We start from the raw sequence: 121,592 nt of genomic DNA on the forward strand, positions 1-121,592 counted from the left end.
CCAACTTACTGTGCTCTCTTACAGTTTCAAATGTCAGAACCATACCTGGAAATATACTGCCAATAGTGCCAGGGGTCTAGCAAGGTATTGTGTCGGTATTGGAAAACATCTTTGGTACTAATTTCAGAAACATCTCTGGTACCAATTTCAATATGTATTTGACTTCAAATGCTTTGGCATTCATTTTAAGATATAAAAAGTAGTCAGAGCTTGGGTGTTGCAGGCAGAGAAGGAGCCCTGCAGAGTTCCCGGCACCAAAACTGAGAACAATTCAACAGAGGTAGCCCAGGGTCTTTGCATTCTAAAGACAAGTTTTACATCATAAATAACTTCTGGCAGACAAGCTGAAATTCCCCAAGGATGTGGGAGGATGGCACACGCCTTCAAGAGATCCCTGACTTCAATAATCAAGGAACATATTTTGGGGTCTTAAGGATCTGAGCCTTAAGACCTACAGAAAGAAGACTTTTTGTCAGACAGGATGTAAGACATCAAAAGGCTCGCCTGGAGAAGGGGCGGATCTAATCGGGTCAGGAAGATGACTGGTTAAGCAAAGATGGGAGATAAAATTCTTTATAAAAACTGTTCTATATCCGAAAACCTCAGTACCTTATTTTCAAGTTACTCCACTGTACCTCTAGTGCAATGCTTTCTGTCTGTTTCTTTCTGTCTTTGTAATAATAAAATTATTAAGCTGCCAACAGAAGAGTTCTTTTCTAAAATAGCTAAGAATAAGAACTTGCGGCTACATCTCACACCCATACAGTTTTGCCGTACCACCGTTAAAAGATGGGGGTTGCGAGAAGGACTACACTCTCAGAGGATGCGTGAAGGTATCCACTGAAAGTACCTTGTAGGCACTTACAGATCTGGGCTTACATGCTTGGGTGGACTTCTCTGTAACAAGACTAAACTGAAAAGAAAGATACTTTGCAAAGATATACATCTTCACTTTCAAAATTACACGTGGAATTTGGTGTAGAATTTTGTCTGGGTGCCTGATAATAGATGAACAGGAAGAGCCAATCAGAAATTGGAAGACAGCCGGGCGAGACAGGAGGATCGGGATTTGTGGACAGCCTCAGCTACTTAGTGAGGCCCTCTGCAACTCAGTGAGACCCTGTTTCAAAAGAAAGAATCAAAAAGAGGGCTGGGGGTGTAGCTCTGAGGTAAAATGCCCCTGGGGGTTCCATCCCCAGTACTGCAAAAAAAAAAAAAAAAAAAAAATTGGAAGATGCAATTTAAAAGTTAAAAATTGGAAGATCAACTTTCAAAAAATCAAAAGGAAACCCAAAGGAAGAATTCGTTATAAGAATTCCGCACGTGATGCACCATGCCTGCAACCCCAGCACTTGGGAGGCTAAGATAGGAGAGTCAGAGTTCAGGGCCAGCCTCAGCAACTTAGACTCTGTTGAAAAATTAAATAAATGAGCCGACCAATAGAACTGAGGGTGTGGCTTAGAGGTAGAATGTCCCTGGGTTCTCAGACCTGGAAAAGGCTTGGCATTCTGAAGAGTGGTCATATCATCCTGTGAGCATCTTCTCATTACTTTCATCTCACACTTTGTAAAGTATTTTATAATCTTTTGCCAGCAAGATAAAGACTAATTAAACTGAGGAGCCAACGCAAACCGAGTATCTAATTCTAGAAACACTGACGGCTTCGAAAAAATATAACAAAATAAAACGAAACCTTCAAAACACATTTCCAAGCAGCACACAGTGCTACCAAGACAGAATCGAAAGATAAAAACAGCCTAATAATTCACAAATACCAGAGAGTGCGGCTGGTTCTCCTTGCCGCTCATATCATTTCTTCTCTAACTTGTTTTTTAGTTTGCATTACTTTCTGGATGTCTGTACTTATTTGACTGTAAGCTTTCCTTAGGCACTGTGTGTATTTTGCGTGTATTTTGTGTACCCCAACTTTGGTAAACATGGCATGGTGAATTTAATCAGTATCTAAAAGATTTTCTTTCTCTTTTCTTTTTTTTTTTTTTTTTTAATACTGGGGATGGAACCCAGGGGCATTCTACCTCCAAGCTACACTCCCAACCCTATTTTTTATTCTTTATTTTGAAACAGGGTCTCACTGAGTTGCAGAGGGCCTCGCTAAGTAGCTGAGGCTGTCCGTGAACCACGATCCTCCTGTCTCAGCCTCCCAAGTACTGGGATTACAAGTGTGTGCCACCATATTAGGCCTCTTTAAACCCTCCCCCCTCTCCACACCTTAGATTTAAGAGCTGCTAATCTAACCCAGGTCCTTGCACCTGAAATGTTTGACCACGGAGCTTGTTCTATCTCCTACCCCTGCTTCACTTTATTTATTTATTTATTTTCAGGTCTGGGGGTGGAACCCAGGGGCATTCGACCTCCGATCTATACCCCCTGCACTATTTTTTTATTCTTTTTATTTTGGAACCGGGTCTCACTGAGTTGCAGAGGGCCTCACTTAAGTAGCTGAGGCTGTCCGTGAACCGTGATCCTCCAGGTCTCAGCCTCCCGAATGCTGGGATGACAAGCATGAGCCACCACACCTGGCCCCTGCTTCATTTTAAAGATATAAAAACTGGCAGGGCCTGAAGGCACAGGCCTATAATGCTAGTACTTGGGAGACTGAGACAGGAGGATCACAGTTTCAAGACTAACCTCAGCAACTAAGCCTGCAGCAACTTAATAAAATATTGTTTTATAACATAAAAAAAATAGGGCTGGGAGCAGGCATGGTGGCACACACTTGTAATCCCAGCATTTGGGAGGATCATGATTCGCGGCCAGCCTCAGCTATTTAGTGAGGCCCTTTGCAACTCAGTGAGACCCTGTTTCAAAATAAAGAATAAAACATAAGGCTGGGGGTGTAGCTCAGGGGTAGAATGCCCCTGGGTTCCATCCCCAGTACTGCTAAAAAAGAAAAAAAAAAAAAAAAAGGCTGGGACTTTAGAGGTAGAATGCTCCTGGGTTCAACCCCCAAATCACAAAATAATGATGATGATGATAATGATAATAATATCAAAACTAGAACCTTAGCCGGCCATGGTGGTACAAGTTTATAATCCCAGTACTTGGGAGGCTGAGACAGAAGGATTGCAGGTTCAAGGACAGCCTCAGCAACATAGTAAAACCCTCAGCAACCTGACAAGACTGTTTCAAAAATATCAAGGGCTGGGGTGAATCTTAGAGGCAGAATGCCCTGGGTTCAATCCTCAGTAAAACACGCGCGCGCGCGCGCGCGCGCGCGCGCACACACACACACACACACACACACACACACACACACACACTTGCACAACCTGGAATCCTGAGTAAGTATTTAACAGGGGAAACCCCATAGGGTAGACTACACAGAGATGAGTACAAATCTCTGCCATATTATCAAAAGGCTAGCAAATATATGCAACAATATCATTTAAAACAAAACAGAATGTTTCAAAAATCTTAAGAGTATTTGCCATGCAACCATTTAAGTTAACACAACGTTTCTTTCTCCATCCAGTCCCCACACCTCCCAGGTGTGTTCAACAAAAGGATTTTGCCACCCAGCGATGACTCCCGCTGGTAATCCCAGCACTTGAGAGGCTGAGACAGGAGGAAGGAGGTTCCTGGGCAGCCCCAGCTACTTAGTGAGGCCCTTTGCAACTCAGTGAGACCCTGTTTCAAAATAAAAAAGTAAAAGTAGGGCTGGTGGGGGTGTAACTCGGAGGTAGAGTGCCCCTGGGTTCCATCCCCAGTACCACCAAAAAAAAAAAAAGAGGACTTTCCTTGTTAAATAATAGTAAGGAATTGCAGAGATATGAGAAATGGTGAATAAAAATAGTAGAACTCTGGTAGTTTGAGCTTGGGGAGCCTATAAGGTAGAAAGTAGACGCCCTCCCTCCCTAATTAGTAGGATTTGCATAACTTGCTTAGAGGAGAAAAGGGAGGGACAGAAGAATGAGTGCCTTTAAATATGAAATCATATCTGGATGTTATTACCAAGGGAGCCCAGCGAAGGTGAGAAAAAGACCAATAACAAACAAAACGCTGAATTATACCCACATCTAGAGCGTTGACAGGAGACAAACAGAAGACTGTCAAATAGAAATTATACGAATCCAAACCCGGTGCGCCTCGGCACACACCTGTAAGCACTCCAAAGTCCCCGCCTGGACTTAGCTGAGACAGGTGGGTGGCAGGCTCCCGGCCAGCGTCAGCAAGACACTCACCAACTTAGGGAGGGCCTGTTTCCAAATAAAACTAATAAAATGAAAAGTGCTGGGGGTGCAGCTCAGAGGTAGAATCCCGCAGAGTTGAGTCTCCAGCACCAAAAATAAAGAAAAATGCACAAGTCCATTGTTTTGGACTTAGCTTCTGCGCTGGACCACAACAGGCCTGAGTAAAAATCAAAATGCAGAGGGGCAGTAAAACCCCGGCTGCTCCGGATGCTAAGGCAGAAAGACTGCAAGTTTAAGGTCACCCTGGACAGCTTAGTGTGAGACCCTGTCTCAAAATTAAATTAAGTTAAATTAAAAGGCTGGGGGTGTCGTGCAGTGGTAGCGGGTTTGCCTAGTCTGAGTGAGGCCCTTAATTTCACCCCCAACACCAAGTGGGAGCAAAGCCAACCAAGATCTTTACACTATTGAAAATTTGTCTTTTGGCAATACTAAGATGAGAAAATCAGCAAGACCGAATCACATTCAAGACACTGGTACCAAAAGGTTGAGGGAGAAGAAGGCGAGCTTACAGAGAACGGGGGTCTCCATCAGGACGCTGGTGGCCCCCACACGAATTCCTTATGGGGCCTCAAAACGCTGCCCGGCTGCGGACTTGGGCACAAACTCTGCCCCTTGGCACCCAACTTCTATGCAACAACAAAAAAAACTCCAAGCTTTGCCCCAGTGGCCTCGCTTCTAAAGCTCTTTTCTTATGCCCTCATGAAAAATTAAAGCGCTTCAATTCGTGCTCCCAAAGCTCTGTGCACGCCTTCAGAGCTTCTTCTCACCAGCTGTGACGCCTGGTCCCGCCTAGAGGGAGCGCGACCAAACTCGTGCAGCGAGCCCACGCCCCCTCAGGCGTCTTCTGAGGCCGCGCAAACTACAACTCCCGTGAGGCCCCGCGGCCGCGGACTACAGCCCCCAGCATCCTCCGCGAGGCGCCCGCCTGTCGGGGAAGGAGGCACGGCACAGGGCGGCCCGGCGTAGCGGAAGTTAAAGAGAGGAAGTGACCTTCTGGGATGGCCGCCTCTGAAGGGACATCTGCGGCTCAAATAGATCAGCTGGATATAGCGGGAGGCCTGGAGAACTTGCCCGTGAGCGTGTGGCCGCCGGGGGCGGCGCCAGCGCCCTTCCAGGTAGGGGCGTGGCTAGTCAGGGGGCGGGACTAGATGCCCCGGAAATGTGCGTGCCACTCTCCCGAGTAGGGGCGTGGTTAGCCGGGGGGCGGAGCTAGATGCCCGAGACGTCCTCGTGCTGCCCTCCCCTGGGGGGCGGGGCTAACCAGGGGGCGGGGCCAGGCGTCCAAGAGACCTGCGTGCTGCCCTCCCCGGGAGGGGCGTGCCTATCCAGAGAGGGGCGGAGCTAAATACTTGAGAGTGGCAAGCAACCCCCGCAGGGCGGGGCTGGCATCCTCCTGGGTAGAGGCGGGGCTAGCCGGGTAGGGGCGTGGCTATGTGCCCTAGAGAGCTGCGTGCTCTCCCGGGGACGGGGCTAGGCTCCAGGGGCGGGGCTAGGCGGCTGCTCTGGTAGGGGTGAGGCGTCCACAGGTGGGCATTTTTAAAATTCCTCCCACCTTTTATCTTAGCGAGTTTCAGAGCTGTTGGCGCGTGGAAAGTTCTTAAAAGGCACAGGCTTAGGTCTTTATAAACCTGTCGTCGGACCTTCGCAAGGATTTTGCCCTCTGCAGTCTGTAGACTGGTGATTCCTTGATGTCAAGGATCCCTTTTTGTCCAACTTTTTGTTGACAACACCGTGAAGCATCCAGAGAAAATCATTTACCTCTCTGTTCTCCAAAGTCTTATACTTAAAATAAGGGTTAAGACCTATTAATGAGTCTGCCTGATGTTAAAAAATAAACAACGGCCTCTAAAAAGTCACTCTTGGCTGAGGCTGATGCCTTCCTCTTGCTTGGAATTCTTGGGCAAATCTAAATTAGCTTCTGCAAAGCCTTCAAACCCTCCAGGGTACAGTTTAAATCATAGCAGCTCTCTTCACACCTGCAGTTTGTAAAACTTTTGGCCTGATGTATGTATTTAAGTTAACTCACTTTAAACTGGACACCGTGGTCTAGGCCTCTAATTCTGGCTACTCAGGAATTAGGCAGGAGTTTCATTAATTGAGGCCAGTCTCAGCAACACAGCCAGACCCCATCTCCTAGCTCAAAAAACTAAAAATGGCTGGGCGTGGTGGCACATGCTTGTAATTCCAGCACTTAGGAGGCTGAGATCCAGGAGGATCGCAGTTCAGCCTCGGCTACTTAGTAAGGTCCTCTGTGACATGGTGAGACCCTGTTTCCAAATAGAGAATAAAAAATACGGCTAGGGGTGTAGCTCGGAGGTAGAATGCCCCTCGATTCCATCCCCAGTACCACAAAATGAAATAAAATAACTCACTTTATTTTAAGGATGAAATTAACTCATTTAAGAATAAACGCCAGGCCTGGTGGCACACGCTGGTAATCCCCGCTCTTGGGAGGCAGAAACAGGAGGATCGTGCTGGTTCGGACTCACTGGCTTAAGAGACCCTGTTTCCAAATAAAAATATAAAAATAGGTCTGGGAATGTAGCCTGGAGGTAGAAGGGCTATAATATATATATATATATATATATATATATATATATAAAATATAAATAGGTCTGGGAGTATAGCCCTGAGGTAGAAAGCCCCTGGGTTCCACCCCCAGTACCACCAAAAAAAAAAAAATAAAGAATAAAAAATAGGGCTGGGGGTGTCACTTGGAGCTAGAATACCCCTAGGATCCATCCCCAGTACCACAAAAAAGAGGAAGAAGAAGAAGAAGAAGAAGAAGAAGAAGAAGAAGAAGAAGAAGAAGAGGAGGAGGAGGAGGAGGAGGAGGAGGCGTGTTGAACAAATCAGCAAGGTAGAAGGTGGTAGGAGTGTCAGTACTGTGGAAAACGCTACGTTCTGATCTCACAGCGCTGTTCTTTTAGAAGAAACAGTCTCCTTGTTTAAGCTGCCATTATTGGGCTTTTGCACCAAATCCAGCCATGATCCAAGAAAACCCTAGTACCGGGAGGCTGAGACAGGAGAATCGCAGGTTCAAGGCCAGCCTCAGCAACTTAGCAATGGCTCCGTAACTTAGTGAGACTCTGCTTCAAAATGAAAAATTCAAGCCAGGTGTGGTGGCACACACTCAGAATCCTAGCACTTAGGAGGCTGAGACAGGAGGATGGCAATTTTGATTGATTGTGTATGTGTGTGTGTGGTACTGGGGGAGGAACCCAGGGGCTTTCTACTTCTGGACTATACTCCCAGACTTTGTGTGTATGTGTGTGTGTGGTACTGGGGTTCCTGGAAGCCCTTCCACCTCCCAGACCTATTTTATACTTTTTTAAAATTTGGAAACAGGGTCTCTTAAGCCAGCTTGGCTGGCTTCGAAGCTATGTGATCCTCCTGTCTCAGCCTCCTAAGCACGGGGATTACATGCGTGCGCCACCACGCCCAGCTTGTTTTTAATTTTTTTATTGGTGCATTGTTGCAATGAGGGTTTTTTTTTTGGGGGGGGAGTACTGAGTTCCTGGAAACCCTTTTAACTACAGGCTATACTCCCTGACCTATTTTATACATTTTTTTTTTGAAACAGGGTCTCTTAAGCCAGCGAGGCTGGCTTCGAACCTGCGTGATCCTCCTTTCTCCGCCTCACAAGTGCACGGATTACAAACGTGCGCCACCATGCCCGGCTGCAATGAGTTTTGATCAATCAGAAAATAATCCCCAAAGAAAAGTATAATGCAATACATAAACCTCCACTAGAGGGCAGTCTCGTTCTCACTGAGATGATCCATAAAGTAAAAGTAAAATGCAATACTTTGACCTCACTAGAGGGCAGCCTCGTTCTCGCTGAGATGATCACAAGGAAAAGTAAAATGCAATATATTAACCTCCACTGCAGGGCAGTCTCGTTCTCGCTGACATGATCCAAAAGAAAAGTATAATGCAATACATGAACCTCCACTAGAGGGCAGTCTCGTCACTGAAATGATCCCCCCAAAAAGTATAATGCGATATAATAACCTCCACGAGAGGGCAGTCTCGTTGCTGAAATGATCCCCAAAGAACAGTATAATGCAATACATTGATCTCCATTAGAGGGCAGTCTCATTCTCGCCGAAATGATCCCCAAAGAAAAGAACAATGCAAAACATTAACCTGCACTAGAGGGCAGTCTCGTTCATGCTGAGATGATCCCCAAAGAAAAGTAAAATGCTAAAGAGTGACCTCCACTAGAGGGCAGTGTTGTTCTTGCTGAGATGATCCCCCCCAAAAGTATAATGCAATACATGAACCTCCACTAGAGGGCAGTCTAATTCTCACTGAGTTGATCCCCAAAGAAAAGTATAATGCAATACATTAACCTCACTAGAGGGTAGTCTCGTAATCCTCAGAGAGCGATGATCCACGAGCTACACACACACACACACACACACACAAATACACACAATCTTAAAGGGACGAAACTTGAAAACATGGAAGAAAAAGATGAAGAACATTCCCCAAAGACTGAAAATCCCTCCTCAGGATTAGAATGGAGGGAAATGCTTATGCCCCAGGCTCTATTGCTGGACCAATTACATGCAAGGTATTGGGCAAGAGATGAGACCCAGTAACTACTCCAGACAACAAAGCTCATAAAGATAAAAATAACAATCAAAAACAAAATACAAAAAGTCCAAATGAAGTGCTTCAGACTGTCCACAGAGGACTCGATACCCGTGTCCCCAAAAGCAAGAAATCATTTCAAATCCAGAACAGAGCAAACCATCTCCCAAGGAGGGTCCTGAGGCAGAGGAGATGATCAGCAGACACAGGCCACCTGCACGGGAGATCTTGACGGTCCTCGGGAATTCCAGTGAGGCTCATGGATCACCGCTCCTGGAAGCCCTTCTACCTCCGGGCTACACTACCAGACCTATTTTATGCTTTTTTATTTTTGGAAAGGAGTGGTGATAGTGGGCATCCTTGTCTTGTTCCTGACTTTAGAGGAAATTCTTGCAGTTTTTTCCCCATTTAGTATAATGTTGGCTTTGGGTTTACAGTATATTGCCTTAATAATGTTGAAGTACATTCCTTCTATCCCAATTTTCTGCAGTGTTTTTAACATCAATGGGTGTTGGATTTTGTCGAATGCTTTTTCAGCATCTATTGCTATGATGATGTGGTTTTTGTTCTTGGTTCTATTTATGTGGTGAATAACATGTATTGATTTGCATATGTTGAGCCGGCCTTGTTTTTCTGAGATGAAACTGACTTGGTCATGATGTATTATTCTCTTGATACAGTTTTGAATGCGTATAGCTAGTATTTTGTTTAGAATTTTTGCATCTATGTTCATTAAGGATATTGGTCTCTATAGTTTTCCTTTCTTGAAGTATCTTTATTTGGTTTGGGGATTAATGTGATACTGGCCTCATAGAAGGAATTTGGGAGAGTTCCATTTCTTTCAATTTCCCAGAACAAGTTATGAAGTATTGGTATTAGTTGTTCACTGAAGTTTTGTAGAATTCAGCTGGAAACCCATCTGGGCCTGGGCTTTTCTTTGGTGGAAGAATTTTTATTGCTGTTTCTATTTCTTTGGTTGCTATTGGTTGGTTTAGGCTTGCTATATCCTCTTGGCTGAGTGTAGGTAGGTTAACTGTGCTTAGAAATTATCAATTTCTTCCATGTTTTCAAGTCTATTGGAGTATAAATTTTTAAAGAAGTTTCTAATAATCTTTTGAATTTCTTCACTATCTGTGGTGATATCTCCTTTTTCATTTCTAATTTTGATGATTTGAGTTGATTCTCTTTTTCTTTTGGTTAGGTTGGCCATGAGTTTATCAATTCTATTAATCTTTTCAAAGAACCAACTTTTTGTTTTATTGATTCTTTGAATTGTTTTTTTGTTCTCTATTTCATTTATTTCTGCTCTAATTTTTATAATTTCTTGCCTTCTGCTGGCTTTGGGAATAGACTGTTGCAGACTTTCTAGGTCCTTGAGTTGTTATTAGGTTCTTGGTAGTTCTCTGTCCTTCTTATGTGGGCACTCAATGCAATAAACTTTCCTCTTAATACTGCCTTCATGGTGTCCCATAGATTTTGGTAGTTTGTGTCTCTGTTTTCATTTGTTTCCAAAAATTTCTTTATTTCTAATTTCTGCTCTTACCCATTCATCATTCAATAGTGTATCATTCTTTTTTGCCGTTGGGCAGGGGAGTGGGAGGTGGGCTGTCTCTACCCTCCTGTAGCCTGCACAGGGGAATAGTAGGCAGGCTGTGTCTCCTGCCCCATTCTGCCCTGACTCTGTGCCCTCCGTGTCCAGGTAATGTCAGAGAGCAGGAACAGGGAGGCAGGAAGGGAATTCTCACTGGCTCTCCAATTTGAGACAGTGCAGGCCGAAGTATGTGTGGCTATGGAGGTGGCCCAACCCCCTGATGCTCCCACCTAACCTGGAGTGCATCTCGGTCACCCCATTGGCAACATCTGGTAAGTAGCCGTTGTGAGGTCAAATATTCATTGGACACAGAGCCAGGTGTGACCCTCAAGATCCTGGGGTTCCGGTGTACAAAGCAGCTCATGAGAACTTGATGAATACTCACCCTGGCTCAGCCACAGTTGAGCAGGATGGGTTTAGCTGATGACCTCTGGTTTGAGTCTACAGTGAACATCTGATAGATGTTGTTTTGTGCAAAGGTAAAGGCAAGTGGGCACCTTGTATCTCCCTGCAGGGCCTGCTCCTTCTGCTCCTTGGAATTTGTGAGCAAACAGTGGGAGAGGACACCCAGAATCCAGATGTCCATCCCAGAGCCTTTGTTGGTCCTGGTAAAACTCAGGATACAAAGTGGAGAGCACCACAGGAGGACTGCAGCTGCTGCCCAGCGGTGATCTTGTGACTCAGCCCAAAGTCCATGAGTTGGAGAATCTCACTCTAGCTGCTATTTGTCGGAGTCCACTGTGGTCAAAGGTAGGGTCCAGGGAACTGAGAAATAGGGTAATTAGAAGAAATTAGTCATCCCACAGTGACAGAGCTATCTAAACCATCACACAACAACCCAGAGAAGCATCCAATTGGGACTTATCATTGAAAGTGACATAATACAAGCATATATGAAAGAAAATACTAGAGTGCAGTACCTGCTTGGTGTCCATCTCAGCGTCCTGCTTTCACTGAGACACCTTGTAAGTATGGAATACTTAATATTCAGCTCAGATGGGTTTGGCTGATGGCTTCTGGGTCTGGTCTACAGTGAACATGCGATCAGTGATGTTTTGTGCATTGGTGGAGAGGCGAGCGGGCACCCCATAGCTCCCTGCAGAGCCTGCTCCTTCAGCAGGGAGGGAGTTTGTGAGCAAACATTGGAGGAGGAAGCCCAGGCCCCAGGAGTCCATCTTGGAGCCTTATGCTTGGTCCTGGTAGATCTCAGGGAGCAGAGTGGAGAGCCCCACACGAGGACTGCAGCTGCTGCCCAGCCGTGATCTTGCAGCTCAGCCCAAAGCGATGTGTTGGAGCTTCTCGTTCTGGCTGGTATCTTTCAAGTCCACTGTAGTCAAAGTCAGGGCCCAAGAAGCTGAGAGATATGATAAGATGTTAGTCATCCCACAGTGTACAGATTTAGTAGACTATCACACTAAAGCCCAGAAATGCATAAAATTATGCTTTATATTTTGTGTGTGTGTGGTGGTACTGGGGGTGGAACCCAGGGGCCTTCTACCTCCGGGCTACACTCCCAGACCTATTTTTATATTTTATTTGGAAACATGGTCTCACTAAGTTGTTAAGTGCCTCACTAAGTAGCTGAGGCTGGCTTCAAACCTCCAAGATCCTCCTGTCTCAGCCTCCCAAATGCAGGGATTACAAGCGTGCGCCACCATGCCCAGCTATGCTTTATCATTTGAAAGTGATATAATTACATGTATAATATGATGCTGGAGTGCACTACCTCTTGGTGTCCATCTCAGCAGCTTCTTTCCCTGGAGACTCCTTATAAGTATATAAGATAAGGCACTTCTGTTTCCTTTATACTGGATCTACTTGGATGGATCCAGGGAAAATCTTTGGGGCCAGCAGGTAACAGCAACAGATCCTTATGATCTGGGTCACAATTCTCCAGGTTACCTGCTTCCAGCCCTGATTGTTGTCCATGGTGGTGGCCACAGGTGCACAACAGGATTGCCTGGTGGTTGGGAAATCTTTTTTACCAATAACTCCCAGGAAGACAAGTGGCCTGGGGGTCTAAAGGCCATGCTGGAGGGCCAAGTTCGGAGTGGGGTTGCTCTAATTGGGACCTCACAGAGGAATAGCTGGCAGGCTCTGTCTATTCTTCTCCAAGCTGTGCAGGAGAATGACAGACAAGCTCTCTGTAGTCTCCTCTGGATGGGGCTGGAGAAAGGAGGCGACTGGCTGTGTATTTGCTCCCCAAATTCTCCACTTGAAAACAACAGGCAGGTTCTCTCCTTTCTCCTTTTTGTGTCACACATACTGCTAGGCAGTGAGTCTCCTCCAGCCTGGGCAGTGAAGTGACAGGCGAGCTGTGGCTGCCTTCCTCAACTGTACAGAGAAGGGGCAGGCAGGCTGTGTCTCCTGTCCCATTTATCCCTGATTCTGTGTCCTCTTTGGGCAGTGAATACTCAGAGAGCAAGAATGGGGAGGCAAGAAGGGAATGCTCACTGGATCTGTGCACTAGGGAGAGAGAGAAGGAAGAAGTATCTGTGGGGATGGAGGCGGCCCAATGCCTTGATGCTCCTGCCTAACCTGCAGTGCACCCTGGCTCACCCCATTTGCACTATCTGCTATGTGACCATTGGGTAATCAATCATCTTTTGGACATAGGTAGCACTTCTGCTGTGGGCTGTACACTAGGCAACACATGGCCCTCAAGATCTGAGGTTCAGGTGTTTGGGGAGCAGCTCATGATGAATCGGTGGATACTCACACAGACTAAGCCAGGGATGCCCAGATAAGTTTAGCCAATGGCCTCTGGATCTGGTCTCCATGAACATCTGATCAATGAGGTTTTCTGCATCAGTAGAAAGGTGAGCGGGCACTTTGTAGCTCCCTGCCGGGCCTGCTCCTTCAGCTCCTTCAGGAGAGAGAGTTTGTGAGCAAATGGTAGGGGAGGACACCCAGGCCCCAGATGTCCATCTTGGAGCTTTATGCTTGGTCCTGGGAGAACTCAGGGTGCAGAGTGGAGCGCGCCACACGAGGACTGCGGCTGCTGCCCAGCGGTGATCGTGTAGCTCTGCCCATAGTCATGAGTTGGAGCTTCTCACTCTAGCTGCTCTCTGAGTCCAAGTCCATTGTGGTCAAAGTCAGGGCTCAGGGAGCTGAGAAATATGATAACTAGGAGAAGTTAGTCCTCCCACAGTGCACAGAGTTATCTAGCCATCACAAACCCACAGATGCATCCAATTGAGATTTATCAATTGAAACAACATAATACAGACATGAATGAAAGAAAATGCTGGAGTGCATTACCTGTTGGTGTCCATCTCAGGGGCCTGCTTTTGCTGGAGATAACTTGTATGTATAAAATACAGGGCACTTCTGTTTCCTTTTTAATGGATCTACTTGGGTGGATCTAAGGCAAATCTTTGGGGCCAGCAGGTCCTTATGATCTGGGTCAAATTCTCCGAGTTTCCTGCTTCCATACCTGATTGTTGTCCATGGTGGTGGCCACAGGTGCACAACAGGGTTGCCTGGTGGAGGGAAAATGTTTTTGTGCCAATAGCACCCGGAAGGACAAGCTGGATTTGGGACTCAAGGCCATGCTTATAGTGGGGTGCGCTCACTGGGGCCTCACAGAGGAACAGATGCAGGCTCTGTCTACTCTCCAGGAGAATGACAGGCAGGTTCTCTGCAGTCTCCTCTGGGTAGGGCTGGAGGAAAAGTGGGGCCTGGATGTATCTTTGTTCTCAAAGTCTCTCCTGGGGAACAGCAGGCAGGTTCTCTGTACTCTACTTTAGGGTTGGTAAGGTAGTGGCAGGAAGGCTGTCTCTACCCTCCTACAGACTGTCCAGGGAAATGGAAGGCAGGCTGTGTCCTCTGTCCCCCTTCTTCCCTGATTCTGTGACCTCCTTGGTAGGGGAATGGTCAGAGAGAAGGAATGGGATTCAAGAAGGGAGTGCTCACTGGCTCTCCACATTGGAGGGAGAGTGAAGGCAGAAGTATCTGTGGGGATGGAGATGGCCAGATGCCAGGATGCTCCTGTCTAACCTGCAGTGCACCCTGGCTCACCAGGTTTCACACTCTGTTAAGTGGCCAGTGGGTAGCCACTCATTCTTTTGGACATAGGTAGCCATTCTGGTGTGGCTTGTACCCCAGGCAATGCATGACCCTCAATATCCTGAGGTTCATATGTTTAGGGAGTGGCTCATGAAGAATTGGAGAATACTCAGGCTAAGCCAGGGATGCCCCAGGTGGGTTTGGACGATGGCCTCTGAATCTAGTCTACAATGAACATTTGATCAATGAAGTTTTCTGCATCAGTGGAAAGGTGAGCTGACACCTAGTAGCTCCCTGCAGGGCCTGATCCTTCAGCTCCTCAGAGGTGGTATCTTGAGGAGAGGGAGGGAGCAAATAGTGGAGGAGGATGCTCAGGTCCTCGATGTCCACATCGGAGCTTTATGCTTGGTCCTGGTAGAACTCAGGGTGCAGAGTGGAGAGCGCCACAGGAGGACGGCAGCTGCTGCCCAGCGGTGATCATGTAGCTCAGCCCAGTCATGAGCTGGCGCAGCTCACTCTAGCTGCTGTCTGTCAGAGTCCACTGTGGTCAAAGTCAGGGTCCAAGGAGCTGAAAGACATGTTGGTTTGGAGAAGTTAGTCATCCCACAGTGTATAGAGTTATCTAGCCATGACACTACAAGATGCATCCAATTGTGATTATTTGAAAATGACATAATACAAGCATAATATGAAGAAAATGCTGGAGTGTGTTACCTGCTTGCTGTGTGTATCTCAGCAGCCTATTTTGGCTGGAGACACCTTATAAGTATATAACACAGGGCACTTCTGGTCCCCTTGCACTCCAGCTACTTGGATGGATCCAGGGTGAATCCCTAGGGCCAGCAGGCAACAGTGACAGATTCTTATAATCGGGGTCACAATTCTGTGAGTTACCTACTTCCAGCCCCGATCATTGTCCATGGTCGTGGCCACAGGTGCACAATAGGGTTGCCTGTACAGGGGGAGTCTTTTTTTTAACATAAGCTCTTGGGAGGACAAGCTGAACTTGAGGCCTGAGGCCATGCTGCAGGATCGGGCTGGGAGTGGCGTCTCTCACTGGAGCTTAACAGAAAAACTGCAGGCAGGCTCTGTCTACTCTCCTCATAACTGCGCAGGAGAATGACAATCAGGCTCTCTGCAGTCTCCTCTGGGAGGGGCTGGAGAAAGAGTCTTTGCTCCCAAAGTCTCCACTGCGAACAGCAGGCAGGTTCTCTGTATTCTATCCCAGGCTTGGTAGGGGAGTGGCAGGTGGGCTGTCTCTACCCTCCTGCAGACTGCACAGGGGAGTGGCAGGCAGGCTGGGTTTCCTGACCCCTTCTCCCCTGATTCTGTGCCCTCCTGGCCAGGGAATGCTCAGAGAAGAAAGGGGAGGCAGGAAGGGAATGCTCACTGGCTCTCCACTTTGAGGGGAGAGTGAAGGCAGAAGTATCTGTGGAGTTGGAGGAAGTCCAATGCTCTGATGCGCCTGCCTAACCTGGAGTGCACCCCAACTCACACAGTTTTCAATCTCTGGTAGGTTGCCAGGGTGTTGGACATAGGTAGCCATTCTGGTATGGCTTGTAGCCCTGACCATGCATGACCGTCAACATCCTGAGGTTCAGGTGTTTGGGGAGTGGCTCAAGAAGAATCGGTGGATACTCAGCCAGGCTCAGCTAGGCTTGCCCCAGATGGGTCTGCCCAACAGCCTCTAGGTCTGGTATACAGGGAAACTTGGATCAATGATGTTTTGTGCATCAGAGGAAAGGCGAGTGAGCACCTTGTAGCTCCCTGCAGGGCCAGCTCCTCAGCTCCTCAAAATGGTGTCTTGAGGAGAGGGGGTTTGTAAACAAATAGTAGGGGAAGACTCCCAGGCCCCAGATGTCCATCTTGGAGTGTATGGTTGGTCCTGGTAGAACTCAGGGAGCAGAGTGGAGAGCGCCACAGGAGGACGGCAGCTGCTGCCCAGCGACGATCTTGTGGCTCAGCCCAGTCATGAGTCGGAGCTTTTCACTCTAGCTGCTGTCTGAGTCCACTGTGGTCAAAGTCAGGGCCAGGGAGCTGAGAGATATCAGTAGGAGAAGTGAGTCATTCCACATTGTAGAGAGTTATCTAACCATCACACTACAACCCACAGATGCATCCACCGTGAGTTATCAATTGAGAGCAACACAAGACAGGCATACATGAAAGAAAACTCTGGAGTCTGTTACCTGGTGGTGTCTATTTCAGTGGCCTGCTTTTGCTGAAGACACCTTGTAAGTATATAAAACAGGGCAATTCTGCTTTCTTTTTACTGGATCTACTTGGATGGATCCAGGTCGAATCTTTGGGGCCAGCAGGCAATAGCAACCGGCCCTTATGATCTAGGTCACAATTCTCCGGGTTACCTTCTTCCAGCCCTGATTGATGTCCATGGTGGCAGCCACAGGTGCATGACATGGTTGCGTGGTGGAGGTTGAGTCTTTTTCTGTCAATGTCTCCTCAGAGGACAAGCTGGTCTGGGGACCTCAAGGCCATGTTGGTGGGCCATGCTGAGAGTGGAGGTGTTCTCACTGGGGCCTCCTAGAGGAACAGCAGACAGGCTCTGTCTACTCAGGGGAATGCCAGGCAGGCTCTCTGTAGTCTCCTTTGAGTGGGGCTAGAGAAAGGATGGGGCCTGGCTGTGGCTTTGCTCCCAAAGTCTCCTCTGGAGAACAGCAGATGGGTTCTCTCTACTCTTCTCCAGGCTGGGCTGGGGGTGGCAGGCAGGCTCTCTTTACCTGCCTGCAGACTGCACAGGGGAATGGCAGGCAGGCTGTGTCTTCTGCCCCCTTTTTCCCTGTGTGGTCTTTTGACCAGTTAATGCTCAGAGAGCAAGACTGGGAGAAGAAAAGAGAACCCTTAGATGGTCTCCACATAGGGGAAGAATAAATGCAGAAGGATCTGCTGGGGATGGAGATGGCCTGATGGTTCCCCTAAACTGGAGTGCACCCAGGCTCACAAAGTTTGCACTATCTGGCAGGCGTGGCCTAATAGTCTGAGTGTCCTGATATTCTGGTGGACACAGACAGCCAGGTTCTATGTGTGATATACCCCAAGCAAGGTGTGACTCTCATCATCGTGGGGTTTGGTTCTTGGGGAGCGGCTCTGAGGAATTCATGAATGCTCACCTGGGTTCGTCCCCTCAGGAGCCTCAGGACTGGTTTGTCTGATGACTTCTGTGTCCTGTAGATGATGGCTTTCACATCTGCAGAAGGTCGAGTGGGCACCTCACAGCTACCTGCAGGGCCTGCTCCTTCAGCTCCTCCCAGCTGGTATCTTGAGGAGACAGTGTTTTTTAGCAAAAGTGGGGGAGGACCCCAGACCCTCCATGTCCATCTCGGAGCCTTATGCTTGGTCCTGGTAGAGTTCAGGGTGCAGAGTGGGGAGCGCCACAGGAGGACGGCAGCTGCTGCCCAGCGGTGATCTTGCAGCTCAGCTCAAAGTCATGAGTTAGAGCGTCTCACTCTAGCTGCTGCTGTCAGAGTCCTCTGTGGTCAAAGTCAGGGTCCAGGGAGCTGAGAAATATGTTAATTAGAAGAAGTTAGCTATCTTACAGTGTGCAGAGTTATCTAATCATCACACTATAGCCCATAAATGCATCCGTTTGTGATTTATCAATTGGAAGCAAAAAAAAAAAAAAGCAGGCATCATAAAATAAAACTCTGGAGTGAATTACCTGTTGGTGTCTATTTCAGTGGCCTGCTTTTGCTGAAGATACCTGGTAAGTATATAAAACAGGGCACTTCTTTTTCCTTTTTACTGGATCTACTTGGGGGGATCCAGGTCGAATCTTTGGGGCCAGAAAGCAACAGCAACCAGATCATGAGGACCATTCTCCAGGTTACCTGCTTGCAGCCCTGATTGTTGTCCGTGGTGGTGGCCACAGGTGCACGATATGGTTGCCTGGTGGAAGGTGAGTCTTTTTCTGCAATTTCTCCTCAGAGGCCTCAAGGTCATGCTGGAGGGCCATGCGAGGATTGCGGTGCTCTCACTGGGGCCTCACAGAGGAACAGCAGGCAGGCTCTGTCTACTTGCTCGATGCGTTGGAGCTGCACAGGAGAATGACAGGCAGGCTCTCTGCAGTCTCCTCTGGGTCAGGCTGGAAAAATAGGGAGCCTGACTGTGTCTTTGTTCCCGAGGTCTCCACTGGGGAACAGTAAACAGGTTCTACTTTCCTCCAGGCTGGGCAGGAGAGTAGCCGATGGGCACTGTCTACTGTTCCCCTTTAGCCCTGATTCTGTGTCCACCCTGACCAGGGAATGCTCAGAGAGCAAAGAGGAGGCGGGAAGTGAATGCTCACTGGCTCTCCACTTTGGGGGAGAGAGAAGGCAGAGATATCTATGGGCATGGAGGTTGCTCGACGCCTTGATGCTCCTGCCTCACCTGGACTGCACCCTGGCTCACCCTGTTGTACTCTCTGGTAGGTGGCCATTGTGAGGTCAGATATTCTGGTGGACACAGCCAGGTGGGGTTTGGGTCATACTCTAGGCGACACATGACTCTCATGATCAAGGGGTTTGGTTTTGGGGAGTGGCATATGAGAAATTGGTGAATACTCACGCTGGCTCAACCACGGGTGACCCAGGATTGGTTGGGCTGACGGCCTCTGGGTTGCGTCTACAGTGAACATGTGGTGGGTGATGTTTTGCACATCTGTGGAAAGGTGAAGGGGCATCTCATAGCTCCCTGCAGGGCCTGCTCCTTCAGCTCCTCAAGGTGGTGTCTTGAGGAGAGGGAGCTCATGAGCAAAGAGTGGAAGATGATGCCCAGGTCCCGATGTCTGTCTCAGAGCCATATCATGGTCCTGGGAGAAGTCAGGGTGCAGAGATGGAGAACGTCACGGGAGGACTGCAGCCGCTGCCTGGTAGAGATCTTGCTGCTCAGCCCAACATCAATGAGTTGGAGCATCTCACTGCAGCTGCTGTCTGTCAGGGTCCACTGTGGTCCAAGTCAGGGTTCATGAGCTGAGAGATATGTTATGTTAATCATGATGAGTTAGTCATCTGTAACACTAACACTCTTGTCTAACCAGCACACTAAACCCCACAAATGCATATAATTGTAATTTACTAATGAAAATGACAAAATACAAACATAAGCAAAAGAAAACGCTGTAGTGTGCCACCTCCTTGTTGGGGTCCATCGCAGCAGCTGCTTTCACTGGAGACACCTCGTAAGTCTATACTACAGGGCCCTTCTGCTCCCCTTTGGCTAGATCTACTTGGGTGGACTCAGGGCAAATCTTTGGGGCCAGCAGGCAACCGCAACATGTCCTTGTGATCTGGGTCACTATGCTCTGGGTTACCTGTTTCCAGCTGTGACTGTTGTCCATGGTGGTGGCCACAGGTTCCCAACAGGGTTGCTGCATGCAGTGGATGTCTTGTTCTGTCAGTCCCTCCTGAGAGGACAAGCCGGCTTGGTGGACCTCAAGGCCATGGTGCTGGGAGTGGGGTGCTCTCACTGGGGCCTCACAGAGGAACAGCAGGCAGGCTGTGTCTCCTCTCCTCTGAGCTTTGAGGAAGAATGGCAGGCCTGTTCTCTACGTCTCCTCTGGGTGGGGCGGGGACAGCAGGAACCTGGCTGTGTCTTTGCTCCCAGAGTCCCTCCCCTCCTCCCGGCTTGGCTGGGGAGGGGCAGATGGGCTGCCCAGGGGAATGGCAAGCAGCCTGTGCCCCCTGCCCCCTTCTGCCCTGACTCTATGCCCTACACGCTTGGTGGTTTCCACCTGCTTTCGCTGGAGACACCTTATTACCAAGCAGTCCAGGGCACTTCTGCTCGCCTTTCTCTTCAGCTCCTTGGGTGCATCCAGGGTGGACCTTTGGGCCATCAGGAAACTGCAGAGGCTCTCGTGATCCTGGTCCCAATTCTGCAGCTCACTCACCGCACGTGTGGTGAGAGGTGGTGGCTGCAGACTCAACAGGGTTGCCAGGTTGGGGCAGAGTCAGCCTCTGCCAATAATTCCTGGGAGCACAAGCTGGGCTGGGGCAGCTCAAGTCTGTGTTGGGTGCCATGATGGGATTAGGCATCCTCTCACTGGGTCTGAACAGAGGAACAGCTTCTGGACTCTGTCCACTCTGCTGCACGGGGCTTAGGTTAATCAACACACAGAGGAACAGCAGCCGGGCTCTGTCCACTCTGCTGCAGGGGGCTCAGGTAAATCACCGCACAGAGGAACAGCAGCCGGGCTCTGTCCACTCTGCTGGTGGGGGCACAGGTAAATCAACACACAGAGGAACAGCAGCCGGGCTCTGTCTACTCTGCTGTAGGTATGCAAGTAAAGCACCAGAGGAACAGCAACCGGGCTCTGTCCACTCTGCTGAAGGGTGCACAGGTAAATCACCGCACAGAGGAACAGCAGCCAGGCTCTGTCCATTCTGCTGCAGGTATGCAAGTAAACACCGCACAGAGGAACAGCAGCCAGGCTCTGTCCACTCTGCTGGTGGGGGCACAGGTAAATCAACACACAGAGGAACAGCAGCCGGGCTCTGTCTACTCTGCTGTAGGTATGCAAGTAAAGCACCAGAGGAACAGCAGCCGGGCTCTGTCCACTCTGCTGGTGGGGGCTCAGGCAAATCACCGCACAGAGGAACAGCAGCTGGGCTCTGTCCACTCTGCTGTGGGTATGCAAGTAAAGCACCAGAGGAACAGCAGCCGGGCTCTGTCCACTCTGCTGCAGGGTGCACAGGTAAATCACCGCACAGAGGAATAGCAGCCAGGCTCTGTCCACTCTGCTGTGGGGGACTCAGGTAAATCACCACAGAGAAGAACAGTGGCCGGGCTCTGTCCACTCTGCTGCAGGGGCCTCAGGTAAATCACCACACAGAGGAACAGCAGCCGGGCTCTGTCCACTCTGCTGCGGGCACGCAAGTAAAGCACCAGAGGAACAGCAGCCAGGCTCTGTCCACTCTGCCTGGGGGGTGGGGGGGCCACAGGTAAATCACTGCACAGAGGAACAGCAGACCGGCTCTGTCCACTCTGCTTGGGGGGGTTCAGGTAAGTCACCACAAAGAGGAAGAGCAGCCGGGCTCTGTCCACTCTGCTTGGGGGAACACAGGTAAATCACCACACAGAGGAACAGCAGCGGGGCTCTGTCCACTCTGCTGTGGGGTGAGTAGGTAAATCACTGCACAGAGGAACAGCAGCCGGGCTCTGTCCACTCTGCTGGGTGGGGTGGGGGCTCAGGTAAGTCACCACACAGAGGAACAGCAGCCGGGCTCTGTCCACTCTGCTGGGTGGGGTGGGGGGGCTCAGGTAAGTCACCACACAGAGGAAAAGCAGCCAGGCTCTGTCTACTCTGCTGTGGGGTGTGTAGGTAAATCACCACACAGAGGAACAGCAGCTGGGCTCTGTGCACTCTGCTGTGGGGTGCGCAGGTAAATCACCACAGAGGAACAGCAGCCGGGCTCTGTCCACTCTCCTGCGGATATGTAAGTAAAGCACCAGAGAAACAGCAGCCGGGCTCTGTCCACTCTGCTGGGGGGGGGGGTCACAGGTAAATCACCACACAGAGGAACAGCAGCCGGGCTCTGTCAACTCTACTGAGGGGCACGCAGGTAAATCACCAGCAGGTTCTTCACACTCTTCTCTGCGATGGTCGGCAGAAGGGGGACAAGGCTGTGTCTTTGCTCCCTATGTCTGATGTGGGCCAGCAGGTGGGCTTTGCTGGACAAGCTCTCACTGGGCAGGCTCTTGCTTGGCTGGTGTTGCTGGGCAGCTCTTGCTGGGCAGGCTCTGGCTGGGCAGGCTCTTGTTGGGCAGGCTCTCGCTGGGCATGGTGTTGCTGGGCTGGTGTTGCTGGGCCTGCTGTTGGACTCTCCTCCACGCTGGGCAGTGGGGTGGCAGGTGGGCTGTAATACTCAGGGGAACGGCTGGCCAGCTGTGTCTTCTGCACCCCTAGATGTTGTTCACTGGCCTGCTTTAGATGGAGACACCTTAGTTCTGATTCTCTTAGGGCACCTCTTTGCTTCTTGGCTGGATCCAGGGCGAATCTTCTTGGCCACCAGGCAGCAGCAGCAGGCTCTCATGATGCTGCCCAGAAATCTCTTGCCAGCCTGCCTCCAGCCCCGGGTGACGTCAGGGGCTGCAGCCTCAAGGTCATGCGGGGTTGCCATGCTGGGAGCAGGAGTCTTCTCACTGGAGCTGCACTGGCTCTGGTCACTCTGCTCAGGGGTGCGCACCTCAGGCACTGGCACGTTCTCTCCCTCTGCGATGGTCGGCAGAGAGGGGCTTTGCAGGCTCTGTTCACTCTGCTCAGTTTTGCAGACCTCAGGCACTGGCACGTCCTCCTCTCTCTCTGCGATGGTCGGCAGAGAGGGACTGGGCAGGCTCTGGTCACTCTGCTCAGGGATGCAGACCTCAGGCACTGGCACGTCCTCCTCTCCCTCTGTGATGGTTGGCAGAGAGGGGCTTTGCAGGCTCTGGTCACTCTGCTCAGGGGTGCGCACCTCAGGCACTTGCACGTCTTCCACTCTCTCTGCGATGGTTGGCAGAGAGGGGCTGGGCAGGCTCTGTTCACTCTGCTCAGGTGTGCGCACCTCAGGCACTGGCACGTCCTCCTCTCCCTCTGCGATGGTTGGCAGAGAGGGACTGGGCAGGCTCTGGTCACTCTGCTCAGGGGTGCGCACCTCAGGCACTGGCACATCCTCCTCTCTCTCTGCGATGGTTGGCAGAGAGGGACTGGGCAGGCTCTGGTCACTCTGCTCAGGGATGCGCACCTCAGGCACTGGCACGTCCTCCTCTCTCTCTGCGATGGTTGGCAGAGAGGGACTGGGCAGGCTCTGGTCACTCTGCTCAGGTGTGCGCACCTCAGGCACTGGCACGTCCTCTCTCTCTGTGATGGTCTGCAGAGAGGGGCTGGGCAGGCTCTGTTCACTCTGCTCAGGGGTGCGCACCTCAGGCACTGGCACGTCCTCCTCTCTCTCTGCGATGGTTGGCAGAGAGGGGGCCCAGCTGTCTTTTACTTCTTTCAGGTGCCTGTGCCGAATTCTAAAGAGCTTGTGACTTTTCTTCAGGCTCAGCAGGTGAACGTTGAACAGACTTTCTGTGCGCAGTATCTCTCCTCTCCCCTCCGGGCTGAGCTGGCTTTCGCTGGGCAAGTTGTTGGCACTGTCCATCGGGATGGCACTACTCCCTCCCACGCTGCCCAGGGCAATGTGTGGCAGGCTGTGTCCTCTGTCCCCCTTCTGCCCTGACTGTGAATCCTCCTGGTCCAGGGAATGCCCAGAGAGCAATGGGCTGCTGGGACGGGCTGGCTCGCTAGCTCTCAGTACTGGCGGGAGAGTAGAAGGGTGTGCTGGTGTTGGAGGCGGCGCCCTGCTGTGATGTTTCTGCCTCACCTGGACTGCACCCTGGCTCATCCTCCATTGTACCATGAGGTAGGTGGCACTGAGATGGTCAAATCGTCTGTCTGACACAGACATCCAGGTGAGGTTTGGGTCATAACCCAGGCAATGCATCACCCTTAAAACCAAGGCATTGGGCTCCTTGGGGAGAGGCTTGGGAGGAGGTGGTATATCTTCGCCCTGGACCAGCCACGGGTGCCCTAGAATCTCAGCAGCTGTCGGCCTCTGGGCTGGGTCTACCGTCAGCAGCTGCCTGATGATATCCCGAGCCTCGGGTGAAAGGTGAGTGGGCTCCTTGTATTGTCCCCGCACGACCCGCTCTCTCATCTCCTTAAAGCTGGTACTTTGGAAGGGGAGAGTCTCGGTTAAAATAAAGTGGAGGAGGATCCCCAGGCCCCAGATGTCTACCTCGGGGCCGTACGGCTGCTGCTTGTACATCTCAGGAGCGCAGAATGCGAGAGTGCCACAAAACGCTGTCAGCTGCTGCCCAGACTTGATTTTGCGGCTCAGCCCGAAATCAATGAGCTTCACGTTCCCCTCCCGGTCCAGCAGGATGTTGCTTGGCTTCAGGTCCCTGTGGACGATGCCTTCTTGATGGCAATAGCGCACCGCCCACAGGATCTGCCTGAACAGCCTCCGGGCCTCCTCCTCCCCCAGGCCGATGGGCAGCTGGCCCCCGCTCACCAACTCCATGATGATAAAGAGTGAGTTCGGTGTCTCCACAATCTCAAAGAGCTGGACCACATGTTGATGTTCGGCCGTCCTCATGATCTCTACCTCCATCATGAAGGGGAGCCCATGCCTTGATTTGTCTCTAACTTTTATCACCACCTCTGTCCCAGTGAGGATATGGCGGGCCAGGTGGATGCTGCCAAAGGCGCCCCTGTCGATTTCCCTCACGATGGTGTACTGGCCCTTGAGGTCCTCCTCCCAGGGATTGTTGGTGGAGACGCCTGGACTCGCCTCCCTCCTTTCTTCCTTACCAGCCATAGTAAAGACAAAGCCAAAGTCCGAAGTCCAAAGTCCTGAGTCTAAATTCAATCCTAAAGTCAAAAGTCCAAAGTCAAAGAGAAGCTGAATCCAAATCCACACAAGCACCAAGACGCAGTCCTACAGGTCACCACACACGAGCTACCTGTATCAACGGACAAATGCCCAGTAACTGCCAGGCCCTTATATAGCCTGTGCCTGACGCCTCACAGAGGCTCTTTGTGATGTCACGGCTAGCATGGGCCAATCAGGGCGAGGCACGGCCTGCGTGACCTGTCTTACCTTTGGCCTCCAAGACCATTCCCTTTTTAATATAGACTGGTGATTGGAGTCTTTTCTACATTAGTCTCCTAAATCTTGTAGAAACAAAAGTCGCACTAACTTTTCTGTCATGAAATTGGCTTTATCAGAGCTTTTTCTGTATTCACCCAGCTAGGAGTTCCTATCTAACGTCCTGCAGTTCCACCTGAAGGACTTCCCTCACTCAGGACAGGTCTAGTGAATCAACTCCCTCGGCTCTTGCTTATCTGCTGCTGTGTTTTGAGTGTGTGTGTCCCCGGCATTCCAGTTGAGGACTCAACCCCGGTGCACCAGTGTTGAGAGGGGCCTTCAGGGGGGGGGGGGGGTTAGGCTATGAAGATCCATTTCCAGGACAGGAGGTGTATGTTTAGAAAAGAGTGAGCGTGTGCAAGGCCCTGGGTTGAACCCCAGGATCACACACACACACACACACACACGCACGCACGCACATACACACACACACACACACACGCACACACTCACACTTATTTATTAAACTGGCATGGTGACACAAACCTGTCATCCAAGCTAGTCAGGAGGTTGCAAGTTTGAGGCTCATTGGAAGGATGGGTAGAATCCCAATTACTGCCAAAAAAGAAAAAGAAAATAGAAAGAAAGGAAAAGAAAGGGCTTGATGTAGTGAGTTCAAACCACCTACTCTCTCCAATGTGGAATGTTCTTGGACTTACCTCTGGAGCTTCAAGAAATCGACTTTTGTTTTTAATCAGTTACCCAGCCTATGGTATTTTGTTACAGTGGCATGAGGAATACCTCTGTTCCTCTTTGTATGGGAAAAATGCTTTAGCTGGTCAAAGGATTTATCATTTTAAATATATCAACCTGCCAGGCATGGTGGCGCACGCTCGTAATCCCAGCAAGCTTTCAGATTCCAGATGGTGTTACAGACAGACCCTGACAAGATCATGTATCGGAGTCCTCTGGATGGTCATAGATACACACCGCATGGACCCATCTGATCTCCCATGCCAATTACACACATATGTACCCTAAGCTGGGGGCCCCCTTACATCTCCCCTGTTCAGCTCGAAGCAGCTCGATGAGTCATCGCCCTGATTCCTTTGCTATGGGTACATGTATGTATGTAAAAATGGGGTGACAATGATGGGAAATTAGCTCATGTTACATGTCTGTACACTTGTAAAAGTCAAATTGTATTTTCTGGACTTACCTTTGGCCTGACAGGTGTCAGGAAGTTACTAGACAGAGGGGGGAATGTACCAGTATTGGGAACGGCCTAGTCACCCCCCTCCCATGCCATTTTGGCATGAGGCTGTATTTCTATTTTCTGTATTTCTATCTTTCTAATAAACTTCTTTAAATCTTCAGCAACTGTCCAAGCTATGCATATTCATTCTTAGCTTAGGACAAGAACCCACAGTAATTTTCTGGTTTTGGTCATTTTGGCTTTTGTTTGGGGTTGGGGGAAAGTGTGTCCAGGACCCTAGCAGGGGTCCCCGGGGAACAGTTTCACCACAACCATACTCTTTCCAAACGGCTACATGATTATTAATATATTTCAAAAGAAAATAATTGATATATTTCAAAAGTAGTTGTGTCAAAATAGCGGCTGACATGGGTAAAGAAAGGACTTGATTTCTGCCTAAAACAGGCAGCTATTCCAATGTAAATTGACCTAGCTCAAAATAATTAACAAGTCAATAGAGGAGAGCTAGGACTTGTGCTTTCTAAAGACAGATCTACAAGATGATCTAGGGAGGATGGGGCAGGGTTTGACCTTGCCCTTCAGGAAAGGAGCTGCCTTGCCACACCTGGTTGGGAGGTACCTTACAGGGACAGTTACTACATCAGGATTACGTGAACAAGACGGAGGTCTTGGGTGTAAAAAAGGCTGAGTCCATGTGTAATTCCTTTGGTGTACTCACTCGAGTCATCCCTCCGTGCCAGTCTAATATGAAGCTGTTCCTATTCTCTGTATTTCTATCTTTTAATAAACTTTAAATCTTCAGCAAGAGTTCAGGCTAATGTGTATTTATACTTAGCTCAGAACAAGAATCCGTGGTTTTTCTCTGTTTTCCTGTTTGTGTGGTTGTGGTGGGGGAATTACTTCTCCCCTCACACACCAAACACATTTCAACTGCAACAGGTCATACCCCAGGCAACGCATGACCCTTAAAATCAAGGCGTTGGGCTCTTTGGGGAGAGGCTCGGGAGGAGGTGGTATGTGTTCGCCCTGGACCAGCCATGGGTGCCCTAGAATCTCTTCAGCTGTTGGTCTCTGGGCCTGGTCTAGTATGAGCAGCTGCCTGATGATATTCTGAGCCTTGGTGGAAAGGTGAGTGGGCACACTATATCCTCCCAGTATGATCTGCTCTTTCAGCTCCTCATGTAGGGGTGCCGGAAAGCAGGCTGGAAGAAGCGCTTTCCCCCCCCAGTATGAGAAGTTAACTAGAGAAGTCTTCTTCCATATTAGGATTAGAAATAAGGTATTAAAATATAGTTAAGATAGAAGTAAGGTAGGATTGGAAATAGAATCAAGATCCATAAGCCCAGCTGCCCAGGTTGCAGGATTCAAGGACAAGGGCAGGGGACCCACAAGGTCAAAGCCTCTAATCTCCAGCTTGCCGGCCAAGGTCTTTGTAAATGGGACCCCATCCCCATATCTCTGAGCTAGCTCAGCAAACAAGGCCAGGCTAATCTGCTCTCCAGGCAGATTCTTCAGTGCAGAGATAAGCCTGGCCCAGCCAAGGTGGGTGGGAAAGGCAGAGCAGGCTCTGACGTGTGTGGATGCATGTTTTAAAATTATTGGATGTACTTGTTTGTCCTTGTATCTGATTGGTTGTATTCTAAGGTTGGTGGGCTCGAACTTTTGGCGAGCTCTGACGTGTGTGTGTAACCACTCCCTCGTGTGTAACCACTCCCTCCTAGGGTTATATAATTCAGAGTGTGGAGTGGGGAGGGGTCGAACCTCGGCCATAATGTCTTGGTCTCGACCCCTGGCTAGCCGGGACAGAGTTACTTCAGTACAATAAACCTCGCTTGCATTTTTACATCTCTTGTGAGTCCTTCGATATTTGGGTTGGTGAGCGATTCTTGGACCCTTCACTCATAGGTATTCCTTTTAAAGGGGAGAGTCTTTGTCAACAATAGGTACAGAAGAACGCCCAGGGCCCAGATGTCCACCTCAGGGCCATATGGTAGGTTCTCACAGGACTCAGGGGCACAGAATTGGAGAGTGCCAAGAAAAGATGTGAGCTGCTGCCCAGCCGTGATTACGACTTATCCCGAAATCGATTATCTTACCATTCCCCTCACGGTTCAGAGGAATGTTATCTGGCTTCTGGTCCCTGTGAATGATGCCTTCATGGTGGAAATAGCGCACTGCCCACAGGATCTGTCTGAACAACCGCTGGGCCTCCTCCTCCCTTAGGCCGATGGGCAGCTGACCCCCACTCACGGACTCCATGACTAAAAATATTGTGTTCGGTGTCTCCACAATCTCAAAAAGCTGGACCATGTGTTGATGGTCCACTGTCCTCATTATCTCCACCTCTGGCATAAGAAGAGGGAGTTGACGCCTTTATTTGTCTATAATTTTAATAGGCACCTCTGTCCCAGTGAGGTTTGGCAGGCCAGGTGGATTCGGTGAAAGGTGCCCTTGCTTATTTCCCCCTTGATTGTATGTTGGCCTTTGGGGGCATCCTCCCGGGGAGTGGCAACACCTGGTGTTGCCTCAAAACTCTGTATTGTACCAGCCATTAAGTCCCCAGAACTTGAAGATAAAGCCTAATGTTCCAAAATCCAAAGTCCAAAAATCGAAGCCAAAGTCCAAAATCCAAAGGTCCAATGGCAAAATGCAAAATCCAGAGGTCCAAATCCAGAAGAAAAAGCCAATCTGAATTCAAAACCACACAAGCACCAAGACACAGTCCTACAGGTCACCACACAATAGCTCCCTGTACACACGGACAAAGGCCCAGCCACGGCCAGGTCCTTATAGAGCTCTTTGTGAAGTCACGGCTAGACATGGCCCCTGCTGGGGCTGCCTTACCTTTGGGCCTCCAAGACCTATCCCACATTAATAAGAATGAGAAAAAGTCTAGAAGTTTCTTTGCTTCCATAAGTTATGGGGACTAACATATGTGGAAATTAAATTGTATAGGAAGCGCCAATGGCTTTCTTAATTTAAGTAAAAACAATGTGTAAGTTTGGGCTTTTAAAGACTTCATCATAAGCTGGGCATGGTGGCTCACACCTGCATCTTAGTACTTGAGAGGCTGAAACAGGAGGATCACAGGTTGGACGACGGTCTCAGCAAATAGACTTTCATCTACCTGTTTGTAGATGAAAATTAAAAAATAGGACTGGGGCCGGGCGTGGTGGCGCACGCTTGTAATCCCCACGCTTGGGAGGCAGAGACAGGAGGATCACGCAGGTTCAAAGCCAGTCGAGACACTGTTTCCAAATAAAAATGTAAAAATAGGTCTGGGAGTGTAGCCCGGAGATAGAAGGGCTTCCAGGAACCCCAGTACCACAAAAAAAGAAATAAATAAATAGGATTGGGGGTGTAGCTCAGAGGTAGAATGCCCTGGATTCAATCCCCGGGAACACACCACACACTAGCATTTGGGAGGCTGAATCAGGAGGATCGCAGTTCACTGACAGCATCAGCTACTTAGTGAGGCCTTCTGCAACTTAGTGAGACCCTGTTTCAAAATAAAGAATAAAAAATAGGGCAGGGCGTGTAGCTAGAAGGTGGAATTCCCCTGGGTTCCATCCCACGACCTGGGGGGGGGGGCCCAGTTCCAAAAAAAAATAAAATAAAATAGGCCCGGGGGTGTATCTTAGAGATAGAATACCCTTGAATTCAATTCCCAGCACCCAAAAAGAAAAATCCCTCCTGCAATTTAGACCCCTATAGAGACGATGGTTGTGAATGAATAAACGCCACTAAACTATGCTTTAGAAGGTTTACTTTTTTTTTTTTTTTTTAGCGGTAATGGAGATGCAACCCCGGGGCATTGTACCTCTGAGCCTCACCCCCAGCCCTATTTTTCAATCTTTTTATTCTTGAAACTAGTCTTTTATTCTTGCAATACTGAGTTGCAGAGGGCTTCGCTAAATAGCTGGGGCTGTCTGCGAACCGCAATCCTCCAGTCTCAGCCTAACGAATGCTGCGATTACAAGCGTGCGCCGCACGCCCATCTTGTTACAGGGTTTGTTTGTTTGTTTGTTTGTTTGTTTGTTTGTTTGTTTGTTTGTTAAGGGTCAAGCATGGTTTGGTTAGCCATCGCCCTCACCCCAATTGGTCTGAGGGGCGGGCCTGCAGTGCGCTCATCCCACCACCAGAGGCCGCTGCAGCGCCACCCCGCTCCACTCGCCGGCGCGCGCCGTCCTGGGCGTCTTGAAAGCGCGTGCGCGGAGGGGCGGGGCTGGGCGGAAACTGCGTGCGTCATCGCCGCGCGCCGGAGCTGCCGGGTCTCCCCTGACAACCGGGCGCCCCAGGCTGTCTCGCTCGGGCCGCTCCCCAGCCCCTTGCCCCGCGGCCGTCCCAGGCCCTGCCCCTCCGGGTCCTGTGTCCCGAGCCGCGGCCCTTGGCGCTGCAGGCGCTGCAGAGCTCGGGGGTGGCCTTCCGCAGGATCCTGTCTCGCTTCCCCCAGGAGCTGAGCCTGGTCTTCGCCTACGGCTCCGGGGTGTTCCGCCAGGCGGGCCCCAACGCGGAGAGAAGGTGAGCGGGACCTGGAGAGGCCCTCTGCCTTCCTCCTGCGGAGCCCGAGGGGCCAGTCCGCCCTGCGCACTCCAGGCGCCGGCCAGCGGAATGCAGGTCGTGCGGAAGGGCTCCAGGAGCAGGGCGCGAGCTGAACTGTGAAAAGTGGGCGTCCCCTTCAGTCTGCGGGCAGGAGCTGCAGTTAGGCCCGGGGAAAGCTGTCGCATAGGCAAGCGGGAAGAAGGGAAAGAAATAGTTAAGTACCAGGTCGGTGTTTTCAGCCTTGACTGAGCTTTGGAATGTTCTAGGGAATCTCAAAAAAACTAAACAACAACATCCCGGACGTGGTGGCGCACGCTTGTAATCCCGGCACTTGGGAGGCTGAGACAGGAGGATCTCAGGTTCAAAGCCAGCCTCAGCTACTTAGGGAGGCTCTCAGCAACTTAGCGAGACCCGGTTTCCAAAGAATGTATAAAATTGGTCTGGGAGTATAGCCCAGAGATAGAAAGCCCCTGGGTTCCATCCACAGTACCAGACACACACACACACAGAAAGCAACAACTTGGTTTCCACCTCAAGAGATTCTGATTTAATTGGTTCATGATGAGACTTGGACTTAAGGGATTTCGAGACACCCTAGGTGATTCTAATGCGGAGCCAAGTTGAGAGTCCCTTCTGTTGCTGTAGGAAAAAAGTGCAAAAGAGTTCTCTGAGTCCAGGACGCTGATAAATTGACCGTAGGCCCAGGGCGGGTGCTTTGAAGGTAAAGGCAGCTGCTAGTGGGCGCCAGTATATTTACTCTTGCTTAGCACATTTAACAAGAGTCTACTTGGGACTCAACATTTTTATTCTTCAGAATTAGCTGGGTACAGCAGCTGTGAAGTTCTCGCTGGTTTGCAGAATCCAGTGGGCAGGTTGCCATAGGGCCTCACTAAGCAGCTGCGGCTGGCCAGGAACCTGCAAGCCTCCTGTCACAACACCCCAAGTCCTGGGGTCACAAGTGTGCGCCACCACGCCTGGCCCTGCAGGAAAGTTTTTCTAGCATGGCTTACAGCCTGCTTGTCTTGTCTCCTCTCCCACCACATAAATATGTCCTGTTCTAGTGGTATGCTGCAGGTCCCAGAACTGCCTGGCTCTCCTGTCTATAAGAGCAGCTTCCTCTAACACGACTCCCTACCCTTCTCCACACTCCCCCAAGCCCTTCTGTCTCCTCCGTGTCCATCTCATACATTCCTCAAGACTCATACTTCTCACCTCTAGGAAAAGTTATACTTCCTGAGGCTAACCTTGAACCTGTGCTCTTCCTGTCTTGGCCTCCCAATTACTGAGATTACAGGCATGCGCCAGCCAGCGCTCCTGGCTTGCTTTCTGTTTTATTGATCTGACCCCCACTATTGAGTGAAGCATTCATCCCCCTATGGAGTCAATTTAGTGAAAACTTGTCTGTTATCTCAGTAGACTGAGCTCTTCTTCCCTAGTACCTATCAGAACTCATCATAGGTACTTCAGGAAGAATGGGCGAATAACGCATTTCCCTTTACGTACCACTGTGTAGAGTTTATTCATGTGATGTTAGTTTGATCCGGAAGAAAAGTGGATATTTACATTTAGCTATTTTTAGTTGAAAGGCAATAGAGCACAGCTCAGCACACAGAATCTGGTAGCACTGCTCAGGTGTGTGCCCGTTAGCTCTGCCCTTGTGCACAGCGCTCTCTGGGCCTCAGTTTCCTTCCTCATAAAATTGGGAGAGTGGCACCCCTGCCATGTGAGATTGTTTTGAAGATAAAATGTGTTACTGTGTGTGATATCTCTAAAGCATTCAGAAGACTGCTGGCACAACACATGTGAAATGTGTGTTTGGCTGCCTCTTTTGTACAGATGAAAATGAATCTCACCTTGTTTCCAGAGACTTGCTTAAGTATCTGATGATAACCATAGATCTTCTGACTATTGATCGTGATAGCATAGTATTTGAGGCCTTTCCACTCCCTCTAGCTGCTTTTCTAGGGATTGAAACTAAACCCACTCTCTCTTCTTGGCTTTCCAGAATGCCATGCTGGACTTTGTGTTCCAGTAGATGACCCTGTTGCGTGGCATTCAGAAAACCCGAAGAAGAATTGGAGCCACTACTCTTTTCTAAAGGTTTTAGGGCCCAAGACCATCACATCTGTTCAGAATCATTACGGCGCTGGAGTTTACTACAACCCGTTGGTCATGTGTGACGGCAGGGTAAGTGACTTCGGCCCTTGTCTTCGCTGGGTGCTTCTTCCTTGGAACACCTGTGAGATATGTGTGTTCTTGTGGTCAGGAAAGGGTTACACGCCTGCTGGATGTCGTGAGGCCAGAGATGGAGCAGAAACTGGACTCCTCATCTCCCCATGACCGTGACTGCAGTGTGAAAGGGCTAGATGTCATTGATTTGAGTTTTTGGTCTTTGGCCTGGTGATTCTTAGGTTTTAATCTGTTGGACACAGAGATTGTGGGGATCCATCCCCAGAGTTTCTGCTCCAGTAGGTCTGAGGTGAAGCTGGAGGATTTGCTTTTCTCACAGACTCGCTAAGTTGCTGAGGCTGGCCTTGAGCCTGTGATCCTCCTGGTTCAGCTTGCCAAGTCCTTGGATTATAGGCACGCTCCACCACACCTAGCTCGTTGTTTTGATTCTGAGGGTTTCTCTATGTTGTTCAGGCTGGCCTTGGACCCCTGGGCTCAAGCAGCCCTCCTGCCTCAGCCTCCCTAATAGCTGGGAGTACAAGCACATGCTACCGTGCCTGCTGTTGGGCATGTCATTTACTCTGATGGGCCTCCATTTCTTATTCCTCGAATAAGGAACACTAATTACATAATCATTTCTTTAAAATAAAAAGAGCTGGAGGTGTGGCTCAGTGGTAGACCACTCCTCGGTTCCATTCCTAGTACTTCAAGAAAAAAGAAAGACTATCTCGAAAAATTGAAAATAAGTTGGGAGTGGTGATTTACGGGTGAGGCCTGTAATCCTAGTACTTGGGAGATTTAAATAGAAAAATTGTAGGCTCGATTCTAGACTCAGCAACCTATTTAAAAATTTTTAAAAAAAAAGGGCTGGAGGTGTAGCTTGTAGGTAGACTGCCTCTAGGTTCAATCCTCAGTATCACCATAAAAATTTTTTTGAAAATGATAAATGAGCTGGGCGTGGTGGCGCACGCTTGTAATCTCTGCGCTTGGGAGGCTGAGACAGGAGGATCGCACAGGTTCGAAGCCAGCCTCAGCTACTGAGTGAGGCTCTCTGCAACTGAATGAGACCCTGTTTCCAAATACCATATAAAATAGGTCTGGGAGTATAGCCCAGAGGTAGGAAAGCCCCTGGGCTCCACCCCAGGACCACCAAAAATCAAAGAAAATGATAAATGAGTGCTGTGATGCTCCTTCCCTATCCTGTCCCCGTTTCCCTTTCCTGTGGAAATCGCTGTCAACCAGATTTCTTGATGATACGTTTTAAATGATTTCTTACCTCTAGATGTCAGTATATATTAGTTAAACCAGAAAATCTGATAAAAAGAAAGATGGTAGTATTTTCAACAAGAAAATTGGTAAAAATCTTAAAGAATTATGACAATATAAATATGAATTCTTTGTTTTCATTTTTTATTTTTATTTATTTATTTATTTATTTATTTATTTGGTGGTACCGGGGTTCCTAGAAACCCTTCTACCTCCGGGCTACACTCCCAGACCCCTATTTTATACTAATACTTTAGTAGACTCTGGCCAAAAAAAGCCTAAGTAGAATGGCCACCAGGTGTCCCAAAGAGGCCGGTACCAAGTCATGGGAGGCACAGCACTCCTGGCGGCTTTCCACGCTGAGGGACTGTCGACTGTATTGAAGTTGCGCAGCCATGACGCTCGCTTGTGTATCCTGTTAGTGTTGTTCCCGGGTATCCCTGGTGTGTTCATGGAGGTGCAGTAGGTTTTGTTTAAGGTTGCACATACACCACCTCTGTCTGCAAGCAGATAATCAGTAGCCATTCAGTTGTCAGATGCGACTCCTACTAAAGGTGCATGTTCCATTTGAGACCTTGTAAGGCGTCGCCAGTGCTGACCATGAAGTTTTCAAGGGGACGGGTTAGATTTGTAATCGTGGCCTCCTGATAGGCAAACCTTCCCCGAGAGGCCAGTCGTCCAGCGCTAATGTGCCCTGCCATTAGGAGCCACACGGTGGCGCCCTTGCTGTTGCCTATATTGTTATCTCATAAAAATGGCAGGTGACCTGACCAGAGGACAGTGTCCTCAGAAAGATTTGTTGTTGATGCAGGAATATGTCAAGGCTGTGGAGGGGACTGGAAAGAGCCTGCTGGAGAATCAGAGTCAGGGAGTTCTTTCTGTGGGTGGCCACACAGGATGAGATATCTGGTAGGGCGTACAGGCTTGTTGGCAGGTAGAACTATCAAACTTCTGATAACAGTTACTGAGCCAGAGGGGTTGTTGGTACAATTGGGGGACAACAACCCCCTCTGGAACTGTGGTCCAGTCTTTCCTGTATAGGAGTAGTTATCGCAATGGCATGAACCAGCGAGGTATTTCTGTTCCCATCCCCCTTTCCTAGAGGTCCTGCCCATATACTGCGGTGTGACGTAGGAGTAGGCCTTAGGACCAAATGAGTTTGATTAGCTCAGCGATGCCCCAGTGGGTCCAGCAGAGGACCCTCAGCGAGACGGTGAAAGCAGGTGCATCAGTTGTGCCCATTTGGACAGGGACAGCAAGGAATGTTGCTAGGACAGTAGTACTCCCCCACTGTAATATGATTCTGCAGAGGTTTGCTTGTGGCATCAAATCAAAACGGGTTAGATTTGAAGTGTTGTCATTAGTTAGGAAGACAAGCCGAGGATGGCTCAGATCCAAGGAATCTTTGTTTAAGTAGACAGGCTCAGAAGGGTCTACAGTGCGCCCCTGTGGTTTAGCTTTGACACTTACCTCTGGGGAATACACAGGCCTCGTGCCAGGTCACAGTGACCCTCCCCACAAGATCGGACAGACACTTGTTAGGTCTGTGCAGGTGGCAGCCTCTCGGGCTGCCCTGTTGGCCAGGTAATTACCCTGACAAGGTCTGTTCCCTTTTGATCCTCCCTGCAGTGAACTACAGCTACTTGTTTTGGTTGCAGGACAGCTGTGAATAAGCCCGTAATCTGGGACTTGTGCTAATAGAGGATCCAGATGAAGTAAAAAGCCCCCTTTCCTTCCATGTAGCCCCATGGGCATGAATGACCAGGACGGCATATTTGGAATGTGTATAGCTATCAACCATTTTTCCAGCAGCCCTATTAAGGGCCTTGGTAGCACTATTGCTTGGCTAATTGGGCACTAGTGGTGGGTGGCAGTGGCCCTGCCTCTCACTTCAAAAGGTGTCGTGATGGCATAACCAGCACATCGTAGTCCCTCCTTCACAAAGGAGCTGCCATCAGTGAATAAGTAGTTGTCAGAGTTCAGCAGAGACTGATCTGTCGGGTCTTGTTGGGGCATCTGAAGGTGTGTTAATGTCTCTCTGCATGAATGGATGGGCCTTCAGTGTCTCCAGGCAGGAAGGTGGATGGGTTGAGGACCGTACATTTCTTGAAGGATATATCAGACTCATCCATAAAGATGGCCTGATATTAAGGATGCAGCTGTCTGAGAGCCACAGGTGTCCTTTTGATTCTTTATTTTTTAATTTTGTTTGTGGTACTGTGGGGTGGAACCCAGGGCCTTTCTACCTCTGGGCTATACTCCCAGCTCTGTTTTATACTTTATTTGGAAACAGGGTCTCACTAAGTTGCTGAGAGCCTCACTAAGTAGCTGAGGCTGGCTTTGAACCTGCGCCATCCTCCTGTCTCAGCCTCCCAAGCTCTGGGATTACAAGTGTGTGTCACCACGCCCAGCATACAGATGTCCTTTTGATTCTAATGGGCTCCAGAGACCATGGGGAGTTTGTTTTATAAGACGTCTCCCTATTGTTTTTGGGCCTCGGGGATTAGGGTGCCCACTGCAGCCATTGCCCGCAGGAGGCTGGCCAGCCATGAGCAACAGGCTGGAGTTCTTTGCAGAGATCAGCTACTGGCTGCAGAGTCTGTCCCTTATCTTGTGTCAGCTCTCCCAACCCTACCCCGCTTTTCAGAGGTACATCCATTGAAGTCTTCGTGTGTCAGCCATCCAAGGTCCCTGCCTCGGTCGGGCCTGTTTTAACCTTTCGAATGCCTTTGCTTGCTCGTGGAGGGGAGGATAGGGCACTCTGGAAGTTAAGGGCACTCTTGGCATTCTTTAAGGAATCTGTACAAGGGGCTCTCTCAGCATAAGCCAGGAGCCATATGCAGCAGTGACCTGCAGCTCCACGCTGCCTCCTCCTCAGACACCCTGGTTATTGCTGAAATGGGTCACTGACAATGAGGAGATTGAAAGTGGCTCACAGAAAGGGGGGTTCCTGCCGGGCACGCTGGTGCACGCTTGCCATCCTTGTACTTGGGAGGCTGAAACAGGAGGATCTTGGGTTCACGGCCAGCCCCAGCTACTCAGTGAGACCCTGTTTCAAATTAAAGAATAAAAAATAGGGCTGGGGGTGTAGGTCAGAGGTAGAATGCCCTGGGTTGCATCCCCATTACCACACAAAAAAAAGATAGAAAGAAAGTACCACACACACAAAAGAAAGAACAAAAGAAAGGGCAGTGCCTTCTGGATGTGAAACTGATACTGTTTCCCTTGTGGAATTGTTTCTGACTTTGTGGGGCTGTTGATGACCTGTGGGACTGGAGAAATGGTTAAGTGTGAATTCCTGCTTGACACTTGAGTAGTGCAAAGTGTGGGGAGAGTGCGTCCATCGCCGGGCTAACTCATTTGGCTCTGTTTTCTCCTGGTTAGCTCACGGCATTCGACAGAATCAACACCGAGTCTGCCAAGATTCGAGGTAACTAGAACTTTGTTCACGTTCTTTCTGTTCTTACCTTTCTCCTTAACCAAATCTCTTTTAAAATGGTTTGTTCTTTTTTTTGTTTTTTGTTTTGTTTTTTGCATTGTTCCTCCCAAAGCAATAGAAAAGTCTGTGGTGCCTTGGGTCAACGACCAGGATGTCCCTTTCTGTCCAGATTGTGGAAATAAGTTTGGCCTCCGTAACCGCGGCCACCACTGCCGCCTTTGTGTGCAGGCTGTGTCCGGGGCTAGGGCATGCGGGCGGAGGGAGGGCCCTGCCAGCCGTGAGGACAGCGAGCTGCGTCGTTGGGATCTCGCTCGCTTGATGGCAGTATGACTCCCCTCCCACCTCAGAGGCTAACCAGGAAGGCAGAGGGCTGTGCGCTGATCCCAAGTCAAACACCTGTGGGCTGACACGCGCGGGGATGGGCAGAGGGATGAGATGGCCGCGAGGATCATCAGTGCTTGTCTGTGGCGGTTTACAGACAAGCTCACCAGCGCCAGCGAGGACTCCCTGAGCGCCCACACCAGCCCCAGCCAGTCTCCCAGCAGCGTCCACGGCTCCCGCCGGGGCAGCAGCAGCAGCGTGAGCAGCGTGAGCTCTGTCCTGGACAAGAAGGACGATGACCGCATCCGCTGCTGCACACACTGCAAGGCCACACTGTGCAAGCGGGAGCAGCAGATGGACAAGAACGGGCACACGCCCCACGTCGTGGCGCTCTGCTCTACGAGGTGACGAGGCGTGAGGCTCTAGGGCGCAGCACGGGCAGGCCGGCTGCAGTGCGTGTGTCTGCGGACTCGGGGCAGGCCGGCTGCAGTGCTCATGCCTGCAGACTCTACCGGCCGCTTGGGGAGTGGCTCCCTTGAGGCCTTTGAGTTCCTGCTGAAGGGCCAGGGTTTCCCAGTCAGGGCCGGGCTGAGCCACAGGCAGCTAGGGCGTGGGGCAGACTCGCTCCCCGACATTTCTCAGCCCATTCAAAAGCAGGAGCAAGGAGGAAGGGCAGATGCTTGCAGGGTGGACAGGTTCTGCGGGAAGGCAGAAGCTGGAGATGTCGTCAACAGTGGGTCAGAAGAGTCCGGGGAGACTCTTTTGGGGAGGTTCAGACTTCACAGGTTCGAGGACGCGTTGCAGGGTTTCAGGCTTTACACACTCACTGCCCATGGCCGAGAGCCTCCCATCCTAAGTCTCAGCTCAAGTGCCTCCGCTCTGGTTACCTCCAGCGACCCCAGAGCACTCTTAAGTGGCCCACAGAGAGGCCAGTGTGTGCAAAGGACTCCTGGGAGGGAGAGTGCTCGGTGTCTGCGTGGCCCTGGAGGCCTGTGGGCCAGGGGCTAGGCAGTGGGGCTCAGCAGGGAGGTGGAGGGGCGGGAGCAGCTCAGCCTAGAGGGCAGCCGCGCGTGCGGCACTGAGCCGAGGCCGGGCGTTTAGTCCAGTGACTGCCGAAGGGCCCTGTTGGCAGTTCTGCAGGGACCATTCTGGATCCGCCGTGTAAATGTGACTGGCAGGCGGATTCCTTACACCGGGTACTGAGCTATGGGGTTCTTCTTCCTGTCATCCTGTGTGTGCAGTTCGTGGGCCGGTATCTTTTTAGTAAATAACCACTGTGCTTGTGTGTGTGTTCATGTGTGTCTGTCTCTTTTTGGTACTGGGAATTGAGCAAGGGGCGTTCTCTTTGTGAGCTATACCCCCAGCTATCTTTTGTATGTTTTTATGTTTTTATTTATTTTTTCATGGTACTGAGGGTAGAACCCAGGGGCTTTTCTACCACTGGGCTACACTTCCAGACCCATTTTATACTTTATTTGGAAACAGTGTCTCACTAAGTTACTGAGAGCCTCACTAAGTATCTGAAGCTGGTTTCGAACCTGTGCCTCCTGTCTCAGCCTCCCAAGAGCTGGGATTACAAGCCTGTGCCACCACGCCCAGCTTGTTTTTTGGGGGTTTTTTTTGTTTGTTTGTTTGTTTGTTTGTTTTGAAACAGGCTTTCACTAAGTTTCTGAGGTTGGCTGTGAACCCATGATCTTGCCTCACTTTCCCAAGTACTGGAATTATAGGTGTGCCTCACCATAACCCAGCTGCTTTTGCTCTGTGTGTGTGTGTGTGTGTGTGTGTGTGTGTGTGTGTGTGTGTGAGAGAGAGAGAGACAGAGACAGAGACAGAGAGACAGACAGAGACAGACAGAGGCAGACAGAGACAGAGGCAGACTAGGGATTGAGCCCAGAAACAGAGTCTCACTAAGTTGCTGAAGCTAGCTTTGAACCTGCATTCCTCCTGTCTCAGCCTCTCAAATACGGGATTCACAGGTGTGCACTGTCACGCCCAGCTTTCCTCCTTCTGTCTTGAGGCGAGCCTGGCCATGCCACATGCCGGTGTCTTGCTATTGCCTGGCAGTGCTCCGCACAGAAAATGCACCATCTGCTTCCTCTTCCTCCTTCTCTTGTCTTGCTACACACATTGCATGTGTCCTGGAAGGCCTTCTCTCAGAAACATCCAATTGACCTCCATGCTCACTTTCTTTCCTTCCTGCAGAATTTTCTGCTTGGAAAGTAGGTCTGTAAGCTTGATGTGGTTGTGCATACCTGTAATCTCAGTACTTGTGAGGCTGAGACAGGAGGATCGCAGGTTCAAGGCTTAGCCTCAGCGATTTAATAAGATCCAGTTTCAAAATAAATCATAGAAAAAGGGCTGGTGGTGTAGGTTGGAGGTAGAATGTCCCTGGGTTCAAGCCCCAGTAGCCTTCCTCACCCCTCAAGAAACACAGCAACAAAAAAGAAAATAGATCTATAAATTAGGAAATTGATAACCATAAGGGAAAAAAACCCAATTTTGAAAAATGAGCGTTTTACATCCATCTTCCTGTCACCTGGCTTTTCTGTGTTGGCATTTCTGTATCTGGAGAGAAGCACTCACTTCTTGTTTGTTCTTAGAAATTACGACTTTGCATGGAAAAAGTTGACCAGAAAGCACCTGAATCCATCAAGATGGCCGCGTCCCTGAAGTAAGCCATTCCTCTCTGTGTTTCTTGTTCGGTGGTAACTGTCTTCTGGAAGCTTAAGTCAGCTCTTCAGGAGCTGAAATAGAAATCTTTTTCTTGTATTTTTGGGTTTTTGGTGCTGGGGATTGAGCCCAGGGCTTCACGTACGCCAAGCACCCACTCTACCACTGAACCATCCCCCAGCCCCTAAAAGTGAAGTCTGCAGCTCTTCTGACAGGCAGCTCCGTGCCCAGGCCTGGCTGGATGCCTCTTGACAGTGGCCGGGCCGTGACAGGGCTTCACGCTGAAGTTTCCTTTTGAGCAGGGGTTGGCAAGCTTCAGCCCAGCAGCCAAAAGAAGCCTGCCATCTGTTCTGTTGTGTTTTGTTGTTGTTGTGGGTTTTTTTTTTTTTTTTGGTTTTTTGTTTGTTTGTTTTTTTAGCGGTACTGGAGATAGAACCCAGGGGCATTCTACCTCCAAGCTACAACCCAGCCCTGTTTTTTATTCTTTATTTTGAAATAGGGTCTCACTGAGTTGCAAAGGGCCTCGCTCAGTAGCTGAGGATTCTTCACGATCCTCCTGTCTCAGCCTCCCAAGTGCTGGGATTACAAGCGTGCATCACCACGACCACGCATGGCTTTTTGTTTATTATTTATTTTATTGCAGGACACAGCAGTATTTTTCCAGCTAAAACTGCTGGCAGGTAGTAAGCTAGGTAAAGGCAGCAGTCATTTCTGCTTGCTTGCTTACTTATTTATTTATTTTTAAATCTTTTATTTTTGGTGGTACTGGGGTTCCTGGAAACCCTTCTACCACCGGGCTACACTTCCAGACCTATTTTTTTATATTTTTATTTGGAAACAGGGTCTCTTAAGCCAGGGAGGCTGGCTTGGAACCTGCGCGATCCTGTCTCTGCCTCCCAAGCATGGGGATTACAAGTGTGCGCCACCACGCCCGGCCTTTCTGCTTATTTAATTAGATCGCTGCTGCCTCCTGTGGAAGGTTCATAAGCCATTGCTAAGGCTCAGTCAGCAGCAAAGAGTTTCTGAACTGTTGCCTCTAGCCCAAGGGTCATCCCTAAGCCTGCGGAGGTGAAAAGTCGGAACCCTCACACCAGGATTCAGCAGTGCAGGGAGGGAGGGAAGGCTTGTGAATGAGCAACCATAACTGTCTTCCATACTGCTGCCTCCCAAGAGGAGGCAGGCCACTCTGGCCTTTGCTGATTCTCCACTCCATCCCGGCATCTTGAGTCATAGTGCTTTCAGAGCCGGGCGTGGTGGCACACCCTTGTAATCCCAGTCCTTGGGAGGCTGAGACAGGAGGGTCACAGGTTCACAGCCAGCCTCAGCAACTTATGTGCTCCACAACTTAGGGAGACCCTGTTTCAAAATAAAAAATAAAATAGAGCTGGGGGTGTAGTTCAGAAGTAGAATGCCCCTGAGTTCAATCCCCAATACCACACACACACACACACACACACACACACACCAGAACAACAAAAAAAGAGTGCTCACCCAAAAGCAAGGGCCATTGGTGTGTGCCTATGAGGGTTCCTTAGTCAGTTCCCCAGTGGCTCCTTCTTTCCCTGGACAGTGTTTGAGTGGGAAAAGCCGAGGGAAGAGCTTTCTACTCCAATGTAGTATGACCAGTTCATTTAGTAAACCATTCACAAGTTTTATTTATTTATTTATTTATTTATTTATTTATTTATGTTGTGCTGAGCATGGAGCCCCAGAGTATCCTACCTCTGAACTACAGCCCTAGCCCTATTTTACTCTTTTTTATTTTGGGGTCTCACTGAGTTGCAGAGGGCCTAAGTTGCTGAAGCTGGCCTTGAACCTGTTATCCTCTTGTCTCAGCCTCCCAAGGACTGAGATCATACGTGTGCACCACCACGCCTGGCTCCACTTCACACATTTTATTAGATGGAGTACAATTGCTCAGGAAAAGTGAGCAGGAGTGCATTCAGTGGCATTTGTTCCAGCGATGCATGTAAGAGCGAGTCCTCAGAGGCCCAGCACCTGTGCTCTCTGCACAAGGAATAGCAGCTTCCGGCTGATTAGTGCAGGCCAAGCACTGAACACGCATTTCTCCATGAGTCTGAAGTGTCCTTTTGAAAAAATTGACCACGTCTGTCTCTGTGAGGCCTTACACCTTGAGAGTCACTCTCTCATCTGCACGATGATACATTGATCAAATGTTTTGTGATGAGCCGGGTGTGGTGCTGCATGTTTGTAATCCCAGGACTTGCGGGTTCATGGGTAGCCTCAGCTACTTAGTGAGGCCCCTGCAACTTAGTGAGGCCCTGCTTCAAAATGAAGAATAAAAAATAGCCGGGCGTAGTGGCACACACTTGTAATCCCAGCGCTTAGGAGACTGAAACAGGAGGATCGCATAGGTTCGAAGCCAGCCTCAGCTACTTAGTCAGGTTCTCAGCAACTTATTGAGACCCTGTTTCCAAATAAAATAGGTCAAGGACGTAGCCTGGAGGTAGAGACCCCTGGGTTTTGTCCCCAAGACCAAATATAAAATAAAATAAAATAAAATAAAATAAAATAAAATAAAATATAGGGCTGAGGGTGGAGTTCGGAGGTAGAATGGCCCCGGGTTCAATCCCTAGTACTTCCCCCCCAAAAAAAATGTTCTTTGATTTCTCCTTAGTGCCGGGGAGACAACCTACAGTCTGGAACAGGCCCAGGACCTGCGAGTAGAGGTGCAGAAAGTGTATGAGCTCATAGACGCTTTAAGGTAAGGTCCGTTAGGTGATGTCCTGCTGGCTGAATGTCAAGGAGACTGGAGTTGTTATTATTTGGGGGGGGGGGGCTGGGGATTGAACGCAGGGGCATTCTACTTCCGAGTTACACCCTCAGCCTCATTTTTTATTCTTTATTTTGAAACAGGGTCTCACTAAGTTGTGGAGGGCCATGCTAAGTTGCCTACCTGGCTGTGAGCTTCTTCTCCTCCTGTCTCAACCTCCCAAGTATTGGGGTTTCTGGTGTGGTGGCTTTTGCACTCATATACGTGGATCTTGTGCATACATCTCAGTACATGTGTCTTGGAGGTAGATGACCCCTAGGTTCGATTCCCAGCTCCAGAAAAGGAAAAGAAATAGGAGTTGGTGTTCCTCCCCGCTGTGTGCCCGTCCCTGGCTGGTCCTCGTGGAGCAGCTATTCACTGTACCCAAGTTTCCCTGTGGGGCCAAGAGCAGCACCCCCATATGTTTGGTGAGGAAACGTGCCGCAGCTAAGAGCAGCTGTGACAAAAGCCAGGCTCTGTTTTTACATCTGTGCTCGCTCCTCAAATCTCGAGCTGCAGTCTGTCTGTCTGTCTGTCTGTCTATTTATTGCAGTACTAGGGATTGAACCCAGGAACATTCTCAGCTCTACCCCTAGTCTTTTTTTTTTATGTTGTTTTGAAACAGTCTCACTAGGTCGCTGGGAGTCTCACTACGTGCTCAGGCTGGCCTCAAACCTGTGACTTTCCTGTCTCAGTCTTCCAAGTGCTGGGATTACAAGCATGACTTCCATGCCTGACCTGCAGCTGCATTTTAACCATGAACAGGCTCTTGGGCTGAAATCAGCCCTTAGGGTAGAGGAAGTACAGGGACCCATGGGCACCAGTGAGATGAGGAGTCATTGTCCATCCAACATACAGGACTTACCACATAACTCATGGGACCTGATGTAGAATGAAAATGCTGTCCCTTGCTAAAACATTCATAAAGATTTTAAGAGCGTGGTGCGGTGATACATGCCTGTAATCCTAGTACATGGAAGGCTGAAACGGGAGGCTCACAGGTTTGCGACCAGCCTCAGCATCCTTATGAGACCCTCAGCGAGACTCTGTTTCAAAATAAAAAATAAAATAGGGCTGGGGATATCCCTCAGGGGCCCCTGGATCCACACACACACAAAAATAATAATAAAAGAATTTTAAGATGGCGACAGTAGGCAGACCCGCAGTTGCACAGGCTGTGCCCTGAGAAGCTCGTTCTACCTACGCGGTCAGTCTCTCAGTGACTGAGCGTTTACCTTGTACGTGCGCCATGTTGGGAGCCTGGGCTATGACCAGAGGATAGCAAAGGGGACTTGAGTAGAGTGGCTCACTGGGCTCCTCGTACCTGCCGACAAGAGAGCCTGGCCGCTCCAGACATGCCCCCTTGTTTCTGAGGCTGCCGCGCCTGTTATGTTGGTGTGTTTGTGCTCATTCAGTAAGAAGATCTTAACCTTGGGCGTGAACCAGGACCCTCCTCCACATCCAGACTCTTTGCGGCTGCAGAGGATGATCAGATGCTCGGCCACGCTTTTTGTGCAGGTAAAGCCTTCCTGGGCGGCGGGCGGCGAGCTCGGCCCGTCCTGCTCTTCTCAAAAGGCAGATCTCTGCCAGCAGCAGGTCGATTGTGTTTATACATTTGCCATTTCTAAAGAGCATGAATGCGTTTTGCCACGTTTTGAGAGAAGTATGGATTTCAGAGAGAAGCAAAACATTTGTCATCCTTTATCACTTATTCTGGTGTGCACTTTTCCTGTTTGCACGTTTTATGGATGGGAGTGCATATTTGCATCCTGTTTTAATCACTGCATATGTCCTGAGCTTTTTTACATAGTGATTAAACAGCTATCATTCGAATAGCTACAGAATAATGGTTTGACTGTATATGCCATGCTTTATTTAACCCTTCCACTTGAGAATGGCCAGTACCAAAAAATAGATATAAATACGTGCAATAAAAAATGGTGTGTTAGGGTGAACGGTGCCATGGAGAGACCTGAGGGTGGTCTCAGGAGGTGGTCAAGAGGACCCGAGGGCGCAACGCCACGGCAGGCAGGGTGTGAGGGCAAAGCGTGGAGCTGGCTGGGCGAGCCTCGGCTCTGGTGTGCCCTTTCCTAAGGAGAAGGCAGGCTGTGTGGCAGTGCTTCCTTTCCTGCTGCTCAGGGACTGTCACTCCCCAGGGGTGGAGTGGCTTAGCTTCAGCAGACAGAGCTAAGGCTTTTTCTTTTTTTTTTTGAATGGGCTTACACGTAAAATTCCGTGACTCCCTACAGGAAAAGTTGCTGGGTTTGATGTCACTGCCGACCACGGAACAGTTTGAGGAACTGAAAAAGAAAAGGAAGCAGGACATGGAGAGGAAGAGGACCATGGAGAGGCAGGTGTGTGAGCCCAGGCCCTGCGGCCGCAGCCTCCTGTCACCACCTGGCGCCCAGGACACCCACGAAGCCGCGTTGCCTCGCGGCCACTCACTGGCTCGAGTCTGTGTGTCTTCCGGCCTGTTCTGGCTCCTTGCTCCTCTGTGGAGACCAGCACAGTCTTTGTGTTTCTTGCCAGGCCATGGTTTCCTTTAAGAAGTTCTGTTGATTCTTTCATGCCTAGACCATCCAAGAGATTGGCGGCTCTTCTTCCAGTAGGGCTTCCAGGGCCGAGACACTAGGAAGTTCCCACGCATTGGAATGGGCACAATTTGTGGTACTTAGGATTGAACCCCAGGGCATTCTATCTCTGAGCTAAACCCCAGCCCTTTTTATTTTCAAACAGGGTCTTGCTAAGTTGCTGAGGCTGGCCTCAAACCTGTGGTTTTCCTTTGTGAGCCTCCCAAGTATTGGGATTAGAAGTGTGCACCACCACACCCAGTTTAAAATATGTTCTTTTTTAATTTTTTTTTTTTTTTTTGGTACTGGGTTGGAACCCAGGGCCATTGCACCTCCAAGTAACACGCCCAGCCCTGTTTTTTATTCTTTATTTTTTGAAACAGGGTCTCACTGAGTTGCAAAGGGCCTCACCAAGTAGCTGAGGCTGGCTTCGAACCTGCGTGATCCTCCTGTCTCATCCTCCCAAATGCTGGGATTCCAAGCATGTGCCACCACACCTGGCTCTTTTTTAAATTTTTTATTTATTTGACCGTGCCACTTCAGATGAGCTAGTACACACACATACACACACACACACACACACACACACACACACACACACATTACTGAGGATAGCCTTGAGCCTGAAATCCTCCTGTCTCATCCTTCCAAGTATAGGGATTACAGGGGTGTGCCACCACTCTTGGCAGAATGTACATTATTAGAATAGAAAATAGCTGGGCACAGTGGTGACACCTGGTCTCATAGCTATTCATGAGACTGAGGCAGGAAGATCATAACTTTGGGGTCATTCTGGTTCAGTTAGTGACATCCTGTCTGAAAAATCAACATGAAAGGGGCTGGGGATATTTAAGTGTATCTAGAGCTCTTGATCAGCATGTTCAAGACTCAGGATTCCACCTCCAGCACTGCAAAAAACAAAAACTGAGCATGGTGGCACACACCTGTAATCCCAGTACTTGGGAGGCTAAGACAGAGGATTGCAGGTTCAAAGCCAGCCTCAGCAACTTCATGAGATCCTGTTACCAAGCAAAAAATTAAAGTAGGGCTGAGGATGTAGCTTGGAGGTAGGATGCCTCTGGGTTCGATTCCCACTACCACAAAAACAAAACCAAACAAAGCCAGGCACGGTGGGCCATGCCTGTGATCCCAGTACTTAGGAGGCTGAGACGGGAAGATTGCATATTGAGGACCGCCTCGGCAATGTAGTGAGACTCAGCAACCTAGTGAGACCCTGTTTCAAAACACAAAAATAAAAAGGTCTTGAGCCGGGCATGGTGGCGCACACTTGTAATCCCAGTATTTGGGAGGCTGAGACAGGAGGATCGCGTAGGTTCGAATGTGTTCAGATAAAATGTAAAATAGGTCTCGGAGCGTAGCCTGGTAGAAGGACCCTGAGTTTCATCCCCAGTACCACTAAAAAAGTTAAAAAATATATAAAAAGGGCTGGGGGTAGCCAGCCTCCATAACTTAGTGAGGCCCTCTGCAACTTAGAACCTGTTTCCAAATAAGAAATAAAATTGGGCTGGAGGTATAGCTCAAGGGAGAACATCTCTGTGTTCAGTCCCCAGTGCCAAACACAAAAAAGAAAGGGCTGGGGTGTAGCTTAGTGATACAGTGCCTCTCGGTCCAATCCCCAGTATCAAAAAACAACAACAAAAAATAATATGTCTACTTGACATTGTGTGGGATTCTCCTATTGTATAGGTGTGGGCGGCAGACCTGGGTGGCTTAAGAAGAGCGTACAGCAATGAGGCTAAGACTGAGATCTTACTCCTTCACTTATTACTCGTTAACTTTTTTGTAATTCAAAGTTTGCCTCCCCTTAACCGGGCGTGGTGGCGCACGGTTGTAATCCCAGTACCTGGAGGATGAGACAGGAGGATTGCAGGTTTGTGGCCAGCTTCAGTAGTGAAGCCCTCCACAACTTACTGAGACCCTGTTTCAAAATAAAGAAAAAATAAGTCTGGGGGTGTAGCTCCGAGGTAGAATGCCAGTGGGTTCAATACCCTGTACCACAAAAACACCCAGGGGTGCTTCCCTGCCCCACTGTCCTCTTGATTTGAGAGTTGGATATCTTAGTCCGGAGGAGGGGGATTGGATTCCTAGGGGTAACTGACACTGTGAGCTGCTGTTGGCCGCTGACCTGTGCTTTGGTGTCCCCCAGGCCGCCCTGGAGTCCCAGCGAAGGCTTGAGGAGAGGCAGAGTGGCTTGGGGTCTCGTGCGGCCCGCGGGGAGGTGGCGTCTGTGCGCAGGGGCCCTGCCCCCTTGAGGAAGGCTGAGGGCTGACTCCCGCTGTCAGAAGGCCAGGGACAGGGGGAAGACCCCGACCCCTTCTCCAGCAGATCCACAACATCACGTCATTCATCAGACAGGCCGAGGCCGCGGGCCGCGGGGATGAGGTGCGCACGCTGCAGGAGAACCTGCGGCAGCTGCAGGATGAGTACGACCAGCAGCAGACGGAGAAGGCCGTCGAGCTGTCCCGGAAGCAGGCTGAGGAGGAGGGCCTGCAGCGGGAGCAGCTGCGGATGCTGTGTGAGCGGGAGTGGGAGCGGGAACAGGAGCAGTTCCGGGTGGCCTCCCTGCACACGCGGACTCGGTCCCTGGACTTCCGAGAAATCGCGCCCTTCCAGCTGGAGCCCGGCCACGGAGCACACAGCCACCCTGCTTATGCTCTGGATCTGGGTTCCTCCCCGGTACACAGCAGCACAGCTCCTGAGACTCCTTCACCGGCTCAGCTCCAGCCCCTGTCCAGGGATGGTCTGGGCCCATGGCCCTTGACCAGGAAATCCTCCCCCAGAGCACCATGTCACAGCAGAATGACGTGGCCTCCCTAAACCCCTTTGAGGAGGAGGACCTCTCCAGCCCCATGGAGGAGTGTGCTGTCAGCCCTGCCGCTGCACAGGCTCCCCTTGGCACTTTGACCCTCCCCAAGGAATACAACCCCTTTGCGGAGGATGAGGAAGAGGAAGCCACGGCAGGAAATCCCTTCACCGACCCAGACAGTCCAGCGCCCAACCCCTTTGACGAGGAAGATGAGCAGCCCCACCCAAGGCCCTCGAGCCCTGCTGCCCCTGGAAACCCCTTCGAGGAGCCCACCTGCACCAAGCCCTTTGAGGTGGACGGTGACGGTGGCCCGGAGGCAGCAGAGCCCATCGAGGAGGAGCTGCTGCTCCAGCAGATCGACAACATCAAGGACTACGTCTTCGATGCCAAGCAGTGTGGCCGCCTGGATGAGGTGGAGGTGCTGACGGAGAACCTGCGGGAGCTGAAGTGCACCCTGGCCAAGCAGAAGGGCGGCCTCGACTGCGCCGTGGTGGGCAGGGGCCGGGAGGAGGGCTGGGGGCGTGGTCACGGGCGAGGGGCGGGCCTGCTAGTCCATGTCGTGCGCTTTGAGGTCTGTCCACTACAGTTGGATACACAATGGGAACCAGAATAGGAAGAGCCAGCATCCACTTGTTGGTTTCTTGCCTTTTTAAGTTGGGAGCTTTCCCCTCTCGCAAGGTCTTTATATTTTTACTACTGAGGTATAACTCAGTGCAGCTCTGTTGGCCAGAGCGGAAGTGGCTGCCATGACCACCTTGGTCCCCGTGCTCCTGTCCGCTCTCGGTCATGACGCAGGCTGTAGAGCAGCCTTGTGCAGGGCCCTCCCTTCAGCCAACACAGGACGGATTCCGCTGGGCTGTCCTCTGCCCTCACAGAAGGCTGTCCCCATTAGGCTGTGGTTCCCCCTTCACCTGCGGCTTCCTGTGCCCTGCCCAGAGCCTCCTGCCCCTGCGCTGGAGGGGAGCCCAGTGCCACCTTTGATGGAGAGGTGGCAGGGGATGTTTTGCCTGTATCTTCTTCCTTCACAGTTTAACCCATTTAGTCCCATTTTATGTTATATACAGAATTCCTATAAGAACCTATTCCATTTTATAGAAGAGGGCTGGACACGGAGGTGCATTCCTAATCACAGTACTTGGGTGGTTGAGACAGGAGGGTTGCAGGTTCCAGGCCAGCTTCAGCAACTTAGTGAGACCCTGTTTCAGCATAAAAAATAAAAAGGGCCGGGGTGTAGAACACCTATAAATTGCTCTTTACGTTTTTATAGGTGTCCTATATTAGGACAATGGGACATATTGGGTTAAGGAAGTAAAACTCCCAATGCTGAGATGCATTGATGAGGATGGTCCCTAGGGAGACCTCCTTCTGGAGCCTTGGGGAGTTACTCTGATGTGGGCTCAGTGTATAATTCAGGAATTAGTCTGGAACCTTCTGTGGAACATCGTCAGAAGAAGGGAAGGTTTTCTAAGAGGAGAAGTTAAAGTAACTTCCAAGGATTTTTGACCAGCCTCCTCCCTTTTGATTCATCTTGCCCTGGGGGCTCTAGTGAGATAATTTCTTACCAATTTTAGCATTAAGACATTGAAATGAACCGGGTGTGGTGCACACACCTGTAATCCCAGTACTTGAGAGGCTGAGACAAGAGAATTGCAAGTTTGATGCTAGCCTCAGCAGCTGAGTGAGGCTTACATTATAGCAAGACCCTGTTTCCAAATAAAAATAAAAGAGGGCTGGGGTATAGCTCGGAGGTTTTGAAACCAGTGTCCCTAGTTTCAATCCCCAGCATAACACACACACACACACACACACACACACCACACCACACCACACCACACCACACCACACACACACTTGAAATGTTTAAAGAGGCACAGCCTAGGATCATTCCAGTATCACCATGGTAATTGAACTCTTCATTGAGGGTAGATAGGGAATTTCATTTCGCTCTGGTGCTTGATTACAGGGACATTATCCTTGAACGACATCAGCATCATGCTATCTAAGTGTACTCAGCTCTATGTAGAGTTTCTGCCATTATGCTCGCTAATTGATGAACATTAACTGACCACTAGTCACTTTATATCCTTCACTAACACTTTCATTACCACACTCCCATTGCTTACTGAAATAGACGGAAGCCCCTCCTTACATTCTGGTGAAGACCCCTCTCCTTAGTGGGAGTGGCTGAGCTTTTGAGAGGTGTGAAGATCTGCATATTGAACTTACTCACATTTCCTTAGCACCTGCTGAACGCAAAGTCCTGTAGAGGGAGTGGGAGTGGGACGCGAGCAAGAGGACCGCCCTGCGCATCTGGACTGCGCTCACAGTGTCAGCCAGTCACCTGCCCTGCACATCACGGCTGTGTGGGAGGTGGGCTGCTGGCATGGAAGATGCTGTCTGCTGCAGGCCTCTTTTCTTCCCCAGGCCTCGACCTTGATGCTGTTATCGTGGGACTTCAGAGATGGCCAGCCACTCCCCTGCTTCACCTGTCATTTCTCTGTTTTCCTTATGCGAACGTTCTCTTAATTAGCTGATTATTCAGGTAAAACTGATTCACTCAGTGTACTCCTTCCCTGAAATCAACCCACGGAGCAGTCTGTAAGTTATAAGAGCATCAAGAAACCCATGAGAAATGTTCCTAAAGACTTTCAAAGCCCTACTAAATATACTACACCAAACTCAAGTCAGATCCTTCAGGTTGCACTGGATTCTCCCATTGGCTGTATTCTTCCATTCAATTCTCCCACGGTCATCTTCTGTAAAAGAGAGATGACAGGAGATAGAACTCCACCCTCTCAGCTTGGCCATCTTCCAGGACCTAAGGTTGGATTTCAGAGACAGGTTGACGGCAGAGAAAAGTTGGACCATGAATTATAACCACCACTCAAGTTCTTACCTCACGTGAGTACGCCTTTCCCACAGTCCTTGAAGGCAAAAGCTCCGGCTCACCCGTGAACCAGCAAGCTCTTGATGTGGTGCTGGTGGATCTCCCAGCGCAGGTCATGATTGTATGTGTAGGAGATGCTGGAGACTGGCGCATCAAAGGGAGCTGGCTTCCCCCATGCCTGTGTGTTTCCCAGTCTAACACACTAAGGACACTCTCGTACTTGCCGCTCAACGTGTCTTTGCTGTTCAGACACTAACACATACCTCTGAGTCACCATGAGCCGTGGAGTAGGCTGGACATTGGCAGTTGTGTGCTGAGACTCCAAGTGAGAGGCTGGTCGCTTTACCAGATCACAGGCTGGAGTAGCAAGTTTTGCTTTGTCATATGATGAATTCCAGTTCGAGGGTCATTGATGTGCATGCGCTACTCTGGGTCTTGTATCAGAAAAAAAAATTTTTTTTAAATAAAATGTTATCCATTGGTGTGAATATGTATGTGCATGGGAACCCCAAGTGAAAATCATAACAGAACATCCCTCTCTCTTTCTTGACAATGACCATCTGATCTTCACAAGATAGTCCTGGCGCCAGCGGCCCTGATGTTAAAAAGTCCTCCAAAGTCAAGGTCACTGGGTCCTACACAGTGGGTAAATACGGCGCTGGTTCGACCTTATCCCATTATCCCTGCAATGTTGGGGCCATTGTGCACAAAAACGGAAACCCTCCACAGTCATCCCTGCACCATTCGGGGAGAGACAGGCTCAGCCTGTGGCTGCCGTTTGTGTTAGGCACTGTGCTACACCTCCACCCTTCCTCGGTTGGCCTTGCCAGAGGCCTGTGGTGTTGATATGCCAAAGGAACCCATTACGAGTGGTTACCTGACTCAGTCACAGCCAGCTCATGGTGGGAATAAAGTTGAAACTCAGAGCTCCCTGGCTCACTGTGCCCTCAGTCAAGAAGTGATTGAGCTGGCTCAGATAGGGTTGGTGGGGGAATGCTCATACTGTGTCCAGCTCAAAACAGAAATGGGTAGTGGGGAGAGAGGTTGGGTATAGCTGAGCAGGTTCCTGATGGTGGCTTGGCTTGGGTGGGCCTTGAAGCCGAAACCTTCTGGGACTGATGGGCCACATGAACCCTGAGCGTCACACCTGGACCTCCTCACTCCATCTTCCTGACCACCCCAATTAGCAGAGGAATAAGTGAATGCTGAGGTTAAACATGGCCAGGGTCACACCACTGGGATTCCAGCCCAGTCTAACTCCAAAGCCCAAGCTGCCTGCGCCTGCTTCATACAGGCACACTCAGGTCTCTTCATGTGAGATCAAGTGTTTAATCCATTGTAAAAGCCTCGTGTGGACTTTATGTCTTTGTGGTGCTGGGATTGAGCCTAAGCACCTTGTACATGCCAGGTGCTTAAACGCTCTACTAAATAGCCCACATCCTCGATCTTTTTTATTTGTTGAGACAGAGTCTCAGTAACTTGCCAAGGCTGGTCATGAACTCTGGATCCTCATACCTCAGTCTCCCAAGGAGTTGGCATTTCCACGAGTGTGCCGCTATGCCCAGCTTGAAGAAGAGATATTTGAAGTGGCCAAGTACTTTCCAAAATTAGCGATAGACATCAAACCTCAGAGAATACCAAGCAGGACAAATGCCAAAAATCGACACGTCTGGATGTCATGGAAAATAGAAACCAAAGACGAAATCTTGAAGCCAGAGAGTGGGAAATATCGCACCTATAAATGGTAAGAATTACAGTTGACTACTTTTTACAAGCCATGTAAGCAAGTGTGGAATTAAGTATTTTCCAATATTTATTATTAAAAGAAAGAAGCACCCCAACCTAGAATTCTATGTCTGGTTTGCCATAGAATAGTAATAAGACATATGCTGGAATTACAAGTGTGCACTTTAAAATGGGGTCTCACTGAGTTGCAAAGGGCCTCACTAAGCAGAGGCTGTCTACAAACCCAGATCCTCCTGTCTCAACCTCCCAAAAGCTGATATTACAGTGTGCACCACCATGCCTGGCTTACAATTATTTCAAAATAATTTTTTTTTTGTAGTACTGGTGATTGAACCTAGGGGCACTCTACCTCTGAGCTGCACTCCCAGCCCCATTTTTTTTTATTATTATCTTTTAGTTTGAAGCAGGGTCTCACTAAGTTGCAGAGGGCCTCACTAAGTTACTGAGGCTGCCTGTGAACCTGAGATCCTCCTGTCTCAGCCTACCCACTACTAGGATCACAAGTGTGTGCCACCATGCCCAGCTGAAAATAACTTTTCAAATTACTTTTTGTCACTGGGCATGGTGACTCATGCCTATAATCCTAGTTCTTGGGAGGCTTAGACAGGAGGCTCACAAGTACAAGACCAGCCACAGCACCTTAGCAAGGCCCTGTTTCCAAATTTAAAAAAAAAAAAATAGGACTGGAGTATAGCTCAGAAGTAGAACATCCCTGGGTTAAATCCCTAGTACCATAATAAGTAAATGAATTAATCAATTAATTAGTAAGGATGGGGTCTTCCCTCAGGGGTAAAATGCCCTTGGGTTCAATCCCTAGTACCACACAAAAAGTTCTTTTCAGTCTGGCATTGGTTGGATTTGTGAGTGGAGAGTCCACGCATAGTGAAGGCCAACTGGACCGCTATGTTCTAATGTCAAGCAGAAAATAAGACTTTGATTTTAGGATAATATACAAGTGCCTCGGGCTTTGGGGTTGGGCCCCTCTGCCCAGGGTTATTTCCTTCCCCCTTTGCCAGCTCCTCTCCTTCTTACCCCGTTGGGCTGAGCATCACTCTTGAGGGGGTTGCTCTCTGACCTCCGGAACTGGCCGCCCCTGCACACCACATCTCTTTCCATTCCTACCGACCACTGCAGGGCTTGCGCAGTCAATTGTGATGATTTCACCAGTGTCTCTCCCCCTTCAACCAGGCTATAAATTCTATGGTGACCAAGGCCACTTTGGCTTCTGCCCACAGTAGCGATGGCCACTTAGAGATGAGGTCGAGACCACTGTGCTAAGACGTGTTGGCCAAATTTGAGGGAAATGGCTGGTACTTGGCTTCCTAAGGGATCAGAAAGAACACGTCCATAGACACACTTGGCTGGAGTCGGCTCCGCATCCAGAGCGGGTCTGTGTCTAGTCAGAGGTCAACACACATTTCCCAAGGATGACATTGAGCCCAGACGTCAGGAGTTGGAGTCTGGTCTCTAAAACACCAGGCTCAGCACCCTGTACAGGAGGCAGCTGTACACTAGGATGAGGGCAGCTCCAGAGGTCAGCTTCAGCAGGCCCAACCTCCACTTACCACACATTTGCCAAGACGCCTCCCAGCACATGCACAAAACTGCTGACATACAAAAGTGTGCATCATGGCCCAACTCCCAGGATAATCAAATCTCACATGAGAGCCACTGTTCATGGCCGCATAACACGGCACGCGTTAGGCATCATCAAATATGCACCATGGTCCTTTTCCCTCTCTGTGTAATTTGACTCTTATAACGTGGGGTAACTTTCCCTGCTTCAGAATCTCTGCATCCCAAGGTCCCTGTTGCTTCTGCACCCAAAAGAAAAACAGGTGCAGAATCAGCAACGGCCGCAAGGTAGCGCTGGGTAACACCTCTGATTTCAGGGTGGGTTTTTGTTTTCAGTTTATTTTTTGTTTCATTTTTTAGTATTGGGGTCTGAGTCAAACCCTTCAGCCCATTTTTGAAAAAAAAATTGTATTTGTTTTTGGTACTGGGGATTGAACCCAGAGGTCTTCTATTTCCAAGCTAGGCCCAGGCCTGACATTATTTCTTTATTTGGGAACAGGGTCTCACTAGGTTTCTGAGAGCCTTTCTATATGTTGCTTCTAAACGGCTGAAGGCCTCGCCAAGTTGCTCATGCTGGCCTTGAACATTTGGGATGGAAAAATAAACCACCTGAGGGACTCTGAGAAGCCCACCAAGCCACGACATGACAGGGACACAGCCCTGTGAGAGACTGAACCAGTGGACTCAGAGAAGCCAGGCGCAGGTCCTGACCACAGACACTGTGGATAATATTTGCTGTTTCAAACTGCTAAGTTTGTGTTTGTTTATTCGTGGTACTGGGGGTTGACCAGGGGCATTCTACCTGTGAGCTACATCCCCAGCCCTATTATATATATTTTTTGTTTTGAAACAGTCTCAATAGGTTGTTGAGAGACTCACTACTTGTTAAGCCTGTCCTCAAACCTATGGTCCTCCTTTCTCCACCTCCCAAATATTGGGATTATAGGCATGCACCACCATGCCTGGCTTCAAGCTGCTAAATTTTAAGGTAATTTTTTACACAGTAACACAAATAAACTTGTGTCATATGTAGTATTATATCTACCACAGCCTGAAAACAGCTGTTACCTGAACAAAGGGCTTCATCAGTTCTTTTCTTCAAATGGGAAGAACCTTCCCCACCTCGCAGTGAATCTGCAATGTCTCTAAGCAGGTATCTGTTCACAAGGAAAAATGACCTTGCTTTGAACTCAACCCAGAAAATATTAACAGATGCAAACTGATGTACCAAGATCTTGAAAGAGGAATTTCCATGAAATTTCTCATAACTTTAAATTTTCCTTACATCGAGTGCATTTCAAACTTGTAAAAACAAAAGACACATTCAAATCAGGTAGAAATCACACATTTTTATTGAGAACTTCATTCACACCGTTTCCTCTCTTGGCTGCTGCTCTGGCAATGCAGGTTGCAACCTCTGGAGAACATGACATTGGACCAGACATGAGAGCCAGAGTGAACGCGGCCCCAAACCTGGGCTTTCAGAATTCCTACACCTGCCAGGAACTGGACAGTCCAGTCTCCACCTTCTCAGTGTAGACAACCTGGAGCCCAGTTAGAACCTGGGAACAAGATGCACCAGAATGGGCTACGGTGCCCCTCTTCTGCGCAGGGCAAGATGGCCTCGGCAAACCCAGATCTGACCACTGGCCTCCTCTGTTAGGAATGGCCCCACACCAGCGCTTCAGAAGGAAGAGGCTTTGCTTCTGTTTACCAAAGAGGAATCAAGTCTGCTAAAAGGGACACAATGGATCAGAATAAATCATCTCACTCACAAGAAACATTTCTGGATGATTTCTGGTTGCTGAGAATATCCAGCACATTGTGTCAAAGTGGCAAAATTCCAGACAATCTAATAAAAGAAAATTCACAGGTGGCAGCTGCGTTCACTGGTAGGTTCATGTAGGACATGATTCCTACCAACCCCCATTTTTTCAGTGTATATGGAAAGGGCCAAGACCCCGATCATCAGAATAAGTTATTTGGTACATTACAGTGCACAGAATGATAGAAGGATAGACACTTTCTGGAAGGTGATTTAAAGGCTCTCTACCAAAGGTCCACATCACTCTGGAAGGACTGCAGCCCAGGGCGCAGGCCCTCATCAGCTCGGCCTCTCCTCCTCTTTGGTGATGGTGCCCTCTGCATCACGTGGGCACGGCTTCCTCTGCATGTTCTGCTGGCTTCTTCTCCTCGTCCTGCTCATCTTCTTGGGGATAGAGGTCCAGGTATTTCTGCATGCATTCCTGCATGGCCCAGAACTGGTCGACACAGTCTGAGCCCTTGATTTCCTCTGCGCTATAGTGGAAGCAGGAAAAGGCCAACTTGAATTGTTCCCCACAGGGGCTGCTGGCCATCGCCAAGGCACGGGCAGTTCTAGTTTATGTCTCCATTTGGCAGGACCAACCCTGGAACAGGAAGATGTGCAAGGGAATGGAAGAGAGGTTTTCTAAACCCGGTGTGGTGGCACAGGCCCGTCATCCTAGTCCTCAGAACATGGGGAAACAGTCCAGTTCCCACAGAGCCTGGCAAGTCCTCCCCCATGGACTTACCTCTGGATCTGGATCCAGATCAGGCTCAAACACTTGGTACACAGGCAGCATTCCTTGGCCCAGCTGGATAGAAGTAGCCATTGGCATTCTTCTCCATGGGGTACACTAATATATATTGTAAGCCACCTTGGAACCACAAAAATAAAATAAAATAAATGCCATTCACATCATACATGGTCCTTCACTCCAAGCCTGACACTCTATGCTGGTATCTAAAGCCCTCGGCTGAATTCCTCTTAATTCCAGTGTAGAAAACTTCACTAATCCACAATCTTCTGTTTCTACCCTCATTTACTTTCTATTTGTTTTTATTTTTGTGGTACTAGAGACTGAATCCAGGGGCATTCTAACTCCTAGTTACACCCCTAACCCTATTTTTAAACTTTTATTTTGAAACAGAGTCTTACTAGGTTGCTGAGAGTCCCATTACTTGCTGAAGCTGTCCTTGACCTGCGATCCTTCTGTCTCAGCCTTGGATGTACTGAGATTTCAGGCATGCATCAACACACTGAGCTGCTGACCTGGCATTTTAAAAATGAAATACAGAGGAGTGTTGGCAGCTCACCACCAACACCTTCAACGGCTGCAGGGCAAGCTCTTATGCATTCAGTTTCACCTGGGACTTGAGAAATCCTTTTTTTTTTTCTTTTTGTGGTATCAGAGATTAAACCCAGGGGCATTTTATCTGCAAGATACACCACCAGCTCTGGTTTTATTTATTTATTTTTATTTTAAAACAGGGTATCACTAAGATTTGGAGGGCCTCACCAAGTAGCTAAGGCTGGCCACAAACCTGGGATCCTCTTGTCTCAGCCTCCCAAGTATGAGAAATCCTTTTACAGGATTAGGCTTCATGGCCTAACTCCATGATGCATGCAATTTCTGGGCTTCATGGGGTCCAGGTCAGGCTCCCAGCCAGGACCCACAGATTCCCAGAGCCCAAGCCCTTTCCCCACTTCTCACTGCATCTCCCTCTTCCAGTGCTGCCCAAGGAAGTCTGCCAACAGTCCTGAGCAAACAGTTGTCCAAGGAAACACTGCTGCCATGTGAAGATCATAACTCAGTCTGCAGAAGTTCTTGAGAGCTGGGAGGAGAAAGTGCTGACAGGGGTGGTACCAATTAGCATCTCAGGGACACAATGTAAATCAACAAAGATGGTAGTTTCAGCAGTTCAATTAATGTACACAGAAGTACATTTTGTTTGTTTGTTTGTAGTACTAGAGATCGACCAAAGGGGAATTCTCCCTCTGAGCTGCAACCCCAGCTCTACTTATTTTGAAAGTTGCGGAAGACTGGCTTCAAACCTATGATCCTCTGTCTCAGCCTCCCAAGTACTAGGATTTCAGGTGTGTACCACTATGCACAGCTAGATGTAAAAATATTTATTTATTGATTTATTGATTGATTGTCTTGGAATTGAATCCAGGGGCATTCTACCTCTGAGGTAGACCTCAAGTCCTATTTTATTTTTTATTTTGAAACAGTCACATTAAGTTTTAAAGGACCCTGCTAAGTTACTGAGAATGTTTCTGAACCTGTGATCCTCTTGTGTCTGCCTCCCATGTACTTGGGGTTATGAGCACCACTGTGCCCAGCTGGAATATATAGTGTTTGAAAATTTCTAAGCATGAAGAAGACTTCACTCCAGTGGCAGCTACTTCAAGCTCTTCTACCATATTTATGACCAATTTGTACCCAAAATCTTGTCAGTTATCATCATGGGCATTGGAAGTGGGTTTTGACAGTAATCCCAGTACCTTGGAGGCTGAGAAAGGAGGATCATGGGTTTGCAGCCAGCCTCAGCTACAGAGTGAGGCTCTCCACAACTTAATGAGACCCTATTTCAAAATAAAGAATAAAAAATAGGGCTGGGGGTATATAGCTCAGAGGTAGAATGTCCCTGAGTTTAATCCCTAGTACCGCAAAAGAAGGGGGGGGGAGGCTTGGGGTGTAGCTTGAGGAATAATGGCCCTGGGTTCAGTCCACAGTACAAAAAAGTTTTTGATTGATGAACTGAGTGTCTGCTGACTCTAGCAGTCTCTAGAGTGACATCTTAGGCTCAAGTGATCATCGCTCTACTGGGCTGTGAACCAACAAGTGTGCAACAGTTTTGACTAAGTGAGCGGAATCCTGCTGCTAAGAAAACAGCCTGTGTTGAGTTTCCTTTTGGTGCCAGGTGATTGTAGAGTCAGCGCCTCATAGGACAATCCACATGACGGCGCCTGTGCCTCCCTGCTGGAGACCTTGTAGATGCTGCAGGATTCAGTCTCATAACCTGACTGAGCAGACGCATCCCTGTCGCCCTAACCTACCTGTAACTTCCGGAGGCCACCGCATCCACCCTTCACACTTCATCATTGTGAAGCATCCAGCTGCTTAGGTCAGTGCAGAAACTCAGGAGAGAAGAGGCAGGAGGGTTTCAGTAGGAGGAAACTGCCCTGCCCTAAGGCTCAGCACAGCCTCAATACTTTGGAAGAAATGATACTCAGCACATACAGAGTGGGCCATACAGAGTGGACCTTCAGTCCACACAGCTGAAGCAGTAAATGGTCTTCCAGGAGCAGAAGATGTCCTGTGGGAAAGGCCCTGGCCACCTGCCCCTGAGAGGCTGTCACCCAGCCTCCTGAGAATGCCCCTGGGCTGAGACCCCTCTAGGACTCTTGGCCAGGAGGAGGAAGGCCCATGGCAGTGGGAGACACTACAACATCTCCCGAGGACCTGGGGCATTTCCAACCTGTGCAATGTTGGAAGGCAAGGGAGGTTTTCCCTAAAGGCTGATGTTTTTACCTTTGGTCAGCAGCACCCAGAGTCAGGGCCTGATCCCCGCACTCAGCCCTCCAGAGAAACAGATGCCAGAGCCAGATGCACTGTATACTAGAGGCTTCTCCTGAGGAAAGGCTGAGTGAGCACAGAAAAGGGAGTCAACACTGACCAGATCTGGGTGGGGACATCCAATGTCTGGTACCATTTCTAACTTACATTGATGAAATAAAGTACAGCATTATTATCACCCTAATGGAGTAAAGCAAAGCCCAGAGTGGTTACTCAAGATCAGGCAGACCCGGATCACGATCAATATCCAGCAGAGGGGTCCTGGTGTCCAGGAGGCTTCAGATGGCCTTGTGTGTCTCTCCAATATCTGTTGGAGTCCACTGTGGTCAAAGCCAGGGTCCAGGGAACTGAGAGACATGTTAGTTAGGAAGAGTTAATAATCTCACAGTCTAGAGACTTAGCTAACCATCACACTAAACCTCAAAACAGCCATAATTGTGATTTATCAACTGAAAATGATAAAGTCAACCATATATATAAGAAAACACTGCAGTGTGTTACCTGTTGGTGTTTTCACGCTCAGCAGCCTGTGTTCACAGGAGACACCTTCTAAGCAAATAGTAAAAAAAAACTTCTGCTCCCCTTTCACTGGAGCTACGTGGGTAGATCCAAGTTGAATCTTTGGGGCCAGCAGGATCAGCAAGAGGTCCTTATGATCTGGGTGGATTTCTCCAGGTGACCTGCTTCCAGCCCTGATTGTTGTTGATGGTGGTGGCCACAGGTTCACAACAGGGTTTCCTGGTGGAGAGAGAGCCTTTTGTGCCACTAGCTCTTGGGAAGACAACTGGCTTTCAGGCCCCAAGGCCATACTGGGGCCTCACAGAGGAACAGCAGGCAGGCTCTGTCTACTCTATTTGGAGCTGCCCAGGAGAATGACAGACTTTCTGCAGTCTCCTCTGGGTGGGGCTGGAGAGAGGAGGGGCCTGGCTGTGTCTTTGCTCCCAAAGTCTCCCATCTGGAATAATAGTCAGGTTCTCTCTACTGTTCTCCAGGCTGGGCAGGGGAGTGGGAGGTGGGCTGTCTCTACCCTCCTGCAGACTGCACAGGGGGATATTAGGCAGGCTGTGTCTCCTGCCCCATTCTGCCCTGACTCTGTGCCCTCCATGGCCAGGGAATGTCAGAGAGCAGGAACAGGGAGGCAGCAAGGGAATTCTCACTGGCTCTCCAATTTGAGACAGTGCAGGCCGAAGTATGTGTGACTATGGAGGTGGCCCAACCCCTGATGCTCCCACCTAACCTGGAGTGCATCTCGGTCACCCCATTGGCAACATCTGGTAAGTAGCCTTTGTGAGGTCAAATATTCATTGGACACAGAGTAGGTCCAACGTGGGTTATGTATGACCCTCAAGATCCTGTGGGTTATGTATGACCCTCAAGATCCTGGGGTTCAGGTGTATCAAAGCAGCTCATGAGAACTTGATGAATACTCACCCTGGCTCAGCCACAGGTGAGAAGGATGGGTTTAGCTGATGGCCTCTGGTTTGAGTGTACAGTGAACATCTGTAGATGATGTTTAGTGCAAAGGGAAATGCGAGTGGGCACCTTGTATCTCCCTGCAGGGCCTGTTCCTTCAGCGCCTTGGAATTTGTGAGCAAACAGTGGAGAGTCCCAGAATCCAGATGTCCATCCCAGAGCCTTTGTTGGTCTTGGTAGAACTCAGGTTACAAAGTGGAGAGCACCACAGGAGGACTGCAGCTGCTGCCCAGCGGTGATCTTGTGACTCAGCCCAAAGTCCATGAGCTGGAGAATCTCACTCTAGCTGCTATTTGTCGGAGTCCACTGTGGTCAAAGGTAGGGTCCAGGGAACTGAGAAATTTAATGTTGGAGTGCATTACCTGCTTGGTGTCCATCTCAGCGGCCTGCTTTCACTGAGACACCTTGTAAGTATGGAATACTTAATATTCAGCTCAGATGGGTTTGGCTGATGGCTTCTGGGTCTGGTCTACAGTGAACGTGCGATCAGTGATGTTTTGTGCATTGGTGGAGAGGCGAGAGAGCACCCCATAGCTCCCTGCAGAGCCTGCTCCTTCAGCAGGGAGGGATTTTGTGAGCAAACATTGGAGGAGGAAGCCCAGGCCCCAGGAGTCCATCTTGGAGCATTATGCTTGGTCCTGGTAGAACTCATGGAGCACAGTGGAGAGCGCCACATGAGGACTGCAGCTGCTGCCCAGCCGTGATCTTGCAGCTCAGGCCAAAGTGATGTGTTGGAGATTCTCACTCTAGCTGGTATCTATCAAGTCCACTGTAGTCAAAGTTAGGGCCCAAGGAGCTGAGAGATATGATAATTAGGAGAAGTTAGTCATCCCACAGTGTACAAAGTTATCTATCCATCACAAACCCACAGATGCATCCAATTGTGATTTATCAATTGAAACAACATAATACAGACATGAATGAAAGAAAATGCTGCAGTGCATTAACTGTTGGTGTCCATCTCAGTGGCCTGCTTTTGCTGGAGATAACTTGTATGTATAAAATACAGGGCACTTCTGTTTCCTTTTCAATGGATCCAAGGCAAATCTTTAGGGCCAGCACGTAACATCAGGTCCCTATGATCTGGGTCACAATGCTCCGAGTTTCCTGCTTCCAACCCTGAATGTTGTCCATTGTGGTGGCCACAGGTGCACAACAGGGTTGCCTGGTGGAGGGGAAATCTTTATGTGCCAATAGCACCTGGAAGGACAAGCTGGATTTGGGACTCATGGCCATGCTGATAATGGGGTGCTCTCACTAGGGCCTCACAGAGGAACAGAGGCAGGCTCTGTCTACTTTCCTCAGAACTCTGCAGGAGAGGCAGTCAGGCTCTCTGCAGTCTCCTCTGGGTAGGGCTGGAGGAAAAGGGGGGCCTGGATGTATCTTTGTTCTCAAAGTCTCTCCTGGGGAACAGCAGGCAGGTTCTCTGTACTCTACTTCAGGGTTGGTAAGGTAGTGGCAGGCAGGCTGTCTCTACCCTCCTACAGACTGTTCAGGGAATGGAAGGCAGGCTGTGTCCTCTGTCCCCCTTCTTCCCTGATTCTTTGACCTCCTTGGTAGGGGAATGGTCAGAGAGCAGGAATGGGATTCAAGAAGGGAGTGCTCACTGGCTCTCCACATTGGAGGGAGAGTGAAGGCAGAAGTATCTGTGGGGATGGAGATGGCCAGATGCCAGGATGCTCCTGTCTAACCTGCAGTGCACCCTGGCTCACCGGGTTTCACACTCTGGTAGGTGGCCAGTGGGTAGTCACTCATTCTTTTGGACATAGGTAGCCATTGTGGTGTGGCTTGTACCCCAGGCAATGCATGACCCTCAATATCCTGAGGTTCATATGTTTAGGGAGTGGCTCATGAAGAATTAGAGTATACTCACTCAGGCTAAGCCAGGGATGCCCCAGGTGGGTTTGGACGATGGCCTCTGAATCTAGTCTACAATGAACATTTGATCAATGAAGTTTTCTGCATCAGTGGAAAGGTGAGCTGACACCTTGTAGCTCCCTGCAGGGCCTGATCCTTCAGCTCCTCAGAGGTGGTATCTTGAGGAGAGGGAGGGAGCAAATAGTGGAGGAGGATGCTCAGGTCCTCGATGTCCACATCGGAGCTTTATGCTTGGTCCTGGTAGAACTCAGGGTGCAGAGTGGAGAGCGCCACAGGAGGACGGCAGCTGCTGCCCAGCGGTGATCATGTAGCTCAGCCCAGTCATGAGCTGGCGCAGCTCACTCTAGCTGCTGTCTGTCAGAGTCCACTGTGGTCAATATCAGGGCCCAGGGAGCTGAGAGATAAGATAATTAGGAGAAGTTAAGTCATCCTACAGAGTACAAAGTTAAATAATCATCAGACGTGAATGAAAGAAAATGCTGGAGTGCATTACCTGTTGTTGTCCATCTCAACAGACTGCTTTCACTGCAGACACCTTGTAAGCATATAAAACAGGAACTTCTGTTTCCTTTTACTAGATGTACTTGGATGGATCCATGGAAAATCTTTGGGGCCAGCAGGCAACACAATAGGTCCTTATGATCTGGATCACAATTCTCTGCATCACCTGCTTCTAGCCCTGACTGCTGTCCATGTTGGTGGCCACAGGTGCACCATAGGGTTGCCTGGTAGAGGAAGAGTCTTTTTGTTAAAATTGCTCCTGAGAAGACAACTATCTTGCTGGGCATAAATGCCATATGAAGGGTATGTTGGGAGTGGAGGTGCTCTAATTGTGGCGTCACAGGGGAACAGCAGGCAGGCTCTGTCTACTCTCCTCAGATCTGTGCAGGAGAATGGCAGTCAAGCTCTTTGCAGTCTCCTCTGGGTGGGGCTGGAGGAAGGAGGGGCCTGGCTGTGTCTTTGTTCCCAAAGTCTCCCCTGGGGAACAGCAGGCAGGTTCTCTCTCCTCTCCTCCAGCCTGGACAGGACTGTCTGTGGAGTGGCAGGCGGGCAGGGTCTTCTGACCCCCTTCTGCTCCAATTCTCTATTTTCCTAGGAAAGAAAATGTTCAGAGAGCAAGAAGGGGAAGGTGGAATGCTCACTGGCTTTCTACATTGTGGGGAGAGTGAAGGCAGAAGTCTCTGTGGGGATGGAGGTGACCCCTAAACTGGAGTGCCTCTGGGCTCACTACATTTGCACTATCTGGTTGGGAGCCACTGTGTGTCCTAATATTCTCTCAGACACAGACAGCCATAATCAGCGTGTGACGAATCCCAAGCAACACTCTTACCATCATGGGGTTCAGTTACTGGGGAACCGCTCATGAGGAATTTGTGAATACTCACCCTGGCTCAGCCTCGGGCACCTCAGGATTGGTTGGTTCACAACCTCTGGGTTGTGTCTATAGTCAACATGTGATGAATGATGTTTTGCACATTTGTGGATAGGTGAGCTGCTACCTTGTAGCTCCCTGTAGGGCCTGCTCCTTCCATTGTTTGTGAGCAAATAGTGGAGGAGGAAGCACAGACCCTAGATGTCCATCTCAGAGCCTTATGCTTGGTCCTGGTAGAACTCAGGGTGCAGAGTGGAGAGTGCCACAGGAGGACGGCAGCTGCTGCCCAGCAGTGATCTTGTAGCTCAGCCCAGTCATGAGCTGGCGCATCTCACTCTAGCTGCTGCTGTCAGAGTCCACTGTGGTCAAAGTCAGGGTCCAAGGAGCTGAAAGACATGTTGGTTTGGAGAAGTTAGTCATCCCACAGTGTATAGAGTTATCTAGCCATGACACTACAAGATGCATCCAATTGTGATTATTTGAAAATGACATAATACCAACATAATATGAAGAAAATGCTGGAGTGTGTTACCTGCTTGCTGTGTGTATCTCAGCAGCCTATTTTGGCTGGAGACACCTTATAAGTATATAACACAGGGCACTTCTGGTCCCCTTGCACTCCAGCTACTTGGATGGATCCAGGGTGAATCCCCAGGGCCAGCAGGCAACAGTGGCAGATTCTTATAATCGGGGTCACAATTCTGTGAGTTACCTACTTCCAGCCCTGATCATTGTCCATGGTCGTGGCCACAGGTGCACAATAGGGTTGCCTGTACAGGGGGAGTCTTTTTTTTTAACATAAGCTCTTGGGAGGACAAGCTAAACTTGAGGCCTGAGGCCATGCTGCAGGGGCGTGCTGGGAGTGGCGTCTCTCACTGGAGCTTAACAGAAAAACTGCAGGCAGGCTCTGTCTACTCTCCTCATAACTGCGCAGGAGAATGACAATCCGGCTCTCTGCAGTCTCCTCTGGGAGGGGCTGGAGAAAGAGTCTTTGCTCCCAAAGTCTCCACTGGGAACAGCAGGCAGGTTCTCTGTATTCTATCCCAGTCTGGGCAGGGGAGTGGCAGGTGGGCTGTCTCTACCCTCCTGCAGACTGCACAGGGGAGTGGCAGGCAGGCTGGGTTTCCTGACACCTTCTCCCCTGATTCTTTGCCCTCCTGGCCAGGGAATGCTCAGAGAAGAAAGGGGAGGCAGGAAGGGAATGCTCACTGGCTCTCCACTTTGAGGGGAGAGTGAAGGCAGAAGTATCTGTGGAGTTGGAGGAAGTCCAATGCTCTGATGCGCCTGCCTAACCTGGAGTGCACCCCAACTCACACAGTTTTCAATCTCTGGTAGGTTGCCAGGGTGTTGGACATAGGTAGTCATTCTGGTATGGCTTTTAGCCCTGACCATGCATGACCGTCAACATCCTGAGGTTCAGGTGTTTGGGGAGTGGCTCAAGAAGAATCGGTGGATACTCAGCCAGGCTCAGCTAGGCTTGCCCCAGATGGGTCTGCCCAACAGCCTCTAGGTCTGGTATACAGGGAAACTTGGATCAATTATGTTTTGTGCATCAGAGGAAAGGCGAGTGAGCACCTTGTAGCTCCCTGCAGGGCCAGCTCCTCAGCTCCTCAAAATGGTGTCTCGAGGAGAGGGAGTTTGTAAACAAATAGTAGGGGAAGACTCCCAGGCCCCAGATGTCCATCTTGGAGCGTTATGGTTGGTCCTGGTAGAACTCAGGGAGCAGAGTGGAGAGCGCCACAGGAGGACGGCAGCTGCTGCCCAGCGACGATCTTGTGGCTCAGCCCAGTCATGAGTCGCAGCTTCTCACTCTAGCTGCTGTCTGAGTCCACTGTGGTCAAAGTCAGGGCCAGGGAGCTGAGAGATATCAGTAGGAGAAGTGAGTCATTCCACATTGTAGAGAGTTATCTAACCATCACACTACAACCCACAGATGCATCCACCGTGAGTTATCAATTGAGAGCAACACAAGACAGGCATACATGAAAGAAAACTCTGGAGTCTGTTACCTGGTGGTGTCTATTTCAGTGGCCTGCTTTTGCTGAAGACACCTTGTAAGTATATAAAACAGGGCAATTCTGCTTTCTTTTTACTGGATCTACTTGGATGGATCCAGGTCGAATCTTTGGGGCCAGCAGGCAATAGCAACCGGCCCTTATGATCTAGGTCACAATTCTCCGGGTTACCTTCTTCCAGCCCTGATTGATGTCCATGGTGGCAGCCACAGGTGCATGACATGGTTGCGTGGTGGAGGTTGAGTCTTTTTCTGTCAATGTCTCCTCAGAGGACAAGCTGGTCTGGGGACCTCAAGGCCATGTTGGTGGGCCATGCTGAGAGTGGAGGTGTTCTCACTGGGGCCTCCTAGAGGAACAGCGGACAGGCTCTGTCTACTCAGGGGAATGACAGGCAGGCTCTCTGTAGTCTCCTTTGAGTGGGGCTGGAGAAAGGATGGGGCCTGGCTGTGGCTTTGCTCCCAAAGTCTCCTCTCGAGAACAGCAGATGGGTTCTCTCTACTCTTCTCCAGGCTGGGCTGGGGGTGGCAGGCAGGCTCTCTTTACCTGCCTGCAGACTGCAGAGGGGAATGGCAGGCAGGCTGTGTCTTCTGCCCCCTTTTTCCCTGTGTGGTCTTTTGACCAGTTAATGCTCAGAGAGCAAGACTGGGAGAAGAAAAGAGAACCCTTAGATGGTCTCCACATAGGGGAAGAATAAATGCAGAAGGATCTGCTGGGGATGGAGATGGCCTGATGGTTCCCCTAAACTGGAGTGCACCCAGGCTCACGAAGTTTGCACTATCTGGCAGGCGTGGCCTAATAGTCTGCGTGTCCTGATATTCTGGTGGACACAGACAGCCAGGTTCTATGCGTGATGTACCCAAGCAAGGTGTGACTCTCATCATCGTGGGGTTTGGTTCTTGGGGAGCAGCTCTGAGGAATTCATGAATGCTCACCTGGGTTCGTCTCCTCAGGGTCCTCAGGACTGGTTTGTCTGATGACTTCTGTGTTGTGTAGATGATGGCTTTCACATCTGCAGAAGGTCGAGCGGGCACCTCACAGCTACCTGCAGGGCCTGCTCCTTCAGCTCCTCACAGGTGGTGTCTTGAGGAGACAGTGTTTTTGAGCAAAAGTGGGGGAGGACCTCAGACCCTCCATGTCCATCTCAGAGCCTTATGCTTGATCCTGGTAGAGTTCAGGGTGCAGAGTGGGGAGCGCTACAGGAAGACGGCAGCTGCGGCCCAGAGGTGATCTTGTGGCTCAGCTCAAAGTCATGATTTGGAGCATCTCACTCTAGCTGCTGCTGTCAGAGTCCTCTGTGGTCAAAGTCAGGGTCCAGGGAGCTGAGAAATATGTTAATTAGAAGAAGTTAGCTATCTTACAGTGTACAGAGTTATCTAATCATCACACTACAGCCCATAAATGCACCCATTTGTGATTTATCAATTGAAAGCAAATAAACATAGGCATCATGAAAGAAAACTCTGGAGTGCATTACCTGTTGGTGTCTATTTCAGCAGCCTGCTTTCGCTGAAGACACCTGGTAAATATTGGAAACAGGGCACTTCTTTTTCCTTTTTACTGGATCTACTTGGGTGGATCCAGGTCGAATCTTTGGGGCCAGAAGGCAACAGCAACCGGTCCTTATGATCTGGTCACCATTCTCGGGTTACCTGCTTCCAGCCCTGATTGTTGTCCATGGTGGTGGCCACAGGTGCACGATATGGTTGCCTGGTGGAAGGTGAGTCTTTTTCTGCAATTTCTCCTCAGAGGCCTCAAGGTCATGCTGGAGGGCCATGAGAGGATTGGGGTGCTCTCACTGGGGCCTCACAGAGGGACAGCAGGCAGGCTCTGTCTACTTGCTCGATGCCTCAGAGCTGCGCAGGAGAATGACAGGCAGGCTCTCTGCAGTCTCCTCTGGGTCAGGCTGGAAAAGTAGGGAGCCTGGCTGTGTCTTTGTTCCCGAGGTCTCCACTGGGGAACAGTAAGCAGGTTCTACTTTCCTCCAGGCTGGACAGGAGAGTAGCCAATGGGAACTGTCTACTGTTCCCCTTTAGCCCTGATTCTGTGTCCACCCTGACCAGGGAATGCTCAGAGAGCAAAGAGGAGGCGGGAAGTGAATGCTCACTGGCTCTCCACTTTGGGGGAGAGAGAAGGCAGAGGTATCTATGGGCATGGAGGTTGCTCGACGCCTTGATGCTCCTGCCTCACCTGGACTGCACCCTGGATCACCCTGTTGTACTATCTGGTAGGTGGCCATTGTGAGGTCAGATATTCTGGTGGACACAGCCAGGTCGAGTTTGGGTCATACTCTAGGCGACACATGACTCTCATGGTCAAGGGGTTTGGTTTTGGGGAGTGGCATATGAGAAATTGGTGAATACTCATGCTGGCTCAACCACGGGTGACCCAGGATTGGTTGGGCTGACGGCCTCGAGGTTGCGTCTACAGTGAACATGTGGTGTATGATGTTCTGCACATCTGTGGGAAGGTGAGGGGGCATCTCATAGCTCCCTGCAGGGCCTGCTCCTTCAGCTCCTCAAGGTGGTGTCTTGAGGAGAGGGAGCTCATGAGCAAAGAGTGGAAGATGATGCCCAGGTCCCGATGTCTGTCTCAGAGCCATATCATGGTCCTGGTAGAAGTCAGGGTGCAGAGATGGAGAACGTCACAGGAGGACTGCAGCCGCTGCCTGGTAGAGATCTTGCTGCTCAGCCCAACGTCAATGAGTTGGAGCATCTCACTGTAGCTGCTGTCTGTCGGGGCCCACTGTGGTCCAAGTCAGGGTCCATGAGCTGAGAGGTATGTTATGTTAGTCATGATGAGTTAGTCATCCGTAACACTAACACTCTTGTCTAACCAGCACACTAAACCCCACAAATGCATATAATTGTGATTTACTAATGAAAATGACAAAATACAAACATAAGCAAAAGAAAATGCTGTAGTGTGTCACCTACTAGTTGGGGTCCATCGCAGCAGCTGCTTTCACTGGAGACACCTCGTAAGTCTATACTACAGGGCACTTCTGCTCCCCTTTGGCTAGATCTACTTGGGTGGACCCAGGGCAAATCTTTGGGGCCAGCAGGCAACCGCAACATGTCCTTGTGATCTGGGTCACTATTCTCTGGGGTACCTGTTTCCAGCCGTGACTGTTGTCCATGGTGGTGGCCACAGGTTCCCAACAGGGTTGCTGTATGCAGTGGATGTCTTGTTCTGTCAGTCGCTCCTTGAGAGGACAAGCCGGCTTGGTGGACCTCAAGGCCATGGTGCTGGGAGTGGGGTGCTCTCACTGGGGCCTCACAGAGGAACAGCAGGCAGGCTGTGTCTCCTCTCCTCTGAGCTGTGAGGAAGAATGACAGGCCTGCTCTCTGCATCTCCTCTGGGTGGGGTGGGGACAGCAGGAACCTGGCTGTGTCTTTGCTCCCAGAGTCCCTCCCCTCCCCCCGGCTTGGCTGGGGAGGGGCAGACGGGCTGCCCAGGGGAATGGCAAGCAGCCTGTGCCTCCTGCCCCCTTCTGCCCTGACTCTATGCCCTACACGCTTGGTGGTTTCCACCTGCTTTCACTGGAGACACCTTATTACCAAGCAGTCCAGGGCACTTCTCCTCGTTTTTCTCTTCAGCTCCTTGGGTGCATCCAGGGTGGACCTTTGGGCCATCAGGAAACTGCAGAGGCTCTCGTGATCCTGGTCCCAATTCTGCAGCTCACTCACCACACGTGTGGTGAGAGGTGGTGGCTGCAGACTCAACAGGGTTGCCAGGTTGGGGCAGAGTCAGCCTCTGCCAATAGTTCCTGGGAGCACAAGCTGGGCTGGGGCAGCTCAAGTCTGTGTTGGGTGCCATGATGGGATTAGGCGTCTTCTCACTAGGTCTGAACAGAGGAACAGCTTCTGGACTCTGTCCACTCTGCTGCACGGGGCTTAGGTTAATCAACACACAGAGGAACAGCAGTCGGGCTCTGTCCACTCTGCTGCAGGGGGCTCAGGTAAATCACCGCACAGAGGAACAGCAGCCGGGCTCTGTCCACTCTGCTGGTGGGGGCACAGGTAAATCAACACACAGAGGAACAGCAGCCGGGCTCTGTCCACTCTCCTGCGGGTATGTAAGTAAAGCACCAGAGAAACAGCAGCCGGGCTCTGTCCACTCTGCTGTGGGGTGAGTAGGTAAATCACTGCACAGAGGGGGGGGGCTCAGGTAAGTCACCACACAGAGGAACAGCAGCCAGGCTCTGTCTACTCTGCTGTGGGGTGCGCAGGTAAATCACCGCACAGAGGAACAGCAGCCGGGCTCTGTCCACTCTGCTGGGTGGGGTGGGGGGGCTCAGGTAAGTCACCACACAGAGGAAAAGCAGCCAGGCTCTGTCTACTCTGCTGTGGGGTGCGCAGGTAAATCACCACAGAGGAACAGCAGCCAGGCTCTGTCCACTCTGCTGGGTGGGGTGGGGGGGCTCAGGTAAGTCACCACACAGAGGAAAAGCAGCCAGGCTCTGTCCACTCTGCTGCAGGGGGCTCAGGTAAATCACCGCACAGAGGAACAGCAGCCGGGCTCTGTCCACTCTGCTGGTGGGGGCACAGGTAAATCAACACACAGAGGAACAGCAGCCGGGCTCTGTCTACTCTGCTGTAGTAAAGCACCAGAGGAACAGCAGCCGGGCTCTGTCCACTCTGCTGAAGGGTGCACAGGTAAATCACTGCACAGAGGAACAGCAGCCGGGCTCTGTCCATTCTGCTGCAGGTATGCAAGTAAACACCGCACAGAGGAACAGCAGCCAGGCTCTGTCCACTCTGCTGGTGCGGGCACAGGTAAATCAACACACAGAGGAACAGCAGCCGGGCTCTGTCTACTCTGCTGTAGGTATGCAAGTAAAGCACCAGAGGAACAGCAGCCGGGCTCTGTCCACTCTGCTGGTGGGGGCTCAGGTAAATCACCGCACAGAGGAACAGCAGCTGGGCTCTGTCCACTCTGCTGTGGGTATGCAAGTAAAGCACCAGAGGAACAGCAGCCGGGCTCTGTCCACTCTGCTGCAGGGTGCACAGGTAAATCACCGCACAGAGGAACAGCAGCCAGGCTCTGTCCACTCTGCTGTGGGGGACTCAGGTAAATCACCACAGAGAAGAACAGTGGCCGGGCTCTGTCCACTCTGCTGCAGGGGCCTCAGGTAAATCACCACACAGAGGAACAGCAGCCGGGCTCTGTTCACTCTGCTGCGGGCACGCAAGTAAAGCACCAGAGGAACAGCAGCCAGGCTCTGTCCACTCTGCCTGGGGGGTGGGGGGGCCACAGGTAAATCACTGCACAGAGGAACAGCAGACCGGCTCTGTCCACTCTGCTTGGGGGGGTTCAGGTAAGTCACCACAAAGAGGAAGAGCAGCCGGGCTCTGTCCACTCTGCTTGGGGGGACACAGGTAAATCACCACACAGAGGAACAGCAGCGGGGCTCTGTCCACTCTGCTGTGGGGTGAGTAGGTAAATCACTACACAGAGGAACAGCAGCCGGGCTCTGTCCACTCTGCTGGGGGGGGGGGGCTCAGGTAAGTCACCACACAGAGGAACAGCAGCCAGGCTCTGTCTACTCTGCTGTGGGGTGCGCAGGTAAATCATCGCACAGAGGAACAGCAGCCGGGCTCTGTCCACTCTGCTGGGTGGGGTGGGGGGGCTCAGGTAAGTCACCACACAGAGGAAAAGCAGCCAGGCTCTGTCTACTCTGCTGTGGGGTGCGCAGGTAAATCACCACAGAGGAACAGCAGCCGGGCTCTGTCCACTCTCCTGCGGGTATGTAAGTAAAGCACCAGAGAAACAGCAGCCAGGCTCTGTCCACTCTGCTGGGGCGGGGGGGTCACAGGTAAATCACCACACAGAGGAACAGCAGCCGGGCTCTGTCCACTCTGCTGTGGGGTGAGTAGGTAAATCACTGCACAGAGGAACAGCAGCCGGGCTCTGTCCACTCTGCTGGGGGGGGGGGGGGCTCAGGTAAGTCACCACACAGAGGAACAGCAGCCAGGCTCTGTCTACTCTGCTGTGGGGTGCGCAGGTAAATCACCGCACAGAGGAACAGCAGCCGGGCTCTGTCCACTCTGCTGGGTGGGGTGGGGGGGCTCAGGTAAGTCACCACACAGAGGAAAAGCAGCCAGGCTCTGTCTACTCTGCTGTGGGGTGCGCAGGTAAATCACCACAGAGGAACAGCAGCCGGGCTCTGTCCACTCTGCTGGGTGGGGTGGGGGGGCTCAGGTAAGTCACCACACAGAGGAAAAGCAGCCAGGCTCTGTCTACTCTGCTGTGGGGTGCGCAGGTAAATCACCACAGAGGAACAGCAGCCAGGCTCTGTCCACTCTGCTGGGTGGGGTGGGGGGGCTCAGGTAAGTCACCACACAGAGGAAAAGCAGCCAGGCTCTGTCTACTCTGCTGTGGGGTGCGCAGGTAAATCACCACAGAGGAACAGCAGCCGGGCTCTGTCCACTCTCCTGCGGGTATGTAAGTAAAGCACCAGAGAAACAGCAGCCGGGCTCTGTCCACTCTGCTGGGGGGGGTCACAGGTAAGTCACCACACAGAGGAAGAGCAGCCGGGCTCTGTCCACTCTGCTGGGTGGGGTGGGGGGGCTCAGGTTAGTCACCACACAGAGGAACAGCAGCCGGGCTCTGTCCACTCTGCTGGGGGGGGGGTCACAGGTAAATCACAACACAGAGGAACAGCAGCCAGGCTCTGTCCACTCTGCTGGGGGGGGGGGTCACAGGTAAGTCACCACACAGAGGAAGAGCAGCCGGGCTCTGTCCACTCTGCTGTGGGGCGCGCAGGTAAATCACCAGCAGGTTCTTCACACTCTTCTCTGTGATGGTCGGCAGAAGGGGGACAAAGCTGTGTCTTTGCTCCCTATGTCTGATGTGGTCCAGCAGGTGGGCTTTGCTGGACAAGCTCTCACTGGGCAGGCTCTGGCTGGGCTGGTATTGCTGGGCAGCTCTTGCTGGGCAGCTCTTGCTGGGCAGGCTCTGGCTGGGCAGGCTCTTGCTGGGCAGGCTCTGGCTGGGCATGGTGTTGCTGGGCTGGTGTTGCTGGGCCTGCTGTTGGACTCTCCTCCACGCTGGGCAGTGGGGTGGCAGGTGGGCTGTAATACTCAGGGGAACGGCTGGCCAGCTGTGTCTTCTGCACCCCTAGATGTTGCTCACTGGCCTGCTTTGGATGGAGACACCTTAGCTCTGATTCTCTTAGGGCACCTCTATACTTCTTGGCTGGATCCAGGGTGAATCTTCTTGGCCACCAGGCAGCAGCAGCAGGCTCTCATGATGCTGCCCAGAAATCTCTTGCCAGCCTGCCTCCAGCCCCGGGTGACGTCAGGGGCTGCAGCCTCAAGGTCGTGCGGGGTTGCCATGCTGGGAGCGGGAGTCTTCTCACTGGAGCTGCACTGGCTCTGGTCACCCTGCTCAGGGGTGCGCACCTCAGGCACTGGCACGTTCTCCTCTCCCTCTGCGATGGTCGGCAGAGAGGGGCTTTGCAGGCTCTGGTCACTCTGCTCAGGGGTGCGCACCTCAGGCACTGGCACGTCCTCCTCTCCCTCTGCGATGGTCGGCAGAGAGGGGCTGGGCAGGCTCTGGTCACTCTGCTCAGGGGTGCGCACCTCAGGGACTGGCACATCCTCCTCTCTCTCTGCGATGGTTGGCAGAGAGGGACTGGGCAGGCTCTGGTCACTCTGCTCAGGGGTGCGCACCTCAGGCACTGGCACGTCCTCCTCTCTCTCTGCGATGGTTGGCAGAGAGGGACTGGGCAGGCTCTGGTCACTCTGCTCAGGTGTGCGCACCTCGGGCACTGGCACGTCCTCCTCTCCCTCTGCGAAGGTTGGCAGGGAGGGGCTGGGCAAGCTCTGGTCACTCTGCTCAGGGGTGCGCACCTCAGGCACTGGCACGTCCTCCTCTCTCTCTGCGATGGTCTGCAGAGAGGGGGCCCAGCTGTCTTTTACTTCTTTCAGGTGCCTGTGCCGAATTCTAAAGAGCTTGTGACTTTTCTTCAGGCTCAGCAGGTGAACGTTGAACAGACTTTCTGTGCGCAGGATCTCTTCTCTCCCCTCTGGGCTGAGCTGGCTTTCGCTGGGCAAGTTGTTGGCACTGTCCATCGGGATGGCACTACTCCCTCCCACGCTGCCCAGGGCAATGTGTGGCAGGCTGTGTCCTCTGTCCCCCTTCTGCCCTGACTGTGAATCCTCCTGGTCCAGGGAATGCCCAGAGAGCAATGGGCTGGTGGGACGGGCTGGCTCGCTAGCTCTCAGTACTGGCGGGAGAGTAGAAGGGTGTGCTGGTGTTGGAGGCGGCACCCTGCTGTGATGTTTCTGCCTCACCTGGACTGCACCCTGGCTCATCCTCCATTGTACCATGAGGTAGGTGGCACTGAGATGGTCAAATCGTCTGTCTGACACAGACATCCAGGTGAGGTTTGGGTCATAACCCAGGCAATGCATCACCCTTAAAACCAAGGCATTGGGCTCCTTGGGGAGAGGCTTGGGAGGAGGTGGTATATCTTCGCCCTGGACCAGCCACGGGTGCCCTAGAATCTCAGCAGCTGTCGGCCTCTGGGCTGGGTCTACCGTCAGCAGCTGCCTGATGATATCCCGAGCCTCGGGTGAAAGGTTAGTGGGCTCCTTGTATTGTCCCCGCACGACGCGCTCTCTCATCTCCTTAAAGCTGGTACTTTGGAAGGGGAGAGTCTCGGTTAAAATAAAGTGAAGGAGGATCCCCAGGCCCCAGATGTCTACCTCGGGGCCGTATGGCTGCTGCTCGTACATCTCAGGAGCGCAGAATGCGAGAGTGCCACAAAACGCTGTCAGCTGCTGCCCAGACTTGATTTTGCGGCTCAGCCCGAAATCAATGAGCTTCACGTTCCCCTCCCGGTCCAGCAGGATGTTGCTTGGCTTCAGGTCCCTGTGGACGATGCCTTCTTGATGGCAATAGCGCACCGCCCACAGGATCTGCCTGAACAGCCTCCGGGCCTCCTCCTCCCCCAGGCCGATGGGCAGCTGGCCCCCGCTCACCAACTCCATGATGATAAAGAGTGAGTTCGGTGTCTCCACAATCTCAAAGAGCTGGACCACATGTTGATGTTCGGCCGTCCTCATGATCTCTACCTCCATCATGAAGGGGAGCCCATGCCTTGATTTGTCTCTAACTTTTATCGCCACCTCTGTCCCAGTGAGGATATGGCGGGCCAGGTGGATGCTGCCAAAGGCACCACTGCCGATTTCCCTCTCGATGGTATACTGGCCCTTGAGGTCCTCCTCCCAGGGATTGTTGGTGGAGACGCCTGGACTCGCCTCCCTCCTTTCTTCCTTACCAGCCATAGTAAAGACAAAGCCAAAGTCCGAAGTCCAAAGTCCTGATTCTAAATTCAATCCTAAAGTCAAAAGTCCAAAGTCAAAGAGAAGCCGAATCCAAATCCACACAAGCACCAAGACGCAGTCCTACAGGTCACCACACACGAGCTCCCTGTATCAACGGACAAATGTCCAGTAACGGCCAGCCCCTTATATAGCCTTTGCCTGACGCCTCACAGAGGCTCTTTGTGATGTCACGGCTAGCATGGGCCAATCAGGGCGAGGCACGGCCTGCGTGACCTGTCTTACCTTTGGCCTCCAAGACCATTCCCTTTTTAATATAGACTGGTGATTGGAGTCTTTTCTACATTAGTCTCCTAAATCTTGTAGAAACAAAAGTCGCACTAACTTTTCTGTCATGAAATTGGCTTTATCAGAGCTTTTTCTGTATTCACCCAGCTAGGAGTTCCTATCTAACGTCCTGCAGTTCCACCTGAAGGACTTCCCTCACTCAGGACAGGTCTAGTGAATCAACTCCCTCGGCTCTTGCTTATCTGCTGCTGTGTTTTGAGTGTGTGTGTCCCCGGCATTCCAGTTGAGGACTCAACCCCGGTGCACCAGTGTTGAGAGGGGCCTTCAGGGGGGGGGGGGGTTAGGCTATGAAGATCCATTTCCAGGACAGGAGGTGTATGTTTAGAAAAGAGTGAGCGTGTGCAAGGCCCTGGGTTGAACCCCAGGATCACACACGCACACACACGCACGCACATACACACACACACACACACGCACACACTCACACTTATTTATTAAACTGGCATGGTGACACAAACCTGTCATCCAAGCTAGTCAGGAGGTTGCAAGTTTGAGGCTCATTGGAAGGATGGGTAGAATCCCAATTACTGCCAAAAAAGAAAAAGAAAATAGAAAGAAAGGAAAAGAAAGGGCTTGATGTAGTGAGTTCAAACCACCTACTCTCTCCAATGTGGAATGTTCTTGGACTTACCTCTGGAGCTTCAAGAAATCGACTTTTGTTTTTAATCAGTTACCCAGCCTATGGTATTTTGTTACAGTGGCATGAGGAATACCTCTGTTCCTCTTTGTATGGGAAAAATGCTTTAGCTGGTCAAAGGATTTATCATTTTAAATATATCAACCTGCCAGGCATGGTGGCGCACGCTCGTAATCCCAGCAAGCTTTCAGATTCCAGATGGTGTTACAGACAGACCCTGACAAGATCATGTATCGGAGTCCTCTGGATGGTCATAGATACACACCGCATGGACCCATCTGATCTCACCATGCCAATTACACACATATGTACCCTAAGCCGGGGGCCCCCTTACATCGCCCCTGTTCAGCTCGAAGCAGCTCGATGAGTCATCGCCCTGATTCCTTTGCTATGGGTACATGTATGTATGTAAAAATGGGGTGACATTGATGGGAAATTAGCTCATGTTACATGTCTGTACACTTGTAAAAGTCAAATTGTATTTTCTGGACTTACCTTTGGCCTGACAGGTGTCAGGAAGTTACTAGACAGAGGGGGGAATGTACCAGTATTGGGAACGGCCTAGTCACCCCCCTCCCATGCCATTTTGGCATGAGGCTGTATTTCTATTTTCTGTATTTCTATCTTTCTAATAAACTTCTTTAAATCTTCAGCAACTGTCCAAGCTATGCATATTCATTCTTAGTTTAGGACAAGAACCCGCAGTAATTTTCTGTTTTTGGTCATTTTGGCTTTTGTTTTGGGTTGGGGGAAAGTGTGTCTGGGACCCTAGCAGGTGTCCCCAGGGAACAGTTTCACCACAACCATACTCTTCCCAAATGGCTACATGATTATTAATATATTTTAAAAGAAAATAATTGATATATTTCAAAAGTAGTTGTGTCAAAATGGCAGCTGACTGGGTAAAGAAAGGACTTGATTTCTGCCTAAATCAGGCAGCTATTCCAATGTAAACTGACCTAGCTCAAAATAATTAACAAGTCAGTAGAGGAGAGCTAGGACTTGTGCTTTCTAAAGACAGATCTACATGATGGTCTAGGGAGGGTGGGGCAGTGTTTGACCTTGCCCTTCAGGAAAGCAGCTGCCTTGCCACACCTGGTTGGGAGGTACCTTACAGGGATGGTTACTACATCAGGATTACGTGAACAAGATGGAGGTCATGGGTGTAAAAAAGGCTGAGTCCACGTGTAATTCCTTTGGCGTACTCACTCGAGTCATCCCTCCATGCCAGTCTAGTATGGAGCTGTTCCTATTCTCTGTATTTCTATCTTTTAATAAACTTTAAATCTTCAGCAAGAGTTCAGGCTAATGTGTATTTATACTTAGCTCAGAACAAGAATCCGTGGTTTTTCTCTGTTTTCCTGTTTGTGTGGTTGTGGTGGGGGAATTACTTCTCCCCTCACACACCAAACACATTTCAACCTCAACAGGTCATACCCCAGGCAACGCATGACCTTTAAAATCAAGGCGTTGGGCCCCCTGGGGAGCGCAGAAAGGGCAGTCTCTGCCCATGATTGCAGAAGCCGGGTCCGCTACTACCCTGGGAAGGCAGGGAATTTCATTTTGCCTCCTGTCTTCCTGGCTTTCTTGTCTCTGCTGTCTAGTTTGGGCAAAGCTGAGGCAACCAGGTATGTTGTTTGTATTCCTCCTAATTAAAAAGAATCTGAGAAACACTCTGACTTACTTAAATGAAATTTCTTTGATACCAAGAATTGTACCAATGAAAAGAAATAAGAAAAAGAGGTGTGGTGGCGCACTTGGGAGGCTGAGACCGGAGGATCGTGGTTCGTGGCCAGCCTCAGCTTCTTAGTGAGGCCCTCTGCAACTTAGTGAGGCCCTGTTTCAAAATAAAGAATAAAATAGGCCTGGGGGTGTAGCTCAGAGGTAGAATGCCCCTGGGTTCCATCCCTAGTACTGAAAAAAAATTAATGGAGGGCACAATACACTTTCTTGTATGTCAGCTTCTTTGTGTGTGTGGTACTGTGGATTGAACCCAGGGCATTCTACCTTTGAACTACAACCCCAGCCCTACTTCATTTTTAATTTGAAACAGGGTCTCACTAAGTTGCCAGGGCCTCCCTCAAACCTGAATCCGCCTGTCTCAGCTTCCCGGGTACCGCAGGCATGCACAATGGTGCAGACTTGTGTGTCAGCTTTGAACTTTTAAGAAGCATATTCTCGGTGCACACCTATAATCCCAGTACTTGAGATGCTGAAACAGGAGGATTGCAGGTTTGGGGCCAGCCTTGGCAACTTAGCATAGCCCTCAGCAACTGTTAGGATCCTGCTCCAAACTAAAAAATCAGACAGGGCTGGGGTATTGCTCAGAGGTAAAACAATTCAGTCCCTGACACCGCCAACCCCTAGCGCATTCTCAGCGGTAGTGGTCCCTCTGCGGAGGGGCCTTGGCAACGAGGTGTAGTTAGCACGTGTGCGGAGCCTCCACACAGCCCACCTCACATCTTCTCGCTTTGATTTCAGGGTGGATTATGTGGACTCTTTGGGGCGGTCCCGGCGCTACATGAGAAAGGATTTGCCAGATTTGCTGGAGATGGATAAAACTCTTCGGGAGAGGCTGTACGTATGTGCTCTGCAAACCTTGGCCCAAGTCTTTTGTTAAGGCATAAGAATATTTATTGAATATTATATCGAGTCACTTTTTAGAAGGCCCAGAGTCCTGCCTTCCCTCTGGTAGCCCAAGGGGCAGCATGGGAGGGAAGGTTCCGTTAACTCATCGTTGTGCTGAGGCAAGATTGCAGGACGCTCGTGTAGCACGTGTGGTGCATGACTTAAATCAGTGAGGTGGTGGTGCCGTGAGCCAGAGGCCTCTGTCAGGAGCTGTCGTCTCCATCAATAGTGGACCGTCTCTGTGGTCCAGCGGCCGGAGCGGAAGCGTGGCGGTCTCTCAGTCCGTATCTGAAGACAGTTTTCGCTCTGTTCCCCGTTAGATTTATTAGTCCTGCTAACAAAAAGACCTTGTTGTCGGAAGATATGAGGAAGGAGCTTCAGCACCACCAGTGGGAGGACGAGGAAAGGAGGCGCTGAGGAGGCCCGTGGGGCCCGTCCACTACGAAGACATCCGCGACCACGGTACGCCGGGCTCCGTCCTGCCCTTCAGTCTCAGCGGTGGCGGGCAGGAGGGCAGGTTCGTAGAGCCACAGCCTGGCACAGAAGTGGGAGCGTCTGCTGTAGAAATTCAGAGGAGGCCTGTGTCCACTTCAGAGCCCGACACACGGCCTGCTAACCCAAGAGCTCATTCCTGAATATAAGTGAACTAGATAGCCATGGCCGAAAGGTAATCTTTTTATGGGTATCATTGGCAAACAAGATGAAAACTTTTTTTTTGTACTAGGGGTTAAATGCATTTTAAAAACTTTTATGAATATCACTGTGTTTCTTTTTGTTTTGGTAGGAAGTTTGGCGTGACTGCAGTTTACTGATAAGGAACTCTAATCTTTCAAATAATTTTAACTTACTTCAGAGGCCCGGCAGCTTGGTGTTGGGTATTTTGCCTTTGCCCGAGATCAGGAGTTGAGACACAAGCAAATGAAAACCTTAGAGATGCTGCGTGAGCAGGTACAAAATGGAATTCAACGCCAATGTGAGGAAGGATTGGGCGGGCGGCTGAAAGGAAAATCCAGTAAATTAAATTAGAAATTAAAATCGCTATTCAAAATGCTGACAACGGTTGCACAAAGGTAATTGCTATTCTGTTTTGGTGTTCCAAACTTTAAGATTAGAAGTGTTCTAATTACTGTTGAAGAAGTAACCTATGAAACTTGGGTCATTTGAAGCTGGTTTCAGATGGGGTCCTTTTGGGTGGGCCATGTGACAAAATGGAAAGTTCTTGAAGGGATCCAGGAGGAGAGGAGAGCTGGGGGGTTTGCTGGAGCTTCCACGATGCCCTGCGACCTCGCTGAACTCCGCCAGGCCTCAGAGGGTTCTTGGAGTAGCGCTCGAGATGTCTGACTCTCGGTTCTGTTAGACAACAGATCAGAGGACCAAACGAGAAAATATAAAGGAAAAACGAAAGGCTATTTTAGAAGCAGGACTTGCCAAACTCCAACAAAAGATGAAAAAGTCCAGAGAAGATGGCACAGAGGATGAGGACACAGGTATATCACGGCTTCGGATTTTAACTCGAAAGGGAAAAGCTTAGTTCCAGTGAAGTCGCTCTGGTAGGGCTGGTATGTGAAATTGGCCATTTAGTTTTTTCTCTATGGAAGCCAAAGACCTTTGAAGTACTGCCAGGAGCAATTTTTATAACCAAAGTAATACAGAATGGCTCTTTTGTACTTTTAGGCAATGGGCAGGCATATTAACAAACTATATGTTGGATTTTTTTAGAATGGCACAGTTTAGTAACTGAGACTTAGAGAAAGAGTATTTTAAGATAAAATTTAGTTGTGCACATAAATGTTTTAGGGTAAAAAAAATTTAATTCAAATATACAAAAATGTTTAAGCTGTACATATTTATGAGCTAATATGTGATATTTTGATACATGTAACCCTTGTATAGTTTTAAAATCATTGTAAACATGTCTGTTACCGCAAATATTTATCATGTCCTACAGTAATGCATTAAAAATTCCTTCTGAGCTTTCTAGATCTCAGCATGTTTGCGTGTGTTTCGATTGCTTATACTATACTCATTCTTTATTTTTCCTACACTGAAGTCAAGTCAGTGTAGGAAAAATAAAGAATTTAGAGCATGCCGGGCCTGGTGGCGCACGCTTGTCATCCCAGCATTCGGGAGGCTGAGACTGGTGGATCACGGTTCACAGCCTGCCTCAGCTACTTTGTGAGGCCCTTTGCAAATCAGTGAGACCCTGTTTTTTTTGTTGTTGTTTTGTTTTGTTTTGTTTTCGGTGGTACTGGGGTTCCTGGAAGCTCTACCTATGGGGTACACGCCCAGACCTATTTTTATATTTTTGAAACAGGGTCACTTATGCCAGCGCGGCTGGCTTCGAACCTGCACGATCCTCCTGTCTCCGCCTCCCAAGCGCGGGGATTACAAGCGTGCGCCACCACGCCCGGCTCAGTGAGACCTTGTTTCAAAATAAAGAATAAAAAATAGGGCTGGGGCTGTCGCTTGGAAATAGAATGCCCCTGGGTTCTATCCCCAGACACGCAAATGAAATAAAATTAAAATTAAAATTAAAAAATAAAGAACTTAGAGATAGGAGTAGAGACAGCTTAATAAAGACCGGGCTCTAGAAGCTGGCGATTTGGACCTTGGAGCTTAACAGCCAGCACTGTTCAAGGCTGTGGTCAGACTCCTCGTTATAGTGTTATGAGGTAAAAGCTAAGCTGTCCTAGCAGAGACCCTGTCACAGAATGGCTCAAAGAAGACAGAACCCTGTTTCTACCCAGCACTTCTGAGGTGCCGGGCAGGCCAGTGGCTGCGCCTGGAGCGGCCACCCAGTCCCGGGCCCCTAGGCCCCTGGTGAGTTCACTGCCCGGAGAGCTGGCTCCCCATCCATCCAGGTCCTGCCCGCCCCAGGGAGGAGGAAGAGGGGAGTGGGAAGCAGCTTCCGTTTAGGACTCTGAGTCAGTTACTACAACCTGTGCATTTAATTTTTTGTGTGTGTGTGGTACTGGAGATGGAACCCAGGGGCTTTATACTTTAGGACCTATTTTATATTTTATTTGGAAACAGGGTCTTCTCACTAAGTTGCTGAGAGCCACACTAAGTAGCTGAAGTTGGCTTTGAACCTGTACGATCCTCCTGTCTCAGGCTCCCAAGCGCGGGGATGACAAGCGTGCGCCACCATGCCGGGCCAACCTGTGCGTTTCTATCCCACTGGCCAGAGCTCGGTCCCCTGGGCTGTTCCAAGCTGCAGGCAGCTGGAAGTGGTCTCTCCATCAAGAGCATTCTGTTTCCAGCAGGGAAAGGGGAGTACGGGTGTCTAGGGACCTAGAAAGGCCTCCCCAGCTTTCACAAACGCCTCGTGCCAAGGGATGGGCCACTTTCTAACTTATGAGCAAACCCTCATTTAGCTTTGAAAAGAAACCAGGAAAAACTGAAAAAATGTGAAAGGCATCTGTCTGGTTCCATATAAATAGCGTCTCTGTCCCTCTGGTTTTTGCTCTGTCCTCTGAACATCTGTCATTCCCAGAAAATACGAAGTGCCACCGTGGTTCTTTTTAAAAATCTCTTTTCTTTAAGTTTTGCAAAGTGCAGTCAAAGTGGAGCAGCCTGCAGCGCGTCCCGGCTCTCATCCCCGCTCCTCCTGCCTCGCCTGGGATTGTGGGGTTGTTACTTTGGTTGAAGGCTTTGGGAGTCTCTGGTCCTTTATTGTTTGGCTTGTGAAGCAGAGACACAGGAGGAATAAAGACCTGGAACCCCAGCCTGGGCTTCAGTCCTGGATCTTAACACTTTTTTTTCTTCTTTGTGGTACTGAGGATTGAACCCAGGACATTCTACCTCTGAGCTGCACCCCCAGCACTATTCTAGTTTTTCTTTGGAAACAAAGTCTTACTAAATTGCTGAGGCTGGCCTTGAACCTGTGATCCTCCTGGAATCTTAGCCTCCCAAGTACTGGGATTATAGACATGAACCAACATGCCTGGCTGTTTCTTGTGTGCCGGGGTCCAGCCCTAGCAGAGTCGGGGTTCGTGTGTTGATGAGGGGGAAACCGAGGCCGATAATGAAAGAAGAATGACCACACGAAATAGATTCAACCTTCTTCATTTTATTCAGGATTTGTTATAGTTTTTATACTTTATTTTTTGGTAGAAAAGCAAGAGCATAGTCATGCAAGCAGGATTGCCAAGGACAGTAAAAGTTATTATTTTTTATAAAGTTTAGGGCAAGGGTGCTAGACATTTATTTATTTTTATTTATTTATTTATTTATTTTTATTGGTGCATTGTAATCATACATCACATTGGAATACAAGACGTGAGAGGATATACAAGCACACGTCATCCAATTAGCCCTCATCCAGTCCCCATCCCATTCCCTCCCCCTCCCTCGATCCCCTGCTTGTTTGGTGATTAACTTTGATACATATGTGTATGTACCTCCTGCTTTTTAAAGAGGCTCCATCCTCCCCTATTCCATACCCTCTGATTGGTCACCTTAATTGCTTCACTATAGGGCCCTTTCTATAGCTCGACCACTTCCTGTTGCCCCTTTCCTCCTAGTTATTGCTGATTAGGGGAAGCATCTGGTTTTAATTTTCTGCGATATTTCTCTGTGCATGCTGCATTGAAAATACTGACCCAACTCTTGACGGCCCCAGTTGTAGCCTGGCTACCCAGTGGACTGATCCAGACCTCACTGGCTCAAGCAGCGGCCTTGCCTCATGGGAGGCCCCGATTCTGGTCTTGCTGGCCCCGACACTAGCCTAACCCCTCAGCTAGCTCCGATCCTGGTCTTGGAGGCCCCAGCACTGGCCTTCCTCACGGCAGGCTCCGATGCTAGCCGATGGCCCCGGCATCGGCCTAACCCCTCAATAGGCTCCGATCCCGGCCTCGGAGTCCTCAGTAGCGGCCTTGCTTCACGGAAGGCTCTGATGCCGGCTGCTGGTCCTGTCACTGGACTAACCCCTCGGCAGACTCCAATCCCGGCCTCGGAAGCCCCAGCACTGGCCTTCCTCACAGCAGGCTCTGATGCTAGCCGATGGCCCTGGCACCAGCCTAACCCCTCGGCAGGCTCCGATCCTGGCCTCTGAGACCCCGGCATCGACCTTGCCTTGCAGCAGGCTCTGATCCCGGCCTCGCTGGATCAGCACCGGCCTAACCCCTCAGCAGGCTCCAATCCAGGCCTCGGAGGCCTCAGTAGCGGTCTTGCTTCACAGAAAGCTCCGATGCCGGCTGCTGGTCCTGGCACTGGACTAACCCCTCAGCAGACTCCGATGCTGGCCTAGGAACCCCCAGAACTGGCCTTCCTCACAGCAGGCTCCGATGCTAGCCGATGGCCCCGGCACCAGCCTAACCCCTCGGCAGGCTCTGATCCCGGCCTCTGAGACCCCGGCATCGACCTTGCCTCACGGTAGGCTCTGATCCCGGCCTCGCCCCAGCACTGGCCTAACCCCTTGGCAGGCTCCAATCCCGGCCTCGGAGGCCTCAATAATGGCCTTGCCTCATGGAAGGCTACGATGCCGGTCACTGGTCCTGGCACTGGACTAACCCCTCGGCAGACTCCAATCCCAGACTCGGACGCCCTGCCACTGGCCTTGCCTCACAGCAGGCTCCAATTCAGGCCGCTGGTACCGGCACTGGCCTAACCCCTCGGCAGACTCCGATCCTGGCCTCGGAGGCCTCAATAGCAGCCTTGCCTCAAGGAAGGCTCCGATGCCGGCCGATGGTCCTGGCACCGGACTAACCCCTCGGCAGACTCCAATCCCGGCCTCAGAGGCAACGGCACCGGCCTTGCCTTGCAGCAGGCTCCAATGCAGGCCGCTGGTTCCCGGCACTGGCCTAACCCCTCGCCAGGCTCCGATCCCGGCCTTGGAGGCCCAAGCACTGGCCTTGTCTTCCGGCAGGCTCCGATGCCAACCTCACTAGTTCCAGTACCGGCCTAACCCCTCGGCAGCCTCCGATCCAGGCTTTGGAGGCCTCAATAGCAGCCTTGCCTCACGGAAGGCTCCGATGCCAGCCGCTGGCCCCGGCACTGGCCTGACCTCTCAGCAGGCTCTGATCCCAGCCTCGGAGGCCCCAGCACCAGCCTTGTCTCTCGGCAGGCTCCGATGCCAGCCTCTCTAGCTCCAGCACCGGCCTAACCCCTCGGCAGGCTCCGATCCTGGCCTCGGAGGCCTCAATAGCAGTCTTGCCTCACGGAAGGCTCCGATGCCGGCCGCTGGCCCCGGCATTGGCCTAACCCCTCAGCAGGCTCTGATCCCGGCCTCGGAGGACCCAGTGCTAGACATTTAAACAATCATAGTGTATTTTGTCTCACTTCACAAGGCTGACTGAAACCTTGATCTTATACAGTGGCTCAAAATAAGGTCAGTTTGAACTTACTCTTTGGCCCAAAAACTTTATCCTTGGGAAAGAATCTTTGCTGCCTGAGTCTCTCACAAGTCGCCGCCCATCAGTTTTAGTTATGTTTATACATAAAATTTCAATTATACATAATAATCCAAATAATCCTAAAATAATTTTAAGAAAGAAAGGAATGCTAGACATTCTTCATGGAGGATCTATGCCATTGCGGATCCCCTGATCGAGCTTTCTCAAGATCTGCAAGATATGCGGTGGCACTTGTGTGTGCTACACACACACACACACACACACACACACACACACACACCTGGGAAATCACTGATTTCTGGAGATGCTGACGGCCTCAGTGGTTAATCCATCCACAGCAAGCCCTGACGGCAGCCCAACAGCCCGGATGGCTTGGGAGGCCACAAGATTTGCTGTGCCCCTTTGCCCCTTTTCATCTGTCCTTAGCTGGAGCAATGCCTTTCCAGAAGAAGTAATCAAGTGGAGCCCTGGGATTCTTTCGTATGCATTTTCTACTACCACCCCTTGTTTAAATAGCTGTCTCCCAACCCAGCCTTAAAATGTGCAAAATATCATACATGTTAACACATGTAATATGTGAACCTTTCTTCTTCCATCCAGTTCACAAAGTTTGGTAAAGGGAAGTGATTTTGTAACATATGGTGGTTTTTGGTTTTTTTTTTTTTTTGATGTACTGTCTTAGAATTCCACAATAAAATCACGATAACCAAAAAAAAAAAAAAAAATGGGTTAAGGAGCTTGACTGTGTGCCAAGGAGCAGAAGCAAGAATTAAGTATTAGCCCCAGCGAAGAAGTAGCTCCTCTCTGAAAGCAGTCTTCCTGGGGCCCAGCTCAGCCTTAGGAAATGAAAGCCCGTCCCAGCGGAGGCTCCTCTGCGCGCTGCATCCTAATGACTTCCTCCGCCGGGAGATCGGGGTGGGCCCTCTCCTTTTAGGGACCCCCCTGAGGTGCCCGGGAGCTGTCGGCTCGTGTGTGGGAGAGATTGGGTCGTTCCCGGGGCTGGTCCTGTGGGGATGGAGAGAGAAATAGGATGAGGACAGCTAAGGCCGGTCCTGAGGCAGGGGAAGGGGCCCCGGGGAGCTCCACCCTGCCCAGGTCAGGGAAGGATGCTGGGAACTGCAGAAGACAGCCGGGAACGGGTCGCGAATCCACGTAATAGGTGTGATCTGCATTTTGAAAGAGAGAATAGGAACAGGAAAAGGTCACATTGTGTGTAATAACATGGCACATTTTATTTCAGTCACCCCTGAGTGTAGTGGTTATGCTACATCTAGAAACGCCGTGTGTGTGTGTGTGTGTGTGTGTGTGTGTGTGTGTGTGTGTGTGTGTGTGTTGCTGGGGATTTAACTGAGAGGCATCCTACCTCAGAACCACACCCCCAACCCTGTTTTGTTTTGGTTTGTTTGTTTATTTATTTATTTATTTATTTGGTGGTGGTGCTACTGGGGTTGGAACCCAGAGGCTCTCTACCTCCGGGCTATACTCTCAGACCTATTTTTGATATTTTATTTGGAAACAGGGTCTCACATTTTCTGAGAGCCTCACTCAGTAGCTGAAGCTGGCTTCGCCTGTGCGATCCTCCTGTCTCAGCCTCCCAAGCATGGGGATGACAAGCGTGCGCCACCACGCCTGGCTTATTTTATTTTATTTTTGTGGTACTGGGTATGGAACCCAGGGGCATTCTACCTCCAAACCACATCCCCAGCTCTATATTTTATGTTTTATTTTCAGCACCGGGGATGGAACCCAGGGGCATTCTACCTTTGAGCTACCCCTTCCAGCCCTATATTTCATTTTTTATTTTGAAACAGGGTCTCACTGAGTTGCAAAGGGCCTAAGTAGCTGAGGCTGTCCTCAAAGATCCTCCTGTCTCAGCCTCTTAATGCTGGGATTACAAGTGTACACCACCGTGCCCGGCCCTGTTTTATTTTTTACTTGGAAACAAGGTCTCACTAAGTTGCAAGGGGGCCTCACTAAGTAGCTGAGGCTGGCCGCGAACCGCGATCCTCCTTCCTCAGCTTCCTGAATGCTGGGATGACAAGCATGACCACGCCTCACCTCAGCCCTATTTTTTATTCTTTATTTGGAAACAGGGTCTCACTGAGTTGCAGAGGGCCTCACTAAGTAGCTGAGGCTGGCCTCGAACCTCAATCCTCCTGTCTCAGCCTCCCAAATGCTGGGATTACAAGTGGGCGTCACCATGCCCAGGTCTGTATCGCACACTTTAAACGGGTGAACTGTATGGTATGTTTAAAAGGAAGACTCTGTGAGATAAATTCTCTTGTTACTGTTTTATAGACAAGGCATAGAGGGATAAGATACGTTGCCCAAATTTGCTTACACAGCTAGCTAATGATGGGGCTGGGATTTGAACCTAGGAGGTCTGACTCCAGAGACCCTGTCCTTAACACCTGAGCATCTGTCACCTGGGCTAATAGTAGATGGTTGTGATAGATGTTCTTTGTTCTTTTAATGTCTAACAACCCAAGAATAATAGCTACTATTTATTAGACAGACACCTGCCTCATCAGGCAGAGGACTTCTTCCCTTGGGGTTAGAAAATTTAATCACTCCCATTTTTCAGAGGAGGAAATGAATAGCCAGATGCCCCCCAGCTTGTTAACAGGATGTGAATTCTTCCATTAGACGAGCAGACCTCTACCTTTTCCACCCCTGGCTGACCTCTGGAAAGTGTATCAAGGGATCCTGGAGCCTGGAAGCTTCCTTTACAGATAGAGAAACAGCCCAGTGTGGCGGCACAGGCCTGGGAGGCTGACAGGAGGATCGCAGGTTTGAGGCCAGCCTCAGCAACTTAGTGAGACTATTAGCAACCTAGAGAGACCCTGTTTCAAAACAGAAAATGAAAAAGGCTGGGTAGTAGCTCAGAGGTAGAACACCTTGGGCGCCGCCATGCCGGCTCTAGTAAGTTTTGAAGTTGTGCAGCCTCAGTCTTCTGACTTGGTTATTTTACTCTTTACATTTTCAGAAATGGAAATCGAGACCTCAAGAAGTTAAGTAATTTGCCTGGAGCCGGGTGGTGTTTGTGTGGATGGGGGAGGCTGCCGGGCCTCCCTACGCGGAGGCTCCTGTGGTTCAAAATCAGCCCCTCAGCTCCACAGGTGGGAGGGACAGAAGGGCCTGGCTCCGGGAGGCGCTTTCTGGGAAAGGGAGGCAACTGGAAGGGCCGCAGGCTGCACAGAAGGTGCCAGAGAAGATCACATGCCCAGGGGGGCCAGGGCATGCGGCCCAGAGGCCCAGATCCCTGGGAAACCCAGCCTGAGGCCCAGAGCCGCCTCCCAGCCAAGCTGGGGGCCTGTGGGGGGAGGCCGGGAAGGGGCCTTGTGAGGATGTTTTCAGCTGTCACCAGTGCTAAGTTTTAGGTGGAAACCACAGGTGCAGAGTGAGAAAGGTGGTTTCCTCCCATGCCCCCCCCCACGAGGTCAAGGACAAGATGCCCCTTCCCCTGCCCTTGACCCCTCACACTCAGGCATGGGAGGGGGCTCTGGCTAAGAGCCTTCCACAGGCAACAGTGCTTGGCTGTGTCCTGTCTGTAGCTTTGCTTTTGTGGCAAATCGTAGCTTGCTTTATTTATTTATTTATTTATTTATTTATTTATTTATTTATTTATTTTTGCAGTGCTAAGGATTGAACACTGGGCCACTCCACCTCCAGCCTTATTTATTTATTTATTTGGAAACAGGGTCTCAGGAAGGTGCTGAGAGCCTCACTAAGTGGTCGAGGCTGGCTTGGAACCTGCGATCCTCCCGTCTCAGCCTCCTCAAGGACCCGGATTTAAATAGGAATGGGTTTAATAAAAAATAGTCAATAAGATGATGTGAGCCGGGCGTGGTGGCGCACGCTTGTCATCCGAGCACTTGGGAGGCGGAGACAGGAGGATTGCTCGAGTCTGAAGCCAGCCTAAGTTACTTATTGAAGCTCTCAGCAACTTAGTGAGACCCTGTTTCCAAATAAAATATAAAATAGGTCTGGGTAGATCAAAGGTAGAAAAGCCCCCCGGTTCCATCCCCAATATCATACAAAAATAAGTGAGTAAATTAAGAATAAAATATAGGGCCAGCGATGTAGCTTGGAGGTAGAATGCCCCTAGGATCAAACCCCAGTATGGCAAAGATAATGAATAAATAAAAATATAATATAGGGCTACGGGTGTAGCTCAGAGGTAGAATGCTCCTTTTCCAACCCCAGTACTGCAAAAGTAAATGAATAAAGAATAAAGAATAAAAATTTTTTGCCAGGTGTGGTGGCGCACGCTTGTAATCCCCACGCTTAGGAGGCAGAGACAGGAGGATCGCGCTGGTTCGGAGCCAGCCTCACTGGTTTAAGAGACCCTGTTTCCACATAAAGTTAAAAACTAGGTCTGGGAGTGTAGCCCGTGGGAGTGTAGCCCGGAGGTAGAAGGGCATCCAGGAAACCCAGTACCACCAAAAAAAAAAAAAAATTTAAAAATACGGAATACGGCTGGGGTTATATATAGCTAAGACATAGAATATATTGGGTTCCATCCCCAGTACCACAAAAGTATATTAAGAAAGAATAAAGAATAAAATATAGGGTTGGGGGTGTAGGTCAGAGGTAGAATGCCCTCAGACAGGGCAGTCTAGTTCTCACTAAGATGATCTGCAAAGAAAAGTATAATGCAATACATTTACGTCCACTAGAGGGCAGTCTAGTCGCTGAAATGATCCCCAAAGAAAAGTATAATGCAATATAATAACCTCCACGAGAGGGCAGTCTCATCGCTGAAATGATCCCCAAAGAAAAGTATAATGTAGCACACGAACCTCCACGAGAAGGCAGTCTTGTCGCTGAAATGATCCCCAAAGAAAGTACAATGCAATATAATAACTTCCACGAGAGGGCAGTCTTGTCGCTGAATGATCCCCAAAGAAATTATAATGCAATACATGAATCTCCACGAGAGGGCAGTCTCGTCGCTGAAATGATCCCCAAAGAAAAGTAAAATGCAATACATTAATCTCCACGAGAAGGCACTTCCATCTCTGAAATGATCCCCAAAGAAAGTATAATGCAATACATGAACCTCCACTAGAGGGCAGTCTCATCGCTGAAATGATCCCCAAAGAAAAGTATAATGGAATATAATAAACTCCATGAGAGTGCAGTCTCGACTCGCTGAAATTATCCCCAAAGAAAGTAAAATGCAATGTAATAACCTCCACGAGAGGGCAGTCTCATCGCTGAAATGATCCCCAAAGAAAAATATAATGCAATATAATAACCTCAACGAGAGGGCAGTCTCGTCGCTGAAATGATCCCCAAAGAAAGTACAATGCAATACATTGACCTCCACGAGAGGGCAGTCTCATCGCTGAAATGATCCCGAAAGAAAAGTAGAATGCAATATAATAACCTCCACGAGAGGGCAGTCTCATCGCTGAAATGATCCCCAAAGAAAAGTATAATGTAGCACACGAACCTCCACGAGAAGGCAGTCTTGTCGCTGAAATGATCCCCAAAGAAAGTACAATGCAATATAATAACTTCCACGAGAGGGCAGTCTTGTCGCTGAATGATCCCCAAAGAAATTATAATGCAATACATGAATCTCCACGAGAGGGCAGTCTCGTCGCTGAAATGATCCCCAAAGAAAAGTAAAATGCAATACATTAATCTCCACGAGAAGGCACTTCCATCTCTGAAATGATCCCCAAAGAAAGTATAATGCAATACATGAACCTCCACTAGAGGGCAGTCTCATCGCTGAAATGATCCCCAAAGAAAAGTATAATGGAATATAATAAACTCCATGAGAGTGCAGTCTCGACTCGCTGAAATTATCCCCAAAGAAAGTAAAATGCAATGTAATAACCTCCACGAGAGGGCAGTCTCATCGCTGAAATGATCCCCAAAGAAAAATATAATGCAATATAATAACCTCAACGAGAGGGCAGTCTCGTCGCTGAAATGATCCCCAAAGAAAGTACAATGCAATACATTGACCTCCACGAGAGGGCAGTCTCATCGCTGAAATGATCCCGAAAGAAAAGTAGAATGCAATATAATAACCTCCACGAGAGGGCAGTCTCGTCGCTGAAATGATCCCCAAAGAAAGTACAATGCAATGTAATAACCTCCACGAGAGGGCAGTCTCATCGCTGAAATGAACCCCAAAGAAAAATATAATGCAATATAATAACCTCCACGAGAGGGCAGTCTCGTCGCTGAAATGATCCCCAAAGAAAGTACAATGCAATATATTGACCTCCACGAGAGGGCAGTCTTGTCGCTGAAACGATCCCCAAAGAAAGTAAAATGCAATACATTGACCTCCACGAGAAGGCAGTCTCGTCGCTGAAACGATCCCCAAAGAAAGTACAATGCAATATAATAACCTCCACGAGAAGGCAGTCTTGTCGCTGAAATGATCCCCAAAGAAAAGTATAATGCAATATAATAACCTCCACGAGAAGGCAGTCTTGTCGCTGAATGATACCCAAAGAAATTATAATGCAATACATTAACCTCCACAAGAGGGCAGTCTCGTCGCTGAAATGATCCCCAAAGAAATTATAATGCAATATAATAACTTCCACGAGAGGGCAGTCTCGTCGCTGAAATGATCCTCAAAGAAAAGTATAATGGAATATAATAAACTCCATGAGAGCGCAGTCTCGATCGCTGAAATTATCCCCAAAGAAAGTAAAATGCAATACATTGACCTCCACGAGAGGGCAGTCTCATCGCTGAAATGATCCCCAAAGAAAGTACAATGCAATATAATAACCTCCACGAGAGGGCAGTCTTGTTGCTGAAATGATCCCCAAAGAAAGTACAATGCAATACATGAACCTCCACGAGAGGGCAGTCTTGTTGCTGAAATGATCCCCAAAGAAAAGTATAATGCAATATAATAACCTCCACGAGAGGGCAGTCTCATCGCTGAAATGGTCCCCAAAGAAAAGTATAATGCAATATAATAACCTCCACGAGAGGGCAGTCTTGTTGCTGAAATGATCCCCAAAGAAAGTACAATGCAATACATGAACCTCCACGAGAGGGCAGTCTTGTTGCTGAAATGATCCCCAAAGAAAAGTATAATGCAATATAATAACCTCCACGAGAGGGCAGTCTCGTCGCTGAAATGATCCCCAAAGAAAGTATAATGCAATACATTAACTTCCACGAGAGGGCAGTCTTGTCGCTGAAATGATCCCCAAAGAAAGTATAATGCAATACATGAACCTCCACGAGAGGGCAGTCTCGTCGCTGAAATGATCTCCAAAGAAAAGTATAATGGAATATAATAAACTCCATGAGAGTGCAGTCTGGACTTGCTGAAATTATCCCCAAAGAAAGTAAAATGCAATACGTTGACCTCCACGAGAGGGCAGTCTCGTCGCTAAAATGACCCCCAAAGAAAAGTACAATGCAATACATTAACTTCCAGTAGAGGGAAGTCTCGTTGCCAAAATGATCCCCAAAGAAAGTATAATGCAATACATGAACCTCCACCTGAAGGCTGTCTTGTTGCTGAAATGATCCGCAAAGAAAGTATAATGCAATATAATAACCTCCACGAGAGGGCAGTCTCGTCGCTGAAATGATCCCCAAAGAAAAGTATAATGCAATATAATAACCTCCACGAGAGGGCAGTCTCGTCGCTGAAATGATCCCCAAAGAAAGTACAATGCAATACATGAACCTCCACGAGAAGGCAGTCTTGTCGCTGAATGATACCCAAAGAAATTATAATGCAATACATTAACCTCCACGAGAGGGCAGTCTCATCGCTGAAATGATCCCCAAAGAAATTATAATGCAATATAATAACCTCCACGAGAGGGCAGTCTCGTCGCTGAAATGATCCTCAAAGAAAAGTATAATGGAATATAATAAACTCCATGAGAGCGCAGTCTCGACTCGCTGAAATTATCCCCAAAGAAAGTAAAATGCAATACATTGACCTCCACGAGAGGGCAGTCTCATCGCTGAAATGATCCCCAAAGAAAGTACAATGCAATATAATAACCTCCACGAGAGGGCAGTCTTGTCGCTGAAATGATCCCCAAAGAAAGTATAATGCAATACATGAACCTCCACGAGAGGGCACTCTCGTCGCTGAAATGATCCCCAAAGAAAGTACAATGCAATATAATAACCTCCACGAGAGGGCAGTCTCGTCGCTGAAATGATCCCCAAAGAAAAGTATAATGGAATATAATAAACTCCATGAGAGTGCAGTCTGGACTTGCTGAAATTATCCCCAAAGAAAGTAAAATGCAATACGTTGACCTCCACGAGAGGGCAGTCTCGTCGCTGAAATGACCCCCAAAGAAAAGTACAATGCAATACATTAACTTCCAGTAGAGGGCAGTCTCGTTGCCAAAATGATCCCCAAAGAAAGTACAATGCAATACATGAACCTCCACCTGAAGGCTGTCTCGTCGCTGAAATGATCCCCAAAGAAAAGTATAATGTAGTACACGAACCTCCACGAGAGGCAGTCTCGTCGCTGAAATGATCCCCAAAGAAAAGTATAATGCAATATAATAACCTCCACGAGAGGGCAGTCTCGTCGCTAAAATGATCCCCAAAGAAAGTACAATGCAATACATGAACCTCCACGAGAGGGCAGTCTCGTCGCTGAAATGATCCCCAAAGAAAAGTATAATGCAATATAATAACCTCCACGAGAGGGCAGTCTTGTCGCTGAAATGATCCCCAAAGAAAGTACAATGCAATACATGAACCTCCACGAGAGGGCAGTCTTGTTGCTGAAATGATCCCCAAAGAAAAGTATAATGCAATATAATAACCTCCACGAGAGGGCAGTCTTGTCGCTGAAATGATCCCCAAAGAAAGTACAATGCAATACATGAACCTCCACGAGAGGGCAGTCTTGTTGCTGAAATGATCCCCAAAGAAAGTATAATGCAATATAATAACCTCCACGAGAGGGCAGTCTCATCGCTGAAATGATCCCCAAAGAAAAGTAAAATGCAATACATTGACCTCCACGAGAGGGCAGTCTCGTCGCTGAAATGATCCCCAAAGAAAGTACAATGCAATACATGACCTTCCAAGAGAGGGCAGTCTCGTCGCTGAAATTATCCCCAAAGAAATTAATATGCAATATAATAACCTCCACGAGAGGGCAGTCTTGTCGCTGAAATGATCCCCAAAGAAAGTACAATGCAATATAATAACCTCCACGAGAGGGCAGTCGCGTCCCTGAAATGATCCCCAAAGAAAATTATAATGCAATATAATAACCTCCACGAGAGGGCAGTCTTGTCGCTGAAATGATCCCCAAAGAAAAGTATAATGGAATATAATAAACTCCAAGAGAGTGCAGTCTCGACTTGCTGAAATTATCCCCAAAGAAAGTAAAATGCAATACATTGACCTCCACGAGAGGGCAGTCTCGTCGCTGAAATGATCCCCAAAGAAAAGTATAATGCAATATAATAACCTCCACGAGAGGGCAGTCTCGTCGCTGAAATGATCCCCAAAGAAAGTACAATGCAATGTAATAACCTCCACGAGAGGGCAGTCTCATCGCTGAAATGAACCCCAAAGAAAAATATAATGCAATATAATAACCTCCACGAGAGGGCAGTCTCGTCGCTGAAATGATCCCCAAAGAAAGTACAATGCAATACATGAACCTCCACGAGAGGGCAGTCTTGTTGCTGAAATGATCCCCAAAGAAAAGTATAATGCAATATAATAACCTCCACGAGAGGGCAGTCTCGTCGCTGAAATGATCCCCAAAGAAAGTACAATGCAATGTAATAACCTCCACGAGAGGGCAGTCTCATCGCTGAAATGAACCCCAAAGAAAAATATAATGCAATATAATAACCTCCACGAGAGGGCAGTCTCGTCGCTGAAATGATCCCCAAAGAAAGTACAATGCAATACATGAACCTCCACGAGAGGGCAGTCTCATCGCTGAAATGATCCCCAAAGAAAATTATAATGCAATATAATAACCTCCACGAGAGGGCAGTCTCGTCGCTGAAATGATCCCCAAAGAAAGTACAATGCAATACATTGACCTCCACGAGAGGGCAGTCTCGTCGCTGAAATGATCCCCAAAGAAAAGTATAATGCAATATAATAACCTCCACGAGAAGGCAGTCTTGTCGCTGAATGATACCCAAAGAAATTATAATGCAATACATTAACCTCCACGAGAGGGCAGTCTCGTCGCTGAAATGATCCCCAAAGAAATTATAATGCAATATAATAACTTCCACGAGAGGGCAGTCTCGTCGCTGAAATGATCCTCAAAGAAAAGTATAATGGAATATAATAAACTCCATGAGAGCGCAGTCTCGACTCGCTGAAATTATCCCCAAAGAAAGTAAAATGCAATACATTGACCTCCACGAGAGGGCAGTCTCATCGCTGAAATGATCCCCAAAGAAAGTACAATGCAATATAATAACCTCCACGAGAGGGCAGTCTTGTCGCTGAAATGATCCCCAAAGAAAGTATAATGCAATACATGAACCTCCACGAGAGGGCAGTCTCGTCGCTGAAATGATCTCCAAAGAAAAGTATAATGGAATATAATAAACTCCATGAGAGTGCAGTCTGGACTTGCTGAAATTATCCCCAAAGAAAGTAAAATGCAATACGTTGACCTCCACGAGAGGGCAGTCTCGTCGCTGAAATGACCCCCAAAGAAAAGTACAATGCAATACATTAACTTCCAGTAGAGGGCAGTCTCATTGCCAAAATGATCCCCAAAGAAAGTACAATGCAATATAATAACCTCCACGAGAGGGCAGTCTCGTCGCTGAAATGATCCCCCCCAAAAAGTATAATGCAATACATGAACTTCCACGAGAGTGCAGTCTTGTTGCTGAAATGATCCCCAAAGAAAGTATAATGCAATACATGAACCTCCACGAGAGGGCAGTCTCGTCGCTGAAATGATCTCCAAAGAAAAGTATAATGGAATATAATAAACTCCATGAGAGTGCAGTCTGGACTTGCTGAAATTATCCCCAAAGAAAGTAAAATGCAATACGTTGACCTCCACGAGAGGGCAGTCTCGTCGCTAAAATGACCCCCAAAGAAAAGTACAATGCAATACATTAACTTCCAGTAGAGGGCAGTCTCGTTGCCAAAATGATCCCCAAAGAAAGTACAATGCAATACATGAACCTCCACCTGAAGGCTGTCTTGTTGCTGAAATGATCCCCAAAGAAAGTATAATGCAATATAATAACCTCCACGAGAGGGCAGTATCGTCGCTGAAATGATCCCCAAAGAAAAGTATAATGCAATATAATAACCTCCACGAGAGGGCAGTCTCGTCGCTGAAATGATCCCCAAAGAAAAGTAGAATGCAATGTAATAACCTCCACGAGAGGGCAGTCTCGTCGCTGAAATGATCCCCAAAGAAAGTACAATGCAATACATGAACCTCCACGAGAGGGCAGTCTCGTCGCTGAAATGATCCCCAAAGAAAAGTATAATGCAATATAATAACCTCCACGAGAGGGCAGTCTTGTCGCTGAAATGATCCCCAAAGAAAGTACAATGCAATACATGAACCTCCACGAGAGGGCAGTCTTGTTGCTGAAATGATCCCCAAAGAAAAGTATAATGCAATATAATAACCTCCACGAGAGGGCAGTCTTGTCGCTGAAATGATCCCCAAAGAAAGTACAATGCAATACATGAACCTCCACGAGAGGGCAGTCTTGTTGCTGAAATGATCCCCAAAGAAAGTATAATGCAATATAATAACCTCCACGAGAGGGCAGTCTCATCGCTGAAATGATCCCCAAAGAAAAGTAAAATGCAATACATTGACCTCCACGAGAGGGCAGTCTAGTCGCTGAAATGATCCCCAAAGAAAGTACAATGCAATACATGACCTTCCACGAGAGGGCAGTCTCGTCGCTGAAATTATCCCCAAAGAAATTAATATGCAATATAATAACCTCCACGAGATGGCAGTCTTGTCGCTGAAATGATCCCCAAAGAAAGTACAATGCAATATAATAACCTCCACGAGAGGGCAATCTCGTCGCTGAAATGATCCCCAAAGAAAAGTATAATGCAATATAATAACCTCCACGAGAGGGCAGTCTCGTCGCTGAAATGATCCCCAAAGAAAAGTATAATGGAATATAATAAACTCCATGAGAGCGCAGTCTCGACTCGCTGAAATTATCCCCAAAGAAAGTAAAATGCAATACATTGACCTCCACGAGAGGGCAGTCTCATCGCTGAAATGATCCCCAAAGAAAGTACAATGCAATATAATAACCTCCACGAGAGGGCAGTCTCGTCGCTGAAATGATCCCCCCAAAAAAGTATAATGCAATACATGAACTTCCACGAGAGTGCAGTCTTGTTGCTGAAATGATCCCCAAAGAAAGTATAATACAATACATGAACCTCCACGAGAGGGCAGTCTCGTCGCTGAAATGATCTCCAAAGAAAAGTATAATGGAATATAATAAACTCCATGAGAGTGCAGTCTGGACATGCTGAAATTATCCCCAAAGAAAGTAAAATGCAATACGTTGACCTCCACGAGAGGGCAGTCTCGTCGCTAAAATGACCCCCAAAGAAAAGTACAATGCAATACATTAACTTCCAGTAGAGGGCAGTCTCGTTGCCAAAATGATCCCCAAAGAAAGTACAATGCAATACATGAACCTCCACCTGAAGGCTGTCTCGTCGCTGAAATGATCCCCAAAGAAAAGTATAATGTAGTACACGAACCTCCACGAGAGGCAGTCTCGTCGCTGAAATGATCCCCAAAGAAAGTACAATGCAATACATGAACCTCCACGAGAGGGCAGTCTCGTCGCTGAAATGATCCCCAAAGAAAAGTATAATGCAATATAATAACCTCCACGAGAGGGCAGTCTCGTCGCTGAAATGATCCCCAAAGAAAGTACAATGCAATACATGAACCTCCAAGAGAGAGGGCAGTCTTGTTGCTGAAATGATCCCCAAAGAAAAGTATAATGCAATATAATAACCTCCACGAGAGGGCAGTCTCGTCGCTGAAATGATCCCCAAAGAAAGTACAATGCAATACATGAACCTCCACGAGAGGGCAGTCTCATCGCTGAAATGATCCCCAAAGAAAATTATAATGCAATATAATAACCTCCACGAGAGGGCAGTCTCGTCGCTGAAATGATCCCCAAAGAAATTATAATGCAATACATTAACCTCCACGAGAGGGCAGTCTCGTCGCTGAAATGATCCCCAAAGAAATTATAATGCAATATAATAACTTCCACGAGAGGGCAGTCTCGTCGCTGAAATGATCCTCAAAGTAAAGTATAATGGAATATAATAAACTCCATGAGAGCGCAGTCTCGACTCGCTGAAATTATCCCCAAAGAAAGTAAAATGCAATACATTGACCTCCACGAGAGGGCAGTCTCATCGCTGAAATGATCCCCAAAGAAAGTACAATGCAATATAATAACCTCCACGAGAGGGCAGTCTTGTCGCTGAAATGATCCCCAAAGAAAGTATAATGCAATACATGAACCTCCACGAGAGGGCAGTCTCGTCGCTGAAATGATCTCCAAAGAAAAGTATAATGGAATATAATAAACTCCATGAGAGTGCAGTCTGGACTTGCTGAAATTATCCCCAAAGAAAGTAAAATGCAATACGTTGACCTCCACGAGAGGGCAGTCTCGTCGCTGAAATGACCCCCAAAGAAAAGTACAATGCAATACATTAACTTCCAGTAGAGGGCAGTCTCGTTGCCAAAATGATCCCCAAAGAAAGTACAATGCAATACATGAACCTCCACCTGAAGGCTGTCTTGTTGCTGAAATGATCCCCAAAGAAAGTACAATGCAATATAATAACCTCGACGAGAGGGCAGTCTCGTCGCTGAAATGATCCCCAAAGAAAGTACAATGCAATATAATAACCTCCACGAGAGGGCAGTCTCATCGCTGAAATGATCCCCAAAGAAAATTATAATGCAATATAATAACCTCCACGAGAGGGCAGTCTTGTCGCTGAAATGATCCCCAAAGAAATTAATATGCAATATAATAACCTCCACGAGAGGGCAGTCTTGTCGCTGAAATGATCCCCAAAGAAAAGTAAAATGCAATACATTAATCTCCACGAGAATGCAGTCTCGTCGCTGAAATGATCCCCAAGGAAATTATAATGCAATATAATAACCTCCACGAGAGGGCAGTCTTGTCGCTGAAATGATCCCCAAAGAAAATTATAATGCAATACATGAACCTCCACGAGAGGGCAGTCTCGTCGCTGAAATGATCCCCAAAGAAAGTACAATGCAATACATGAACCTCCACGAGAGGGCAGTCTCATCGCTGAAATGATCCCCAAAGAAAGTAAAATGCAATACATTGACCTCCACGAGAGGGCAGTCTCGTCGCTGAAACGATCCCCAAAGAAAGTACAATGCAATATAATAACCTCCACGAGAGGGCAGTCTCATCGCTGAAATGATCCCCAAAGAAAAGTAAAATGCAATATAATAACCTCCACGAGAGGGCAGTCTCGTCGCTGAAATGATCCCGAAAGAAATTATAATGCAATATAATAACCTCAATGAGAGGGCAGTCTCGTCGCTGAAATGATCCCCAAAGAAATTAATATGCAATATCATAACCTCCACGAGAGGGCAGTCTTGTAGCTGAAATGATCCCAAAAGAAAGTACAATGCAATGTAATAACCTCCATGAGAGGGCAGTCTCATCGCTGAAATGAACCCCAAAGAAAAGTATAATGCAATATAATAACCTCCACGAGAGGGCAGTCTCGTCGCTGAAATGATCCCCAAAGAAAGTACAATGCAATACATGAACCTCCACGAGAGGGCAGTCTTGTTGCTGAAATGATCCCCAAAGAAAAGTATAATGCAATATAATAACCTCCACGAGAGGGCAGTCTTGTCGCTGAAATGATCCCCAAAGAAAGTACAATGCAATATAATAACCTCCACGAGAGGGCAGTCTCATCGCTGAAATGATCCCCAAAGAAAAGTAAAATGCAATACATTGACCTCCACGAGAGGGCAGTCTCGTCGCTGAAATGATCCCCAAAGAAAGTACAATGCAATACATGAACCTCCACGAGAGGGCAGTCTCATCGCTGAAATGATCCCCAAAGAAAATTATAATGCAATATAATAACCTCCACGAGAGGGCAGTCTCGTCGCTGAAATGATCCCCAAAGAAAGTACAATGCAATACATTGACCTCCACGAGAGGGCAGTCTCGTCGCTGAAATGATCCCCAAAGAAAAGTATAATGCAATATAATAACCTCCACGAGAAGGCAGTCTTGTCGCTGAATGATACCCAAAGAAATTATAATGCAATACATTAACCTCCACGAGAGGGCAGTCTCGTCGCTGAAATGATCCCCAAAGAAATTATAATGCAATATAATAACTTCCACGAGAGGGCAGTCTCGTCGCTGAAATGATCCTCAAAGTAAAGTATAATGGAATATAATAAACTCCATGAGAGCGCAGTCTCGACTCGCTGAAATTATCCCCAAAGAAAGTAAAATGCAATACATTGACCTCCACGAGAGGGCAGTCTCATCGCTGAAATGATCCCCAAAGAAAGTACAATGCAATATAATAACCTCCACGAGAGGGCAGTCTTGTCGCTGAAATGATCCCCAAAGAAAGTATAATGCAATACATGAACCTCCACGAGAGGGCAGTCTCGTCGCTGAAATGATCTCCAAAGAAAAGTATAATGGAATATAATAAACTCCATGAGAGTGCAGTCTGGACTTGCTGAAATTATCCCCAAAGAAAGTAAAATGCAATACGTTGACCTCCACGAGAGGGCAGTCTCGTCGCTGAAATGACCCCCAAAGAAAAGTACAATGCAATACATTAACTTCCAGTAGAGGGCAGTCTCGTTGCCAAAATGATCCCCAAAGAAAGTACAATGCAATACATGAACCTCCACCTGAAGGCTGTCTTGTTGCTGAAATGATCCCCAAAGAAAGTACAATGCAATATAATAACCTCGACGAGAGGGCAGTCTCGTCGCTGAAATGATCCCCAAAGAAAGTACAATGCAATATAATAACCTCCACGAGAGGGCAGTCTCATCGCTGAAATGATCCCCAAAGAAAATTATAATGCAATATAATAACCTCCACGAGAGGGCAGTCTTGTCGCTGAAATGATCCCCAAAGAAATTAATATGCAATATAATAACCTCCACGAGAGGGCAGTCTTGTCGCTGAAATGATCCCCAAAGAAAGTACAATGCAATATAATAACCTCCACGAGAGGGCAGTCGCGTCCCTGAAATGATCCCCAAAGAAAATTATAATGCAATATAATAACCTCCACGAGAGGGCAGTCTTGTCGCTGAAATGATCCCCAAAGAAAAGTATAATATAATATAATAACCTCCACGAGAGGGCAGTCTTGTAGCTGAAATGATCCCCAAAGAAAAGTATAATGGAATATAATAAACTCCAAGAGAGTGCAGTCTCGACTTGCTGAAATTATCCCCAAAGAAAGTAAAATGCAATACATTGACCTCCACGAGAGGGCAGTCTCGTCGCTGAAATGATCCCCAAAGAAAATTATAATGCAATATAATTACCTTCACGAGAGGGCAGTCTTGTCGCTGAAATGATCCCCAAAGAAAGTACAATGCAATACATGAACCTCCACGAGAGGGCAGTCGCGACCCTGAAATGATCCCCAAAGAAAAGTAAAATGCAATACATTAATCTCCACGAGAAGGCAGTCTCGTCGCTGAAATGATCCCCAAGGAAATTATAATGCAATATAATAACCTCCACGAGAGGGCAGTCTTGTCGCTGAAATGATCCCCAAAGAAAGTACAATCAATATAATAACCTTCACGAGATGGCAGTCTCGTCGCTGAAATGATCCCCAAGGAAAGTACAATGCAATATAATAACCTCCACGAGAGGGCAGTCTTGTCGCTGAAATGATCCCCAAAGAAAATTATAATGCAATACATGAACCTCCACGAGAGGGCAGTCTCGTCGCTGAAATGATCCCCAAATGCAATATAATAACCTCCACGAGAGGGCAGTCTCATCGCTGAAATGATCCCCAAAGAAAGTACAATGCAATATAATAACCTCCACGAGAGGGCAGTCTCGTCGCTGAAATGATCCCCAAAGAAAGTATAATGCAATACATGAACCTACACGAGAGGGCACTCTCGTCGCTGAAATGATCCCCAAAGAAAGTACAATGCAATATAATAACCTCCACGAGAGGGCAGTCTCGTCGCTGAAATGATCCCCCCAAAAAAGTATAATGCAATACATGAACCTCCACGAGAGGGCAGTCTCGTCGCTGAAATGATCTCCAAAGAAAAGTATAATGGAATATAATAAACTCCATGAGAGTGCAGTCTGGACTTGCTGAAATTATCCCCAAAGAAAGTAAAATGCAATACGTTGACCTCCACGAGAGGGCAGTCTCGTCGCTGAAATGACCCCCAAAGAAAAGTACAATGCAATACATTAACTTCCAGTAGAGGGCAGTCTTGACACTGAAATGATCCCTAAAGAAAGTTCAATGCAATATAATAACTTCCACGAGAGGGCAGTCTCGTCGCTGAAATGATCCCCAAAGAAATTATAATGCAATATAATAACCTCCACGAGAGGGCAGTCTCGTCGCTGAAATGATCCCCAAAGAAAAGTAATATGCAATACATTAATCTCCACGAGAATGCAGTCTCGTCGCTGAAATGATCCCCAAGGAAATTATAATGCAATATAATAACCTCCACGAGAGGGCAGTCTCGTCGCTGAAATGATCCCCAAAGAAAGTACAATGCATTATAATAACCTCCACGAGAGGGCAGTCTTGTCGCTGAAATGATCCTCAAAGAAAAGTATAATGGAATATAATAAACTCCAAGAGAGTGTAGTCTCGACTTGCTGAAATTATCCCCCAAAAAAGTAAAATGCAATACATTGACCTCCACGAGAGGGCAGTCTTGTCGCTGAAATGATCCCCAAAGAAAGTACAATGCAATACATGAACCTCCATGAGAGGGCAGTCGCGATCCTGAAATGATCCCCAAGAAAAGTAAAATGCAATACATTAATCTCCACGAGAAGGCAGTCTCGTCGCTGAAATGATCCCCAAAGAAAAGTATAATGCAATATAATAACCTCCACGAGAGGGCAGTCTCATCGCTGAAATGATCCCAAAAGAAAAGTAAAATGCAATACATTAATCTCCACGAGAATGCAGTCTCGTCGCTGAAATGATCCCCAAGGAAATTATAATGCAATATAATAACCTCCACGAGAGGGCAGTCTCGTCGCTGAAATGATCCCCAAAGAAAATTATAATGCAATACATGAACCTCCACGAGAGGGCAGTCTCGTCGCTGAAATGATCCCCAAAGAAAGTACAATGCAATACATGAACCTCCACGAGAGGGCAGTCTCATCGCTGAAATGATCCCCAAAGAAAGTAAAATGCAATACATTGACCTCCACGAGAGGGCAGTCTCGTCGCTGAAACGATCCCCAAAGAAAGTACAATGCAATATAATAACCTCCACGAGAGGGCAGTCTCGTCGCTGAAATGATCCCGAAAGAAATTATAATGCAATATAATAACCTCAATGAGAGGGCAGTCTCGTCGCTGAAATGATCCCCAAAGAAATTAATATGCAATATCATAACCTCCACGAGAGGGCAGTCTTGTAGCTGAAATGATCCCAAAAGAAAGTACAATGCAATGTAATAACCTCCATGAGAGGGCAGTCTCATCGCTGAAATGAACCCCAAAGAAAAATATAATGCAATATAATAACCTCCACAAGAGGGCAGTCTTGTCGCTGAAATGATCCCCAAAGAAAGTAAAATGCAATACATTGACCTCCACGAGAGGGCAGTCTCGTCGCTGAAATGATCCCCAAAGAAAAGTATAATGCAATATAATAACCTCCACGAGAAGGCAGTCTTGTCGCTGAAATGATCCCCAAAGAAAGTACAATGCAATATAATAACCTCCACGAGAGGGCAGTCTCGTCGCTGAAATGATCCCCAAAAAAAGTATAATGCAATACATGAACTTCCACGAGAGGGCAGTCTTGTAGCTGAAATGATCCCCAAAGAAAGTACAATGCAATGTAATAACCTCCATGAGAGGGCAGTCTCATCGCTGAAATGAACCCCAAAGAAAAATATAATGCAATATAATAACCTCCACAAGAGGGCAGTCTTGTCGCTGAAATGATCCCCAAAGAAAGTAAAATGCAATACATTAATCTCCACGAGAATGCAGTCACGTCGCTGAAATGATCCCCAAGGAAATTATAATGCAATATAATAACCTCCACGAGAGGGCAGTCTTGTCGCTGAAATGATCCCCATGCAATATAATAACCTCCACGAGAGGGCAGTCTCATCGCTGAAATGATCCCCAAAGAAAGTACAATGCAATGTAATAACCTCCACGAGAGGGCAGTCTCATCGCTGAAATGATCCCCAAAGAAAGTACAATGCAATATAATAACCTCCACGAGAGGGCAGTCTCGTCGCTGAAATGATCCCCCCAAAAAAGTATAATGCAATACATGAACTTCCACGAGAGTGCAGTCTTGTTGCTGAAATGATCCCCAAAGAAAGTATAATGCAATACATGAACCTCCACGAGAGGGCAGTCTCGTCGCTGAAATGATCTCAAAAGAAAAGTATAATGGAATATAATAAACTCATTGAGAGTGCAGTCTGGACTTGCTGAAATTATCCCCAAAGAAAGTAAAATGCAATACATTGACCTCCACGAGAGGGCAGTCTCGTTGCTGAAATGATCCCTAAAGAAAGTACAATGCAATACATGACCTTCCACGAGAGGGCAGTCTCGTCGCTGAAATTATCCCCAAAGAAATTAATATGCAATATAATAACCTCCACGAGAGGGCAGTGTCGTCGCTGAAATGATCCCCAAAGAAAGTATAATGCAATGTAATAACCTCCACGAGAGGGCAGTCTCATCGCTGAAATGAACCCCAAAGAAAAATATAATGCAATATAATAACCTCCACGAGAGGGCAGTCTCATCGCTTAAATGATCCCCAAAGAAAAGTATAATGCAATATAATAACCTCCACGAGAGGGCAGTCTCGTCGCTGAAATGATCTCCAAAGAAAAGTATAATGGAATATAATAAACTCATTGAGAGTGCAGTCTGGACTTGCTGAAATTATCCCCAAAGAAAGTAAAATGCAATACATTGACCTCCACGAGAGGGCAGTCTCGTTGCTGAAATGATCCCTAAAGAAAGTACAATGCAATACATGACCTTCCACGAGAGGGCAGTCTCGTCGCTGAAATTATCCCCAAAGAAATTAATATGCAATATAATAACCTCCACGAGAGGGCAGTGTCGTCGCTGAAATGATCCCCAAAGAAAGTATAATGCAATGTAATAACCTCCACGAGAGGGCAGTCTCATCGCTGAAATGAACCCCAAAGAAAAATATAATGCAATATAATAACCTCCACGAGAGGGCAGTCTCATCGCTTAAATGATCCCCAAAGAAAAGTATAATGCAATATAATAACCTCCACGAGAGGGCAGTCTCGTCGCTGAAATGATCTCCAAAGAAAAGTATAATGGAATATAATAAACTCCATGAGAGTGCAGTCTGGACTTGCTGAAATTATCCCCAAAGAAAGTAAAATGCAATACATTGACCTCCACGAGAGGGCAGTCTCGTCGCTAAAATGACCCCCAAAGAAAAGTACAATGCAATACATTAACTTCCAGTAGAGGGCAGTCTCGTTGCCAAAATGATCCCCAAAGAAAGTACAATGCAATACATGAACCTCCACCTGAAGGCTGTCTCGTCGCTGAAATGATCCCCAAAGAAAAGTATAATGTAGTACACGAACCTCCACGAGAGGCAGTCTCGTCGCTGAATTATCCCCAAAGAAATTATAATGCAATACATGAACCTCCACGAGAGGGCAGTCTCGTCGCTGAAATGATCCCCAAAGAAAAGTAGAATGCAATGTAATAACCTCCACGAGAGGGCAGTCTTGTCGCTGAAATGATCCCCAAAGAAAGTACAATGCAATATAATAACCTCCACGAGAGGGCAGTCTGGACTTGCTGAAATTATCCCCAAAGAAAAGTAAAATGCAATACATTAATCTCCACGAGAATGCAGTCTCGTCGCTGAAATGATCCCCAAGGAAATTATAATGCAATATAACCTCCACGAGAGGGCAGTCTCGTCGCTGAAATGATCCCCAAAGAAAAGTATAATGCAATATAATAACCTCCACGAGAGGGCAGTCTCGTGCTGAAATGATCCCCAAGGAAATTATAATGCAATATAACCTCCACGAGAGGGCAGTCTCGTCGCTGAAATGATCCCCAAAGAAAGTACAATGCAATACATGAACCTCCACGAGAGGGCAGTCTCATTCTCCCTGACGTGATTTCCCCAAAAAGTAAAATGCAATACGGTAACCTCCACTACAGCGGAGTCTAAACTCGCTGAGATGATTCACCAATCAAAGTAGAATGCAAAACATTAACCTCCACTACAGCACAGTCTCCTTGCTGAGGTGATCCCCAAAGAAAAATAAAATGCTAAACAGTGACCTCCACTAGAGGGCAGTGTTGTTCTAGGCGGGGCTAGCAGGGGGCGGGGCCAGGCGCCCAAGAGACCTGCCCTCCCCGGGAGGGGCGTGCCTATCCAGAGAGGGGCGGAGCTAAATACTTGAGAGTGGCAAGCAACCCCCGCAGGGCGGGGCTGGCATCCTCCTGGGTAGAGGCGGGGCTAGCCGGGTAGGGGCGTGGCTATGTGCCCTAGAGAGCTGCGTGCTCTCCCGGGGGCGGGGCTAGGCTCCAGGGGCGGGGCTAGGCGGCTGCTCTGGTAGGGGTGAGGCGTCCACAGGTGGGCATTTTTAAAGTTTCAGAGCTGTTGGCGCGTGGAAAGTTCTTAAAAGGCTTAGGTCTTTATAAACCTGTCGTCGGACCTTCGCAAGGATTTTGCCCTCTGCTGTCTGTAGACTGGTGATTCCTTGACGTCAAGGATCCCTTTTCGTCCAACTTTTTGTTGACAACACCGTGAAGCATCCAGGGAAAATCATTTACCTCTCTGTTCTCCAAAGTCTTATACTTAAAATAAGGGTTAACACCTATTAATGAGTCTGCCTGACTCATTAAAAAATAAATAAATTTTATTTTATTAAAAATTTATAAAATTTTTATAAAATTTTTTCTGAGTTAATAAATAAATAAATAAATAACGGCCTCTAAAAGTCACACCTGGCCGAGACTGATGCCTTCCTCTTGCTTGGAATTCTTGGGCAAATCTAAATTAGCTTCTGCCAAGCCTTCAAACCCTCCAGGGTACAGTTTAAGTCATAGCAGCTCTCTTCACACCTGCTTGGGGAATTAGAAGCCAAATACAATTCCCAGTTAACTGCAGGAACTCCGTAATTGTTCACTATATTTTTTCAAAGCCCTTTTTATAGTTTTTGCATCCCTTTGACCGTAAGCATAAAAATTCCTAAGGAGCTAGGAATGAGAAGGAAAAATTATCCGAAGGATGTTGGCGTGGAAGGATGTTGGGAGGGCGGGTTCAGGGCTTCGCCGTCTTAATTCTCTTACAGAGCCTGAGTCTTTTTATCTGAAAAGTGAAAATATCTTTAAAAGGCCTTTTCAAGTGTATTATGCATACGGAACCCCGCCTGCCTTTTCTGCCTCCTAGGTTGCTGTACAGATGAAAAGAGAGAATGAATTCCAGAGAGATTTTCAAAGAGCAAGACGTTGATGTCAGAGATGGCTATTATTGTCTCCGACTCTAGTTTATGGCTACAACTAATAGCTACAACTTTGTGTGTGTGTTGGCAGTTTGTGGTTAATAATACAAGTGGCTAACACCAAGTGAAACAATAATCCCTGAGTTTATTGAAGACCAGGCATTGCTGAAGGCTGAGTCAGAACACTGATACTCGTGCCTGCCTGGCTGGCTGTTCGTCTGTCTGTCTCTCTCTTCTTTCTCTGTCTTGCCTGCCTACCTTTCTTCTTCCTCTCTACCTTCCATTCTTCTTTGTACTGGGGATTGAACCCAGGGGTATTCTACCTCTGAGCTACACCCCCAGCCCTATTTATTTTGCTTTGTTTTGAAACAGGGTGTCACTAGGTTGCTCAGAGTCTCAGTATGTCGCTGAAACGGGCCTGGGACCTGCGCTCCTCCTGTCTCGGCCTCCCAAGTGCTGAGATTACAGGGATGCCCCATCATGCCTGGCTGATACAGGCTTCTTTTTATTTTATTTTATTATTATTATTATTATTTATTTATTTATTTATTTATTTTTTTGGTGGTACTGGGGTTCCTGGAAGCCCTTCTATCTCCGGGCTACACTCCCAGACCTATTTTTACATTTTTATTTGGAAACAGGGTCTCCTAAGCCAGCGCGCGGCTGGCTTCGAACCTGCGCGATCCTCCTGTTTCTGCCTCCCAAGCGCGGGGATTACAAGCGTGCGCCACCACGCCTGGCTACAGGCTTCTTTTTATTCGGTGATAACTGACGCCTATAATGTGCCAGGTACTCAGTTAAGTTAGGCCTAGAAGATGGTGATTCACACAGTCTCTGTCCTCGGACTTGTAAGAAGATACAGAAAGTGCCCCTTAACAAAAAAAAAAAAAAAAAAAGAGCCAGGCGTGATGCACGCTTGTAATCCCAGCACTTGGGAGGCTGAGACCGGAGGATCGCGGTTCGCAGACAGCCTCAGCTACTTAGTGAGGCCCTCTGCAACTCAGTGAGACCCTGTTTCAAAATAAAGAATAAAAAAATAGGGCTGGGGGTGTAGCTCAGAGGTAGAATGTCCCAGGTTCCATTTCCAGTATCACAATAAATAAATAAATAAATAAATAAATAAATAAATAAATAAATAAATAAATAACAGCCTAGAGGTCTATAACATGATGGAAAAGTACCATTCCAGTCCATTCTCAAAGTTAGCAAACATGTATGAAGGGCCGTATGTAACCCGGGTATGGTGGTGCATGCCTATAATCGCAGTACTTGGGAGGCTGAAACTGGAGGATGACAGGTTGGAGGCCAGTCTCAGCAACTTAGTGAGACCCTGTTTCAAAATAAAAAAATAAGCCAGGCGTGGTGGGGCACACTTGTCATCCCCGCGCTTGGGAGGCAGAGACAGGAGGATCGCACATGTTCGAAGCCAGCCGCGCTGGCTTAAGAGACCTTGTTTCCAAAAATGATATAAAACAGGTCTGGGAGTATAGCCTGGAGGTAGAAAGGTTCCATCCCCAGTACAACAAATACATACATACATACATACATACATACATACATGCATACATAAATGTAAAAATAAAAATAATAAAAAGGGTTAAAGGTGTAGGCCAGAGCATATCCCTGGTTTCAATTCCACACACACACACACACAAAAAAAACTCACAAAAAGAAAAACTAAATGTATGCACAGTCACAATTAAGCTGAGAATACAGAGCCCTTATAGTATTAACAACTATGCCATGTGTGATGGCGCACGCTTGTAATCCCAGCACTTGGGAGGCGGAGACAGGAGGATCGCACAGGTTCAAAGCCAGCCTCAGCTACTGAGTGAGGCTCTCAGCAACTTAGTGAGACCGTTTCCAAATAAATTATAAAAGAGGGCTGAGGGTATAACCTGGAGGTAGAAAGCCCCTGGGTTCCACCCCCAGTACCGCGCGCACACACACACACAAGTATTAATAACTAAATGGTCTTATAATTTGTTTCTCCTAAGTGACTGGCCGTTGGTTTTCGTGTGTGTCTGAATTCTGTACGTTCACTGCAATCTACAATCTTGAGTCTCAGGTTTTTCTTTGAATATCCGTTTCTTGGTGCAGTGTAACCTCACATCACAGTGGAGGCCAGCATGCCGCACTTGTTGACTTGGCCCCTGACTTCTCCCCGCTCCCTCCTTTCCCCGTAGATAATGTCCAGATTGTCACCCATAGTTTCGTAGATGTGCAGAGCATCATCGAAGTAATGCTGCCTGCATTAACCCTCCCTCCCCACCTCCACCGCCCTCGCCCTTTCCCCTCCGCCATCGCCGCGGGCTCTCTGCCTGTCCCTGGAGCCCGGCTCGGATCTCCAGTTCCCACATGACAGACTCCATCTGACCCTCCGCTTCCTATGACTGGCTCATTTCAGCATGGTGTTCCCTAGGCCCGTCATTCCCCGCTCTCCTCACTTGCCGAGTGCCATTCCGTTGTGGGCACATCCCATAATTCATAATCCATTCACCCGTGGGTGGACACCCCAGGTGGGTCCATGACTTGGCTCTTGTGACTTGTGCTGCTACAGACATGGGGCTGCGTGTGTCACTATGGTAACACTCTGATTTCAGCCCCTGTGGAAAGGCCCCCAGGAGTGGGACAGCCGAATGGTAATGGTGGGTCCATCCCCAGGTTTCTGAGGAGCCATCACGCTGATCTCTGCAGCGGCGGCTCTAATTTGCAGTCCCACCCACATGTAGAAGCATTCCTGCGTCTCCACGTCCTCACGGCGTCCATTGGTGACTTCTTGGTCCTCGCCATTCCAGCTGGGGTCACAGGGAATCTCAGGGCGGTCTGTACTCGCAGCTCCCTAACCGCCAGTGCCGTTAAATGTATTTGTGTCGCCATCTCTGAGAACAGTTTGGAGAACTATTGGCCTGATGTATGTATTTAAGTTAACTCACTTTAAACTGGACACCGTGGTCTAGGCCTCTAATTCTGGCTACTCAGGAATTAGGCAGGAATTTCATGAGTTTGAGGCCAGTCTCAGCAACACAGCCAGACCCCCATCTCCCAGGTCAAAAAACTAAAAATGGCTGGGCGTGGTGGCACCTGCTTGTAATTCCAGCACTTAGGAGGCTGAGATCCAGGAGGATCGCAGTTCAGCCTCGGCTACTTAGTAAGGTCCTCTGTGACATGGTGAGACCCTGTTTCCAAATAGAGAATAAAAAATACGGCTACGGGTGTAGCTCGGAGGTAGAATGCCGCTCGGTTCCATCCCCAGTACCACAAAATGAAATAAAATAACTCACTTTATTTTAAGGATGAAATTAACTCATTTAAGAATAAACGCCAGGCGCGGTGGCGCACGCTGTCATCTCCGTGCTTGGGAGGGGGAGACAGGAGGATTGTGCAGGTTCGAAGCCAGCCGCACTGGCGTAAGAGACCCTGTTTCCAAATAAAATATAAAATAGGTCTTGAGTGTAGCCCCGAGGTAGAAGGGCTTCCAGGAACCCCAGTACCACCAAAAACAAAAACAAAAAGAAAGAAAGGGTCGTGCAAAATGAGCATGGTGGTGCACGCTTGTAATCCCCGCGCTTGGGAGGCTGAGACAGGAGGATCGCACGGGTTCGAAGCCAGCCTCAGCTACTGAGTGAGGCTCTCAGCAACTTAGTGAGACCCTGTTTCCAAATAAAATATAAATAGGTCTGGGAGTGTAGCCCTGAGGTAGAAAGCCCCTGGGTTCCACCCCCAGTACCACCAAAATAAAGAATAAAAAATAGGGCTGGGGGTGTCACTTGGAGCTAGAATACCCCTAGGATCCATCCCCAGTACCACAAAAAAGGGGAAGAAGAAGAAGAAGAAGAAGAAGAAGAAGAAGAAGAAGAAGAAGAAGAAGAAGAAGAAGGAGGAGGAGGAGGAGGAGGAGGAGGAGGAGGAGGAGGAGGAGGAGGAGGGGGAGGAGGAGGAGGAGGAGGAGGAGGAGGAGGAGGAGGAGTTGGAGCAGCAGCAGCAGAAGCGGCGGTGTGTTGAACAAATCAGCAAGGTAGAAGGTGGTAGGAGTGTCAGTACTGTGGAAAACGCTACGTTCTGATTTCACAGCACTGTTTTTTTAGAAGAAACAGTCTCCTTGTTTAAGCGGCCATTATTGGGCTTTTGCACCAAATCCAGCCATGATTCAGGTAAACCCTGAGGCTGTGTACCTAACACCCAGGCCCTAAAGCTGGTCCTTCCCAACCAGTGCTATCAGTAATAAAGCCGATATTTTTATTCTCTGTGTCTGAGTCCCACATCTTATTTCTAAACATGAATGAAGGAAAAAGATGTGATTATTTTTCACCTACTAAAACCCTCATCATAAGCACTCATAATAAACATAACTGCGAAAATTACTTTGCTGTTATAACTCAAAGTCAGAAAAGGGCACACATCAGGCCACTACTGGGGCCGTCAAGAGTGGGATCGGTATTTGCAACGCGGCATGCACAGAGAAATATCGCAGAAAATTAAAACCAGATGCTTCCCCTCTTCAGCAATAACTAGGAGGAAAGGGGCAACAGGAAGTGGTCGAGCTATAGAAAGGGCCCTATAGTGAAGCAACTGAGGTGACCAATCAGAGGGTATGGAATAGGGGAGAGTGGAGTCTCTTTAAAAAGCAGGAGGTACATAAACATATGTATCAAAGTTAATCACCAAACAAGCATGGGATCGAGGGAGGGAGAGGGAATGGGATGGGGGCTGGATGAGGGCTAATTGGATGACGTGTGCTTGTATATCCTCTCACGTCTTGTATTCCGATGTGGTTGATATATGACTACAACGCACCAATTAAAAATAAATAAAAAAGAAAAGGGCACACATTGTAGAAATGTCATGATGCCTCCGGCTGTAAGCCAAAGCTCGTGAAGTTGTGCCTCAAAACTTGAGACGGCCACACTTCTCCAGGGATTAATAATACACAAATAACCCCATCAAAAGCACAGCAGGAGATGAGAGTTTTATAATCCTGCTCAAACTTCTAGAAAAGCAAAGATCTCTACCTTCCTTAAAAGCAAAGATGGTGCAAAAATATAGTTACCATGGATGCTAATTAGACATTTTTATTTTTTGTATTTATTTTCTTATTTTTTGGTGGTACTGGGGTTCCTGGAAGCCCTTCTACCTCCGGGCTATTCTCCCAGACCTATTTTATATTTTATTTGGAAACAGGGTCTCTTAAGCCAGCGCGGCCGGCTTCGAACCCGCGCGATCCTCCTGTCTCCGCCTCCCAAGCGCGGGGATGACAAGCGTGCGCCACCACGCCCGGCCAGACATTTTTATTTCTGTGGTACTGGGGATGGAACCAGGGTCTTTCTACCTCTGAGCTATACCCCCAGCCCTTTTTTTATTTTCTTTTTTTGATTTTGCAACAGGGTCTCATTAGGTTGCTGAGGCTGGCCTCAAAGCTGCAATCCTGTGTCAGCCTTTCAAGTCAAATAAAGGATCTGAAGCAGAGCTGAGGTGGAGCTCAGAGGTAGAGTGAGTGACCCTGAGTTCAATCCCAAGTACCACAAAAAAAAAAAAAAGGGGGAAGAGAGATGGGGAGGGAGGAGAAAAGGGAGAGAGGAGACGAAGGCCCACTCTGGCCACTAGAGGGAGACATTGCACACAAAGCCACTTGAAGCTGATAACAGAAACAGCCCCCCAGAGACAGGGGCAGAAGGTTCCTCTCCCCAAAAGAGTGTTCAAAGCCAAAGGCCCACAGCCAATGCGCTCCAGCCCCTGGCCTGCCTACTATGTCCTGAAGCAAGGGTTTCATTCATAAGTATAAAATTCCAAATGTGGACCTGGCTCCTGTATTGCTGAGGTTTCCCCCTCTCCCCTGCCGCTGGACTGATTATTTTTAAATGCGGGAAAAAAGCAAATATTCAGTTGGAAAGCTCCCCTGAAACCGTACCTTAAGAAACCATGAGGTTGGGCCTGGGGGGCGCACCTGTAATCCAGGACTTGGGAAGATGAGACGGGAGGATCGCAGGTTCGAGGCCAGCCTCAGCAAAGAATGAGCCTCTCATCCACCGAGTGAGAAAGTTGTCTCCAAATAAAAATAAAATAGGGCTGGGGGGGGGTGTGGCTCAGGGGTAGAATGCCCCTGGGCTCAATCCCTAGTGCCACAAAATAAAAAATAAAAATACTGCAGATTCAATGATACAGTAGAGCCAGGTCACAAACTTGGAGTCCTGGCTCGGCCTCCATCAGGCACCTCGCACACACTTGCAGCCCCAAATTCCTACATGTTCAGCGGGAATACTGACCAAAAATAACCACTGCCTCCCAGCACTGGGCCTCGGATTAAATATCACAGGCCAAAAAAGAGTCGGGCAAGTGCCTGGCACCTAGGAGGAGACTCATGATGTGGGCCGGAATGCAAACTAGAGTAAAGGAAGGACAGTTATAAGTTTCCCGGGAGTGGAACCCAAGGGCCTTCATTCTCCCTTTGAGCTAAACACACAGCCCATTTGATTTTTTTTTTCTTCTTTTTTTGGAAACAGGTCTCGCTAGGTTGCTGAGTCTCCCTAAATGACCAAGGCTGGCCTTGAACCTGCGATCCTCCTGTCTCAGCCTCCCAAGGATCACAGGCGTGCGGCACCATGCCCGGAGGAACAGGCACAACTCAACAGACAAAGTCCAGTCCAGCCAGGAAAGGGAACAGCTTCAGTGTATAATGCTCTGACCTCAAGACGCCTGAAAGGGTGGCAGTCGGTGACCTCCAGGGTCCCACCGCCCTGTCACCTCTAGAGGACGCTACGGTAGTCAGGGGATCAGCGTGCGCCTAGTATTTTGCAAAGCTCTTTTTGGAAGTCATATAAAAAAAGTGAATTCCAATACAGGACTAGTTCAGTTGGTCCAAATACAGAATTAGCTCTCAGAAGACCTGGGTCCATTATTGCTGTCCCTGAGAAAAAATACAAAACTCCTGGCAGCTCTGTAACAGTTCATTTAGGCCAGGTGTGGTGGCGCATGCCCGTAATCCTAGTACCGGGGAGGCTGAGACGGGAGAATTGCAGGTTCAAGGCCAGCCTCAGCAGCTTAGCAAGGGCTCCGTAACTTAGTGAGACTCTGCTTCAAAATGAAAAATTCAAGCCAGGTGTGGTGGCACACACTCAGAATCCTAGCACTTAGGAGGCTGAGACAGGAGGATGGCAATTTTGATTGACTGTGTATGTGTGTGTGTGGTACTGGGGGAGGAACCCAGGGGCTTTCTACTTCTGGACTATACTCCCAGACTTTTTTTTTTCTTCTGGTGGTACTGGGGTTCCTGGAAGCCGTTCCACCTCCCAGACCTATTTTATACTTTTTTAAAATTAGGAAACAGGGTCTCTTAAGCCAGCGCGGCTGGCTTCGAACCTGCGTGATCCTCCTGTCTCCGCCTCCCAAGCGCGGGGATTACAAACGTGTGACACCATGCCCAGTTGCAATGAGTTTTGATCACTCAAAAAATTAACTTAGCGGGGCATGGTGGCCCACACTTGTCATCCCAGCATTTGGGAGGCTGAGACAGGAGGATCCCGGTTCGTGGCCAGCCTCAGCTACTTAGTGAGGCCCTTTGCAACTCAGTGAGACCCGGTTTCAAAAGAATAAAATAGGGTTGGGGGTATAGCTCAGAGGTAGAATGCCCCTGGGTTCCATCCCCAGTACTGTAAAAAATAATAATAATAATTAGATTCCTGCTCTAATGGTGTAAACACAGGAAGGAAAGTGTTCCAGCCAGCTGCCAGGTTTCCACCCGCGGCTCGTGGAGTTAATAATTCCCATGGCGTTTTTAGCTCTCGAAGCAACAAAGGTCAGCTTTCGCTAACAGCACAAGCAGCTCTGCGCTTGGGAGAAGTCTGTGTCACAGAGAAAGATGTCTCCGTCGGTAAAAAGTAGCAGTCGAAAAATTGGCATTTCTGTGACGTGCTAATATTAACCTGCAAACTGAGTCATACGTACTGGCGCTGATCCAAATTAACCATCTGCATTAGCGCCAAATTCTCTGTTCTGCCTGGATAGCCGCTACCCGGCTTCAGGTGATGGGGTGGGACGGGAGGAGAGTGTTGCGAGGCGCCTCTGGGTGAAAGGACTCTCTGGGGAAGCCGAGGCCCATCTCACACTTGCTCCCCCCTTACCCTGACAGCGTTCTTCAGATGTGACTCTTTACTCCACAAAATGACCCTTCTCTCTTTCAGTTTGAAAACTGGTACCCCACAGTTTCCATCCGGCTGCATACACGGTTAGTCTTCCTCCTTCCTTTTCCTTCTTTCCTTCCTTCCTCCCTCCCTCCCTCTTTCTCTTTCTTTCTCTCTTCCTTCCTTCCTTTCTTTCTTTCTTTCTTTCTTTCTTCTACCAGGGATGGAACCCAGGGCATTTTACCTCCAAGCTATACCCCCAATCCTATTTTTTATTCTTTATTTTGTTTATTTATTTATATTTATTTATTTAAATTAATTAAATTTTTTTTGGTGGTACTGGGGTTCCTGGAAGCCCTTCTACCTCCAGACTACACTCCCAGACCTATTTTATACTTTTTTAAATTTGGAAACAGGGTCTCTTAAGCCAGCACGTCTGGCTTCGAACCTGCGCGATCCTCCTGAAAAAAAAAAAAAATCCCACACTAGTCCCTTGTATAAAATTTCTAAAAAGTTTCAGAATAAAATGCACTATTTATGTTAAGGCTGTAGCTCAGTGGCAGAGTATTTGCCTAGCATGCACAAGGCCCCAGGTTTGAGCCCCAGAAACACACACACACACACACACACACACACACACACACACACACGCACGCACCTCCTTTTGCACCGGGTACAGTGGTGCACACCTGTAATCCCAGTACTTGGGAAACTGAGACAGGAGGATTACATGTCCAAGGATATCCTTAACAAGTAGCAAGGCTCTCAGCAACCTAGTGAGACCTTGTTTCAAAAAAGAAATAAAAAAGGCTGGGGACGTATCTCAGGGCGAATGCTCCTAGGTTCGATCCCCAATACCCTCCTCCCACATAATTAATAATAATTCCTTTTGCTAAGCTAACTGAAAATCTTATTACACATACCCATAAAACTATTTATTTTCACCTTGAAAACCGAGGCTTGTTTTCGACTTGAAAACAGCCGGGCGTGGTGGCACACGCTTGAAATCCCCGCATTCTGGAGGCTGAGACAGGAGGATCTGGGTTTGCGGCCAGCCTCAGCCACTTAGGCCCTTTGCAACTCAGCGAGACCCTGTTTCATAATGAAGAATATAAAAACATAGGGCTGGGGATGCAACTCAGAGGTAGAATACCCCTGGGTTCCATCCCTAGTACTATAATAATTAATAATAATAATAATTAATAAGTAGGGCTAGGGGTAGCTTAAAGATAGAATGCCCCTGGGTTCCATCCCTAATAATAAAAATAATAATAATAAATAGGGCTGGTGGTATAGCTCAGAGATAGAATGCCCCTGGGTTCCATCCCTAGTACTATAATAATAAATAATAATAATATTAATAAATAGGGCTGGGGGCAGCTTAAAGATAGAATGCCCCTGGGTTCCATCCCTAATAATAATAATAATAATAATAATAATAAAAATAATAATAATAAATAAATAAAAATTAGGGCTGGTGGTGTAGGTCAGAGGTAGAATGCCCCTGGGTTCCATCCCTATAATAATAATAATAATAATAATAATAATAATAATAATAATATAAAAATTAGGGCTGGTGGTGTAGCTCAGAGGTAGAATGCCCCTGGATTTCATCTCCAGTAAAACACACACACACACACACACACACACACACACACACACACAAACCCTGAGGCTACTACTGCCATTTGGAAAAGTGACTGTCAAGGGACTAAAATACTTGAATTGTCACAGATGCAAGGTCATTACCTGATTAACAACACAGTGCTCAATAAAGCCAGTCCCTGGAAGAGAAATGACCAGCCCACAATCCTGGAGAGCCACCAACCCACCACACCCTGGCTTTATCGCACTCACTAAAATAAACATTCCCTTCCTTTTTTTCTTCCTGAAGGGTGATATGGACACTGAAGTGCTTTGTTCAAAAGGGTGGAGGGCGGGGAGGGGGGGTCTCCGCTGCTGACGTAGATCTCTATTCCATCTGAAGCTGGGGGCTGCGCGGGGCAAAGCTGGAACATCTGAGTAATTTGATGTTTTCCAAGAAGGAAATGTCGCTCTTCGTTACCACCACTATCACCTGCAACCTCCTGGTCTCTTCTAATCGTGTTTACAAGGGTGGAGGAAAGAAAGAAGAGAGGCCTGCTTCCCAGTCAGCGATCACCCTGAAATAAAGCAGGACTGTCGGTGATTCAGGACCAAACAGACTGGAAAACAAGCCTCAGATTCCTTCCACGTTTCAACGGGGGCAAGAAATGACTAGAAAACCAACCCAGACGCCGGGCGTGGTGGGCACGCTTGTCATCCCCACACTTGGAGGCGGAGACAGGAGGATCGCGCAGGTTCGAAGCCAGCCTCGCTGGCTTAAGGGACCCTGTTTCCAAATAAAATTATAAAATAGATCTGAGAGTGTAGCCCAGAAGTAGAAGGGCTTCCAGAAACGCCAGTACCACAAAAAAGAAAGAAAGAAAGAAAGAAAGAAAGAAAGAAAGAAAGAAAGAAAGAAATCAACCCAGTATAAGCTGCCCTAGTGGCGCACGCCTGAAAGCCCAGTATTTGGGAGGCTGAGACGAGAGGATCGCAGGTTTGTGGCCAGCCTCAGCAACTTAGTGAGGCCCTCTGCAACTTAATAGTGAGGTCCTCTTTCAAAATAAAAAAATAAAATAGGGCTGGGGATGTAGCTTAGAGGTAGAATATCCCAGGGTTTAATCCATTGTACTACACACACACACACACAAACACACAGTTGCTGACACTGGCCTCGAACCTGGTATCCTCCTGCCTCAGCCTCCCAAGTACTGAGATTACAGACATGGGCCATCACGCTCAGCTAGGCATGGGTTTTTTTCTTTTTTTTTTTTTGCAGTACTGGGTATGGAACCCAGGGACATTCTACCTCCAACTTTATTCTATTCTTTATTTTGAAACAGGTCTCACTAAGTTGCAAAAGGCCTCACATGTTGCTGAGGCTAGCTGTGAACCTGCGATCCTCCTGTCTCGGCCTCCCAAGTATTGGGATTACAAGCTTGTACAACCATGCCTGGCTTAGATACATGTGATTCCCTTTTCTTTTTTTTTTTTTTTTTTTTTTTTTGCACTACTGGGGATGGAACCCAGGGGCATTCTGCATTCTACCTCCAAGCTCCACCCCCAGCCTGATTTTTTTTTTTTTTTATTCTTTATTTTGAAACAGGCCCTAAGTTGCAAAGGGTCTCACTAATTAGCCGAGGCTGGCTATGAACCTCCATCCTCCCGTCTCAGCCTCCCAAATGCTGGGATTACATGCGCCACCACGACCGGCTAGACATGTGATTCTTAAGTAAAGGCCTTTTTTAAGACTTTGTTTAAACACTCTCCAATATTAGAATGCTGCTAAAAATGCAATTCTAGAGACTGTGCCTAAAAACACTGCAAAATGTTTATGCTATATAACATTAATTAACAGGAGAAAAAGTCAAAATATACAGAACACTAAAAATATGATATAAAAAAAAGTATGCAGGTGGGAGGTGAGAAGTAAAAACAAAAACTGTACCGGAGCAGTAGTGACTTAAAGAATAAAATGCCTTATAGACGGTGTGGTGGTGCATGCCTGGATTCCGTGTACGGGGGAGGCTGAGACAGGAGGATCGCAGGTTTAAGACCAGCCTCAGAAACGCAGTGAGGTCCTCTGCGACCTACTGAGACCCTATTTCAAAATAAAAGAATAAAGGCCAGGCATGGTGGCCTACCCTGGTAAGCCAAGTACATGGGAGGCTGAGACAGGAGGATCCCAGGTTCGCTGACAGCCTCAGCAACTTGGTGAGGCCCTCTGCAACTAGGGAGACCTTGTTCAAAATAAAAAATAAAGTGGGGCTGGGAGCATAGCATGGATGCAGACTGCCCTGGGTTCCACCGCTAGTGCCCAGTAAAATAGCATACAAGAGCCGGGCGTGGTGGCGCACGCTTATAATCCCAGAGCTTGGGAGGCTGAGACAGGAGGATCGCACAGGTTCGAAGCCAGCCTCAGCTACTTAGTGAGGCTCTCGGCAACTTAGTGAGACCCTGTTTCCAAATAAAATATATTTTAAAAAATAGGTCTGGGAGAATAGATCAGAGGTAGAAAAGCCCCTGGGTTCCACCCCCAGTAATAAGTATATATATATATATATATATATATATATATATATATATATATATATATATATGAAGAGACCAGTAAGAAGGGAATGAGAAAGAAGCCAGAAAGTGGGATGCCTGGTTTTGCAGATGCCAGTTTATTTTCCACGGTGCCTGATTCGAAGCATCTGATAGAGCCAATGA

The 121,592-nt window shown here is 48.7% G+C and overlaps 1 protein-coding gene and 1 pseudogene across 2 annotated transcripts; both read left to right on the top strand.

Moving 5' to 3' along the window:
- Positions 1-30,018: 30,018 nt before the first annotated feature.
- RBSN (rabenosyn, RAB effector) lies at positions 30,019-56,550 on the top strand (the record flags this gene model as incomplete). The annotated part of the gene is given in 17 exon segments (XM_080718150.1): positions 30,019-30,042; positions 30,575-30,747; positions 30,909-30,993; positions 32,869-32,955; positions 37,588-37,633; positions 37,755-37,864; positions 38,069-38,350; positions 38,353-38,367; positions 40,564-40,634; positions 43,272-43,358; positions 44,822-44,924; positions 45,656-45,760; positions 48,144-48,263; positions 48,267-48,309; positions 48,312-48,710; positions 48,713-49,293; positions 56,419-56,550. Coding segments are annotated over 17 exon segments (2,463 nt in total).
- Positions 56,551-78,857: 22,307 nt separating this feature from the next.
- Positions 78,858-111,538, top strand: LOC308278398 (coiled-coil domain-containing protein 174-like; annotated as a pseudogene). The gene is made up of 6 exons: positions 78,858-79,036; positions 79,890-79,985; positions 80,357-80,498; positions 80,890-80,984; positions 81,394-81,523; positions 111,363-111,538. The product of its transcript is annotated as a coiled-coil domain-containing protein 174-like (transcript).
- The last annotated feature ends 10,054 nt before the right edge of the window (positions 111,539-121,592 follow it).

This window comes from Muscardinus avellanarius, assembly GCF_963383645.1.
Source record: "Muscardinus avellanarius genome assembly, chromosome: 22".
In the NCBI taxonomy this organism is placed as follows: Eukaryota; Metazoa; Chordata; class Mammalia; order Rodentia; family Gliridae; genus Muscardinus; species Muscardinus avellanarius.